The following is a 144,179-nucleotide window of genomic DNA, read 5'->3' on the forward strand; positions in this document are numbered from 1 at the left end:
TCGTTGACTTCCGACTCTGATTGCACCCTCCATAATCAGAATCTGTGTAGGCGACCAAATCCAAGTCTCCTCCTCTTGTGTACCACAACCCCAGCTTAGGTTTGCCTTTGAGATACCTCAATATTCTCTTCGCACCCTTCAAGTGAGATTCCTTTGGGTTTGCCTGAAAGCGAGCACAAAGACAAACAGCAAACATTATATCAGGCCTAGAAGCAGTTAGGTACATTAAAGAACCTATTATAGCCCGATATTGGGTTGGGTCCACGTCTGCATCGTTGTCTGACTCAGCACCCAATTTGTGGTTGACGCAGACTGGAGTATCGTATGGAGTGTTGTCCTCCATCTTGAAACGTTTGAGAACATCATGGACATACTTCGTCTGATGTATGAACATACCATCTTTCTTCTGATCAACCTGCAGTCCTAATAAGAAGGTTAGTTCACCCATAGCACTCATTTCAAATCTCTTCTTCATGACGGCCTCAAACTCCTGACACATGGCGACCTTTGATGCAGCAAAGATAATGTCGTCCACGTAGACTTGCACCAGTAGAAAGTCGCTCCCTTTTCTCTTGAAGAACAATGTGCTATCAATCTTACCTCTTTCAAACTCATTCTCAAGCAAGTAATCGGATAACGTTGAGTACCAGGCACGAGGTGCCTGATGTAGTCCATACAGCGCTTTACTTAGCTTGTACACATGATCGGGAAAGTCAGGGTCAGGAAAACCCGGAGGTTGCTCAACGTACACAACCTCGTCAACTTTACCGTTAAGGAAAGCACTCTTCACATCTAACTGAAAAACCTTCATCTCCTTATGAGCAGCAAATGCCAAAAACAGCCGAATGGCTTCCAATCTTGCCACAGGAGCAAACACCTCATTGTAATCAATCCCCTCTTGCTGATTAAAGCCTTTAACAACCAGCCTCGCCTTGTTCCTGATAACAATCCTTTTCTCATCTCTCTTGCATTTGAAGACCCATTTTGTGCCAATCGCATGCACATTCTTTGGTTTTTCCACCAAATTCCATACTTCCATTTTCTTAAACTGAGCTAACTCTTCTTGCATGGCTTCGACCCACGAGCTGTCCTTAAGAGCCATTTGATAGTTCTTTGGTTCAATCTGGCTGATGAAGCAGGTGTACAAGCATTCGTTGATAATGCCCGTGTCTTTAATGCTTGTGTAAACACAGGTGTGCTCATTCAAGCTTTTTCTTGTTTGTACACCGGCGGACAGATCACCTATCACATTTTCCAGAGGGTGATTTTTGTGAATTCTCGTAGTCGGAACCGAACTGACATTCAGATTATCTTCCAAGTTCGAAGATAGCTCATCAATGGGTGATTGATGTTGAGAGTGAAACGGATTGATGAATTCCTCTTCAGTAGAGGCAGCAGGGGTATTGACAGCATTTGACGAGGAAGGCTGACATTCATCATACTGTGGTCGTTGCACCAAAGTGTCTTCCTCATCGCATATCATCTTAGTAGCAATTCTTTCCTCAACTTCTGCACAATCCAAATAAGGCATGTTAAAAGATTTAAAAAGTCTATCATAGTCGAAAACCGCGGCGGGTCCCGTGCTTGGTTTTGGTGATTTGTAACTTGTGATATCAGTGTTACACACCACCTCAACCTTGCTGGTCGATGTATTAAAGACCCGTCTGTTGGGAGTCCCAACAACGTATCCTACTAAGATTCCTTCGTCGGCTACTTCACCAAATTTAGAATTGGTCTTTAATATCGAACACGGGGACCCGAATGGTTCAAGACCACTCAAGTTGGGCTTTCTCCCATGCATAAGTTCATAACAGGTTTCATTTAATCTTTTAACAGTTAACACTCTATTAAGGATATAACAGGCTGTTGCAACTACTTCAGCCCAGAACACCACGGGAAGTTTCGAGTCAGCCAGCATGGTTCTGGCTCCTTCAATTAAAGTTCTGTTCTTCCTCTCAGCCACTCCATTTTGTTGCGGTGTATACGGAGCGCTGTACTGGTGTTCAATCCCCTTCTGTAAGCAGAAGATCTCCATCTCATAGTTCTTGAACTCAGTCCCATTGTCACTTCTGATGTACTTAACCCTTTTTCCCATGATATTCTCAACCTTGGTAATCAAATTCTTTACCATCTGAACCGTTTCATCCTTTGACTTCAGAAAATATACCCAAGAATATCGAGAGATATCATCAGTGATCACCAAGCAGTAAGATGTTCCTCCTAGACTTTTTACATTCACGGGACCGAAGAGATCCATGTGAAGTAATTCTAGGGTACTGACAATTGAATTGACCTTCTTGGTGTGATGGGATTTCTTGTGTTTCTTTCCCTTTTTGCATGATAAGCATTTGTCTTCAAAGTTGAAATTCTTCAAGGGAACACCCAGCACAAGCCCATTTTTGACAAGGTAGTTCATTTTCCGAAGATGAATATGCCCCATTCTCCTATGCCACAACTCGGACTCCGATTCAGTTGCTTTTGACAGAAGACACGATTCTTCTGTGGCCATCTCAGCCGACCTCATATCCATGATATACGTATTCTTCACTCTTGGAGCCTTCATAACAATCCAATCCTCTGGTATCTTGAAACCAGGATATAGCACGATCGCCTCATTCTTGGTAAAATGTACGGTGTACTCTTTGTCACAGATCTGCGAAACACTCAGCAGATTATGCTTCAGTTCTTCAACAAAATTTACTTTCTCCAAAGTCATCTTTCCATTCGACACAGTCCCTATTCCTGTAATCCTTCCACCGCTCTCTCCTGCGAAACTCACTCTTCCTCCTTGAACAGGTTTTCAGTAGTGTAACAATTTCTTGTTACCTGTCATGTGCCGGGAACAGCCGCTATCCACAACCCATTGATTGTTGGCAGCCCTGTTCAACTGTTCCTGCACGATTAAAGCAGATGATTAAAATCTGGGGACCCAAGACCGATTGGTCTTGGGTCGATACATCCCGTACCTTGGCTGTCCAAAGTTAGTATCATAATAATTTCTGTGAGTCCTAACAGGATACCTTCTTGTGGATTGTCTATGAGGCCATCCAAACCTTTGTGAATTAAAAGAATTATTACTTATGGTTTGGTTGTTAGCAGTGAAAAACTGAGATCGATTTCTATGAAAACCTGGATTAGTCCAATTTCTGAATTTTGATGGGTTTTCATTTTTACCATTTCTGTTAGTTCTTTTCTCAGTTCTTGAAGGCCTCACACCTCTGAATCTCTGCTTCAGAGGGCAATCAGCAATTAGGTGTCCTAATTGATTACATCTAAAACAACTCCTGTGTTCAACTTTCTTATTAAAAGTTATCTTAGATGTTGAGGTTGTATTACTGCCCGTTTGTCTCACATATGGTGGGACATACGGGTTTAGTGGAGACTTCTTTTCAGGTGTTTTATTTTTCTCTCCACTTTTTGGTAACACTTCCTCTTGTTTTGTCTCACTCAACTCAGATGACTTGTCCGAATCTGATGAGACAGGACTCGGAGCAGAAATCTTAACACTAGTAACAGGCTTACTTGTTTCGCCTTTACTAACTTCTGGTACTTTAATCGTTACCTTAACCGGAACTGTCTGACCATAGTCAACATCGACAGATTTTTGATTACTAGGTTCATAAGTGTAATTATGATTGAAAGGTGGTGGAACTTCATGATAACCAATTCCTCCCCTTTTTGGGGAACCTTGATCACTAACGAGGTGATCAAGTATAGCGAAGGAATTTCTGAATTGCTCAAGTTTCCTGTTAAGTTCCACCACTTTCACCTGGTGATCAGCTATCTGTTTATCCCTTTCAGCTATTAGTTTGGTTTTCTCTTCTAGTACTTCATAGCTAAGATCAATCACTTGAATTTTTTCAGCAAGCTTTGCTTTAAGACTTTTAATATCTTTCTCACTAGCTTTAATTTTTACTTTGTAACTATTTTCTCTAGCTTTAGTGAAATGATAATCTTCTTTTAATGTTTTAAATTGCGCATCCAAACAAACAAACTGATCAGTTATAGTTGTCAGTTGTTCAGACAGATGTTCACACTTAGTACAAGGGAGTTCGATACTTACCTCGGAGAGCTGGTCTGCCACATCTGCCATGTAAGCTTCATTTTCGCCAGTTCCCTTCTCATTATCTGCAGTTTCGATGTTTGCCAAATTGGCCTGTTCAAATACTTCTTCAACATGCAGATTCCAGTTGTACTCCCCGTTCTGTCTGGAAATCATGGCTCTATAATCATTACCACTACCACTCTGCTGTGTAGACCTGTTTTGACTGCGTTCTACACGTTCATTTTTGCACTCTTTTGCAAAGTGGCCATTCTGCTGACAGTTGTAACAGCGAACCTTCGACTTATCAAACCCTGGCCTCTCACCGACAAACTTCCTGCCAGTCTTCTTCATGAACCTCTTAACCCTTCTCACAATCATAGCCATCTGCCACTGCAGATCCATCTCCTCCAGATCATCAGCATCGATCTGATCATAGTCTTCATCCAAAATTGCAGGATCAACAATCTTACCCTGAATGTAATTCTCATACGAAGCAATAAAAGATGCATAGAGAGCAAACTGCTGTTCAGCAGATTTAACACTCATGGGCATCTTCGAGTAGTTGTTGTTTGAAACACTTGGGGAAAAACTACTCTTGGTCGCTTGAGGTTGAGAAGCATTTGATCCTCCAGCTACAAAGCACACATCACCGTTCATGTTGAGAGATACATGTCCTTCATGTGTTGAGCTAGCGCCTGACTCTCCCTTAGAGTAATAAGCAGATGATTCAGTTTTTGAACTTGATCCTGAGTTAACCTTTGCACCATACATACCCGGATCTTGAACCTGATCGGTAGGTGTCTCCTTTCGTACCATGTTCAGTTCAAACGTTCTTAGCTTGTTAACTGCTGTCTCCAGGTCATAGTCAGCAAAGTCTTTGTCTTCTCTCATCAACACAGTATACATCTCCCATTTCGGTGGGAGAGCATCAAGAAGCTTTTCAACAATCTCATCTTCTTTGTAAACAATTGAATAGTTGCTGAGTTCAGTCATCAGATGATAATATCTAGTGATGATATCATCAAGTGATTCATTCTTCAGATACTTGAAGACCGAGAATTGGGTTTTTAGAAGTTTAATCTTCGATGCACGAATTCCCACATTGCCCTCAAACCGGTTTTCAAGCGCTTCCCAAAGCTCTCTGGCAGTTTTATACTTTCTGAAAGTGTGCAGAATCTCTTGTGGAAGAGCCATTGTAATTGCTGCATGAGCTTTGCTTTCGGCCTCATACATTTTCTTCTCTTCTTCTTCCATCTCTTTGTATTTCTTGATCTGATCACGACCCTCATACTCAGCAGTAGGTGGAATGTAACCATCTTGTATGCACACCCACATCTTAGCATCTTGGTACTTGACATATTGTTCAAAACGATCTTTCCACGCTACATAATCGGTTTTCTTAAGCATCTTCGGTGCCTTTGTAGCCGAACCCGCTTCCACTTCCATCTTAACTAGTTTCGTAATGTTTATTGAAGACATCTTCCACGAAACCTAAAGAAACTCAAAAAATAAAAATTTTATTTTAAACAGTACTATAGGCGAAGTTGTGGATAACTTCGCTTAAGTCTGAACTTCGCTGATTCTGAATTTCGCTTTTTTCTTAAATTCGCCTGATTCGGCGAAGTTGTGAATAACTTCGCTTAAGATAAGCGAACTTGTGAAGTAGGCGAAGTTGTGGGTAACTTCGCTTGAGATAAGTGAACTTGAGAAGGTAGGCGAAGTTGTGGATAACTTCGCTTAACCTTATATATTCGCTGAAACCCTACGAACAGTGACGGCAACTTCGCCTGATGAACACGATGAATATGCAGGTTTGATTTCTGGATTTTACGAGGTTTGTGTAGGTGTTATGGGTTGTTTATGATTGTAGGAGGTGAGTATAACACAAAAACTCAGAAAACTCGTCCCGCGAATAGTCGAACGGAACGATTTCTACACCCGTGTGATAATCCCGAACCACACAATCGAGCAAAAGCTCTGATACCAATTGTCTCAAGCGATATCTAGACAACTTTTGATACCGATTGTAGGTTCCCAGCCGGATCTACACGAGATATCGCGTTCTAAGTAGGTGCGGAATCCCTACATAAGACGTTACGAGTATAGAAAACGATACGAGCTAACACACGATACGATAATCAAACACACGTTGTATTTCAACCGTAAACACGTGATACGATGATCACTAATACAGGACTCTCTGACTCTCGTAAACTGAATGAATAGCTCTCTCAAAACTTATTTCTCAGCCGTAACCTAGCTGAATATATAGGCGACAACTTCGCCTGGTAAGTTCAGGCGAAGTTGTTCCTAACTTCGCTTGTCTAACAAGTTCGCCCATATCAGCGAACTTGTTAGCAACTTCGCTTACATACAAAACATAAATCTAACTAACACGATTACAGACACTTGACACTGAACTACTGACATCTTGCACCAACAGACTCCCCCTTGGCAGTAGCTTCATCTCTTTAGCTTCAAACACGTGTCTTGTAATCTTCAACAATCTTGCATCTTCATCTTTAAGCATGAACTCCTTCGCGTACACAAACTGATACAACTCTTTGATATTTCTTCGCTTCGTCTTTCCAAGCAGGAATATAAAATATTTTCTTCTCATGCAACACCTGCAAATCAGCTTGTGACAAGTTCACTAGATGCATCGGATCGTACACTCTTAGCACCTCTTGTTCATCTTCGTCTTCCATCACTGCTTCAGCTGTTTCACAATCAACATACCACCACTTTAGATCTTTGAGCACATCCTTGGGCATCTGTTTCATCGGCACTTCTTTATGGCACCGGATCGGCTTATACTTCATAATCATCCAAGGTTTTCCATCTGCTCTCAAACCTCTATCCTTGTCTTCAACAAGTTTTCCCTTTTGTGGTTTCAACAGCTCAAATTTCTTCTCTTTTATACTCTCTTTCCACACAATTTTCCCAATCACTCTAGCCATATTATCATCACTTCGGTTAATCAACCCCAATCTGGCTAAGTCTTTCACTTCACATTCTGGCAGTGTATTCAACGATCTTAACAGTCTTTTGAAATACTGAACACCGTCATATCTCTTAATCACGAAGAGCCTCAACTGCTCATCATATATCCAGCAAATAATCTCTTTTCTCGCTTCAGCATAGCCTCTAATGTTGTAAGTCTTCTTAAACATTGTAGGGACCGCTGGTTTCTTCGTTTTGACGAACCACTGAGCATAGCCTTCTTTCCATCTAGGCTGCTCTTCCCATTCAGTCTCATCACTTACCATCTCTTTACTCATATCTGCTTTCTCAACATCTGGAATGTCATGCTCAATCTCTTCCTCAACTTCGCTGATTCTGAATTTCGCTTCCTTTTTAAATTCGCCTGATTCGGCGAAGTTGTGAATAACTTCGCTTAAGATAAGCGAACTTGTGAAGTAGGCGAAGTTGTGGGTAACTTCGCTTGAGATAAGAGAACTTGAGAAGGTAGGCGAAGTTGTGGATAACTTCGCTTAACCTTATATCTTCGCTGAAACCCTACGAACAGTGACGGCAACTTCGCCTGATGAACACGATGAATATGCAGGTTTGATTTCTGGATTTTACGAGGTTTGTGAAGGTGTTATGGGTTGTTTATGATTGTAGGAGGTGAGTATAACACAAAAACTCAGAAAACTCGTCCCGCGAATAATCGAACGGAACGATTTCTACACCCGCGTGATAATCCCGAACCACACAATCGAGCAAAAGCTCTGATACCAATTGTTAGCAACTTCGCTTACATACAAAACATAAATCTAACTAACACGATTACAGACACTTGACACTGAAATACTGGCATCTTGCACCAACATACTATATTAACACTTTATAAAATCATTATACTTCAAAATTTGATTCAGTAAAATAATTAAACAGATCTTAAGTGACAACTAATTCATTCTACAACTACACAACACACCTATGTTAGTGAACTATTCATCTATATTATATATGAACGAGAACGGGAAAATGAACTCCTTCGTTTCCTTAACGAACGAACATGTTTATTTGCTTAACGGACGAATACAAAAACGTTTATTCTCTTAACATGCATACACTAAGACGCTTAATTTTTTAACAAAGGAACATGAACACATTTATTTTCTTAATAAACAAACACTAACACCTTTATTTTCTGAACGACATGAACAAGAAATTTCATCCGTTAAGTGGTTGTGCTAGTTCGTGTGTTTAGTTAAAGTTAATAAACACGTATTTTTTCTTAACTGGTGAACAAGAACACAAAAATTTGTTCGAATAAGAGTTCATGTACGTTCATTTGTTCGGTAAAAGTTAAACAAACGTCCACAAACAAGTTGTTTGACTTTAAATGTCAAAACTGATCAAATTTAGATGCATTTTGACAGTCTGACTTTTAAAAGTCAAAAATGAAAAAATTTTAACGCATACTAACAGTTTGACTCAAAAAAGGAAAAAAATAAAGAGATTATATTGCATTTTGACACAAAAGTGCAGAGGTATTTTTTGGTTAACTCTGTCATGTATTATTGGTTACAGAAGTGTAGGGACAATTTGGTCGCAAATGTTTTAAGGGTATATTTTGAGCATTTTGCCCTTTTTCTAAACGATGCATTTTCTCTAAACTTGGTCAATCTGGTTCAAATGGTCATTTTTGAAAATTTATCAGCAGGGCAGTAAAGCCTAACAGGTAAAAAAAAACAATTTGAAATTTTTATATATTTTGCAATTCTTACAAAAGGGATTGTTTTAGTACTTTCTGCCACACCAAAGGATTATTTTGTTAATTTACTCTTAATATATCTTATGAAAGTTAAATTACCTGAACAAATGTATTAACAAAGGCTTTACAAGAGCCCATAAGAAGCTTTCCTTCAGGTTCCAAATGACGTATTAACCAAGGCTTAAATACTCAATAAGAGTCCTTTATATTGAAAAATAAGTGGAAAATATGCATGCATAGTGGTCAAACATTGGTCAACATTAGTCAAACACCCCCTAAACTGTCAATAACTTAATGGTGTACACTTACTTTAGCAAATGTTTTCGGGAGAACTAAACTACCGATCCGACCTGCATCGCTGGCACTCAAAACCTTTTCAAAGCGTGGAACATTTGTGGCATTTAAATGCAACAAAAACAATGCAGGTTGAATAAACATTATTCCCCAAAATCCTCGAGCAAGAAACCTAAAAATCAACGACATTCAAAACCTTACTCAAAGAGAAAACTCATGAGTATATTTGAGAGTAAATATAAATAAGAAACGGTCTTATATTCTAGATAAGAAGTACCAAAACAAGTGAACACTACCAACACCATTTCAAAAGGCAAAACTTACAAAATTTTGAAAAAACAACAACCTTTTGGCACTTAGTGCCTGTCTGGTTTGCCTCTTAATTGCATATTTCAAGTTGCACATAATACACACCAAAAACCCTTCCCAAAAATATATCGTCTCATGATGTTTTTGACAATCAGATACAATGCACAATGAATTGGGATTGTAATGATCAGTATCATGAACCAACAACCAAAATTTCAACTAACAATATCCAAGTACAATGAAATTTCAACTCATACCTTTGCCACAAACTTTCTTTCCACAACAAAAAATTAGTGTCACACCCCCATCTTAGGCCTAGGAGTGTGATCGACAGTTGGTACCACATTTGTAAATAAATCAGAGTAGCGGTTAAATGCGGAAGTCTTATAAAAACAAAGGATCGATATTATAAATATTTACAATACAAAAGACGAGACGAAAGTCTCGTTTAGTATTTACTTGTTTATATGTTTTACAAAACCATCATATTTTAATATTTAAACAAATTATCCGAGCCACCGGATTCTTGAGCTCTTCGTCCTTCAAGCTCTATTCTTGGTTACCTGCAAAATGTTATAAAATACGTCAGCAATGTATGCTGGTGAATATGCTGACGCTTAAAATATTTTCTTTACTTAATCACCCCTCGAGACCATGTAAGTATCGGCCCATCTTGGCTTAAGAATAATCAAGTTAAACAATCATCATAAACTCGAGTCTCTACACTAGGTGACCTCAGCAGAACACCGCAGCGTTCCGACATAACTTAGGTACCATAAATATACACATGGTCAGTCTCACTCGGACATAACTTAGGTCCGGGCCATCGTGGCTGGAGGTCGTGACCAAGCGTGGTGCGATGTGCCCACCGCCTTCCACATATGTAAGGATCCAGACTAACGTATACCACAGCCTAAGGGCTAGGCTTATACTCTAATTTACAATGTTTTTAAAGACACTTAGTCTCATGTAAAGTTTAACACATAACACATTTGTTTGTTTGAAAACAAGTTTGTAAAAGTGGGGCTTATTCACCTTTTCAATGGGATCGGCTTCCAACATCGTCCGTGAGTCTCTCTCTCCCAATGTATAGAGAGAGGTTAGAGAGAGTAATGCGTATGAATTGTGGTATGATGGATCTGAACTCGTGGCCTTCTATTTAAAGGCTGATTTTGGAGCCCATCGCGCTACGCGATGGGTTCCTTGGCAAGCACATCGTGTAGCGCGATGTAGGCTAGCCTAGTCAAAGAGTAGACCTGTCACGTGGCTACACGTGGCAAGCGCCGCGCCACGTGGCAACAGGTGGCAGTCGTGTTGCCACGTGGTGACACGTGTCACATGTGTCAGACACTTCCATCGCGTATCGCAATGGGGTTCTCTTCTGATCCATCGCGTAGCGCGATGGGTCAGGAAATCAGAATTTTCATTTTAGTCCCTTGAGTTTGAATATTGACGAATTTGGTCCCTTGACTTTGGAGATTGACATTTTTAGCCCGAAATTTACGTGATGTTACAGTTACTAAACGTACTGCCCTGCAAAATAAAATTAAAAAGATAATATGAATCATTGTCCAACTAAAACCGGACATAACAGCAACAAGCATTGCAAATAGGAAACCCCAAAATTCAAATAGAGTCTTTTTTGCAATTGTAACAGACAACTTATTATTATATGTATACAACCGTTATTAATTTTTTGTATATTTATGCTTATAATTAACAAGCATAAATATTAATCAATTAAAGGTCTCTTTTAAAACCTATACTTAGTGGGTGTTTGGGATTTTGGTGCTTTTATGTGCTTTTGGAGGGGCATTTTGGACATTTTGCCTCTCCAAAAAGCAAAAAGCAAAAAAAATAAGCAACCCCAAACATGCCCTTAATGTTAGATCACCTTCAATTGAGTGTCTTTAATGCTTTTATTACACACTGATTACCAATACAAAATATATGACCTAACATGCATAGCAAATTTCCTAAAAGTCACACTGAATTGTTATGCTACAAACCCTACAGCTAATTGACAAAAGTATGAAAAAACCTCCATATGAAAACGCCTCAATCTCTTTGGAATGTTCCGCCAGTTTATGTACCTCAACTATTATCGATTAAGAAAAATAACATACATGTAGTTTAAAAGTTCTTACCATAACCTCAATGAAACTCCTTAGGTGTTGTCGAAACCCTAGGACTGGTGGGAACTTGAAAAAACAACAGTGCCAACAACAGATTTAGCCAAAATAGGGTCGTACGCCACTGATCTTTACGAAATCGAGGCATGAAAAGATGAATACTTTCCAACAAGTGTAATTGAAATCTTGGCTTATCCGTAGTCGAGTTCGACGAAAATTCGATTAGGAAACTTTATACACCAATAACGCATCCAAGCTCTCTAAATATGCTTCTGAACCTGCACTACCGCATGTTCGTCCGTTCATCTAAGCAGTTAAAAGTCTGCTTGTCTAAACCTGCACTTCGTTCATCTGAACCTGCACCAACCGTCACCGCTGGTGTCTGTATAACCAGAACCCTCCATCACCATCGTTTCAACCACCGGAAGATATGCAATCATACTTTACAAATCGTAGCTTGCCTCTGTAGAGAGAGAATAAGAAATGATGGTTTTGATTACTTTTGAAGTTGAATTTGAAATTTGAAGATTTGAAGTGTACCAAGAAGACAAGGGAATTCAAAAGCATGGGATTTGGTGGCTTTGTGACTTGTACCTAATGCTACAAAACTTGTAAAACTCTTTACTTTAAGAGTTTTTTAAGTGACCTTCTTGTCCCTCTTATATACATTTTAATATTTTTAGAGCATTAATGTCTAATGCTAGGTCTAGTGGGCTATATGTGTCATATGTATTGTATAAGGGGCTAAAATTGTGATTATTAGAAAGCTTGTTTGTGCAACGTATAAGCCTTAGGGTGTATAAGCTTATACGAGCGTATAAGCTTGTACGCTGACCAAAGCTAATACGTGGACACTGTAGTGTATATAACTTTAATGTTTATCATTTTTGCAACAGTTGGCAATAGTTATGATTTGCACTCAAAGTGTTATATCAATATATCAGAGCTTACAAGTGAATGTGTTGTTAATCCTTTACATTATTATTCCTCGATATTGTTTAGTATAACAAATAACTAGTTAATCGATCCGAATTATAACGTTTTCACGTAAATTATGTCATGCATGATCTGGATCATGCGCTTTCAAATGGGATCAAAGCATGAGGCTCAAATTTGCTACTGATTACAACGCAACTTGAGGTTAATTGTTGAAGATTTGAATATTCAAAGTCAATTCCATTACCGATTACATTTTTTTCGATTACTATATGGTTTATGGATCATTTTTCAATTCGTTTGGTCATGATGATTATCGATATTTAATAATCATTTCTGCAAGAGTGATTCTAGTTAATTCAAGCTAAAATTCAAGTTTTTGATTCTAAAAGTTGAACAGTTTGAACGGCGTATAAGTCTACTGGTTCACGTATAAGCTGTTATACGTCCGTATAGGATGATATACGACTTATAAGGTTTAGACGTATAAGAGTGATATACGTTTGTTTATTGGTTATATGTATAAGTTGGGTATACTCTGATAGGTTTAACTTGTAAAGTGTTATACGGATTAAAAGGTTATACGGTGTGTGAAGAGGTTATGTGTTGAAAAGGTTATATGTGTGTTTGCAAAGGAGTTGTTGAGAAAGATTTGACCCAAATGAAGTACATGGAAGATTGGAATCTTCTCAACCTCCTCAGAATTCGCTAAGTACGGATCCGGGCACACGGTAGACCTCCGAGCAAGCTTTTACTTAGCCGGGTATGATATTTTGTCTATCGGGCAAAGGTTATCTTCGAGAAGTCTTCTTTAGTGGATATCCGAGCAGGGTTAGCAAATTAGTGGATTACCTAGTAAGGTTCACTAGTTTATGTAAATCCGGGCAAGGTTCACTTTATCAAGCAAGTCTGTTCTTCATAGCCAAGTAAAGTTCACTTTCGAGTAAGCTTTTGGCTAACCAAGTCCATGAAGCCAAGTGATTGGAAGACTGGGCAAGGTATTCATTAATAATAGTGGTCCGAACAAACTTGATGATTGAAATGAATATCTTAAGTAATATCGGGCAAGGTTCAACTCAAGCAAGGAACAGTACTCCCGAGTACACTTTGCTAATAAGTTATTTTATAGCAAGGAGTTGAAATGGATCATTGAAGAACAAGGTTGCTCGTAAGGTTTTGTCGGGCAAAGTCTGGCAAGGTCAAGAAGACTGAAGTCTATCCGGTGAGTATTTTACTTGGTAAAATACTCTTCAAGTAAAGTCTACCCGGAAACTGATCCAGGCACACCTCTATGTTACCAAGTTGTGAAGGATGGCAGAGTACATAGCCTACTCGGAATATGAAGATTGATGCAAAGCCTACCCGGAAGACTTGTTTTACACTTTGAATATTTCTGATTATGTAATTTGAATATGTATTTACGTTTAGGGTTTCTAGAAGGAATGACAACTGTCCTAGGGTGGCAGGCCTATAAATAGAATGTTTTAGGGCACGCCTCCTAAGACAGAAAGGAGACAGACACATTAATTAAGAGAGAATATTATGTGTGTGACGGCTTTCCTAGTATAGTACGGATAAACCTTCCTTCAAGAAACCTTAAATCGATTATCCAATTTGTATGATTGATATTATATAAATGGAAATCTTTTGAGTGAATCTTGTTCGTGTTGGTTACCTTTGAATACTGATTAAGCAACCGTATGTTTGTTATTGATTCCGCCTTTAACAAACGGTAATCTTTCTAAATATATGTAACATCCTACTTTCGTTTATATTAATAAAATAAAGTTCGTTTATTTTATAGCGGGTCGTTATCGGTTTAGTTGAATAGAATACGAGATGGACTTGTGTTGGGTAAATGGATATGGGTTATGGACTTGGGTTATGGAGGAATGAAGGAAAGACCATAGGCTTAAGCCCATGATCAAAAATATATATACCCTTAATCCTCCATTTAATTCATTTACACATATCTCTTACACCATCCAAAACACACACTTAAGATTCTCTCTCTAGTTCTCTCTCTCTCTCTCTAAACCGATGTCAAGAAGGAAACCGAGAACCGACCCGAGGTAATGATAGTATTTTATTGTTTGAGCTTAAATCCGTTAGATATAATCATGAAACCGAGAACCGACCCGAGGTAATGATACGTTTTTCCGGTGAGTTTTCCGGTTCCGGCGCCGCCGGAAAAACGTGTACGAGGTTGTCAGGGAATGTTCTGACAAATCTGACCTAACCCTAGTTCGCTAAGGAATAACTAGCGAATTAGAGGTAATTCGCCAGCTGATTCGCTAAGGAAAGATTAACGAACTAGTTGTAGTTAGTATCCAATTCGTTAAAGGAAAAGGGTAACGAATTACCCTTGATTCGTTATGACCAGTTCGTTAAAGGAGATAACGAATTAGAAGGTCCAATTCGCTACTTGGACTGGTTCGCTACATGGACTGATTCGTTAAGACAGTTAACCCCAGCTAGGGGCTCTGCCCCTTGGACCCCGCTTGGGGCTGCCGCCCCTAGAACCCTACTGCCAGGGGCGCTGCCCCCGGACCCCTGTTCGTTGAGGGTAATAATTAAACTAGAAAGGCGATACGTTTTCGGGGCTGTGTGCATACTCGATGTGATAGTTAATACACTTACCTTAAGTGGTAAGTGTATGCCTTGTATGATGTATGTATGATGATTGCTTGACGGTGCGTGAACGATCTTCGGATATTGCATGTACCGTCAGGTGGTAGCTAAAGACGTGATTGCTATGTATGATGTAAGATAAGATGCATGTATGAATATTTATGATGTATGCATAATGTACGTATGATAAGTTAATGGTACGTGAACGCTCTTCAGAGATTGCACGTATTGTCAGGAAAAATATTTAAGGACAGGTATAGTGTGAAGCTATGGAAGAAAGGGAACCGGACCCTAATAATATCCGAGGATGAAGGGTACTGGACCCTAATAATTTCCGAGGATGAAGGGTGACCGGACCCTAATAATATCCGAGGCTGAAGGGTGACCGGACCCTAATAATATCCGAGGATGGAGGGTACCGGGCCCTAATAATATCCGAGGATGAAGGGTGACTGGACCCTAATAATATCCGAGGCTGAAGGGTGACCGGGCCCTAATAATATCCGAGGATGGAGGGTACCGGACCCTAACAATATCCGAGGATGATGGGTGACCGGACCCTAATAATATCCGAGGATGAAGGGTGACCGGACCCTAATAATATCCGAGGATGGAGGGTACCGGACCCTAAAAATATCCAAGGTACGTAGGGTGAAACGCCCTTTATAATGTATGGTTATATATGAATGTGTATGGACAAAATGCTGATCTTGATATGTTGTAATGCGTACCTTCGGGTACGTATATGTGTATGAAAAGTAAGTTATGTGATTAACTAGAACTCACTCAGCATAGCTGACTTTTAGTATGCACACAGGCAAATAGGTTGAGGCAGCTCGCGTGACTGAAGACACATGGCATGGAAATCAAAGATACTGGCATCTCGAAGAAATGTTGTGATGTTTTAAAGACTATGTTTTGTTTTAATTGACTACGAATGTTTTATAAGACATGATTTGATGGTTATGTAAAATGTTATGGTTGAAGTTTTATTATTCCGCGAAAGTTTTTGTTAACTCTGATATTTAGAACTGCGTTTATGAGTAAAAACAACGTTAAAGTAGGGCTACCGGTAACGGGGCCTTACAATTTAGCAACCCGTTGTCAACACATCTATTTGTGTGAGTTATGACATGATTAAGTAAGATCCAGCTGAAATCGGGGACCAGACAAGTGGTATAAGAGCTTGTTGCTGCTATTTTGTAAAGATTGTTGCTGATTGAAGATTTGAAGAAGAATGACGTAAGCAGACCATTGTTACATTGAGAAGTGACGTCAACAGCTCTGTTCTTCATTTTTCTTCCAGATCTACAATCATTTGGTGTTTTCTCTTCCTTATTTTGATTAAAGTTTTAATCTTTATATATAAATCTTGTTCTTTTCGCATCAGACACCTCAGATCTGAACAATCGGTTTTCAGATCTGATTATTTTCGAACTCTGTTTTTACAAAGACACTACTTTTGATTTCTCAAAATGTCTAGTTACGAGGAACAGGAAGTCTGTACTAACAAGATTATTAGACTGTATGGACAGGAAAATTTCACTAAATGGAAGGTCTTGTTTGAAGCAGCTGTTTGCTATAATGATGTTGATATGTGGAACCCCATCAAGAATTGTCCACAAGGGGAAGTTGCAAAAGATGCAAATCCGGCAGCAACTGCTTCTGTGAGAGAGAGGATGAGAAAAGTAGATGACAAGGCTTTAGCTATGTTGAAGCTAGGTCTGTCTTGGGAAATACTTACCAAGGTTGCACATCATCCCAATGCCAAGGCAATGTATGATGCAATACTTGAAATGTTTGAGGGAAATTTATAGCTCAAAAACATCAAGAAGCAGAGACTGAAGCAGCAGCTAGAAAGATTTAAGTATAAAAATGGAGAAAGGTTGAAGTATATCCTTGAACGGTTTTTGGGAAAAGTGAATGAACTCAGAACCACTGACTATGTCATGACTGACCTACACTTGAATACCAAGTTGCTCAACTCAATGCCAAAGGAATGTTACACTGCTTGCAAGTTCATCCTTACAAAACACAACTACAATGATTTGAAATTGGATGATGTAGTGTGCTTCCTTCAAGTTGCAGAGATAGAGATGATAGGAAATGAGATGATTAAGGAGGAAAGACCGTGCTTCAATGTTTCAAATGCATTGATTGAACCTATGGGTAATTTGACTACCAAGAATCAACAGCAGATCCCTATCATTGAAGAAACAATTGAGAATAGCACTAACACTCCAAAATCTTTTGTTGGTGGTAGCACAAGTAATCATGGAAACTAGCAAAGATTTAATGTGCAGCTGATAGATGATACTGATTTTGCCTCTATGGCAAGTGGGAATGTTCCTCACACTAGTGGTGGAAATGGTCAAAGCAGTGATACACAGGCATTGCTCTCAATGTTCACTGAGTCATATAATGCATTTGTTTCAAATAATTTAATCCACACAAGTGTAGTACAAGATGATCTTAAGCAGATAGATACTGATGATTTGGAGGACATGGATTTGAAGTGGCAAGCAGCCATGTTGGCTCTTAGAACAAGAGGCTTTACAACAGGACTGGTAGGTCACTCCTATCAGGGCCAAATGAAAGAATTGGTTTTGACAAGTCAAAGGCCATTTGCTATAATTGTCAACAGCCTGGACATTTTGCAAGAGAGTGTAACATGCCAAGAAATTTCCAAGTGAATCAATTTCAGAACCAACTAAGAAATCAGCAGCCTCAGTATCAACAGCAGCCTCAATATCAGCAGAGACCCAACACCAATAACTTCAACAACAACTTTAACAATAATCCCAACAACAACTATAATCCCAACTTCAACAACCTTCAACCTCAAAATGAACAATCATGATAAAGGAGTGCCTCAGAATCAAGGTTTTCAGAGAAACAACAATTAAAACCTTCAAAATGTTCCAAACAACACTGTTCCAGCCAACCAGAACCAGATCAGAAATCAAGGAAATGTTGCTGTAACAACACAGCATAAAGGTAACTTTGATTGGAGCAATCATGAAGAAGACATTGCAAATGATATCAAGAGGGAAAATGTGGCATTCATGGCCATAATTGAGAAAGAAGCTGGATCAACTTCTCAGGTACATTCTCCTTCTACTATTGATTTAACTGAAGTTATCAATGATTTGAAAATGAAAGTAGGCAAGCTGGAAAGTGAGTGTTTTAAGAAACAAAGTATTATCAATGCATATGAGTCAAGTGAACTAGTGAGTGAAGAAAGGATGAAAAGTTTGGAAGAAGATTGTGTAAATAGTTATAGAGCTCAGAAAAGATTCACAACTGAAATAGATGGATTGACGAAAATGATTATAGAAGAGAAGGTGCAGAACACAAAACTGCAAGCTGATAATGAATTCTTGAAGAACTTGGTTTCCACTGGAAACATCTGTGGAGTTCTAAACCAAGTTAAAGAAGAAGACAAGTATAAAGCAGTACCACCACCTTTCAACAACAACTTTATGCCAAAAGTTGATAAAAAGAAAAGAAATGCATATCTACAACAATTCAAAGATGTCTTTTAAGACAAAGAGGAACTTGTGGATTTGTACAAGAATGTTGAGGTGAGTGAAGAAGGAGAGTTTGTTGTGAAGAAAGAACTAAAAGATGAAAAGTCAATAGGAGTTCAAGTCTCTGAAGATGACTTTGGCTCTGATGATTTGAATCAAGATGACTTGAGTGATTTGAGTGATCAAATCACTGATGAGGAAATCAAAGCAGCTGAAAGAGGAACAAAATTCAAGAAGCCAGAATCCATTGACAAACTTCCAAAGTATCCACCTGTCACATCAAGAATGAAGAAACAGAATGAAAGAATAAAGAGAGAACATGTGTCCTTTGACATATGTGAAAGGAAGAAGATAAATTACAAAGCTGTAAGGCCTCCAAGCCAAGAAATATTGGAAAGGATAAAGTAGAACAACAAGAAAAAGGTGAAAGAAGATGTGAATGTTGAAAACTTTATCCCTGTTTATCCTATTTTCTCTAATCATGAAGTCCTTGATATTGGAGAAGTGGAAAATATGGAAGAATATGAAAGGAGACAATCAAGACACAGAAAAAATCAAGATGAAGAACCATTGAATATGCAAAAAATTGTGTTTGTAAAGAGCAAAACTGAAAGACAAGACATCAAGATTGAGGAATTTGTTCCTTTCTCAATCAACTTTGATAGCCTAAAGAATCAGAAGACCATTGGAGTCAAAGAACCCAGACCAAGTGAAAGATTCAAGAAAGAAAAGGAACATGAGAAATACAAAGGAAAGGTTTGGTGCAAAAAATGTGATGAATATGGTCATCACAAAGACTCATGTAATGAAAGATTGAAATTTCAACCATTTCATGTCCCAGATGGAACAAAGTATGGTCAAGACTTTGTACTGTACAAACAAAAGGTGTGTGGAAATGAAACCATGAACAAAGATGAAATGAAATCAGCAAAGGAGACAAGGATTGAGAAGAAAGCTGATGTCAAAACAAAGAAGCAAGTTACTAAATCATCAAGAAGAAATATGACTCCTAAGAAGCATGAAAATGTGACCAAAAAGAACTATCAGCATTTGAGAATCAAACAAGATACTCAATCTGTCAAATCTGACAGTTCTCAAGGATCATCAAGTAGTGAGAAGACAAGAAGAAAAGATGCATATTCTAGAAAGAAACCAACAGAACTCACTGGTGATGAAAAGTTTCTGATGAAACACGGATTTGAACCTGAAGGATTCCTTTGGAAACCTAAGGCTGAAACTAATGTTGAAATAGTACCTGATGTGAGAGACTACTCTGAAAAGAAAGACTATGTAGTGAATGAGTGTCTCACTGCATCAGAAGACTGTCTAAGCTCAACCTCATTTGTTAAAACTTCAAAAGAGTGTGTTTATGAAACATACAATTCAGACAATATAGAAGTCACTCATGAAGATCCTAAACCAACAACACTCACTTCCCAAGCTGCCTCTGAAACTGAATCTGATAAGATGCAAGTTGATCACTCAACTAATCAAACTTTTTCTTATGTGCAGGAACAGACCACTCCTCTGAATGACATATGGTACATGGATAGTGGTTGTTCTAGGCACATGACTTGTAACAAGAGATCCCTTGTCAATTATGAAGAAAAATTTGAAGGTCCTGTAGCTTTTGGTAGTGTTGAAAATGGTGGAAAGATTGTTGGAAAAGGAATCTTAACAAATGGAAAAGTTTCATTTGATAATGTATTTCATGTTGAAGGTCTTCAGTACAATTTACTGAGTATATCACAAATGTGTGATAAGGGTTGCAAAGTCAGTTTTGATGATTCTCATTGTTTCATCCTAAAACCTGAGTTTGTGATTCCACCTAAAATGATTATGATGATGGCACCAAAAAATGGCAACTTATATGAACTGAATATGAAAGAAGCTGTTTCAAGAGGAGGTGCATGTTTTGTTTCCAAAGCCACTGAAAATGAATCAAAATTGTGGCATAGAAAACTGTGTCATGTGAACTTAAAGAACATGAATAGACTTGTCAAATGTGAGCATGTCATAGGCTTACCTACAAGAGAGTTCAAATTGGAAGATCATTGTAGTTCATGCCAAAAGGGAAAGCAACACAAATCTACTCATAAGCCAAAGCTCATCAACTCAATTGATCAAGTACTTGAATTACTTCACATGGATCTCTTTGGTCCTATGAGTGTGCCAAGTATAGGGAAGAAAAGATATTGTCTAGTGATCATTGATGACTATTCAAGATATACTTGGGTTTATTTCCTAAGTACTAAGGCTGAGACTGCAGAGTTGATTAAAGGTTGTGTAGCAATGATTGAGAACAAGTTGAATAAGAAAGTTAAAATGACGAGAAGTGACAATGGTACTGAGTTCAAGAATGGAGTTATGCAAGAATTTTGTGCAGAAAAGGGAATACTACAACAATTCTCAGCTCCTAGAACTCCTGAACAAAATGGTGTTGCAGAAAGAAGAAATAGAACTTTGATTGAAGATGCAAGAACCATGTTAGCTGATGCCAATTTACCTGTCACTTTTTGGGCAAAAACCATAAATACAGCATGCTATGTTTAGAACAGGGTGCTTGTCAACAAAAGGCATAACAAAACTCCATATGAAATATTTCATAACAGAAAGCCTTATATCAAGTTTTTCAAGCCCCTTGGATGCAAATGTTTTCTTCTGAACACAAGGGACTATTTGAACAAGTTTCAAACAAAATCCCTAGATTGTTTCTTTGTTGGATATTCTACACACTCAAAAGCATACAGAGTATATGTGAAAGACCATTTGAGTGTTATTGAATCATTTGACATCATCTTTAATGAGAATCAATTCAATACAGTTGATGGTGCAGCATGGCTGTTTGATCATGAAAAGTTGATAAGATCCTTCAAGATTTATCCTGAAGACTTTGATGACTCATTCTACAAGACCAGTGTAATTGAAAAGAAAAAGAGGAAAACATTGGACTTGGAAGAATTATGAAAGAAGGTTTCTAAAAAAGAAAAGGAATATACTTTTGTGAAGAATTCCTCATGTGACATTGTTGAACAAGCTCAAGAAGATCAAGATAACAATCACAATCCTGAAGCTGATCATACTGAGAACAATCAAGACAATCAAGATGTACAGAATGATCAAGTTCAGAATGAGGGAGACACAAGCAACCAAGCAAGAGAAAAAGTAGTTGCATCTACTGCAAGATTTCAAGATCTATTTCAAAGACTGAATTTAGAAAACAATGGTGCATCTACTTCAGTACAACATAATGATGAAGCACCAGAATTTCATGATGCAGAAACTGATTTGATCATTGAAGAACCGGATCTCAATAAAACAAATCTTGACACAAATTTGTCTACATATATGATTATACAAACTCCTTATGTGGAAAAGAATCATCCTTCTGAAAACATCATAGGAGATTTGCATGAAAGAGTTACAAGAAGTCATTCTGAAATTGCAAACATCTGTCTTTACTCCTGCTTTCTATCCCAAATAGAGCCAAAGAACATTTCTCAATCACTAAAAGACAATAGTTGGGTGGAAGCAATGCAAGAGGAACTGGCATAGTTCAGAGACCTACATGTGTGGGATCTTTTTGATAGACCAATAGATAGATGTGCAATAGGCACCAAATGGGTTTTTAGAAACAAAAGGGATGAAAGGGGTTTGGTGATTAAGAATAAAGCTAGACTTGTAGCACTGGGATGTCTTCAAGAAGAAGGAATAGACTTTGAGGAGGTCTTTGCACCTGTTGCAAGACTTGAAGCTATCAGGATCTTTCTTGCATATGCTGCCTCAAAGAACATAAAAGTGTTCCAGCTTGATATTAAGTCTGCATTTCTAAATGGAAAGATTGATGAAGAGGTGTATGTAGCTCAACCTCCAGGTTTTGAGGATCCAATGTATCCAAACAGGGTGTATAAGCTATACAAAGCCCTTTATGGATTGCATCAGGCTCCTAAAGCATGGTATGATGAGCTGTCAAATCATCTTCTTGAAAATGGTTTTAAAAGAGGAACCATTGACAAGACACTCTTCTACAAAAGAAAGGGATCAGACTTGCTTCTGTTACAAGTATATGTGGATGACATCATCTTTGGATCTACAAATGAACAAATGTGCATGGAGTTTGAAGGGGTAATGAAGTCCAAGTACAGCATGAGTTCTATGGGAGAAATGAACTTCTTTCTTGGATTACAAGTTCAACAGAAAGCTGAAGGAATCTTCATTCACCAAAATAAATATGTGCAGGACATTTTGAACAAGTTCAATTGTCATGAGTACAAGACTGCTTCAACTCCAATGGACACCAAAGAAAAGATGATTGCAGATGAAAAGGGGGAGCCTATGGATGAACATGAATATAGAGCCAAAATTGGATCTCTGATGTATCTGACTGCGACAAGACCAGATATCATGTTTGCTGTATGTGTGTGTGCAACATTCCAATCAAGTCCAAAAGTCTCCCACATGAATGTTGTTAAAAGAATATTCAGATATTTGAAGGGAAGACCAGACTTAGGAATTTGGTACCCAAAGAACCAATCATTTGATCTGATTGCATATACAGACAGTGATTATGATGCCTGTAACATAAGCAGAAAGTCAACCTCAGGAGGATGTCAATTTTTGGGTGAAAGGCTAGTGTCATGGAAATGCAAGAAGCAGACTACTGTCTCAGTCTCTACTACAGAAGCTGAATATGTTGCTGCATCTGCCTGTTGTGCACAAGTTCTATGGATTCAAAATCAGATGCTGGACTATGGTTTGAATTTTCTGAACACCCCTATTCTTATTGACAATACTACTGCATATTTTACTTTTAAGAATCCAGTTCAACATTCTAAGACTAAGCACATTGAAAGCAGACATCACTTCATCAGAGATTGCAGTGAAAAAGGTTTGATTGAAATGCAAAGAGTTGATACAAGTGACAATTTGGCTGACCTATTCACCAAACCACTTGATAGAACCAGGTTCAACTTTCTTCTGAAAGCCCTGGGAATGATCAACTCCGATGAAATCTGATTAAGGATGTGTACCTGGTTGTGTACCTCTATGTGCTAACTGATTATTTATTTAGAGGTTTCACAAATTGAATGTTATGTGAATATGCTTGAGTATGGTACTGATTATGCTACTGAATATGTTACCTGTTATGTGCCTTAACTGATTTAGTGTGCAAAGTTTTGACATGACTGTTTGATTGATATATTTGCATGTTTATCAGTTGATGTGCATTTGTGATGTTAGGATAAGTGTTCTTGTTATGAATTACTTGGAAGTGAAAGCTTATCTGACATCACTGCTTAATTGCTTGAATATGTGATTTATCTGATCTTTTGATGTTATTAAGATAGGATAGAGTTTGAATGTTAGTACTGTCTACTTGTCTTGATGATATCATGTTTGATTAAGATTTGATTATGTGTTACAACTGTTTGTGTCAAAATGAGTCTTATGTCAAAATTAAGTGATAAAATGAAATTTTCCAATGAATTTTACATAAATACTTTATTTTGGTCAAAACATGAGCAAGTTGATTAATGGTGTAGAGATATGATAAGATTATTCAGTTCAAGCTTTAAAGAAGCTTAAAAGAAGGATTTTTAAAGAAAAGACTCAAGTAGTTATTTTTGCTAAAAATTATGTCATTTGCCCAGTTGAAAGGACATGCACTTGTGTATGTTTGGTCCTTAAATCTCTACAGATTCAAAGGATAGCCATTGACCTGAATACTGAATGCATTTGGGGCAATAATAACTTGTTTCCTATTCCTTTACTTAAAACTATGTCAATAACTCTGACTTTGAAAGGACATATATTCACATGTATGTTTGGTCCTGTTGACCACTTCTGGTCAAACAGGATAGCCATTTACCTTCCAATGAAGAGAAATTGGGGTGATTGAATGTTAAACTATATTTATATGGGAAATGATAGTACATTGACTGCTTAGCTAATCATATGGATTTAATAGGCTTAAAGGACCTTAGTATAGTCATTAACATGTATGGTTGCTTTCCCATGATGATGTAAAATCTAAGGTGATATAAACATAATGAATATGCTAATCTTTATGTGGAGATACAAAGTTGCCTTTGCATGTCTTAAGATAAATCTCTCCAAATGATAGGCAAAAAAGTGATTACCCAGTCATACACAAGCATGTTGTTATTTGGTCAACCAAAAATGAAACATCTTTAAATATGACAAAGAACATGCTTAAGAAAATTTGAGAAAATATCAAAAACAAGGGGAAGAATGAATAAATCAACCAAAAGTTAATAAGTGTTTTAAATATTTTATCAAACAAAAGGGTTACAACAAGAACTACAAAGATGTTGACAAAATCTGTCTCATCTTGAATGATAGGCCTGTTATTTAACAGTAAGTCCAAAGTTCAACCTCTATATATGTTTGAATATCAAAAATACAAAAAGATCCAATAAGTTATGTCATACAAAAACAATTTTTGACCAAATACAGAAGGTTGGAGTCAAATTTGGGTGATTTGGGGAAAGCCAAATAAGTTTTGAGAAGATATATGAGGCATCATGGCACAGTGTTGACCATTAATGCATTATGCTACTAAATGAACCTTAATCATATCACCAAAGAGATAAAATTCATGCTAAGTTTATACCTGCTGTTAACCTATCTATGCTGTCATAATAATGTTGAGAATGAAGTATTGAGAAAGCTACTTAGTCAATATGATCCCATTCTTGAGATCTTTTCAGAAAATGGAACAAACTGTTTTGAAGAGAAATACGACTGAAATTTGATCTCTAAATGCACCATTTTCTCTTAAACTATGATCTTTAATGAAAAATATAATTTGACAAGTGGTTTAAGTCAAAAAAAGTGTTGCATTTTGCCTTTAATAGGCTGAATATGTTAGTTCGGGTAAGGTTTGATGTTTTCTAACCTTTCCGGGCACAAAACATTTGAATATGTTTGAATATGTATTTTCGGGTAAGGTTTGATGCTTTATGACCTTTCCGGGCAAGCTTAGTCATCTTTGACTAAGTTTATGACTTTCAGGCATGCTTTGAAGTGTTTACACTTTCCGGGTAGAGTACACTGGTGTACTCATTTCCCGAGCAAGCTTGAAGTCTTGAGATGATTATGTGATATAGCTAGCTTTTAACAAGAAATTCTTGTTCTGGGCAAGCTTTGCATTTTATATGCTGATTGTTAGTTCAAGCAAACTTTGTGAACTTAGGATTAAGTACACCGAGTAAGCTGTGTGATTTGTGTGAATATGTTGTTAGGAAAGGTTTGTTAATCTTTCCGGGAACACTTAGATATTATTATTTAAGTTTGTCATTTTCGGGTATGGTTTAACATGATGAAATCCCTCGGGTAGGGGCATACCTGATGATTGAATATGTGTATCCTAGCAAGCTTAGTGGTAACATAGGATATTCGGGCAAGCTTTTTGTAATTTTAGACTATAGCACACATAAATGTTTATGTGTTTTTAATTTCATTTCTAGCATGCTCTGTGATATTTGTGTTTATGATCTCTTTGAAATTACAAGTGTTTTCGGGCAAACCTTGTTTTCCGGGCACACTTTATATTCCGGGTACACTTCTGTTCCCTCAATATACTTGGTAATTTCAAAACTTAACTTTCCAAGTATACTGTCTGCTAGAAGTCCTTTTCCGGGCACACTTTGTACTCTAGGAAGGTTATTCGGGTATAGTTTGCATAAGAAGGTTGTTCGGGCACGATAAAACACTATGAAGGTTTCTCGGGCACACTATGCTTCCATGTATACTTGAGTGAATATGTTTCTTAGTATGTTTGTTCAATTATGATAGGGTTTATGCTAGATTAAGTCAATTAATTTGAATTCAAGAAATTTATATGGGGATCTTAATTGATTCCTAGTAAAAATAATTATTTGATATATTATACTTGATAATTTGCCTTGTGATTAATTTCTCAAGAAATCTAGTATTCGGGTAAGCTTTCTTCATAGTGTCTTGACTTTAAATTACTTAGCATAGCCAAGTAAGGTTTGTAAGTGAAAGGGATCAGGCAAACTTTGTAATTTTAAATGAAAATTTTACCAAGCAAGGTTTGATGTTTATATTCGGGTAAGCTTTGTGTAAGTGGAAGTATACCGAGTAGACTTTGGATATATTAAACTTTCCGAGTAAGTTTTTATTAACTTAAAAGGTAAATAATGTTTTTAATATATCAAGTGAATAATGTTACTGTTTGACAGCTAATAATTCACAAAATGACAAAAAGCATTTAAAACCCACTTTCAAAAGGTATATAAGAGGGAGTTAGGCAAAATTTTCAACATTACTTTTCCCTCTCTCTCCTTCCACTGCAACTGCTTATTCGCAAAGAAACCAAAACCGACTTATCGCATTCATCTTTAATCCAAACCCTAACTTGAATTAGCCCTCTAATTCCGACTCGGTAAGCAATAATAATGTGTTTTCCGATCACGATTAGACTATAATGGGCTTTGATTATGCATTTGATTACTAATACTCTGTTTATGTGTTTAGGTTATAAACTTGTCGAAGAACGGGTTCTTGATGATTTTCTCTCTCTTTCTTCTTCATTTTTATAACTTGAAATTACCTAAAGTTGTGAACTTTATGACTAATTTCACTTTGAATATGTTTATTTATGTGATTCAGATATGGCAGAAGATCAACCCAAATATGCCTTTGAAGCAAAACATAACATGTGTGCACTGTTACAAGTCACACCTGACAACGAGCCGATGGCAAGGATGATTACATGGATGGCTCGATCTAATGTCAGCTTTGCGTTTACTGAATGTCTGGTCATCTACAGAAATCATTCATTGGATTTCTGGAGATCTGCAAAACTCGTTGAGGACATCAATGGAAAGAGAATCGAAGCAACGGTTGCAAGACAAGAAATACACATAACAGATAGGATGATAAGAAGATGCTTACAGTTAAATGATGATGATCATAATTCAATAAACTTCAGCACACCTCACTTGATGAGGACATTTGAGCAAACGATGGGTTATCAAGGAACTATACATGATGGACAGTTTCAAAAGGGGATGTTCCCTATGTTGTATAGGTTTCTTATCCATCATGTGATACATGGATTCGCCCCAAGGAAAGGATCATGGACCTTGATGAGTCATGATTTGGCAAATGCCATTGTTGGAATTATGTATGATCTACCCTTCAATCTTTCAAAGATGATATTTGAAGGATTAGTAGGAAACTTGAAGAAGGCCGAGAAGAACAAATTCTTACAATATCCAAGGTTCCTACAGATAATCTTCAATAGTGAATTACAAGATTTACCTACTATTGGCATTACACACCTACTGCAAAATCCTGACACATACAGAAGAATCAGAAATCCGGGTGTTTCTAATATGTATAACTCAAATGTCCCATTTGAGATCTTGCCATGGTTGTTGGACCATGACATGAATGTGATGCCAGTGCCTGAGTTAAGCTCAGAGGAGGAAAGAAGAGATGTTGTTGAGAGTGATGATGATGGTTCTGATGATGGAGATGATGATATTGATGGAGATGAAGGAGGAGCTGGAGTAGCTATGGATGTTGATGTACCTGATCAGGGGGAGCAACTTGAGCAACCAGAACAACCTATTCCAACACCACCACAATCACCACCACACATTGACCAACCCATTATACCATCACCACCACAAACTCCACCACATCAAACCACACAATCCCCACCTCAAACCCTAACCATAAGCCAACTTGAAACATCAACATATGTATCCCCAACACCATAAACACCACCAACATCTAGCCCAATTCACTCAGATCCATTCATTCCAATCCCACCTCATACACAATCACCACCATTATACATATTTCAAACCCACACCACAAACCCAGAACAACCTGAATATGAAAAATTTTCTACATCACCACCTACAACACCACTCACTTATACAGACTTATTCCAGAGAAATCTGGATTTAATGTTAGAAAATGCAGAATTGAAGAAAAGGAATGAGGAGGTGACCAATGAAAATGTGATGTTGATAGACAAGTTGGTACGAGCTGAAATGAAAATCAAATCCCTGGAGCAGGAGGTTGAAAAGACCTCAGCTGCCCCAAAACAGAGGGAGAATGAAAGTATGCCAACTGTCTCTGATGTAAATGTTGAAAAGAAACTGTAACAGTTGTAGACACTGCAGACAGTTTGAAATTGATTATGAATGTTTATGATGATGGAGGGGAGAGTCGTGAGGAGAGGAGAGCTGAGAATGATGAGTATGAAGGTGATAGATCAGATGTTGGAGAACAGGACTATGATTATAATGATGAAATAGTAAATATGGAGAGGGATGAAAAGAATGTTGAGACAGAGGATAGGATTGAAAAGACAAATGTTGAGCAGAATGTAGCTGCCACTGATATAGCTACTGATGTCTTAACTGATATTCAAATCGGAGTTGAGACTGAAGTAATAAATGAAGGGAATACTGCTACTGAGGAGCCCATCACTCAAACTGAACAACCAGAAAGCTCCAAGCGGGTAGAGTATGACCCTGAGTTAGAAACACTTGAGAAGGAGATTGATGACTATGTACAGTCTGAAGATGAAGAGGATGTGAGGAGGAGAATTGAGAAAGGTACAACAAAAGTCAGTGAAGAAGAGCCTGTTAAGGCATATTCAGAAAAAGATGTATTGTTCAAAGATGACGCTATTGCTGCAAATGATGCCTTAAGAGAACAAGAGAATATCTTGAGAGAAACAAGGGATAGGGAAATTCGGGCCCAATCTCTGACTCCTGAAGAAATGGCAGAACAGGAAGCCTTGATCAAACAAGCCAAACTTGCAAAAGAAATTATTGATGATGTGGCTGATCTAGAAATAATTGAAGCCCTGATTAAGTTAAAAGCACAAGAGGAAGCTGACAAGTCCTTAGCTATGGTGGTTAGCATGTTTCAGACCCAAAGTCAACCAGAAACAAAGTCAAATGAAACTGCTGAACCAATCAACCTGAATACTGATATGATGGTTGAAGAAGAAATTGGTGAGTCTATTGCTTCAATGGCTGCCAAGAAATGGGCTGAGCAAGTGAAAGAAGATTTGAAGGAGAACCCAACTGACAGCTGGTCTGAAAGGGTGAATATAACTCAACCTCATGAAACACTTCAACAGAAAAGAGAAAGACTTTCAAAACTACATAAAGAATTTGATGAGAAAGTCAATAGGTTTGCCAAGACCTACATGAGAAGAAATAGGGCATCTGAGCAGACTGAGCATGAAAGATCTGCTAAGAGAGGAAAGTGGGATGACAAGAATAAATACTTTGTTGAAACTCCAGAAGATGATGGTAGTCTTATCAGGGTTGTCTCACTACAAACCTTGCAACCAGGTGAAAGGGTTCAAGGTGTTCCTGATGTACCTGTTAGAACTTAACAAAATCCAGATCATCCACCCTCTGATGAACCAAAGATAGATGCAGTTAATGTATCAACCGAAGAGGATGATGAAACTGATGATTCTGATGAAAACAATGATAATCAAGGGAAAGGAGGTGAAGCTGTCAATATTGAATCTCCACAAGTTGAAATGACTGATGAGCAGAGAGCCAATATTGAGTTAAGCATGAGAGAAGAAAAAAGAAGTCATCCATTGGTTGTAAAGTTAAGGAGGTATGGCATAAGTTTTGAAACTTTGGCTGATCTTGATGATGATAAGTTGCAAAAGAGACTTGATAAGGAGAGAGATGACCTCAAGAAAAAGATGGAAGAAAAGAACAGGGATAGTCAAAAGTTCAGAGAATATCTTAGAAGGCATAATTATTCAGAAAAAGATCTGTCTCACTTCAACTTTGACCAACTCCAAGATCTGTATAACAGTGAAAGAGAAAAAGTGATTGAAAAATGTGTAAAAGAAAATGAGAAACTTGAGAAGATGGAAACCTTGAAGAGAAAGTATGGAGGCATGTGTGGATATCTGCTGGAGAAAGGTTTGAAGCCCGAAATTGTTGAGAACTTATCTAGAGAATCAGTGTTGGACCAGTACAATAAGCTGAAAAGAAAAGAAAAACTGATGAGGGTCCAAACTGAGAGATCCACCAAACAATCTGAACCAACTGATGAACCCCAAGCAAAGAAGAGAAGAATTCAAACTATGAGGGAGAAATTAAAAGAACAGGTCAGATTAGTTGAAACTCCTACCCCACAAGAAGTGAAGCCTAAACCTGAAGATGAACCCATTGTTCCTTGGGAGAATGAAGAGATGATCATTATTATGAGGAACATAATGATCAATCAAAGGGGAATGAGTGAAGCAGATTTTAATGTCTTAGAAAAGGAGGATTTAAAAAACCTTTTCTATATTCAAAAGGCAGAGTGGAAGAAAGTTCTAAGGAAAGGAGAAAACCCTAGAAGCTTTGTGGATGGAAAATTTGTACCTACTGGATTGTCAAACAGACCTGGTATGGAAAAAATGTTGCTTGATCTTAAAGAACTAGCAGTACAAGACATTGTTGATCTTGCCAACCTTCCACCAGAAATGGTAGAGGCAATCTACATTGAAGTTTTCAACTTAAGGCCTGGAAAACCAATGAAGTCTATTCCTTTTAGGCCTCCCATTTCAATAAGATATCCACAAGGGGGAAGAGGTGAATCAAGTAGGTCTGTACCACAAAGAACAACAAGACCACAATCAAATGTGGATCTTCCAAGAGAAATCTACTTTGATTCTATTACTGAGTCCTTGAAAGTGATTATGAAAAGTAGGAAATTGAGAGAAATTGTTGTAAGAAGTGACTTTCGTGAATATACAGAAGAACAATTGGAAAGGATGACCACTCTTAACTTGTATGATTACAGAAACGGAAACAGAATGGCAGGAAGGCAGATGAATGATTTATCAAAGTTTTTGAAAGATGAAGCTGACAAAGGATTCAAGTTCTTAAAGGAAAAGAGAAGCTGGAGATTGATTCAACTTCCCAGGTCAAAAAGGACAGAAAAATTGAGAAGAATGGACATTGCTGAAAGAGACTATATGATGAATATCAGAGATGTGAATCCACTGTCAAACATGAATACATGCATAAGTCTTAGAAGAAGAATGATACGCCCCAACAACACAGTACAAAAGAATGGCGTTATAGCTGAGATTGAGTATAAAGAAAATTCTAGTCATTATGTATTGAGAAACTCTTATTGAAAAATACTGGGGATTATTAAGAAAGATAAAGACTTGACATGCCTGCATAATGAATATCTGATGGATATAAGGGATTTGGTTATACCAGAAAGTCATACTCACTACCGAATCCTTAATATCTTCAAAATGAAAGCTGCATCAGAAATAGTCAATCGAAGACAAGCTGCCCATAATGCAAGGAAGAGACAAGATCAATAGAATAGGCTTTGTGATATAATGTCTTCGGACAGCTTTTGATTATGTAATGTGTTTATGTTATTTGAATATGTAATTTGACTTTTAATTTGATGTGTATTTTGACTAAGTGTAAGTAACCTTAGAAATGTTTTGGGTCAGCTGAGGTGTTCCAATCTAGGGGGAGACTGTTGAGTCAAAGATTTGACCAAAATGAAGTACATGGAAGATTGGAATCTTCTTAACCTCCTCAGAATTCGCTAAGTATGGATCCGGGCACACCTTAGACCTCCGAGCAAGCTTTTTCTTAGTCGGGTACGATATTTTGTCTATCGGGCAAGGTTATCTTCAAGAAGTCTTCTTTAGTGGATATCCAAGCAGGTTTTGCAAATTAGTGTATTACAGAGTAAGGTTCACTAGTTTATGTAAATCCGGGCAAGGTTCACTTTATCAAGCAAGTCTGTTCTTCATAGCCAAGTAAAGTTCACTTCCGAGTAAGCTTTTGGCTAACCAAGTCCATGAAGCCAAGTTATTGGAAGACCGGGCAAGGTATTCATTAATAATAGTGGTCCGAACAAGCTTGATGATTGAAATGAATATCTTTAAGTTATCGGGCAAGGTTCAACTCAAGCAAGGAACAGTACTCCCGAGTACACTTTGCTAATAAGTTATTTTATAGCAAGGAGTTGAAATGGATCATTGAAGAACAAGGTTGCTCGTAAGGGTTTGCCGGGCAAAGTCTGGCAAGGTCAAGAAGACTGAAGTCTACCCAGTGAGTATTTTACTTGGTAAAATACTCTTCAAGTAAAGTCTACCCGGAAACTGATCCCGGGCACACTTCTATGTTACCAAGTTGTGAAGGATGGCAGAGTACATAGCCTACTCGGAAAATGAAGATTGATGCAAAGCCTACCCGGAAGACTTGTTTTACACTTAGAATATTCCTGATTATGTAATTTGAATATGTATTTACGTTTAGGGTTTCTAGAAGGAATGACAGTTGTCCTAGGGTGGAAGGCCTATAAATAGAATGTTTTAGGGCACGCCGCCTAAGACAGAGAGGAGACAGACACATTGATTAAGAGAGAATAGTATGTGTGTGACGGCTGTCCTAGTATAGTACGGATAAACCTTCCTTCAAGAAACCCTAAATCGATTATCCAATTTGTATGATTGATATTATATAAATGGAAATCTTTTGAGTGAATCTTGTTCGTGTTGGTTACCTTTGAATACTGATTAAGCGACCGTATGTTTGTTATTGATTCCGCCTTTAACAAACGGTAATCATTCAAAATATAGCAACCCGTCATTAACTCCCTTGTCGACACATCTATTTGTGTGAGTTATGACATGATTAAGTAAGATCCAGCTGAAATCGGGGACCAAACAAAGGAGTATCAAAAAGAGTTTTTGGTATGGATTGAAGACCTAGAAATATCCAATGGGGAGTTTGTTAGAGCATTAATGTCTAATGCTAGGTCTAGTGGGCTATATGTGTCATATGTATTGTATAAGGGGCTGAAATTGTCATTATTAGATTGTTTGTTTGTGCAACGTATAAGCCATAAAGCGTATAAGCTTATACGGGCGTATAAGCTTATACGCTGGCCAAAGCTTATACGTGGACACTGTAGTAGTATATATAACTTTCATGTTTATCATTTTTGCAAAAGTTGGCAATAGTTCTTATTTGTACTCAAAGTGTTATATCAATATATCAGAGCTTACAAGTGAATGTGTTGTTAATCCTTTACAGTATTATTCCGTGATATTGTTTAGTATAGCAAATAACTAGTTAATCCGAATCATAATGTTTTCACGTATATGATGTCATGCATGATCATAACATTTTGACAACTTGATGTTTTTGTTCAAAAAGCTTGAGATGTTATATAATTTCCCAATCCGAATGATTCGAAGCGATAATGGTACCGAGTTCAGAAACAACCATATGCTTTAATATTGTAATGAGCGGGGTATTCTCATGAGTTTAGTGCTCCATATACACCACAGCAAAATGGGGTTGTTTAACAAAATAATCGTACTCTGATTGAAACAGCTAGGGGGATGTTGGCGGATTTCAAATTACCTGTTAGGTTTTTGTCTGAAGTTGTTGCCTTAGCTTTTTACACTCTTAACCATGTTCTGATAGTAAAGAGGTATGGCAAAACCTATTTTGAGCTACTTAATAGACGTAAGCCTAATTTGAAGTGGCTTGAGCCGTTTGGATCTCAATGTACTGTTTTGGATCCTGATGGAAACTTCGTTGCTAAATCTGTGGAAGGTTTCTTTGTGGGTTATTCTAGTCCGCTTAGACGTGTATTTTTACATAGCATCAATCGTATTGTGCAAGTACAACATGTGGACTATCAAAGATATGCTACTCCAATTCAAAGAAAAGGCGATTCATGGATGTTTGATTATGACAGCTTGCGGAGTTGTTTATCATTTCCTAGAGAAAAAATACTGATGAGATGGCCACATTGTTATTTCAATAATATACTGGTGAAGCTCTTCATGAAGACAATATTACACAAGAAGTTCCAATCTTTAATGAAGATCCGATTCTTGATGTTGATGACCATGTTGATGATACTCCGGTTACACCTTCTTTTGACGATGATGGTGAAGATCACAATGATGTGATTGTGTCGTTGATTCAACCAACACATGATCCTGTTATTTCTAATCATGTTGCTACTGATTATGTGCTTTCTGATGAGTTAACTAATGATGAAAATGTCACGAATCTTTCTAATGATGTGATAGTTCCTGATGAAGTTATGCCCCGAACTTTATCATATCACCCAAAAGAGAATATTATTGGAGATCTTAATTCTGGTGTTCGTACTCGAAGTCAACTTGATCAAAGTCTAAGTTGTTATTATTCTCAAGTTGCTCCTCTTCATGACCGGTTCTCATTCAAATGTTTCATTTCACAAATTGAACCGAAGACTTATAAACAAGCATTGACTGAAGAGAGTGGGGTCAATGCAATGTAAGAAGAATTATTGAAATTTGAAAAGGTTGGAGTGTGGAAACTTGTTGACCTACCATATAACAAATGATGCATTAATACCAAGTGGGTTTTCAAGTGCAAAAGGGACGAAAATGGTATAATTGTCAGAAACAAGGCTCGATTAGTGGTTCTTGGTTATAATTAAGGGGAAGGAATTGATTTTAACGAAGTCTATGCTCCCATGGCTAGATTTGAAGCAATTAGAATTTTCTTAGCCTTTGCATCTTGGACGGGATTCAAGGTCTACCAGTTGGATGTTAAGTCTGCCTTCCTGAACAGTAAATTGGGTGAAGAAGTCTTTGTAGGGCAACGACCGGGGGTACCTGTTTGACAAAGCTCTTTATGGTCTACATCAAGCCCGAGAGCTTGGTATGACACGTTGTCTCAACATCTGTTAGACAATAGTTTTGTTCGGGGCACCGTTGATTGTACACTCTTCACAAAGGAAGTGAATGGTCACCTGCTGATAGTATAGGTCTATGTGGATGATATCATTTTTGGTTCAATGAATCATGTGTTGTGCAAAGATTTTGAGGATGTTATGAAGTTGAAATTTGAAATGAGCGCTATGGGAAAGTTGAAGTTTTTCTTGGGATTGCAACTCGAACAAGGGTCTGATGGGAATGATATCCTCAAAAAATTCAATATGGTTGACTCATCGCCGAGTAGCACTCCTATCCCACTATATGATGGAATTGGTCATGATCCCACCGGGGAGAAGGTTGATGAAACACTCTACCGTTTTATGATTAGTTCCCTTATGTATCTTACTGCTTCTAGGCCAGACATCATGTATCCGACGTGTGTTTGTGCTCGATATCAATCCAATCCAAGGGTCTCTCACCTAACGTTGGTGAAGCGGATACTTCGGTAACTTAGTGGAATCCAGGTATCAGTATTTGGTATCCTCGAGATGATGTATTTGGGCTGAGAGCATTTTCTGAATCTGACCATGGTAGCTCCAAACTGAACGCCAAATCTACCACAGCCGGCTGTCTATTCTTTGGTAGCAGGTTGGTAACATGGCAGTGTAAGAAGCAGACGACAGTGTCGCTATCCACATGTGAGGCCGAATATGTAGTTGTTGTTCCCAGGTTTCGTGGATACAACAACAAATGTGCGACTACGATTTGAATTTTCTTAGTACTCCTATTTTTATAGATAATAGTGCTGCTATTTCCATAACTAAAAACCCGGTAAGTCACTCGAAAACAAAACATATTGACTTACGGTATCACTTCATTCGTGATTGTTACGAGAAGAAGTTGATCACTCTAGACAACATTCACACCGACAAACAAAAAGTTGATCTTTTTACTAAAGCTTTTGATAAAAACAGATTTTTGTATTTGTTGGGGCTTAATGGTATAAAGACTAGGGGTGGTGGGAATGTGAGTGATACCGAGGTTATGGATTCCGACCTTTGAGTAACCGTTCATTAGGTCAAATTTTCTTTGTAAATATCTTTTTAAAACCGTTTTTGATTTTAGGGGGGGAAATGGGTTTTGAAAAATTCAAAAACATTTAAAAATTCTTAAAAGCGAAAAACATTGAAAAATGTGAAAAATGCAAAAACAATAGAAAATGGCTCCTTAAAATGAGTTTTGAAGCATAAAAGGAAGATGATAGTACATTGATTGTCTTGTTCCAAATCCGGTAAATTGAAGAATAAAAGTCTATTGCTTAATGTTCGGTGTACGCGTAGGCTTTTGAACAAACAAGTAAGGGAATGCGTGATATAAACATAAATTGCCATGTAGAAAGATGGGTTAGTATTCTAGCAAAAGTCTTGGTAATGAAGGCAGAAATGTAGTAACCTGTCTTACGTTGAGCCTTATGTTTCAATAGATAACCAAAAATAAAGTGTTAATAAAGTGTTTAAGCGTCTAGTACATAGTCTACATTTCAATGGTGTATGGTTTTATGGCCTTAAATCCTGTATTAATGGGATGCATTAGGTTTCTGGAACCATGAGGTCTTTATGCGGTTTTCATCTGGGTATTCAAAATAATACTTTAAATCCTGCTCAAGAGAGGAACCCCTGATAAGTCATTAAACTTGATCGCTATGTACAAAATTACAAAATTCACTACTGACTTGATCAAAATTGTTAGTCATACATTGTTCCTCCCTTGCGCGCGTTTTAATACCATTAAGAAACGAACCCTAGGGGAATACCATGTATGTAAGCCGACGGATGGAATCGTGCATACTCATCCTTGGCAAAGGAAGCTTGGCGTATTGCTTGATAACAGGGGTATGCCTTGTTGTGGAAATCGTTGCTATTATTGCAAAAAGCTAAACTTTTTATAAAAATGTTTTGATCTGCTGGTTCTAAGGTTTAAGTCAAGTTGGGGGTGACATGGTAAAAATCAAAATAAGCCTGAATCAAGATTAGAAACTAATAATGTTCTGATATTATGTGTTTAATTGAACCTTAATTATATCACTGATCTCTCTGAATCTTTTGTTACAAAAGTTTAAGTGGACAACAATATCCATAACCGGCTTAACATCAGACATAATAAAACTGAAAACCATGATGGAAGAACGGATTGATCAATATGATTACTTGCTCAACTCACAAAAATATGTTTTGTTTGTGTCTTAGTTATATATACTTTTGTCTTGTTTACATCTTTTCATTCTTAAACCAAAAAGATTTTTCATTTCTGATTTAGTTTTCGACTTTGGTGAAAGGTGATTTGGGTTTTGATATCCAAGAATCGGAATCGAGTGGATGTTTTTGACAAATATTATTCAAAATTTGGGATTTAAATTTTTAAACTGAATTGATCGAGGTCATTAACTTGGACTTGATTAAGTTCAGAATTATGAGAATTTGGTTGTTTAAAAGCAAAACTGTTTCAAAATCTCAAAACGACTCATCAAGGTCATTAAATTGGACTTGATCGGGATTGTATTTGTGAAATTTGTAAGATTTTAATTGTTTGAAAATTACACACGTATAAGTAACTAACTTATACGGTGTATAAGTTTATTTGGCTTATACAGCGTATAACTCAATTATATTATACGAGCGTATGTGTATGCCGTATAAATAGGATGTCATACGCTGTAGTTCATTATTGTTCAAACTTATTCGCTTATTGCAAACATACACATTGTTCTCTAATTTGTAATCATTTGTCCATATATCGTGTGTGTACTTGATTTCTATGATTTCTTGTGGTTGATCCGCAAACCACTTGAGATTGTGAAGGTATAAATTTGTTTAGTATGATAGATGTGAAAGGGTTTAGTATTAATGAACAATATAGTCTACAATTGGACTTAATTGGACTTGTTCTTGATCTGTATTCATAAGGTTTAGGTTTGTTAATGCATAACGATGATATTCCGTACTTTTTGAACCTAAAATCCTTGTCTATCATTGCTTAATGTCCTGATTGTGTTTGAACACATAAGGTTTTGACCTTATAAGGCGAATAATTCATTATAACTTATACGTCGTATAAGTTTTATAATCTTATACGTTCAATGTTTATAGTGGACATATGCATTCAAAATACTTATCCATTCATATGTTATACGGTTATGTCTTATCCGTTTGTTCTTAGACTTACACGTTGTTGTGGCTTACACGTTTAACAAAGTTCGACCTTATACGTGTCTTTGAACTTATACGTGTGATGGACTTATGCGCTGAACTTAGTTTATCCGTCCATAGAAACTTATACGGCTTTACAGACTTATACATTTTTTCTTAGACTTATAAGTCATAATATATATACGTGCATACATTTAAAATTTTCTTTTAAACTTACTAACATGTTATCTGGTTTGTTGGTTTGTGTGTGTGCAGATGATAAAAGTAAAGGATTTTGATAATAATCATAACATTTGTGCTTTTCTAGACGGATTTGATGATAAAATCGACCATTCTGGGTTATATTGCCATTCTTTCTGAGGTCGAGAATCTTTAAAGCAATCACGGCTAATACTGTGATATACTCAAGGAGCTGGTTGCTGAATTTTGGAGAAACGCAAAGCTTGAAGGAGAGTTTGTCGTTGTTTGATGTGTATGATATCTTTATGCATTACGATTTACTGTATAAACCAAAGAGTGGTCTGGTGAAAGAGATTTGGGAGTTTATGGTAAACGAGGCAAAACGTGGTTTCAAGAAATGGACACCTCAGTTGCCTAAGGTGTTCAAATCTAGAAATCGTAAGAATCCTGAAGGTGAATGATAAGAACTTTGAGGTATACAAGGCCAAATTCGCTTCGTATTATTCCGTTGTAACCAATGGAACATGATTTTCATCCCTACTTCCTTTTTTGGTATTATTTGGCATTGACTGGTGAAGCGAGCATATATTTGGATTGTGGGAATGAAAAGTATGATGTGATTAGAGTGTATGATCCAATGTGGTTGATAAACTGTTCTTTGAAATATATTGAGACACTACATATGAACAAGATACAATGTAATGACGAGAAAGTAAATACGAGCCAACCAGTTTCAAAAGGTTGTGGACTTATGCTTTGATAAGAAAATACATTTTGGTAGAGCATGGGAAACTAATTGGAGGGCTGTTAGTGAAGAGCAAGAAAGGCTTGAAGCTAAATTGGAAGCTAATATTAAAGATCGAGTGTTGGAGGCGTCATGCAATAGATTTTAATATATGGATATGGGTGTGTCTAAGCCTACATCTCAACAAGGATCTTCTAACCCGTCTTTTGAAGAAGCAAAGAAGGAGTATCGAAAAAGAGTTTTTGGTATGGATTGAAGACCTAGCAATATCCAAGGGGGGAGTTTGTTAGAGCATTAATGTCTAATACTAGGTCTAGTAGGCTATATGTGTCATATGTATTGTATAAAGGGCTGAAATTGTCATTATTAGAAAGTTTGTTTGTGCAACGTATAAGCCTTAGGGCGTGTAAGCTTATACGGGCGTATAAGCTTATACGAGCGCATAAGCTTATACGCTGACCAAATCTTATACGTGAACACTGTAGTAGTATATATAACTTTCATGTTTATCATTTTTGTAATATTTAGCAATAGTTCTGATTTGTACTCAAAGTGTTATATCAATATGTAAGACCCTAACTGGTTTAACAAGGTATTTAAGCATAACATACACTTAATAGGACCCAAAAACCAAAGGTAATTAAAACTTTACAATTAACGAACATTACACACTAATACTAAATTCAGATATCAATTATTTTGCGGAAGCTTGCTCGGTTCGGTTGTGTTCAGCTCTTCGGCATGGCTTGATCTTCATCCGGGGTCTAAAGTGCATAATTACCTATCATACACTTTCATTCAAAAGATTAGAAATCAAAGCATTTGAACAAATATATATATATATATATATATATATATATATATATATATATATTGTTATTTTATTTATTTATTTACTTTTCTTTTTCTTCCTGACCCGGCCGTGTCAGAATTCAACCCGCCTGGGTCACCAGGATATGTTTTCTTTCAGAACCTTTACCCGACCGTGTCAGTTTTCATCCCGGCCGGGTCACCTGGGCATGCTTTATCTCAGAACCTTTACACGGCCGTGTCAGTTTTCAACCCGGTCGGATCACCTAGGCATGCTTTCTTTTCACCCAAATTGCATCCAAATCTATCCAAAACTCATCCAAGCTCAATTTAATCACTAGAAAATTGTGTCTAACATATCTAAACCATAATCCATTAACCGGATTCAAATTTCTTAGGTTTTACGCTCCCGTTATCCTGTTGCGTTTGCGTTTATTTAACCCGTTTTGACATTTAAGCATTATAACTTAAATCGTCCGCAATCTTTTTATAGGTTTATTTCTCTACAATTACAACCCATTACTCGGGCTTATTAATCTCGTGTTCCACGCTTCTGTTACCCGGTTTGCGTTTACACTAATTTGACTCGGTTTATGTTCAAGTACTTAAACATGATTCATTCAAAAAAAAATTTCAAGAAACTATTCTTTTTCAACTATAACCCATAATCCAGGTTTATTATTTTATGACCCACGCTCCCGTTACCCGGTTCGCGTTTATATTATTTACAACCCATTATCCGGGTTTATTAATCTCGTGTTCCACGCTTCCGTTACCCGGTTTGCGTTTACACTAATTTGACTCGGTTTATGTTCAAGTACTTAAACTTGATTCATTCATAATTTTTTTTCAATAAACTATTCTTTCTCAACTATAACCCATAATCCGGGTTTATTATTTTATGACCCACGCTCCCGTTACCCGGTTCGCGTTTATATTATTTACAACCCATTATCCGGGTTTATTAATCTCGTGTTCCACGCTTCCGTTACCCGGTTTGCGTTTACACTAATTTGACTCGGTTTATGTTCAAGTACTTAAACTTGATTCATTCATAAATTTTTTTTTTCAAGAAACTATTCTTTTTCAACTATAACCCATAATCCGGGTTTATTATTTTATGGCCCACGCTCCCGTTACCCGGTTCGCGTTTATATTATTTATAACCCATTACCCGGGTTCATCGTCCTTATTAACCACGCTTCCGTTACCCGGTTTGCGTGTACATAACTTTGACCCATTTGGTTTGCTTTTGTGAATACTATCACTTATGAGCAACCATTCTCACTTATAAATATTTTTACGACAAATCCTTTGAATTAACAAGATTAGATAATTGAAATAAATAACGAAGTATATAGCCACGTACCTTAATCGCCGACCTTTGCGTGACTCCTTACCAGTTCTGCTTCCCGACGATTCATGTGATGTGTCTAAACATAATTCACATTATTATTAGCATATGCAAGCATTCAAGGCCCATTTTTTCATACTAATCTATCAATCATTAGTATATCCCTTTTTAGTAGGATTTTCGTTGTTTAACGAACCCGTTTTCGCTTAAACAATCCTTTTAGTTATTAGTGGCCATTTCTTGCATATCTTATCGTTACTTGTTGAACTTGTCGTTACCAACCGTTTTGGTTCGGTCGAGTTTCGTAACACACCATTTAATTAGTCTAGCAATAATCTTAACATTTAAAGCTAAACTAACCACGATTCATATGAGGATTGAACATGAGTTCTTCACTCATGTCTCCACCCACACCCCTCATATGGGTTTTATCTCTAAACTTCAATTTCACTTTAATTTGTTCACTACTCATGTTCAATATAGTAATTATAACACACAACAATGTTCAATTTCATGTTACATTCTTAACCCATCACCAATCATCCAACCCTAACTTTAAACATTAGGATTTGACACTAACCTTGTGTTTAGATGGTGTTAGGAGCTAGGGATCGTCAATCCCGTAGTCGAGACACCTTGATTCTTCATGGATTCGCTCAATTTGAAGGATTTAGGGTTTGGGGAGGGTTTCCCCCTTTCCCTTTTCTCTGCCATCGACATACACACATTGTGTGTGTGTTTTATTTATTTTCTTTTTATTATTTTAACTTTGGGTTTGCCCGGGTTTAGCCCCTATTGTTTCGTTACTTGACACTTGGCTCCAAACTTCTATACACAAGTATGTGTTTGTAGATAATAATGGTTATTAACCAGGTTAAACCTTAGCCTAGATACTTATTTCGGGTTTAATATCCCAAAACTGAATATTACATTTTAATATTTTTGGGGTGTTACACAATATATCAGAGCTTACAAGTGAATGTGTTGTTAATCCTTTACGATATTATTTCGCGATATTGTTGCGTATAGCAAATAACTAGTTAATCGATCTGAATCATAATGTTTTCACGTAGATGATGTCATGCATGATCTGGATCATGCGCTTTCAAATATAGTATGTATGTATGTATGTATGTATGTATGTATGTATAATTGTTGAATATACACTAAAATTATAACGAAACGTGTTGTTTTACGTGTCAATCTTTAAGAACTGTTGTTTTACATGTAACTTTTAATAAGATTTGTTGTTTTACGTATAAAATGAAAATGAAAAATGGTATTTTACACGTATAATATTAAATTGTTACATATAAAATCTTCAATAACTGTTGTTTTACTTGTAAAATTTTAATTAGATTTGTTGTTTTACGTGTAAAATGTTAATGAAAAGTTTTATTATTTATGTAAAATATTAATTTTTACATGTAAAATCTTAAAAAACTGTTGTTTTACATGTAAATGTTAATAAGCTAGATTTGTTGTTTTACGTGTAAGATATTAATGAAAACCGACTCTAGTCGGGCAACTTATAACACCACAGAAAATTGATTTACAATTCGATAAGCATGTGGTATTTGAGAAAACCGACCCAAGTTGCCAACTCGAAATTATAACATTACTAAAATAACTGGATAACAATTAAAATAGGAAAACGTATAATTTATAAATTCAGCTGTCACCGATCAACTTCTTTAACTCGCCAAGATACCCGGTTACAAAACTTGATAACAAATGTATTTACAAATAGACAACCATTTTAACATTCAGTCACCGATCAACTTCATTAACTCGTCTAGATAAACGTTGTGTTCTAGCTGCTTACCAGAATAGCATGGCAAACCTTTAACGTGTTGGTTCGTTAACGGGATAACATCCAAATGCCACTGACATTTAAGTTGGGAGCAAACAGCTGGCTAGCATGAGCTCGAATATATATAAATTGTGGGCTGGAAACAGCTGGCAAGTAAGACAAAAGAATTAGTCTCTTGATATATGATATAAGAACAAGTGCTTGCCTTCACAATTTTCATGCAACAATGGCTTCCACCTCAAATACCCTCTTCTTACTACTACTATTCTCTCTTCTTCAGGTAAATTTTCTTATAATATAATGTTAATAGTTAACCATTTGAGTTGTATCATATTCATATTTGGTGTAAACGTGTTAAATGATTCTCACTATATGAATAAACTGATTACAGCAGAGTAATAGGTAAATGGTTAACAAGCTGCGTCGCAATCTCTTTTTAAATAGTAAAATGGTTAACAAGCTGCGTCGCAACCCCTTTTTAAATAGTAAATCTGATGTTACTAAATACAAAGTTTTGGCTGAAGGAAGCACGATCCATTGAACAATGGATAAAAATTACATTATGCTATGATACCAAATGTATCAAAAGGGAAACAATGAATTTAATATATACGAATGTAATAGAGAGAACAGTATCAAATAGAGCATCATATGTATAACTTCAGTTAAAATTAATATGCATGTCTAAATCAGACAATTATATAAATAAACACTATATATGAGACTATATGTACACCCACGTTAAATTAGTTTTATGCATGTAAATATATTATCTTATAAAATATATGTAATGTATTTATATATTTATTATATGGGCTTTGCAGGTGTCTTTCTCTTTATCATCCGAGACCCAAGACAATCAACTCCAGGTTAATTTCCTACTGTTTTTCATTGTCTATATAAAAAGTATAGAATACATTTTTTAAGAATAGATAAAGGAGGTTTTTTTTTATATATATTTTCTTGTTCATTTATGTTTATTTTCTAGTATGTCTACAAACTCGAAACAAACGTACATAACCAAAATTATGAATGTTTTTAATCAAACGACAAAAGTAGTGCTTTAGAATAAGGAAAACTGATTTCAGAAAGTCCAAACTATCACTTGTTAGCTACTATCACTTGTTGGCTGATAACAATATGCTAATCCTTCATTTTCATTTGTTGCTCAAAGCAACCTTGAGTGTACAATCATTATAGATTTTACAATCAATTTACATGTAATTTATATCTCAGATTTTGCTAAATGTTTCCCCATTTCCTTAATTCATAGTCGTTACTATACAAGTAATCGAGTGATAATTGAGTTCATTTGTATTAGATTATGCTATCCATTTCCTTAATTCATAGTCATTACTATAAAATAAATCAAGTGAAAATCAAGTATAAATCTCGAGTGAAAATCAAGTATAAATCTTTCAAGTATAAGTCTCGATTGAAAATAAAGTAGAAATCTCTCAAGTATAGTAAGTCTCGAGTGAAAAGAACTCTAGTGAAAATTAAATTAAGTATAAATCTATCAAGTATAAATCTCGAGTGAAAATCAAGTGTAAATTTTTGCTACCGAAATTGTTTGTAAGTATCGTTTTGTAGGTGGTGAAAGGACCACAACGAAGGCTAATGGAGTTCGTAGGTATTTTTATGCAAATTTTCAAATTGTTTAGGGGTGAAATATGTAGAGTAAGTTTTATAAAGGTGTATTTTGTAATATGCAGACTGTGGGGGACTATGCGCAATAAGATGCGGGAAGCATTCAAGGCCAAACGTGTGCACAAGAGCATGCGGCACGTGCTGCCAAAGGTGTAAGTGTGTGCCACCTGGCACTCATGGCAACAGAGAAGTATGTGGGAGATGCTACACTGACATGCTGACTCATGGAAATAAACCTAAATGCCCCTAGAAATATGTGCACCTTTTTAGTTAATAGTTATGTTATGTGTCGAAAGTACGTGAGACTTAGAAGTTGCATGTAAAATAAATAATCGTAGAATGGAATATTGACATAACAAAGTGGTTCATAGTAATAAATCATCTTTTTATTTGTTTTTAACCACCAATATTTCAATAAAAAAATTATCGATATAAAGTCTATTATATGATATAAATTGCCAATCTTCAATACAATCATTATACTACTAGATACCATTGAATGAAATGAGTGTACGTCAAATTTGTATATGGTGTTTTTGACATTATGAAATTCAATTAACTGATGCAATGAAAATTATGATTTGAATGTGGCAACTGATTATAGAACAAACGAATTTGACGTTTAGGAAAATTTACTACGTATGGTCAGTTATATTAAGTCTTTACGAAGCGTACATAATTAAATATGCAAGCAATAAGCCAATAACTTATGGCTCAAACCACATACCAACTTTAAGACAGTTAATGATTCTGGTTCAGTCATTAGCCATGAAAAATAAAGAACATATTCTGAAACAAGCCTAAAACCATGAGTAATCATAACTCTTTACCACCAGTCATTATGCGTCATGTGGCGCCCAGTCAGGATTATTGTTTTTTACAAAAACTGAGTGTAGTCATAACTCTCCACCCCAGGCGTTATGCGTCACGTGGCGCCCAGTCACTTTTACACTTTTTGTTTTTTTTTTAATTTTTTAATAAGAATAATCAAATAACAATAATATTTTATTAAATAAATATTACATTAAAATAAAAAAAAACTACTCGTCGTCGTTGTCGTCCTCGTAGTCTTCACCCTCTTCGTCCTCGTCGTCTTCGTCTTTGTCCTCGTCGTCTTCGTCCTCGTCGTCGTCGCCCTCTTCGTCTTCATCGTCTTCGCCATCGTCGTCGTCGTCTTCATCATCGTTTTCATCATCGTCTTCATTGTTGCCCTCGTTTTGATCATCGTTTTCACCAGGCAAAGGCCGATACATCCAAAGATGTTGGACCAAATCCTCCTTTAGTGCGTTATGTATCTCTCTTGATCGCACGGAATCCAAGTTTTTGAGTTTTTGCTCCATACTTGCTGGAGTCCGTGGTGGATCCGGGTCCGGTATGAAATTTGGACATATTGCTCTTCCCTCGTCCTCGATGATCATGTTATGCATTATGATACACGCATACATAGCACATTTCATTATTCTAAAAACCATAGACGACAACGATTTTTAACAAAATGCCATCGTTGTTGAATAACACCAAAACACCTCTCGATATCCTTTCTCGCAGACTTTTGCACTTTCTCAAAATACTGTCTTTTTTCATCCATCGGGTCTCTGAATGTTTTAACGATTATCGCATACTCTGGATATATTCCATCACCAGATAGTACCCATGATGGTAGAGGTTATCGTTAGCCCAAAATGAAGCGACAGGAACGGTCCCAGATATATAACTCTTCATCACAGGAGACTGCTCTAAGACGGTTATGTCATTGTTGGAACCGGGAACACCAAAGAATGTCGACCAAATCCAAAGGTCGTATGAAGCAATCGCTCAACCGGTTGTTGGCTTCGGTAAGATCTCATTCGATATATGCTCTTTTTGAAACGGGGGGTGGTGGAGAGCTAATCGCACTCGTAACGGAACTCATATAAGTTGTCGCGAGCATAACCGCACTCGTAACCGCCTGTTCCTCCGCGTCTTCGTCGGCTTGTTGGTCGGCCCGAAAAACCGTTTATATATAGATGGATGATCCATTTATATAGTGAATTTTGTGTGAGGAAATATAGAGTTGAAAGAGATCTTTTAAAAGTTTGATGAGTTTTGATTGGGAATGAGTTGGTTATATATAGGAAATAATAATAATAATATTTTTTTTTTTAAATTCCAAACCCTCTCCCAACAGTAACTTAACGGCTATTTTCTTGATTTTGGAGCTAATATATGCGTTATATATACAACGCTTAAAAAAATAACAAAACGCCGGGGGGGGGGGGGTGTTTGGTGTGGCCCCGGCGTTATCACTCACAACGCCTCCAAAACTTTGCCACTACGGGTGGTCTAATAGTCTAAGATATGTAGGGAGAAAAGGAGAGATTTTATTAATTTGGTGTGTCATACAATGAGATATAATATATGTATATATAGCAAAGAAAAACTTGGAAAAAAAGTCTAATCTATATTAGGTATTGATAACCACAATAATATTATTCATAATACTCCCTCCTGGTTATCAACTTCATACGCTTGGAGATGTTGTCTCGTTAAAAACCTTGCTAGGAAAACCCAGTGGGATAAAACCATAGCTAAGGAAAAAAGAGTGTAGCGCGTATTGTCCCCCTGATTTATATATCCGTTAAAATGATATATAGCGAACTTATGTGAAAGTTACCCAAAACATTTGTAGACAATCATTTACGTCTTCGTCCTTTGACATTTGAATCCTTAAGTTGAATAATGTTGTATGATCTTCATGTGAAAACTTCTATTGCTTCATCTGGTAAACACTATGATCCTGTTGTGTTTCTCTGCATTAACAAAACTAACCAAACTTGTTTTGATGCGTTAGTAAAATATAAACGTATATCTTTCATACCTGGAATATATGTTTTAACCCATTCTGATGTCTCCTAGCAGGACACATGCCGATAAATGTAAATAAAGAAAATAATAATCATATATATAGCTAACAGTGCGACATAATGCATATATGCATTTAATTATAGTATTTTCGAACCAATAATATTCATATTCAGAAAGACAATAATATAAAGTCATTGTTAGACATCGTTTAACATGCTAAAAGAATTAAATTTGTCCATGGTAAAATGTCTCAACATTTTCTAGATGCACTTATATACATATAATTACACATATACTCGAACTATAAGCCGAACGATAATCACATCATGTCAAGGTCTTTCAAAAATAATTTCTATTTAAAAGCTCATAAGTTTCTCTCGGTGATATGTGCATCGATCATTGTAAACTGTGATTATAATGAACTTTTAAGAGTGAAATTTTGATAAACTATGGCTAATTATATCCAACTTATCCCCCATTTTTATCAAAATATCTCTTGATTTGTGACAAACTCAATCCGTATTAATTTAGTCCACAAGCATAAATCATGCATTTACCAATGGACTTTTTTTCAACTTGATAAATTATGCATACACATTCGCTTTTTCAGGATTTTTTGCTACATAAACTTTCTCATTAACACATCATTTTGTATTACATATCAAAAATTCTGATTCACTGAAGTGAAAACTAATGAGCTATAAACAAATATCACATTAACGGCTCTAAGTATATAATCATAGATATCGACATAAATTTCCAACTTCCTTTGTGGCCTCATCTTTGTATCTTGTGGTGGATTAATTTCAGTATATAACACACATTAGATGAGAAATACTTGGTTACCGACCAAAAACCAATTACAATGGGAGGAAAGTATCATAACTTGTTGGCTTGATGTGTTTAGTGTTTAAGACATGTAAAATCATATGTACTCAAATACAAACATGAACATTTGCTTTCATGATAATTTCTTTTGCAACCAATTATAGACGTTGAGTAATCGTCTTTAACAAAACAATTTATGTAAGAACATAATATGTTATGAAGTTAAACCCTTATTCCAGTGATTTATTAACTTGAGAATCAAATTCATTATTATAGCCGAATGTAAATATACCAATATGGAATTATATGCTTGCTATCCTATTGGCTAAGCTAGAGATCATGCAAACATCAAGTTGCGATCTTGATAACCATTTAGACGATGCATCGATTTTGAAAACATATGTGTATCATTTTCTCAATTCCATAATATTTAGGGATTCACACCCTCCTTCAGTTGATAAATAAATGATTTCCTTGAGACCAAACTTAGCATGTTCAATTATCATGAATAATCATTTGGTTCTTCAATATCTTTCACATCATTGACTCGGTGTGGTCTAACCAGTCACACCATTAGATAATCATGATCCATAAACTTCAGGTTTACGATAATATATGTATTATACTTCTTTAGTACAAGATAGTAAATATGAGTGAATATTGTGTTATCATTTCAAACGATCATGTGATTTCACTTTTGTATTTCCACATTTTGTTCTCATATATGATCAATCTCTTTGCTATATGTGGTGGTCGATCTCGTTATTAACATGACCATCATTACATGGTTGATCTCATTATTATAACCATCGTTTCATATTCTTTTGATAATATTGATATATCTGGAACAAAAATGAGGCGTGACAAATAAAAAGTTGTGTTATCCAGTTTTTTCTCATAAATATTCTTCTCTTCATATAATAAGTATTGAGAAGTTATTACATGAATGGGTCATGTATGATTTATCACACTAATATTTTTATAACCTTCACTAATGAGATTTAAGTAAAACGACGCTTCAAGAGTCATATTATTGTAAATAAGTAAGTATCTTTTATTATAATCCAAATATGATTATAATACATAATGATAGTGGTAAATAAAGCACACCATTAGATTTTCTATTGTTTGTTTAATAAACTATAACATCTTAAAAACAACGTATATCAAAACACAAATTATGTTATATAAGAAATTAGAATTATAGTATGCATTATAGTTTCATCAAATAAAACAAACAATAATAACGTTTTATGTTATAGCATGTATGGTTCATCAATTACACAATCAAAGGTATGCACGTTTTGTATTTATAGTAAAAAGGTCAGATCACTTTGAGAACCACATAACTTCTACCAAAATATCTTAACTTATCTAATTTGCGGTATTTTATTTCATACTCATACAAAACATAAAAGAGTCATGATGTATGAAATAAGTTTTGTACAAACCTGTTTTTCGATTCACAAAAACCAAAAAGGAAAGTATCAAGGAAATGTGTTCCAATCCAAAACTCAAATTAATGATTATATACCTTTCTTATAACAACCTAATTAACTAAGCAAAATATACTTTTATTTATTTATGATTTAGCGTATAAAGATTGTTGCTTGTATTACTGAAACAAAATGACATTTATGGTAATCGAATTAAAATGCATCTAACCTTTCATGTGAAATTAGCATGCAATACCATCATAAAAGTCATATGTATCATAATGTTTTTTAAACAAAATTGCATTAGAGATAAAATATTTTTAATAACCATTAAACTTCATTCTCTACTTTATCAACACTAAGTATATGACTTAATTTAAAATATTTTGTTCCGTAATGAACAAAAGTGATATATGATGAAAGGCACATTTAAATTATACACCTTGAATAATAACTTATGGTATTTATGCATATATATGAAATTCATACTTGAAAAGTAATTAACTATATATAAAAGTCAAATCCAAGTTCAGAGTTCTAAATTCTAAACAAAAGAATACACAATTTTTAATTACTTAAACCAATTGCTTCAAACTTTTATAATGCTTGAAGATGTGATTCTTAGAGTGAAAGGAGCACTCATGGGTATTACCCATGCACGGTCAATCACGAACTGTCATCTCATTTTTACTCTCTTGTACCCATAAATCACAATATCAATGACGACACCTACCCACAAATACCCTAGAACATTCATATGTAATAATAATAATTAACACATATTTATGTTTTCCAACATTCATATATTCTTTATGGCAAAGGTTTGCCATGAATTGCAATTTGATAATCTACCCACATGGGTCGGGGTGGGCTTGCTTTGTGGGTTGGAACCCATGAAGCTTACCCTTGCATGTGCCCCTTCCCCTAATCAACAAAGAAAGTATAACTAAAGAAATAGTAATCATCACTTCACATAATGCTCTATATTTAATTTAATAAATTATAAGATCAAATTTAAATGACGTGGGAGAATAACTATTAATCAAGATTTATTTATTTTTCTAAAAAAATTCGTTTATTCAGAGGTTAATTAAAGGAAGGATTTTCAAATGATTATAAAACTATATTTATGTGCATTGCTTGTTTTAAAATACATAGTACATGTCTCCGAAGGTTTTCTTGGATTTGGGTGGTTCTGCCCACCAACTACAAGAAACACAAAACCAAGAATAGTAGAATACCATTTGTGTTCGTTTTCTTTGGTTAATACGGTGACTAGAAAACTATTTCCTTTTTCATAGTAAAAAATTTTAGTAAACATGGAAGTAAAAAAAACATATTTTAAAATCTTTTTAGGTGCGAGTCTATCTTTTTATTGGGCTGAAAAAGAAATACTATTTTTCAAATATAATGATGATGTTCACAGTTTCATAATTCTATTCAAACGATAAATATAAATCACCTTTTTACCCAAAATCGTATGCATCTTAATATGGATTATTTTTTGGGGAATTAAGACCAATGATAAATAAATTAGACAATACCAACGTACCTTATGATAATGCAATCAAGTTCCAAAAGCAACTTGTGCTGATAACGTGTTGTGAAACAAGTCTAATAGCCAAAGATGATGAGAAAGACATGTAGGGAGAAAATGAGAAATTTATTAATATGGCGTGTCTTATAATGAAATGATGTATATATAGCAAAAGATCACTTGAAGAAAAAGTCTAATCTATATTACGTATTCATAATAGAATACATTAAATTATAACTTTATATAACTAAAAAATTAAACAAATTCAGAAGGCAGAAGAGTTAAAACTCTTTCACCAATCTACCACTTCCACTGATTATGGGTGTGCGATGGATCGTTTACGTACTTCACATCCAGATTTTGATCTTAGCGGGTTCTCTAATAAGGACACCGCCCCCCCCTAAAGCCAACATGTTGTGGTGAGTGCCTTATCTAGTGGAATCGTCAAGAGTTTAGAAGTGAAGTTTGATCTATCCCCTCGCCAAAAGGCGGTGTTTGAATGTCTTCGGGCTCAGGATTTTCTAACGGCCATCCCCATTGAAGGATTAGGCTAACGTATGTCGGGTTTGGAGTATCGGGCTATCCTTAAGTACCGGTTAATGATCCCTATGTTCCCGACTGATGAACCTTGCCCAATTTGTCGCAAGGTCTGTTTGGATTCTTTTGGTGACCATGCGGTGCATTGCAAAGAATTGCATGGCTTTAAATACAGACATGATTTGGTTAGGGATGTTCTGTGTGATGTTCTTAAACGGGCAGGGATTTCTGCTAAAAAGGAGGCCCCTGTTAACTTTCTCACGGATCCTCTTGAAGGGAGGTCCACTTTACGACCAGCTTATATTCTTGTGTTCGGGTGGACAGGGGGGAAACACGCCTGTTTGGATCTTACAGGAGTGTCTTCTCGTGTTGGGCTCAGGGACCGTGGGTTTGTTGTGGGTCAGGCTGCGTTGAAGGCTGAATCGGGAAAAGTTGTTAAACACGAGAAAGCTTGTTTAGATAATCAACATGTCTTTCTACCATTTGCCTTTGACACATTTGGTTTCCTGGCCCTAGAGGCTGTGAAATTTTTGAGTAGGGTTCAGCGCGTCGTACACGGAACCTCTTCAGCTTCTATGTCCCAAAACTTCGTTTTTAGCAGGATTGGCTTTGCTATTCAAAAGGGGTTGCGGCGCAGCTTGTTGCCCGTTTCCCTGCCACTCTATTGTAATCGTTTTGTAGTAAATTATAATGAAATTTACTTTTTTATCTACCACTTAGATACCGGAATACATCATATTACAAATGAACACATCTACAGTACCTTACATTTGTACTTGTAAACATCTACTTCAAAACTAACTATCTGGGTGTACTTGTAAACATCTACGATACCTTACATTTGTAAACTAAACTTTGAGAATTACAAATTAAAAAAACAATAACGCAAACTCTAGCTTTCAACTAATAAAAACCGGTAAAATTTTAAGCTAACCTGATTCAATTTCAGTAGCTAGCTGATTTGGGCCTCTGCAAGAATATGAAGCAATATTCGCTACTTTCATGGCAAAGGTTGAATAATTTTCTACAATCTGGATGCACTCCTCTTTTCTCGGTCATCTTTTGGTTACTTAACATTGATGCGTGCATGTTTTGACTTGCTACCCTAGTCATCATACATGTTTAAGAAAACATTATACAAAATATGTTTGATGGTTGGAATTAGGGATGAGCTTTTTAATCCTAAATACCCGTACCCATACATGTTCGGTACCCATACCGGACCCTGTACGTGTCTATTGGGTACGGGTATCGGTACACAAATTTACTGATTATAGGTACGAATACTTTCGGGTACATGTACCCATTTAGATTATGTAGGACTTTTATTAGGTTTCCAACACTTATGACTTAACTTTCAAGCGATAGTTTCAAAACATAATATATATTAGTTGAATAAGTTCATTCACAATTTATATATTGATATTCATATATTATGTATCAGTATATTTTTATTTCATGTATGTGTAATTGTGTATATAATTAAATAAAATATATTAACTTTATCTCTTGTACCCAAATTTTACAACACAGAGTTTAGCAACATACCTAATTGAGTTAATTAAGGGAAGAGACAAACGAAACTTAGGAAAAAATTAATTATTGAACAACGGAGCGGAGTAGGCATGTAATAGAAAGAGTATTCTGTTAGGCATGCAGAAGTGAATGGCAAAAGATGCCACGTGTAATCCTACGTGGCTAAAAAAAGTCATTGTATATCTTTGTAACATGAGCTTCAATTATGTTAGCGGTAGAGCAGTATAAATATAATGCTATGTGATATATTGTAATCCCAACATAGGAAAAATGACATGACGCTTTAAAGATAGATTAAAGCATTACCCACTCGTGTTAAATTTGTTAAAAAAGTGTCTTGGATTATATTTTTAACGGGTTGAAAGACAAAGAATAATGTATTAAATGAACAATTAATAGGAATGAGATGACGTTAAAAATATTAAACCATTTCCTTTGGATGAGATTGAGTGAAAGAGAGAAAAATAAGTGATGTTGTGCTTATGTGGAGTTAAGATAGGTTAGAGTATACCCAATGACCTAAAAGACAACCCTAACTTCTAAATTAATATGTATATAATTATGTTTAAAAATAGCATAATTTATGGTTTCATATATTAAATTTCATATTTCATATGCCTTGAAATATCATACGAGTCGTTCCAATTTCCATTTTATCTTATCTTTCTCAAATCGAGGGTGGAGGGGGTTGTTCCCACTTTTTCCCGAATCAAGAACCCACGTATTCTACTCGAATTCCACATTTTCTTGCAAACCGTGACAAACCGGCTTCTACTTTCCGGTTTCCATGAACCCCCCTCCCACCCCTGCCCAAAAAAAAAACCCGCAAAAGGAAGAGGGGGTGTTTGCAAACGAGACCGGTCAGTGCTGGGAATCTCCCAGCTTATCCACAAAGCCAACTCCGCATACTCTTATAGATTAATGATGATACCTGCGAGTGGGTATTAAGATTAGCTTAAACGGATTTTTGAATTACATGATTCCTAGTTTCATATTATAAGTTTCTGTTTCATATAATATTATTCTCTAAGTTCTGGCTTTTCGAATTAGCATAAAAAGAGTATAAATTATAAAGTGGTTTCAGCTAGGAAATAGTAAAACTTTTAGAATTAACTTAAAAAACAAATTATAAAAGGGTTTGTAATTTAAAAATGGATGGCGGCGTAGCTTGTTTCCTGCTTACCCACATCTCTATTGCAATTGGATCCTTTTATTTAATATATGAAGATTATTTTATATAAAAAAATACATAAAAAATTATAAGAGTAGTTCGACCGAAAAGGATTAGGAGTCGGTCGACCTTAATATTTGTAGCCAACATTGTTTAATTTGTTGATTAAGTTTAGAGAAAAGTTAACCCTAAGACCATGGGGTATACTATAACCCATCTTAATTCCACATAAGTTTCACATCATCATTTTTTTCTCTTTCACTCCATGTCATTCAAAGAAAATGGTTTAACCCATTTAACACATAATTAATATAACAAATTAGTTAGTAATTAATACATAATTAATACATATTATTCCTTTTAACCCGTTAAAAGCATAACCCATGGACATTTTTAACACACTTAACACAAGAGGGGAGTGGTTTAATCCATCTTTAAAGTGCCATGTCACTTTAACCTATGTAGAAGTTAGAGTATACCACATGGCCTAATTGTCTTATTATAAAGGAAAAATACTATAAAAAACCAACATACTTTCTTTTTTTCTTACAAAAGTCCTTAACAATTTTTTGCACTTTAAAGTCCCTCCACATATTAATTTTGAACATAAATGTGATATAACTTATTATAGTTTTTTTTGCTTATGTGGCATACACGTGAAATTAAATAGGTTGACATGGACCGCCTATGTGTCAAAAATTGACATGTAAGTAAAATTATGTTAATTTTTTTATGTTGTTCTTTTTACTTTTTTTGTACTGTGGTTATTGTTGTTTTTATATTTTATTTTCTTATCCTATCTAAATAATATTATATGTTTATATTACAAGATAATCATACAACTCTTAGTTGCAAGCAATAATCTTAGTTTTAAGCAAATTATAACGCACAAGAATTTTGTTGCAAGCAAAAAAAAATATTGGTTTTGCTATTTAAAATAGTGATACAATTCTTAACCAATAAAAAGGGAAAGTAAAACAAACATAAACCAATTTTAATCTCCGTAAAAAAACTGATTTTGTAAGAAAAAAGATATCAAATGGGTTTATCGTCGATCAATTTAACACAACGTTAGAGCATTTAAGGTATCAAATCGATTTAGATATTGTTTACAATTGCATACTTGATTCGTTTGCTTTGTTATCGATTCAGAATCGATTTCCGAATTAGTTAACGATCCCTTTGCTCTTGCGCTTCTGTCGTTTAGTATTCTACCACTAGGTTATTTGGGTGAATGGATTCAATTAAGATATTTAATTCCATCTAATGTCCACGTAATTTATTTTTTCTTTTGAATAAAAATGTAGGGATATTGTTTTTTAATACTCCCAATTTTCCTTCATTGGTAGACAACACTCCCAACTTTCGATTTGTCACCCACCACTCCCAACTTTCATCCTATTTTCCTGTACCACTCTCCGTCTAAATAAACACTAACCTCGTTAATGTTTTGGACTAAAATTTCATTCAAATTAGATGAGGGGGTAAAATAGATATTTTATTTTTAACACAAAACCTCCATTTCCGGTGACCTCGTTTTACCGGCGACCTTTTTTTTCGAGGAATTTGAGTTTTCCGACTATCTCATCTTTCAGAACACCATATACATCATTTCACCGAGCTTCACATATGATATGATGAAGATGGTGCTCGCCGGAAAACCTGCAACTCGATTTTCCGGCACGCAGGCGATCCCGGATGGTGGCTGGGTGAGACTGGTGGTGGCGGGGGGCGAGGTGTCACACCCGCCAAAACGGAAGCGCGGGCGAGTGACGTCATGTACATCGTAAGCGTATGATTATCGCCAACATTCATGTATTAGGATACCGGTAGTATTAAAAATCATTTACAAATCATAACTTATTTTCAAACAAAGTTTGTTGAAAACAACTAGGAGATTTCTCGTATATGACCCTACAAAAAATCGATAGGGTTATACAAGCACAATCTTCCGAAATGGTATCCTAATTATGCATTGAGGTCCCGTCTTCATGATTCGTATGCGTTGTTAATTCCCTGAAAAACATACGTTTAAAAAGTCAACACAATGGTTGGTGAGTTCCACAAGTTTTGAGTCTCTATATGAAATCATGTAATTCATAAATCAGTGAATCAGTTCGCAAACTAGTATACGATTACATATTGAAACAAACACGATGATCCTCCGTAGACTAGCTAAATCTACGAATTAATATGACGAACCCTGAGCCTATAACCAAACCACGACTTATATCCTTTTTCCCCGTTCAAATCTCACAGATTGAATATACGCACCCTGTTTCGAGGCAATATCGGAGGTTAGCGCGACTAACCTAACAGTAGGGGGAAATGTCAACGTCAATAGTACTATTCGTATATTCCTATGGCTAACTCCGTTAGCTAATGGTTATAGTATGCAAGCAAGGGACTTATAGCACTACATAGTTCAACTCATGTTTGCATAAGGATTGTGTGTTCTGTTTCTAATTATCGTTTATAAAAGTAGTTGTGTATGTTTTCCACCCCCAAATAAATAAAACAATAAAATCATAAAAAGGGGGTAGTGAAACTCACCTCTTTAGTTTAGTGGTTGTTTGCTAGCTTCAGTTGTAATTTAGGCCCAGTTTCGCTGCCTTCGCACGTCCTAAACGCGTAAGGTCAGTTAGTTCGTTATCGACTCGCAAGTCGGTTTATGCTAGTCGCTTTCACCCAACTAGTAGTTTAGTTAATACGTTTGTGTCGGTTGCTTTCACCAACCGAACATTTAACTTGTTGTGTCGGTTGCTTTCACCAACCGAACGTTTCGCTTGTTTCGTAAGTAACTTTTCATACGATAGTCTTTGGACGATCCGTTGTGATTAGTTTTTATATTCCTTTTTGAAAATGAATATTTATATAACTATATAAATATGAAGTATATACTTCATATTACTGCTAGTTTTTTTTTTATTTGCCATTTAGCTAAATACAAACAATTCGCATAATCAAGTTATAAATAAATATACATTAAAAGTATATATTTATTTTTAAATAATGTTCATAAAGTTACTATTAATTCTTATAGTAAAACATTATATATTTATATTTTCGTTCGTTGTTTTCAACTCAACTTCATTTACCGTTTTTGTCGTAAACCGTAAATTATTATTCATCTTTTTATGTCTATCATACACACTTGTGTGTGTGTAAAAATCTCCATTTTCGACATAAAGTGTCTATATAACAAATAATACGTATTATTTGTCATATTTTTTTAAACATAAATAATGTAGGTCATTTCAAAACCATATTTAAGTTTTACAAAATGAATGTATTTATAAAATTTATAAGATCTTCCAACAATATTATTTGCACTTATAAATCACTAATTTGACATAGTTTTTCCAAATAACCAACAAGTCGTGCTTTATTTGTTTATATATTTATTTTCCGCCTTTCAAATAAACTATAACTTGCATATATATATTTTACATAAAAATCCATCTTTTTTTTACAACATGGAGCCATATGCTATTTTTAGGACTTTGTAAGCACAATCTAAGTTTATCTTTCATAATCCCCATTTATATCAAATGACCCTTTTAACTAGTATGTAAACACCATGATTATTTTTAACACTAGTTTTATAAACCTTTCAAATCCTTAACCAAACTCATATTTATCAAGTTTAAGCCTAAGCTTAGCAACATTAAACATATTAGTTAGTGTTTTGATCGTTGGGTGCTAGAGCTAACATAAACGCTATTTATAACCCTGTAAAGATCATTTTAAAAACAATTAGCTCACAATGCTATAAGATTCGGTTCATTTAGGATGATGAAACAAGAAGACTTGAGCTAGTTCCTACTTCCAAATGCTCAGCCTGCCAACTTCACGTTCCTAGTAGTTTCTTTAGATTAAAAACCGCTAACGGTCCTGGGACGCTCGGTTTACGGTAAGAGACCGAAGAACATTTCGGGCCGGGTTTTTGGGTCTAATAGTGGACCGTACGTAGCGGTGTCTCGGGTCGGGTTTGATGCCACAATCGGGTGTTAGACCGGTACCAGTGGGGATGGTTTACGGTGGTGATGAGATGTCGAGCGAAAACGGAGAACATTGGTGTATGTGTACGTGTGTGTTGTAGAGCCGAAGAGAGAGTTAGCGTACAGAGAGAAGGAGGGGGTGGGGCGTTGATGTTGGTGGTTCCAAGGTGGTGGTGCTGCTACGATGGTGTATTTTGGTAGTTAAGGTGGCGGAGCGGTGGTACTTCTACTGCCGTGCTGGAAAGGGACGGTGGCTGTTGGAGGTGGGTTTTCTGGTGGATATGGTGTGGTAGTTGATGCCGTGAAGGTGGGGGTTTGGGCGCTGGTAGTAACCAGAGAAAGAGATTTGAGACTTTAGTTGTGTTCATGCCCAAATTGGGAGGAACTTGGAAGTCTACATGGATGACTTGGTCATCAAAAGCCTTGACCCAGAAACAATGTTGAAAGACATCCAAGAAACTTTCAACACACTCAGAAGGATAAACATGAAACTCAACCCGAGCAAGTGTTCCTTTGGGATGGAAAAAGGGAAGTTCTTAGGAGTCATTGTTACTAAAGATGGCTTCAGAGCGAACCCTGAAAAGGTCGAAGCCATTATCAAAATGGAATCACCTACTACCATCAAGCAAGCTCAGACACTGAATGGACGCCTAGTCGCACTCAACCGCTTTCTGGCAAACCATGCGGATAGGTCGTTCCCATTCGTGTCAGCACTGAGAAACTGTTTAAAGAAAACGCACTTCCGCTGGACACCGGAAGCGGAAGCAGCTTTTCAGGAAATTCGGTGACGCTCGATCGAACTCCCAACGCTCACAGCACCAGAAGCGGGGGAGGAATTAATCCTATGCCTCTCCGCCACAGATAGAGCAACCGGGGCCGTCCTGCTAGTCGAGCGAAAAGGCATCCAGATGCCAATTTACTACGTTAGCCGTCTCCTAACAGACGTCGAAACCCGGTACTCTACCTTGGAAAAATTAGTCTTAGCACTTGTACAGGCTTCACGCAGGCTAAGACGATATTTCCAAGGTCACCCAATCACCATTCTCACCAACTTCAAACTTGCAAACGTTTTAGGCAAACCCGAACTATCGGGACGCCTAGCCAAATGGGTAATAGAATTGGGAGAATACGCGATAGAGTACAAGCCGAGACCAGCCATAAAAGGCCAGGTCTTGGCCGACTTTATTGCAGAAGTCCCCGCCTCGCGGGAGAAAGAGTGCCAGGAAGAGGCTCAACCCTCCCCAGCACAGGACATCGATGAAGTCTGGCGACTCTACACTGATGGAGCAGCCAGCAACGAGGGCTCAGGTGCAGGGTTGAAACTAACCAACCCAGCAGGCCAAGAATACACTTACGCTATTCGACTGGATTTTCCAAGCACAAATAACGAAGCTGAGTATGAAGCATTCTTGGCCGGGTTGAGAATTGCGCGGAAGATGGGAGTGAAGAACTTGGAAGCCCACGTGGATTCCATGTTAGTAGCCAACCAAATAAACGGGACGTACACGGCCGTGAATGACACAATGGCCCTGTACCTCGCACAAGCAAAAACCCTTATACGCGATTTTAACGATTGTAAAGTCATACACGTCAAGCGTAGCGAAACAAATCTGCGGATGCGTTAAGCAAGCTTGCGTCATTGGCTTTCACCCACTTGGGAAAGGACATCCGCATTGAACTCCTTGGAGCACCCTCAGTCCCGCACAAGGAAATCTGTGTCATCCAAACCGGCACAGAAACGTGGATGACACCAATAATAAATTACCTTGCGGCGGGTATACTACCAGAGTCAAAAACACAGGCAAGAAAACTACGCTGTAAAGCACTGAACTATCAACTCATCGATGACATCCTTTACAGACGTAACTTTCTTGGCTCACTCTTACGATGCGTAGACGACCAAGATGCTGGCTACCTCTTAAGGGAAGTACACGAGGGCATCTGTGGGATACACGCAGGTCCACGCGCTGTTGTAGCTAAGCTAAACAACGCGGGATACTTTTGGCCGGGGATGCATACGGATGCGCTGGCATACATCAGAAAGTGCAGGTCTTGCCAACTTTACGCGCCCAACACACATCGCCCAAAGAATGAACTTGTTCCAGTCATCTCTTCATAGCCATTTCAGAAGTGGGCCATCGATGTGACAGGCCCATTTCCCACAGCGGCAGGGAACGTTCGGTATCTAGTGGTAGCCATCGACTACTTCACCAAGTGGATAGAAGCGAAACCCTTAGCCCAAACAACCGCAAAACATATCAAAAAATTTATTTGGGAATTCATTATTTGTCGTTTCGGGCTTCCACAGAATTTGGTGAGCGATAACGGCACCAACTTTGCTGACAAGAAGCTACAACAGTGGCTGAAATAACTTCAAATCACCCACACCTTTACCTCAGTGGCGCACCCACAGGGTAATGGTGAGGTGGAAAGAGCAAATAAGAGCATCGTCGACGGCATAAAGAAAAGACTCTTGGAACACAGATCTGGCTGGGTAGACGAACTTCCACACGTCCTTTGGGCAAACAGAACAATGAAAAAGGCAAGCACGGGAGAAACTCCGTTCAGCCTCACTTATGGCACTGAAGCCATGGTCCCGGTCGAAATTGGTCTACCATCACCAAGGGTCATGATTCAACCAGAAGACAATAATGCGGAAAGACGGTTAGACCTCATGCTAACCGAAGAACGCAGAGACTTACCCGCAGCGCGTGAAGAGAACTACAAGCGACAAATGCAAAAGTACTACAACACGCGGGTAAAACTCTGCAACTTCAATGTAGGAGACTACATATTGCGTAACAACGAGGCTTCGAACCAAGAGCGCCCAGGAAAGCTGGCCCCGGTCTGGGAAGGTCCGTATGTTATCAAAGAAGTTCTGGGAAAGGGCGCATACCGGCTCGAAAGGCTCGATGGCACTCCCGTCCCACGAACATGGAACGGAGCTCAATTACGCAAATGTTACATGTAGATCAATTCCAAATTTATAAAGAAACGGCCTGGAGCCACTTCTAATGGAAATGATTCTCCTTTATCACATTGTGTTGATCGCTTTACATTTATACTTATGAACTTTCCGGACGGATATGCTGGTATTCACCGCATAAATATGGAAAGAAGTCGGTACGTGTGGACAACGGCAAAACCCGCATAAACACAAAAAACGGCAAACCTTCACGCAGGTCAGTTATAGGTGGACATTGGTCATCCCACTAAATGAAAGTGACGGTCCTATCCTCACAATCATGATAGAGGAAACTGAACACAAACCTATTGACAACCGAGCGTCGAACGGTTAACTTATTCAAAGCACTTGGAAAATTGCTAAGTTAAACTAAAATATGCATGAGCAAATCATATAACGTTTATAATGCAAGTCAAAAAGATTCAAAAGTAAGCGGGACTATACCCCTTACCTTGGCAACTAAATAACTATAAGACAGGTACGGGTACAGTGTAAAGGCAAAACCCTTCACATACTTAGCACCTGCAGGGAATTGAAGCCAAGAATACCTCGGCAACCAAGTAACTATAAGACAGGTGCGGGTACAGTGTTAAGGCAAAACCCTTCACATACTTAGCACCTGTAGGGAATTGATGCCAGGAATACCTTGGAAGTAAAGTAACTATAAGACGAGTGCGAGTACAGTGTCAAGGCGAAACCCTTCACATACTTAGCACTCCGCAGGGAATTGAAACCAAGAAGGATCTTCTGGGCCATGCTTGCGGAAACGCAAATAACATCCCCGCATAGCGGGAACGTTGAGAGCTAGATTGTTTGAAGCTCCAAGATGGAATTGGTTGTTTAACATAATTGATCACTATGTTCAAAACTACCAAAACCTCATGGAGAATCTACACAAGCGGTACTCAACGCTCCTGACTTGCGAGGAGGTTACAGACCTACCCGCATCATACCCAAAGATCAAGCAGAACAGTGGGAAATTCTGCACGTGACATTAGGACTTCTGCGGGAAGAATCCCCATGGAAAACCTTAAAACTAAACCCTTTTCAAAACCCCTTGCTTAAAGTCCAAAAGTTCACCTCACTTATTAACAATTCATGAGAAGAACATTGGACTGGGGGGACTTGAAGAGGTAGGTCCCAGCAGAGCCCAGTTGGACCCGCAAGACTCACCTTGAAAAGGGACGTCTGCGCAGTTGGACCCGCAAGACTCCTTAACGGACGTCTGCGCGGGTGGACCCGCAAGACTTAACTTAAAGGGACGTCTGCGCAAAGACCAACTGCATCCGCAGGACCCACCATGCTCAGAGACGTGACGTCCTTATGCGCAGTACGCAAGCTGTTCCCGTAGGAAACGCCTCCCAATGGTCGACGTACTCCGCCTGTTCCCGCAGTAACGGACACTAGCCATCAGGGAAGGCTACCCGCGCAGCAAGGCTACACGCACAAGGCACTAACTCTCATAATAATTCAGTAATGTCACCTGAAGAAGGAATGAGCAAGCCAGGAATACTCCCGCACAAAGCCGGGAAAACTCCCGCCCAAATGAGCCAGTCCGTACGATACTGGAGGATCATTTGTACTGTACCTGACGAGGTATGGACAAAAGATCTGACCAAAACTATGACAGCTCACTGACAAACAGTATGACGAGCAGCATGCTCTAGTACTTAATGTCACTATCAGCCACTGCCTACTCACCAACTCCTGTCGGGGCACGTCCATAGCCTGCAGTTGGTGGAAAAGGAATAGTACATAGCCGGCCTGGTCACTATCAGCCGCTGCCTACCCACCAACCACCAGCATGGCACGTGCATAGCCCACAGTTGGTAGAACATGAATACTATTCAGCCGGCTGTACCTTCTTGGACACCTACCTTCGGCTATAAATACTCCAACACATTGGAACGGTATTATCATCTTCTCTCTAGCTAATTCTCTTAATATACACTTATATTCAAGAGCAATCTAGTCTGATTCTCACGCCGGAGGGTGGTCACAAGGAGGTACCCCCCCCCTTCTCAGTGACGAGCTCACGGTGTCTGTTTTGCAGGTCATCAGAAGAACCATCTTTGCCGGACATAACCCTCGTGGGAAACATCTACTAACCCCCAGATTATCCGTAGTCTGCCAGGGGTCGATTAGTGTTTCTTCAGGTGGTGATGAGATGTCGAGCGAAAACGGAGAACATTGGTGTATATGTACGTGTGTGTTGTAGAGCCGAAGAGAGAGTTAGCGTACAGAGAGAAGGAGGGGGTGGGGCGTTGATGTTGGTGGTTCCAAGGTGGTGGTGCTGCTATGATGGTGTATTTTGGTAGTTAAGGTGGCGGAGCGGTGGTACTTCTACTGCCGTGCTGGAAAGGGACGGTGGCTGTTGGAGGTGGGTTTTCTGGTGGATATGGTGTGGTAGTTGATGCCGTGAAGGTGGGGGTTTGGGCGCTGGTAGTAACCAGAGAAAGAGATTTGAGACTTTAGTTGTGTTGAGTGTTGTAAACTTGTCCTCACCCAATAGTCTTAATGTATGCATGCTTTCAATAATTGAAAATTCAAATGAAAACTTGAGTGTAATATTGGTTGATTGAAAAAGATAAAATGGAGATGAGATAGGAACACTGGTTGTCGGCCAAGACTTCATGCATTTGGTAAGATCTCTTTTGACTTTTATGATTTTGTTATTAGATATTTATGTAGTTAGTGTTAACTATATTAGTTTATGGTTAATTAGGATGATTAGATTTAGTTCTAGGGGATTGGATGGTAATCCATTAAAATAGTCCTCTGTTATTCGATAAACGTGTTCATTCATTTATATCTCGATAACGTTTTGAAAGATTAGTACCGCAACAACAACAACAAAAACAACAACAACAACAACAAAAACAACAACACTAATAAACACCGAAAGCCGTTTCATATTCAATGTTGAAGTTTTATAAATCAGTTGTAAAATAAACCACAAAAAATGCATTTTAAATCATTTGATCCAGTTAACTAACTACATATAAATTATATACAATTTGTTGTTTATATGTGGGCTTATGCTAGACACAATCTGATTACACTTCACGAAATTAAAATTAAGAGGGAATTAACGTTAAGAAATAATGTTTAATGATTGTACGGAAAACGACTTAATTTATGGGGTGTCACACGGGGGTTGCAGTTTTGGGGCGGTGGGCGGTGAAATGATGGATATGGTGTTCGCCGGAAACTTGCAAATCTCCGGAAAACTCAAATTCATATGTGAAGCTCGGTGATATGATGGATATGGTGTTCTGAAAGACGAGATTGCCGGAAAACTTAAATTCTCAGGAAAAAATGAGGTCGCCGGAAAAACGAGGTCACCGGAAATGGAGGTTTTGTGTTAAAAATAAAATTTCTGTTTTACCCCACAACTAATTTGAATGACATTTTTAGTCCAAAACATTAACGAGGTTAGTGTTCATGTAGACGGGGAGTGGTACAGGAAAATAGGGTGAATGTTGGGAGTGGTGGGTGACAAATCGAAAGTTGGGAGTGTTATCTACCAATGAGGGAAAGTTGGGAGTATTAAAAACCAATATCCCAAAAATGTATATGCTACATAAGGATGTAAGGCCCCGGTACCGGTGCCCTACTTTGGTGTTGGATATACTCATAAACACAGTTTCTAAATATCAAAGTGAATTAAAATTTTTCGCTGAATATAATAAAATAACCATATAATATATAACATTCTAAATCTTGTCTTAACATCATTCAAATTTGTCCTTTAAAATAAAACATAAATCATGTATGACAACATAACATTCTTCTCAAGATGCCAGAATCTTCAGTCCAATGCCATGTGTCCTTATTCTAGCGAGCTGCCTCAACCTATTCACCTGCGTGCATACTAAAAGTCAGCTACGCTGAGTGAGTTCTAGTTAATCAGGCAACATATAATACATTCACATACATACATACATACATACATACATACATACATACATACATACATACATACATACATACATACATACATACATACATACATACATACATACATACATACCTATCCGAAGATACATATTACAAACTTTCTTTCTTTCATACTATCATACATTCATTCATACATTCTTCCATACATACATAAACATCTTTACCATCTCAGATATTAGTAGGGTATGACCCCTTTCTTCTCTATCTCATATATTATTAGGGTCTGGTCCCTTTCTTTTCTATCTCAGATTTTATTAGGGTCTGGTCCCTTCTATCTCAGATATTTTTACTGTCTGGTCCCTTCTTTCCATGCAACCATACGTACGATTCTTTTCACGTACATTCTATTATATACTTTTACACATACTCTTAATAATTCATATATCATTAATGCATCTTATGTAAAACTCACATTTCATGGCGATACATGCAATATCCGAAGATCGTTCACGTACCTACAAGCATTCATTCATAACCTCAATCATTATCACATAAATCATATAAGACATACACTTACCACTTAGGGTAAGTGTATTAACTAATCACATCAAGTATGCACACATCCCCGAAAACATAACAAGGAAATGGGGATAGAAACTCACCTGAACTCGGTTCCTCTAAGAGTTAACGGTAACCCCTTTCTTTAACTGGGCACGACTAATTGTATAACAATTACACGTATCAGTTGACTATCACTACTCATCTCGTATTTCTAGTTTAATTATAACCCTCAACGAATGGAAGTCCGGGGGAAGCGCCTCTGGCAGCAGAGTTTTAGGGGCGGCAGCCCCTAGCGGGGTCCAAGGGGCAGAGCCCCTGGCTGGGGTTAAGCTGCCAGGTCAGCTTGGAAAAGTTTTATTTTTATTAAGGGTTTTTAGCAAAATTTTGTTAACATTTCTCAAATGATTATCTTATTCGTTACTCATTAACCTTTAAAGGTGCCCTTGTTTAATTTATAAAGTTCGAGGGCTTCTTTGTAATTGATCCATTTTATTCTAAGTTCGGGGATATTTCTGTCATTTTATCAAACTCTAATTCGTCCTTTGACCCTTAACGAATGGGGGCTCATTCGTTGACTGGACTAACGGATGGGCATCTAACGAATATGAGCTCAGTCGTTAGTCTGGTCTAACGAATGACTTCCAACGAATGAGGGTTCTATAACGAATGGACCTTCATGGCGAATGTGCTCATTCGACTGATCAGACTAACGAATGGACCTTCCAACGAATGCGAGTTCATTCATTAGTTCTCCACAACGAATGATATAATGAACGGCATAACGAATGGCAGTTCATTCGTTGTTCTTCCTTAACGAATGGCATAGCGAATGGCTTGATGAATGTAGTTCGTTTGTTATTCTTCCTTAACGAATGGACATAGCTCATTCGTTACACGCACCTAGGGTTAGGTGAGAGAATGTCTGAACATTCCTTGACATTCCCCTATCGCCAGCGCCGTCATCATCCGAAAACCGGGATCTCGCCGGAAAAGCGAGATCTCACTTGTTTTTCCGCCTTTCTCCATCATTTTCGTCCCGTTTGATCCGGATCCGAGCTATGGTGACCCCTAAGCTCGTCTTTCCATATGTTTATACCCGATTCCATCGGGACCAAATGACTTTAACGGTTGTGGGTGTCGGTTCATCGTTTCGCGACTAGATGTAGTGGGTTTGGATCCATATAAGATCATACTATCATTACCTTGGATCGGGATCGGTTCTTCTTCTTGGGTTTCGTTTAGAGAAAGGGAGAAAGAGAGAGAGAGAGAGAGAGAGAGAGAGAGAGAGAGAGAGAGAGAGAGCTTAAGTGTATGTTTTGGATGGTGTATGGAATGAGTGGAAATGAATGGATTAATCGATAATTATGGTTTATATATTATGGGTCATGGGCTTAAGCCCGTGGTCTTTCTTCCTTTCTTATTAATCCAAGTCCATTGCCCACATTTATTTAACCCAACACAATCCCAACTCATAATAACTAATGTTATTAATTTATAAACCGAAACAGGAAATAGGATGTTACAATGGAAAAGGAAAAACACGTAAACAAGGAAAATCAATTTTATATAAGTAATATCACATTTATGTTAAAAATTAGCATGTGGAGGGACTTTAAAGTGCAAAACATTGTTAAGGGACTTTTGTAAGCAAAAAGAGAAAGTATGTTGGTTTTTTTTTGGTATTTTCCCTATTATAAATATGCATTTATGTACTTGAAATATTTGTCACTCAATAAATCATACGATACTTTGGTTTAGCTTGTGGACGTAGGTCAAACTCCTTAACTTTACCATGTTAAATCTCGTGTCCCTTACCTCTTTCGATATAATAATATTATTATTGTTTGTCAGATATTTGGTGAATTAAATTTGTTAGGGTTCATAGAATTACTCAATCAGGTTTTAGGATTTGCATTCACCAGTATATATGAAGTTATAAAGTACATGAATTAGGTTACATAATTGCATAAACCACCCTATACTAATAAAAATTATAAAATAACATGGCCTTTTTATTTATGTATCACCCCCCCACCCCACAATATGACCGGAGGGATCGCGAATGTTAAGACATCCTCAAAAATCCATAAACAGTTGTGATGGCTAGTCTTTGGTGAAGATACCTGCAAATTGGTGAGCTAAATTGGTGAGCTGAAGGAACATGTAAGACACTCAACCAATGATAACATGTTCCCTTACAAAGTGTATATCTAATTCAACATGTTTTATGCATCGATGCTTTACATGATTAGATGCTAAATACATGTTACTGACCTTATCACATAACACAAGGGTGGCCCGAAACTTAGGACAGCGTAACTCAAGAAGAAGATTATGAATCCAAGCTGCATAGGCAATGATGTTGGCAACCTCGTAATATTCAGCTTTGTCACTTGATCTCGACACGATGTGATGACTCTTAGACAACCATGAGACAAGATTGCCACCCATAAAGACATTGAAACCAAACAATCAACATAAGAGGGACATAAATCAAGTCTCGAAGAGAGTTCCATGAAGATAACGCAATATGCATTTGATGGAATAAAGATGAGGTTCAAAGTTTCATTGCAGCACCACAAATCGTTGGTTTGAAGCTTGAAAACCTTGTAGCACCATAAATCATTGGTTTACAAAGTTTCATGGCATATTCAGAGAATGCAAAGCAAAATTGATTATCTTTACGTTGTTGCTCAATGCTCATGAAATCGAATAAAAAACTCACATGCCTGCAATTTAGTGCATAATATAAACAACTATTAGTGTTAAATACATTGAATTTTTCAAGTTCTGTTTTGAGAGTGAGATACCCACTGAACCAACCTAACTGATTTCAACTTGGCACATTTAAAATAATAAGGCTATTAATAAAGAATAATGCATTTTTTATGTGTTGTTAATTAAGAATAATGCATCCTTTTTTTGTTACATGTGGCAAATGGGAATCTGGGTTTTAAAAACCCTTTATGCATAGAATAACTGGTTTATGGTTTCTTTCTTGTAATCTAAGGAGTTTTGGAAGCTTCTATTTCCTCTTGTTAATGTTTTTATTATGGGAAAATTTGAAAATAGTCATCTGGATGAGAAAGAAGATCAAAATAGTCCAAAAGTTATGTAAATAAAAATTTTAATCTAACCAAATCCATCTCCGTCGTGACATTTGGATTCCCGCCGATGGTTTTGTCTAACAATGAAACTGTGCCACATGTAAAGGTTCTGACGCATACCGATGGTTTTCCAGTAAAATCCATCTAGACCGATAATTTTGGATGGAAAATCATCTCTATGAAAACCATCTCCAAAAGTCATCGAAATCCGTGTTTTTTTGAAATTAATATGAACAGATGAATTTCAAGTGAATTTCGTCATCGAATACAATTTTCAAAAAAAACATGCACCACCACCATGATCTCCATTTTTCGGCCATCGACACCATCACCACCATCATCATATCCACTGGCACCACCACAAAATATGTTTGATGACTTGTTTAATCCTAAAACCAAAGTCACCAAACAACCCAATTTGTTGTAAACAGAAAGAAGAGATCTTTAATGGGTGAATCTTGAATCTTGAAACTTAATAAGTTGGAAGATTAGTTACCTTTGAAGAAGAGTCTATCTTGGTAGAAAGTAGTGGAATTGATGAGAGAAAGTTGAAATATGAGCTGGGTTATTGAAGAAGAAAGATGGGTGTTGTGTGTCTACAACAATAATGGTGGCGATCGTGGTGGCCGAAAAATGAAGATCATGAAGATGGTGGTGGTGGTGGTGCATGTTTTTTTTTAAATTGTCTCCAAAGACGAAATTCACTTGAAATTCATCTGCACAGACGAATTCAAAAAATTAGTGGCACAGTTTCATTGGTAGACGAAAACCATTGGCGGGAATCTAAATGTTACGAAGGGGATGAATTTGGTTGAACTAATTTTTTATTTGTACAACTTTTGGACTGTTTTGATCTTCTCTCTCATCTAGAAGACTATTTTGAAAAAGTTTCCCTTTTATTATTTATTGTTTTTGTTTAATTATGTGAAAGTAATGTGTGAAAAGTGGTGTGGTGTCCCTAGAATAATGGATGAGTTAGGGGTGGTTAGCATCCCATAACCTCCCGTGTATTAGGTTAGTGGGTGGTGGAGTTAGTTTTTTTTTAAGTTTTTTTGTTTGTAATATGTATTATAAGGGGACTAATTCCTTTTTTACGCGTGATGAAGAAAATTGTTTTGAATACTCCTTTCTTGTTGCTAACCTAGTTTCCAACCTCTTTCTTGGCTATTAAATTTGATCGAACTATATTAAGTGGTATCAGAGCATCCCTGATCCATGGCCTCTCGCAAAAAAACTAATGTTGAATTCCAAGAAGAACCTACGAGTGCTTCACTAGACATGACGCAATGCTTGAACGGATTGTTTGAGATGCAACACCTCACCGCATACAGGAACGCTCTGTGTGACCAGATGATTTTGGTTCGTGACACATCGATGGAAGATGGCAAACTCGTTTCCGGTACCCTAAAGCCTTTCTTGAAACTCTGCTTTCCCCGGTTAAGTGGAGGTATTCTGACCGGCTCGTTATATCAACCGGAACTGTACTTTGAGTTCCAAAACGTCATCAACGATGATAAGGTTCACCTAGCCTCTTTCCACATTGATGTCATTGCTCTCTAATGGCACCGTCGGCTTACCAAGTACAGGGGACCACTTGCTGGATTTTATGGACCGGTTCAGTTAAGTCAACGCGACCGACCGAGTTATGAACAGTGAGAGTTACACCTTGGGTAACGAGCATGCAACTGCTTAAACTAGTTAACCATTAATTACAATTATTAACGAGTTTATAATGTTCTTTTATTTGATAAATGAACATGGATTGGGCTAAAAGGATGAGACGGACTTTAAGGACTTGGGGCCAGTTAAACTAACTAGTATATTAGTAACTAGTTAGTTAGGGTTTTGATATTAAGCGATTAAGCGAAACCCTAGCCACCAACTCTCTCCTTGTCTCACTCCCACCGTCGGCCAGCCACTCCACCGGAGAGCTGCTGCTACTGCTGCTACAGTCCACCGCCGTTTCCGCCGCTGCTGCACTACACCACACCACACCACACCATCTCCACCACCGGGTCTCGTTTGGTCACCTAGAGAAGTTTGTTGTCCCTCGATGTCACAACTGGTTATTTATTAACCGAGGTGAAATTAAATATTGTAATTTAGATTTATATTTAACTTGATTGGTTTCATTTCGTACTCGTATTGTTTGAAACCGAATTCTTTATGGTTCCATAAAGTGATGATTACTCGTTTATTTAATTAATTCGTTGCGTTCATAATAACTTTAATGAGATTAATAATTATCAAACTATTATTAAAACCTGGTTTAATTGTTAAACCTTCAACTGATCACCACTATATAGTTGAATATTGTAACGAGGAAGACCCGAAATAAAACCGAGGATGAAGACATGGAGTTCTTGAAGTCAGTGGGAGAAACTAAAGATGACGGGATGCACCAAGAGTCCATCCTTGTGGTTATATGTGTTGTGACCCCTTGACTCAATTGATGTTGCTAATATGCTCTAACAAAATACATCATTAATCTTGGTCATTTAAGATTTACATATTCTTATTTGCTATTGTGGTTGCTTGCTTTTTATAAGTAGTTATATCACCACCAACCTAATACAAAGTATTTTAAAATTAACTTATTAAACAATTATGTTTTCGCAAAATTAAACTAAATTTGATTTTCCAAAACGTATAACTAAATAGTTTAACTATTAACTTAAAATTGGTTATTTATATAGTGACAAACTTAGTTTTAATAGGTTATCTAAAACTAAGTGTCCTGAGAGATGAAAGGGTTCATCAAGTTGTCCCGATTAATACAGTAAAGTTGGACTTTTACTATATTCGGTAAATTCTAAATTAACCCCAGTTTTAAAATCAATAGTCTATGTCATCCTACTATAAGCCACACTTGAGGCATACTGTGAAATTTCATGTGTTTGAAAGCAACAACACCACACTTGATTTCTAGCATATCTCTTCAAGGTGTAAGGGTTTTGTTGACACATCCAGCCCTTTCACAAGTGACTGCACTAGGGCGACTATTACCTTACTCTTCTGTTACGTGCTGCAGTTGTCTCAAGACGAAGGTGGGCGTAGATGTGGTTAAACGTATCTACTTAGGCAAATGTTATCTTAATAGGCCTCATAATCGAGAGTCGTGCTTTATTCACAATTGGCAATCGTTGTCAGTCTGCCTAATCACTTTTTAATGTTGTGTGCTACAGCTGCTATTAGTAACTGGAAGCCAGATTCTAAAGTCTCTATTTTATTACTGTTATTTGGTCATTGATAATAGGATAATAACATTGAAAATACTAATTAAACTACTTTTTCTTATTTAACATATGTCAAATGATATTAACTTCACATTCAGCCCCAAGACTATTCTTTAGAAAGAAAAACTGAATGGCACAAACTTTCTTGAAAGGCACCACAATTTGAGACATGTTCTCATCAAACAAATGTGGGCTCATTCGTTGTTGGATCATGCGAATGTGGTTTTCTTAACGTATGATGTCATTCGTATAATTGTTCCAACGAATGTGAATGGTTATAACGAATGAGGATGTTATTTATAACGAATGGGGTCTATTCGTTCAAGGGTAACGAACGAGGACATAGATAACGTATTTGAACATTGTTCTAACGAATGAGTGATTGTTTTGACGAATGGTGATCAGGATAACGTGTGGGGATAACAAATGAAGACTCATTCGTTATTGAGTATTTTAGAAAAATTTCTTAAACGGAAATTTTCTGGGATATTTCTAACATGTCGGGTACTCTTCTTGCAAATTTTGGTGATATATTTTCCAGCCGACTTTTTGCGCGTTTCTACTGGCTGAGGGGGAGACCACGTGTAACTTAAAGAGGAGTTTGTTTTTGAGTTTTGAAGATTGTTCAAGACCTTGTTGAATTTGTCAAGAAAAATGGGAGATAAACTTTCATATGAGTTTATTTGGCTTGTATCTTCCTATGTTAGCAAGGGTTTCTTGAAAAATACTGCAATTCGGGTGGTAATTCATTATTGCCAACCGTTCAATCTATGCCATGTGCCGTCCTCATGCTAACTCATTAAACATATTTACCTGCGTGCATTCTAAAAGTCAGCTACGCTAAGTGAGTTCTAGTTAATCAGGCAACATACAATAAATTCACATATCATACATATATATATTCGTATCCGAAGACATATATATACGTATCCGAAGATACATAATCATACTTAACATTTTACCTTTCATACATACATACATACATACATACATACATACATACATACATACATACATACATACATAAATACATACATACATACATACATACATACATACATACATACATACATACATACATACATACATACATACATACGTTCACTTACCTTAGTCAACCAAGAGTATGTTCATAGTCTGCCGTCTATACCTATACTCAAGGTCGAAATAGGTCCGCAATCCTTACCTATGTTTGCCATTCATGGTACGTACAAGGTCTGCAGTCCTTCCCTATACCATCATACAATAATAGCACGTACAAGGTCCGCAATCCTTCACTATGTTGCCACTTATTTAATAGCACGTACGAGGTCCGAAGTCCTCCCCTATGCTATTACATTTACAGCACGTATAAGGTCCACAGTCCTTTCCTATGCTGAAAACTATCTACACTACGTAACGAACACATGTAAAGAAAATTACAATATAACATAAGGACACACTGGGCATCCCTCACATTAATCTTCTAACCATCACCTTCCCTGGCGATACGTGCAATATTTGAAGATCATTCACGCACTGACAAGCACTCATTCATATCCTCATTATAGTAACTATCACATAAATCATATATGACATACAATTACCACTTAAGGTAAGTGTATTAACTAATCACATCGAGCATGCACACAACCCCGAAAACATATAAGAGAAATGGGGCTAGAAACTCACCTGTGAACGATTCCTTTCTGAATTTATGATTATACCCTTCCTGAGCTGTGCACGGCTAACAATGTATCAATCATAGTATCAATTAACTACTTCTAGCTATACCATACTTCTAAGTTATTGCAACCCTCAACGAACAAGGGTTCGGGGGCAGCGCCCCTGGCAACGGGGTTCTAGTACGGCAGCCCCTAACGGGTTCCAAGGGGCAGAGCCCCTAGATGGGGTTAAGCTGAAGTTAAATTAATAAGTCTTTACTAAAAAACTTCATCAGAAAACTGAAGTTTAATTATTTAATCAAATCAAATCTTCCTTTTAAATGTTACCTTCTATATTTATGTGGTCCCATGTCCTTAACATATTTATCATACAAGTCCATATTCCTTGTTCACATATGTATACGTCATACATGTATGATATATGATATATATATATATATAGGGTATACACACTTATACGGGTATTCATACACACATGTACATATACGCAGGCAAACATATACGCATATACACTTATGGACAAATATACATACGTATACACTTATACGGACAAACATATACGCGTATACACTTATACGGACAAACATACACATGTATACACTTATACGGACAGACATATACGTGTATACACTTATACGGACAAACATATACGTGTATACACTAATACAGACAAACATACACACATATAAACTTATACGAACAAACCTATACACATATACACTTATACGGACAAACATACACATGCATACACCTATACGGACATGAACTTATGCGCTGGCATATACTTATATGGCCATACTTACACGGTCGTATACTTATACGCCCATACGCATATGCCAGCTTTCTCTTTACGCGTTTTTGGGGGTTTTCTTCGATTCCAGCGTCGTCAGCCACCGTTAACCACCATGGTTGAGGTTTGATCGTTTATGGCCAGGGTGTCCAGATCTGAGCTAAGGGGGTCCTTAAGCTCATTTTTTGGTTGATTAAACACCCGAATAAAGCTATATCTAAATCCAAACGGCTCATACAGCATCACGGGCTGAGGTGTCGGTTTCTAATATGTTGGTACAACTAAGATAAACCATTTCTTACCTTCGGTTGGCCTTGGATCGTTGAATGAAAGAGTGTAGAGAGTGTTTGGCTTAAGTGTGTGTTTTTGAAGGTGTAGGCTATGGTGTAGAGATGGACGGAAAATGGAAAGGATTAGGGTTTAAGGGGTATTTATAATCCCTTAAGCCCATCTTTCCTTTTTAATCCATAATTAATTTTATCTTTAAATCCTACCATCTTTTATCTTTATTATTATTATTATTATTATATTATTATTATTATTATTCTACTAACTCAGTTAATTCTTCCGACTTAAATAATATATTAAATATTATTTATAGAAATTTCCAGATGTTACATTTATTAATAGAGGTTGGAACTCTGAATCAGATGCCCAAAACATTAGTGCATCTAAGAGAATGGGATGTAGAAGAGCTTCAAAGAGTTAATTTGGGATACACGTTATCAAGAGAGGGAAAACCAAAGTGAAAGATGTTGAATGATTGGGTTGTTCATGAATATGTGTTACGAGGTTAAATGTAAAGATATGTTTTCTTTACTGATGCTAACAGATAGATGATGACTTGTAGCTGATTTTTGAAAGATTGAACCATATCATATGCCAGTAGATGATCAGGATGATCACATGGATTTGCTTACTTTGAGGGGGAGATATGATATGAGAGGCTACAAGTTATTGGTTTGCAGAAAAAATTTTGAGATTTGTCTATCTGGACAGGCCCGAGAACCATCGTTCAAGGGGGAGATTTCACTAATAATTTGCAGTTAAAGAGTTCAAGGTTGAAGCATTTGATAGCTACGAAAAAGGGGGGAGTCTGTTATTGCATGATTTGGTGTCTGTAGCCGATCAAATAAATATTAGATAGTCTAGTATTTATGTTTAATGTAATATGCCAATTCGATATGAATTGTATAGCGAATGGGTTCATTCATTATAGACTAGGCTATTCGTTAAGTTATGAGCCCATTAGTTATAGAGATATAACGAATGGATTCTCAGTCGTTAAGTTAATACCCCATTCGCTATGGACTGTATAGCGAATGGAGGCCCATTCGTTATATAAAATAACGAATGAAGGCTTATCCATTAAGGTATTACCTATTCATTATGGAGACATAACGAACGAGTTTAACTTAACGAATGGGAGTTGATGGCCGGCAGCTCCTGTCCATTGTACACTAGAGATCCATGCCTAAATTATCCAAGTACCGTTACCATGCCAGATTCTCTCTATACATAATGTATTCATCTATAATGTTTTCATCCTTAAGTTATCTATAAAGTATTTGTTAAAGTATTCTTCTCGTGTGTACGCATTATGTTATGCAATCGGATCCTGTTCGTATAATGTTAAATTAACATTGTTAGACTTATAACATTCCATTTATATATGAAACTCTTTCATCATCAAATCCTAATTAGATTATTAACTTCCTCATTACATAAACTTAAAATCGAAAGAAATATATATTAGAAATGAATAATGTAAAACACCCCCGTAATATGAGGATAAAAGCTAGTTAATATATATAAACTAAACCTTTAAAAACTCTTTGGTTGCTACTTACTTTTTCTCAAGCTACCAGATTACTTTATTTGTAAATGAAGGCTTATCATGCATTTGACCCGAATTCACGGGTATGGGTCTCACCAAACCCAGATAGCCCTTAAACGGGTTATAACTTCTCATTAAATTAAAAATTAATCTCACAAAATATTTGATATGAAAATTGCTATAAAATAGGGATATACTAAAAACTAATATCTTATTTAAAAAGTGAATATTTATAATTAGAAATAAATTTATGTTAAAAATAAAATAAACTGGTCATGGGTCTCACCAAATGAGATAACTTTTGAAACAGGTTATAACATCTCATTTATTTGCGAAACTCTTTCATTATCAACTCTTAATTACACTATTAACTTCCTTACAATAAATAAAATTAAAATTAAAAAAATATTTAATTATTAGAAACGAATAATGTAAAACAACCCCGTAACAAAAGCTAGTATATTCATAAAGAATACAAACCGCATCTAATGTTTTCAACCTAGAAGCTTCTAAGCTAATTCCCCTAATCCATAACATTCACATATATTTCAACTTATTCTACTCATGCTCTCATCAATGTTTGGTTTTTATTCACTTTAATTGTTATTTAATTACTCATTAACTAATCCTTTAACATATTATTTAGTTATCATACCCAAAAATAGTGTTTCTAGAAACACTATACACCCTCTATATTTCTTTAATGTCTCTTGAAAGTGGTTGTGAGTATATGAGAGAAAATGTATGATAAAGATCAATCAATTATACCCAATGAAATCCAACCAATATCAAAACTATAAGTAGGGTCTGGGGAGGGTGTGATGTAGGCACATCGTATCTCTATATAATGGAATAGAGGGGTGGTTTGCAGAGAGACCCTCAGCTCTAAAAATTACATATGAGGGAATATAAGAGGTAATCAAAGTTTAACAATAATATAATTAATAATAACATATAGCAGCAGCAGTAGTAGTAGTAGCAGCAGTAGTAGCAGTAGTAGTAGTAAAATAATAAGAATAAAATACAAAAAACTAAAATAAATAATATACGAAAAGAAAATAGCATAAAGGCGAGTGACAAAAAATAAGGTAAAGAGAAGCCCTTAAGGTATTACTTTCTGCCTAAAAGTTCTTAACTTTAATTCTACGTCTCCAAGAATTCATATCCTCAACCATGTCCTTGGAGAGGTTTAGGTCGAGCAAATCCTGCATAATCCTCTCATCCCAAGTCAGTTTACTTCGGCCTCTAACCCTCCTCCCCTCTATAGTAATGTTTTCTACGGATGTAATAGGATTCGTCATTTGTCTTCTCTTCACATGTCAAAACCATATCAATCTCCACTCTCTTATCTTGTCGAATATGTTAACTACCCATAATCGCTCCCGAAACACACTATTTCTTATTCGGTCTAACATTGTGTGCCCACACATCTAGAGTAGCATTCTCATCTCTACTACCTCCATCTTCCGCACATGTGCCTTCTTGACGGCCCAACAATCTGTTCCATCAAATTGCATGTTTAACCGAGACCCATACAGTTTTCCCTTGCGTTTAGTTGGGAATATCTTGTCGCACAATATACATGCGGCTGCTCCCCATCTACGCCATCCTACCTGAACTCTATGGGCCAGATCATGTCTAATTCCCCAACGCTCTAGAAAAATGATCCTATATACTTGAACTTCATTACCTGCGGAACCACTTGGCCTTCGGTGGTGACGTGGACGTCCTCATTGTAATTTACTCCACCAAAATCATATTGGAGGTACTTTATCGTTGAGTGACTAATTCTTAAACCTTTTGTCTCTAAGATTGTTCACCACTCCTCAAGCCTCATGTTTAAATCTTGTTTTCTCTCAGCAACTAACGCAATATCATCTGCGAACATCATGTACCGCGGGAGTGTCTCCTGCATTGACTTTGACAACTCGTCCAAGACTACTGCAAAAAGAAATAGACTCAACGTTGACCCTGGTGAAGGCCTACCACCACGGGGAAGAAATCAATATCCCCCACGGGGGAACGGACACTTGTAGCACTCCTGGAATACATATCCATAAATATAAAAATATTATTTAATTAATTGAAAAGGAGATAGTAAATATAGTGTTTTTTAGTACAGTTATAGAGATGAAGATAAAGATGCCGCTGGGAATGCTCTAAAATCCATAACTTACATAAACTCAAACCAAAGCCCAAAATCAACATAGACATTCTTAGAAAAAAAAAGTCCTCCAAAACCCTAGTTATATGAAATTAATGGAAACATAAAGACAAAGTCAAAATAAAATGCAGCAATAAAAAGAATTAGTCAACTGATCCATAACTCCTGCCACTTTACAAACCTAATAACCAAAGAATCATGAACAATGACAAAATCAACTACATGCAATTGCAAAATAGGTTAGAGGACGCCTATTATACATGCGGAAGACGAACCGAAGGACGACCTGGCCCACACAGGATGACAGGATACATAAAAAAATTCCAATCATTATGTAGGAATCGAACATGGGTAAACAATGTAACCTAACCATGCACAGAAGTCAAACCGCCATTGGCCAGAGGTAAAATCCTGTCTTTGTTGCAGAAATATCTAACATATTCAATCTTATTGTCCGTCTAACTCTACGGCCCAAACTTTGCTTTTATACTATATAGATAATTACTCTTTTGTCCTTCTCATATGTATTGTAAGATAGTATGCTAGTTTAAGTACTATTTCTTTTTATCCTTTAAATATGCTAATTTGTTGTATATGGGCGGACAAATTTATTTTTTGGTTTAATTCGGTGCCGTAAACCAATACTAACCAAATTCGCGTCGAGTTAGAACTGTACTACACAAGTTTTACCAACCAATTGCATGTTCTTAAAATTACGTTTATTTATCATAAGTTATACAGGTGATAATACTATTATGGACATTTAATGTTTTGGTTTTATTATCGTTAACGTTACGCTGCTAACTAATACTGACCAAATTCGTGTTGCTGCACCACTACAACGCGACGAGTTTTAATACCCAATTACTGTTATTTAAACTATCGGCTGGATGTGCACTTTGACATATTCCGGCATACTACGATTTCTGTTAAGAATGAAGCACATTGGAATATCTTTACTGGCATGATGGATGGGCATTTAACTCTTTGAGCGGTTGGCATTTTTGTCTTGGGATTGATTAGTGGGAAATATGCATGTGTGGATCTAATTGGGGTTTCCCCTTTGGTGGGTTTAGGAACACTACGTGAATATCGAATTTTAGCCACACATGTGGTCTGGGCGATTTGCCACACTTCGGCTTAAATGTGTGGCTAAAAGGTCTTTGACCACTCTTGAAAACCTTCCAGAATGTTTTGGCTACACATGTTTTTCTTCATGTGACCATTCTATACTTACTCAGGTACTTTTTGTCACACTTTGAAACAAAACTGTGACATAAGCTAGCCACATTATAAAAATGTGTGGCTAAATGTGACCTACCGTCATAGTTTGTTTGATCTTTGATACAGTTGACCAAAAACAAATGCATTAGCCACAAACTGTGACATTTAACTAGCCACATGTTTTAATAGTGTGGCCAAATGTGACAAACGACTACTGTATTGATAAGAGATGTGTCTAAAAGTTAAAAGATATAACCACTTATATTACGTTGTGTGACCTAATGTCACATTTGTTAGCCACATTTTTAATAATGTGGCGAAATATGACGAACAACCATTGTGTTTACTAGCAATGTGGCTAAAACGATTAAATTATATGGCCACTTATACGGGGTTGTGTGACATAAGAGTAGTTTAGTTTTAATTTTCCAAAGTTTTTTATTGCCACGGATACACTTATTATGTGTGGCTATAGGTGATAAATGGCCACACTTAAATATTTTTAAGTGTGTCCAAACGTAATTAATGGCCACACTTTGATTTGACGAGTCGCTACGTCATCATTGTCTTTCCAGTTTCTTGTGCCGCCAATTTCAAATTGTCAGGGAGATGTACCGCCGGGGTCAGATGGTGTTTAAATATCAGTCACAATCCACAATCACAATCACAATCCAGCAAAGCACAATCACAATCCACAATCTTCTTCCGATTTATGAAATTAGTGGCTTCAACATGGATTGTATGTGAACCGGGTACCCATGCCCCCATCTACTACGACCCCACCTTCTTCACCATTGTTTTCCACTTTTCTTCCTGCGCCGTCCGAAAGAATCAAAGGGTGATGTTTGTGGACTATGTCCACCCTCAAACCTTTAGGTACCAACAACTTAACCGAATGGTAATGTTTCTTGGGTAAACGACTGCTGATTATTCCAGCTTTGTGATGGAAGTCCCGGGCATCGAGGTTGCATGGATTGGGTTGGATGGAATAGAGGACTTCATGGATGTGTCCCTTCATGGGGCATTCCATAATGAGGTGAACCTTCACCCCCGAAGGCTTAAGGACTCCACCTACACCTCGGACGGCATGTGGGAGAGGATCATGCCCTCTCGAACTCTAGAAGCTGAGAATCTGATGGATGTAGATTCAGATATGGAATCTGATGCTAGGATTTAGTTTTTTGTAATTAGTTTTTCTATATTAATGTAATGTAATTATTGTATTTTGGTATTAACTGTAAATGTTATTATTATATTTTGGTTTAAGCTTATTTAAAGCGTATCAGATGTAGTTTTTTTTTAATTAACTTTAACATAGATGTTAGTGTGAGTGAATAACAAAATAGACCTAAAATTTAATTTTTCATAGTTGAGACAGTAATTTAATGTAGTTAAGTTGATTTATCGCCTATCTAGTAAGATATAGTTTATTTAAAGCGTACTACAAGCGTGATATATACTAGTTTTTTTTATTTTAATTAACTTGAATGTAGGCTTTCATTACATAAATATATTTCCAAGATTTTTGGTAGGTAGTAGGTATAAATGTAATTAATTTCAAAAATTAATTAGCTTGTGAGCGTTTCCAAAGCGTGTGGAAACCATTTTGACAGGTAGTAATTAGTATGCAGTTATACACTCAACAACCAACTATAAAACAACAGAGACTTTAATGACTGCAATATAACTGTTGACTGAAATTTATTACGCTTTTATATATGTTATGTGAATTCCAAACCTGGCCAAGTAGAAAAAATCTAAGGTTTCCACAGATCTCAAACCTCCCAAAGATCTTAAATTTTGATAAAATCCCTTCCAAAACTCAATGCCATCACCAAATCTTAAATTAGGTTACTGGTGATGGCATTGAGTTTGGAAGGGGTTTTTCAAAACTAAATTTTATTTGTTCAAAGGCTTCTTCAAAGTCTGGAGGGTACAATTTTGGTATGCAGGTTAGTGAAAGAAGGGCATAATGGTCTTTTTTTTTATAAAGTGAGTTGATAATGTTTTGCAGGAAACCAGCTGTTGAAAAGTATGTTGAAACATAACCAAATAGAGGTTGTGCAAGAAATAAAACCATAAGACGAGAAATGATGACTGTCACCGATGGCCGGTTTGGGCGGTTTCGCGGTTTCCAACCGAACCATGAACACCCTAGACAACATGATGCATTTTTGGGCTTTCTTTGTATTATGGTAAAAAACTGTGATTGACTTTTATTTATGTAACTTTGATATAGCACTAGTCAGTTATGAGTGTAATGACTTTATTGATCTTACTATGATACACTACAAGTCAATTGTGACTTTTATCGATGTAACATGATGTATGTTTGAACTTGACACCAATTGACCAAAATAGCCAGAAGATAAAATGAATTCCACAAACCGGCCTGTATAAGTAGTAATAGTAATAAAAACAACCAATATTTCTTTAGTTTAAATTAATAAGTACAAAGTAAAGAATGGTGATACCATGTATCACAACTAAAATTTAGACATTATTTACATCTAACTAGCCGAACCAACACAACTGCTGGGTCGACAACCCCGACATCGGTGTCAATCTCCATTAAGAATAGTTACTTTTTCCCGGGCCTCTAGTAAATCTCCATTAAGAATATTTGATTTGGTTGTACAAGTGGCAATGTATTACCCTCATGAGGGAAAGTTACTGTACTAAATTCCTCATTGACCTCGTCATACGAATGCCTATAATTCTTGGGTGAAGTCATGAGAACAACATGCTTTTTTCTATCCAGCTAATCTTGAACATTAAACACCTGGCGTGCTTGCGAGGCCAATATGAATGGGTCATACTTGTGGCCAAATTTGTTTAGGTCGACCGACGTGTAACCAAGAATATCATATTTGACATGTTTACGGTCAACCCATTGGCACATGAAGACCGGAATTCTTTTAGTATGATAATATAGGACCCATATCTCTTGCAAAACCTCAAAATAAAAGTTTTGTCCATAGGTCACCACGTCTTTTTTGATGTGCATGTCATCCGCCTCTACACCAACCCCACTGCTCTAGTAAACTCTACCATCATGAGATTTTGTACGAAATTCAAAACCGTTGATGTCGTATGATTCGTATTTGTATACGTTGCGGTGTGCTCCATGTGCAATCCACTTTACGGTTTCCGATATAGAGCCTGGGGAGCCCGATAGCTCTCTTTCTACTTGAATTTCATTACAAGGATTAGATTCTTCACCTACATTGCAGAAATGATAAAATGATTTTTAAAAATTATAGAAGACTTAATAAATTGATCTACCTTGTCGCGTAATCAGTTACCAAACTTTAAAGTATGCTACTTCTCCAGCAATGCTTGTCGTTTACCAGGCATTTGGTTTTTCAAAGAGGTCTTGTGTTGTCTGCAAGTAGGAGTATATATAATATATTGTGAATTAATATATATATATATAATTTAGAGTATATATTTTAGTAATACTTACTCGATATATGGCGCTATTTCAGGCGTATTCTGCAGCACATAGAAATGTGCTCTCTTGAAGAGATCAGGAGAAACTTCAATTGATTTAGGGCATGTGACAGGAATTGTCTCCCCATTATCATCATGCTTATCATGTGGAATATCAACAGTACTCTTGAAGTATTTTTGGTATTCGCTCAAAAACTCGATTGTTTCTTCCGCAATGTTCTCTTCAGCAATGCACCCTTCTGGATAAGTTTTGTTTCGCACATGCCCTTTGATAACCTTCATACAACTTTCAAAGGGATACATCCAACGAAAGCATGGTGGCCCACATAATTTTATCTCTCTGACAAGGTGCACGGTTAAGTGAACCATGACATCAAAAAATGATGGGGGAAAGTACTTCTCCAGCAGGCACAGTGTAACTATTTGCTCTTCCTGCATCTTATCAAGCTCTTCTACAATGATTTCTTTGCTACAAATTGACTTGAAAAAAAAAACAAAGCCTGATTATAGCATTTCTCATTGGTTCTGTCATGATGGACTGTATTGCAAGGAGCAGAAACTGTTGCATAAGCATGTGATAATCATTTGATTTAAGGCCTTTTAGCTTCCTTTCTTTTAGATTCACCAAACTAGAGAAGTTATAACAATACCCTAGTGGAGCCTTCAGTTTATACAATGTTTCAAGAAACATGTTTTTTCTTGTGCTGATAATGTGAAGCATGCTGCAGGCAGTTATGTATTGTTTCCTTTTGCTTTCGGTTGCAACTCCTTTTTAATCTCTAAAACTCCAAATCCTTTCTAGCTTCCAATCCGTCTTTTGTCCTACCGAGAATGTTCAGCAACGTCCCGACAATACTTTCTGCCACATTCTTTTCAACATGCATCAAATCAATACAATGTTGGACAGGTAAATACTTCCAAAAGATGAGCCGTTGGTACCATATGTTGAACTTCTTCCAATATGACTGCGGCGTTGTGTTATCCCTTTTTCTCTTACTCCCACTTAGGGATTCAGATCCCTTTCCCCATTCATTGTTAATGTTTTTGACCTCGTCGCATATCTCTTCCCCTGTCATAGGCTCTTTAGCGGTTCTCATCTCCTCTTTTCCGTTGAACGTCTTTGTTTCTTTTCTGAAAGGGTGGTCATGTGATAAATACCTTCTATGGGTAGCATAACTCTGCTTCTTTGTGTGATAAAGTCGAACACACTAAGTGTGGCCCCGACACCCTACACAACCTTTGAATCCACTGTAAGGGCAACCACATAGTGTACCAAGAGCAGGGAAATCATTAATCGTCCGTAACAGAACTGCACATAGTGTAAACATTTCTTGTTTATATGCATCATATGTTGGCTCCCCGAGCTCAAATAAAAATGCTAGATCGTCAATTAAAGGCTGTAAAAACACATCAATATTGTTTCCTGGCACTCCGGATATTAATAAGGAAAGCATGATGAATTTTCTTTTCATACACATCCAAGGTGGAAGGTTGTAAATGACTGCTAAAACAGGCCAGACACTGTGGTTTCTGTTGCCTCTATGTACGTCGTCCCTATCAGTGCAAATCCCTAGACGAAGATTTCTTGGATCGCTTCCGATGGTATCGAAGTACCTGTCATCTATGGCTTTCCATGCTGGTGAATCTGATGGGTGGCGTAAAACACCGGGTTTATTGGTACTCGTGGCGTGCCATGTTAAATTCTCTGTTGTGGTCTTTGATTGAAAGAGGCGCTTGAATCGCGGAATAATGGGAAAGTAGCACAATACCTTAGCAGGCTTGTTTATGTAAGTTTTGTTAGTATTCTCATCCACCTTCCATCTTGACTTGTTACAAACTGGACATGCTTCCAAATCCTTGTAATCCTATAGTAAATAATGCGATCGTGTATACACACATGTACCTTTTCGTATCCCGAGCCCATTCCCTTCATTATCCTTTTGCCCTCATACATATTATTTACCATTTCGTTATCTGCAGGTAGCATTTTTTTCAACAATTTCAGAAGTTCATCAACGAACTTATGAGATACCCCGTGCTTGCTCTTCAAGTTGAGTAGTTGTACTAATGCAGACAATTTGGTGAAGTCAGGACATCCTTTATACAGGGGCTTCTCAGCGTCAGTAAGTAGTTGTAGAAACTGTTGATACTTCTTGTCGCCTTTGAAATTGTCTTTTGTAGCATTTACCATTTATATAGTTTCACAGGCATCTGTCGGAATGTTGGTGTCAGCAAGCCCAGTATTATTATCATAATTAGTTGGAACGCAGGTGCAGGCAAACCCAGTATTATTAACATAATTAGTTGGAATGTTGGTGTCGGGTTCTCCATGTTTTATCCAAGTAATATAATTCTTATCAATTCCAAACCTGTACAGGTGATGTTCTACATCGTCTACACTAAGAGATACTTAGTTCACACACCGAACACATGGACATGAAATAGAAATTGGTGGTGATGTCTCATTGTAATTACGAACTGTAAAATCTAGAAATGCCTTAGCACCATCTTTATACGATTTACTGCACCTGTCGCCTACTAACATCCAAGACTTATCCATCTTCCAAGAATTTTTTTATTAACTGTGCCATCAACGATAAATGTAACTGGCATTTTATTATGTATGACACTAAAAACAAAAATATTTGGTACTCACTTGAGATTAATAAAGCTGTTTGGTAGGATTGAGATTGATGAGAGTTCAATAAATACATTAGCAGATCATTTATTAGGGTTTGGTGAGATTGTGAGATTTTATTTGGTCAATAATTGATTGGGAGTCTTCCAGAAGATAACTCGATTGATTGGCGGGTAAAAATGAAAATTTTAAACATTGAAATTTCGTTATATTAATATTAGAAGAGGTTCTATTATGTTCTCACGGTGTAGCTCAAACGGTTGAGGCGCTTGTGATTAAACATAGATTGCAAATATCGCGGGTTCGAAAATCAGGAGGGAACACATTTTTATTAAATTTTTATAATAACCTCTTTTTAATGAAATAAATACACTGTGATTTTAAAAACACTCAAACTAAACTACTCATTAAAAGGCCTTTAAATCCATTCAGAAACATAAAAATACATCATAATAGTTGGTCTAAAATCATAACAAAGTTTCTTAGCTTTTTACTCAAATTACAAAACTAATTAAAAGCCCTAAAAATAACAAGAAGCAAATAAAATACAATATCTTCACTTTTTTTTCTGATTCAATAAGTGAAGCTACACTCCTTGCAAGTTGATCCTCTAAAGACTTATTTGCCCTTATCAAGATAGGAATTATGTCTGTATATCTTGTGCACACATCAGAGCTTGTTGATGAAACAGAATAAGACCATATAAAGAAATAACATTTTTTGCCCTAATTTAAAAAATATAGAGTTTAGGGTCAACAATCAACATAAACACGGGATGAATTCCAACTTTATTTTCAATTTCACTAACCTGAGATGCACAATTGTAGAACCTCCGACCTGGATTTTTTGTGGTCCTTGATGTTCTTAGAATGGCTTCTTGACCACAAAAACAATAAACCTGAGATCGATTGCTTCTGTTACTGGATGTTGTGGTCCGCGATGAGATTTCTTCCATGGATGTTGTGTTTTATTTTAGTGTTTATGGGGGTGAAAAAGGAGTTTTTATTGAAAACAAAACTAGATATATATATATATGTATATATGGGATGGTTTAGAAAGGAGTTGTTGTATACAAGTGTGTTACTAGCGTATTAGGATATTTATATATGTCTTTGTACATTAGCGTGTTACAAGCGTAATAGACTCGTTTGAACAAATATATAATATTTTAACCTAATCGTTTACAAAGTGTTTTTTGTTTTATTTTTAGATTTAACAAAGAGTTATTTATGATTTAATAAGCGTATCACAAGCGTTTTTAATAAAGAAAGAGATATCCATTAGAAGATCCATAAAACATGTTAAGAAAGCATTTTAAGATAATCCATATTTACCATTCATCAAAAGATGCCATACAAAAAGTACCATTAATTACAATACATCACAAAAACCCAAGACAAGCAAAGCTAACATCACCATCACTCCGCCCTGTCCACAATCTCCTTCCCCAGCTCCTTTAAACTCATGTTGGTTCAGAGCCCCTGAGTCGTAGCATGCAGACTGTTGTTTCGATTGTCTTCAACAAAGTGTCGTCTTTCTCTTTCTCAAGATTCATCCTTGCTTTCACCATGTTCTTCACGGTTTTGTCAGAAGAATACATTTTTATTATCTTTTTTAAACTGTTTGTGTAATTGAATAACAAATATATAGACCTAAAACTAAATTTTCAGTAGTTGAGCCAGTAATTTAATGTAGTTAAGTTTGATTTGTAGTAAGATATAGTAAGATCTAGTAAGATATAGCTTAGCTTTAATGTAGGCTATCATTACCAAAATATTTTTCCAAGATTTTTGACAGGTGAGTATAATTGTGATCAATTTCCCAAATTAATTCTGACAGGTGATATAAATGCAAGTAATCTCTAGTTTAAACAAAAACACATGAGAAAAGTTTGTGCGTTTCCCAAGCGTGGGACACCCTTTTGTTTTGTCTGTGAGCCTTTTTTTTATATATACCTACACAACATTTGTGAAACTCATATACCTACATAATTTTAAATTATTTTTTTAGTTAATAATGGATTGCTCGTCGTCATCCACAGCCTACAAGGATGTACTCAGGAGGCAAATAGAGGATCAAATCGAGGCAGATAAAGCTTGTCGGGAAACTCTTACTGAAGAATTTGTAAAGGCTAGCAACAACTTGGATGCCAGGGATGTCATTGCAAAAGTTCTTACTCGAATGTCCGCTAGTACTATCCGAGATCTTGCTGTTTTGTTTATTGTTGATGTAGGACATAGAGAGCTTGACCAGTTAAAACTTTTGGGCAAGGCAATTCTTGAACTGAATTGCTCAATGGAATTGAAGTTGAAGTTTCTTATGTCACTCAGAGATTAGTATGTGATGGTGTTTCATGAGTGTTTATGATGTAGTGATGATGTGTTTATATGTGTGTCACTCAGAGATTAGTAATAATAAAACTTGTATGTTTTTGATGGTGTGTTTATATGTGTGTTTTGGTAATAATAAAATTTTTATGTTTGTGTTAAAACATTGATTCAACATGTAACTATTATCTTAAAGTACATTACAAACTGGTAACATAATACTAGAGATCTCCATAAGTCCATATCATAACAAGTATCTTAAACTACATAACAGTCAGTTTTGAAATAATTCAAATTTGTTGTTGCCTTTTCTTAATTTTAGCAATCAACTCTTCTCCGGTTAAACGAGTGTCGTCATTTTCATGGAATAGCAGTGCTTTCTTGATAAGAGTGTTTATGTGTTGGTTTACATCAGAGAGGAGGACTTTGCACAAATAATTTGACCTCAACCATTTTTGTTGTTTTTCTTGTTTACGGCCTTCCTTTTTGAGATTACACCCCCATGGTCTCTTCCCATCATATTTCTCCATGTGTCTCATAGCAAAAATACCACAATCTATTCCATTACTTATTGTTCTCCATGTCATCTTCAGTCTATTGATTGTTGCTACTTGGATTTGTTGAGTAATGGGGGTGTTTGATTATTTTAAGATACATGCAAAAGACGTTTCTCTAAACAAAATAGAAAGCAAGTTAAGTATTTTGACAATTTTTATAACAGGTATGTATGTTTTTTGTGTTAAAGGTATATATGTTTACCAGTATATCAGAAGTTTTTCTGTATCTTTCTTTAAAATTCTCTCTAATTGCTTTTGATTTGTCTTCTAAGCTTTTAAACTTTGCATCAGCTGGTATTTCTTGATTTGCACTATTGTCAATTAATTCTATCACTCCTGTTTGAAGATTGAAGGTAACCACAAAGAAATGCTCGTGTTGTAGAATTGGCACGAGCACTATAGCAACCTCCTTGAGTGATAAAATTTCAAAAATTGCTATTTGTTTTTCGATGTTGTCTGAAAACACATCCAGTCTTTCTTTGTCTATGTAACCCCTTGACTCAACATAATGGTCACTTGTCTGTATAATAATTAAAATGCAGATGATTAAAGCGTTTATTGAGCGTTTTCTAATAGTACAAACAAAATAGATTAATTTGTACTAGCACAGTGCTTGAAGCAAAAAAATCTGAACGGTGATGCTGCAGATTTTTTCTTTTCTTCATAGTTCATTAGTTCAATGAATGCATTCATTGCATTGGTGGTTATATAAATGCCATGACAGTAGCTTTCAAAGATCACCTTGAACGGTGGACTTGTAGACCTCCTTCCAAATGTCTTCAAGACAAAAAAATATATACTCTGAAATTATTTCTTCATCTTCTGTGACACTAGCGGATACGTCAACCTCTCTCAGAAGATATGGAGATTTCAGTGTAATGAGGTTATCACTTGTTGACAATCCGGTGTCAACTGTTAAACATAAAACAACTCATTTTAAATTTGACTGAAAATAATTGTAACTATAATTAAATACCTTTAACACCTTTTGGTTTTTATTTATAATTAAATACCCTCTTTAGCCCACTCAACCACTGTATTAACAACTATATCAATATTTGCGCATGAGACATTGTTTTCTTGATCTGCATCACCTGCATCATTTTTTACGACAGCCAAAGATGTAATATGTTCAACTGTGATTATAATTAAGCTGGTACATAATTAAGCTGGTACATATAGCTTTTTTAGCAGCCACTGGACCACCAACACCAACATCTGAATCAACTGCATCACACAGATGTAATAAGTTTAAAATAACAGCATAAGCGTTTTATGAGCATTTTAATTATACTTATAATTAATTTAGCCAAAATACCTTCTAGAGCAGCCACTGGACCACCAACACCAACATCTGAATCTTGTGTTTTAGGGACCACATTATTAATGAATTTGTTTTCCCATTCACAACATCTAGCAAAGATATTGTGATTTGATGGATGCCTATCCTTTCCTTGATGGACCAACTCGTTGATTACTGAGCAAATTTTATCAAATTTCTTCAACTTTTTATCCATTTCCTTATTCCAAGACTGTAAAAAGAAAATACAGTTCTTGTTAATTCAAAAACATTTTCAATTTATCCCAGCCAGTTGTAATGGAGTTAAATAATAGTCAACAAGCACGATAGGCATTTGCAAACTTAAAGATGAATAATCTCTTACATAATCATCCACATCTTGTTCAGTTGTTTGATCGGCATTATCTGTTTCAGATGCACTTTGGCAAACTTAAAGACAGCTCGACCCAGCAGTCTCATCAAGTCATGTAAGGCCCCGTTACCGGTAGCCCTACTTTGGTGTTGGATTTACTCATAAACACAGTTTAAAATATCAGAGTTAATTAAAAACTTTACGCGGAATATAAAACTTCAACCATAAAATTTTACATAACCTTCAAATCTTATCTTAAAAAAACAATCATAGTCATTTAAAACAAAAATAGTCTTTAAAACATCACAACATTTCCTTGAGATGCCAGTAACTTCGATTCCATGCCATGTGTCTTCAATCACGCGAGCTGCCTCAACCTATTTGCCTGCGTGCATACTAAAAGTCAGCTACGCTGAGTGAGTTCTAGTTAATCACATAACATACTTTACATACACATATACGTGCCCGAAGGTACGCATTACATACTTAACCTGTCCATCAATCTTTCATACACATTCATAACTAACTTTACGTTAAAAAGAGCATTCTCCCTATATACCTCATATATTATTAGGTTCCAGTACCCTCTAACCTCGGATATTATTAGGGTCCGGTCTCCCTTAATCCCCTGATATTATTAGGGTCCGGTACCCTCCATCCTCGGATGTTATTAGGGTCCGGTCACCCTTCATCCTCGGATATTATTAGGGTCTGGTACCCTTTCTTCCATACCTTCATAGCATACTTTTCTATATACATAATTGTAAGTTTCACACGTACATACATCATTCATTCTTCATCTTACAACATACATATATATCATCAAACCATTACCTGGTAGTACATGCAATATCCGAAGATCGTTCATGTACCGACAAGAACTCATTCATACATTACACATAATACATATATGGCATACACTTATCACTTAGTATAAGTGTATTAACTAATCACATCGAGTATGCACACAGCCCCGAAAACATAACAAGAAATGGGGCTAGAAACTCACCTGAACTCGGTTACGTTCACCATTAATTGTAATTCCTTTCCTTAGCTGTGCACGACTAACTGTATAACAATTACACGTATCAATTATCTATCGCTACCCATAACGTTTCTCTAGTTTATTTATAACCCTCAACGAACGGGGGTCCGGGGGCAGCGCCCCTGGCAGCGGGGTCTAGGGGCGGCAGCCCCTAGCAGGATCCAAGGGGCAGAGCCCCTGGCTCGGGTCGAGCTGTCTTAACACATTTTCCATTAGGATTTTGAATCATTATCAAATTGGCTAACTTAAAAAGTTCAAGGGATTCTTTGTAATTAAATCATTCTTTTATAAGTCCAGGGACTGTTCTGTCATTTCATTAAAGTTCTAGTTCGTTACTTGGCTTTTTTTTAACGAATTGGCCTAACATAACGAACTGGTTCTTGTAACGAATTGAACCCTCTAACGAACTGGACCCTTCATGAATCAGTCCATAGCGAACTGGTTCATGTAACGAATCAGTCCATGTAACGAATTGGACCTTCTAATTCGTTATCTCTGTTTAACGACTGGTCATAACAAATTGGTGTTAATTCGTTATCTTTTCCTTAACGAATCAGGATACGAACTAAGGCTAGTTCGTTATTCTTTCCTTAGCGAATCAGCTGACGAATTGCCTCTAGTTCGTTAATCCTCCGCTAACGAATTAGGGTTAGGTAAGAGAATGTCAGAAAATTCTATGACATCCCCTAACCTCGTACCATTTTTCCGGCGCCGCCACCGCCGGAATATCAGGATTTCGCCGGAAAAAGAGTTTTGACTCGTTTTTCATCGTTTTTCGCCCCGTTCGATCCAGATCTGAGCTAGGGTGATCCCTAAGCTCATCTTAGGTTCGGTTTATACCCGATTCCATCCGGATCTCGTGACTTAAATGGTTTAACGCTGTCGACTCGTCATTTCGTGACCATATCTAACGGGTTTAAGTTCATACAACATCATACTATCATTAGCTTGGGTCGGTGCTCGGTTTCCTTCTTGGTTTCGGTTTAGAGAAAGGAAGAATCTAGAGAGAAAGCTTAAGTGTGTGTTTTGGTGGTGTATGGAATATGTGTGAATGAAGGATTAAATGGTGATTATGGTTTATATATTTATGGATTATGGGCTTAAGCCCGTGATCTTTCCTTCTTTCTTTCATAACCCAAGTCCATAACCCATATCCATTTACCCAACACAAGCCCAACTCATATTCTATTTACCTAAACCAATAACGACCCACTATAAAATAGACGAAATTTATTTTATTATTATAACCATAAGTAGGATGTTACAAGTCCTTTCCCAGCAGCACTAACAGTCACAGCAGCAGGAGCAACAGCAGCCACATCAATTCCCTTCCCGTCAACACTAAATGTCACAGCAGTAGCAGCAACCTCAGTAGCATCTTCTTCTAAGGGAGGACCATTATTCTCCAAGTATTTTTCCATCTTATTAAGAGTAGTTGTTGTTATGTAGTTGACTGCAGGGTTGTGACGGGAGTCCCAAATGGACCATATTTTTCTGGTATTCATGCGTGTAAAGTATCACAAGGAAGGTGATCAGACCGTTGTATTGACTGTTGATATCTCTCCATTCTTCCTTTGTCATTTTCAAGTTTTCAATAACATAGCTGCACCAGTCCATATTTGGAATATCCAAGGTTTTATCAATTGCGGCGACGAATGGTTGATTGACTGTTGATTTTGTCACAAATCCTATACAGGTGTTGAACAACACAAGGAAATTAATCTTAAACAGTTCACCAACTCCTTGATCCGCGGCCAGTTTGTCTTTCACATGCTTTATACTTATTCTTGAACTTGTCGTGAATTGATTTTTGAACAAATCTGTAGTAACATCTTCCCCCAATCTTGGTCTACTCTTGTCTAAAACAGGAATCTTACCCATTGGTATACCCAACACTTCATGTACTTTTTATGGTGTTATCTTAATAACACCGCTCCCAATGTTCAATTCATTTAAATGGTTATTATAGTTCATTAGAAACCAATATCCCAAAGTTGTTGGAGTTTGGGTTACTTGAAGTCTTAACATTGACCCGAAACCTATTTCTTCTACACAAGTTTTTCGGGCAGTGGTCATTGCCTTCACTTCATCAACAATATTAATAGGTGCACACCTATTCTTCAATTTTTTGTCTACAAATTCAACAAAAGGTTTTCCCCTCTCGCCTGGCTTCTTTTCTTTAATGGCTTTCTTTTTCAGACGCTGAAAGTTCGGGTCAGAGGTGCTGTGTTCCACCTCTTTCCGCTTTGACAACAACCTGTCGATTTTTGTGTCAAGGTCTGAATCAGAGTCTACTTCCACAACATATTTTGTTTCCACCTTTTTCACCACTGGAGCAACTTTTTTAGTCTTCCATTTATCTCTCTTCTCATTTAGATGCTTAGCTTATCAGTCTTGTTTTTTTCGACAACTGAATCCCATACATAAAATAAAACATGGGGGCAGGGGATAACAACACGAATCACAAGGAAACAGAAAACTATTATTAAACATCACATTGATAATTCCCATACCAAAGCCATAACACGCTTAGCATACGCTTATAACATGCTTTAATATTATACATAGATTTTAAAAAAACAAAGATATGTATTACAACAACAACACGCTTATAAAACGCTTTAATACATAAGAAAATTTAAACAAATGCTTACATTTTAAGATTAATTAAACCTAAAACGCTAAAAAAATCATAAATTAACATCTGTTCCACCTTTATTCTGAGACCTATCGTGCTTGTGCTTCGTCCTTGGTTCCGTTCCAGAAGTAGATGAGTTAGGGTTCTTCATTTTGGCTTTGTTCCAGGATAATTAAACCACTCGGGCTTGTGGTTGTGCTTGTCTTCTGCTTCACAGTAGAAATGAATTGTCGACGGTTTTAAGGAATATTGACTTACGAGGTTGAATTTTGGGAAGTAGATGACTTAGGGTAATTATTTGACCCTTTTAAAAGAAGGTGCGTGCTTTTAAATTTTAATCGTACGGTTTTGTATAGTATAATATATATATATATATAATATTAGTGGGTGGTGGTGGGTTCAAGTGGTTGTGATGGTGGTGGACCGTGGCGGATGTGTGGTGGTGGTGGTGGGTAGTGGGTGGTGGTGGCGGAGGACGGTGGTGGTGGCGAAGGTCGGTGGTGGTGTTGGTGGGTGGGTGGTGGTGGTGGTGGGTGGGTATAATATATATATATATATATATATATATATATATATATATATATATATATATATGTAATACTAGTGGGTGGTGGTGGTGGGTAGTGGGTGGTGATGGTGGGTGGTTGTGGTTGGTGCTGGAGGTCGTTGTGGCGAATGTGGGCGGTGGATGGTGGCATTAGGTGGTGTGTAGTATGATTGCGGATATGTGATCCATGAGACGATGACAGTGCTATCCCGTATGATGATCATGATGATTGGCCCAATTATGACGACGACGATGCTAATATAATCATACCCACATAAATACATGGATATAACATCCTGGGTTGGTGTAGTTATCATAATGCTGCTGCTAACCTATATGGTACGGTTTGCTTACGCCAACCCATACGAGCTCGTACGATGAGCATGATGTCTATGATGATGATCACACATATATATGATGATGATCAATTATAGGTACCTATATGACAATACACCACACAGATGCGCGCACGCACACACACACACATACACTCACACACACACACATATATATATTGATGATGATGGTGACACCGAAGTTTAATGACATGTAACCCGTATGACCGATGACGACCATGATAACGTATACGATGGTCATACTGATGGTAGCCTGTACGACTGATGATGTCTTTTGATGACGATAACAATTCATAAGATGGTGCCGACAGTGATCGCTAATATTGGGCGTTTTGTTTACGATAACCCATACGATGCTGACTACATCCCGTACGTGGCAATAGGTCATATATATGTTGGTGTTGATGACGCTGTTAACGATGATGATGACACTGATAACGAGATATATGTTACCCGTATGATCAACGCCGACTACGATAGCCTACTCAATAACCACGTTGATTACCCGCACGTCTGATGATGATGCCGTTTCGTGGTGACGGAGATCGATGATTATGATGATGATAACCACCATAATACATGATAATGATGATAACTTTATGATGTTGATCATCATCATAACACATATGGTGATGATGATAACCTAGAAGATGATAATGATACAAAACTACATACTTATTCATTATGATAATTATAACACTAGAATGTTATGAGCTTCACTATTACGAAGTTGTATATCTTATCCAGAAAAACTTACTAATGGTTAAGATAAGATAGTTCAATAATGGATAAAATTTTAATTTTATTTAAAAAAATACGATTTATTAAACGGACTCAACTTTTAACGAAATTTATACCGGAATGTTAGTAAAAAAACAAAAAGTAAGACTATGTTTTTATACTATTTTTTTAAAGTTAAATATAATAAGTTATAAAACAAAAACCAATATATATATAATTAAATGTGTAGAAAAAAATAAAAAAATATATAAAAATTCAAACCAATCTCAATGATAAAACCCCTTTCCTAACTTCAAAACCCTAAATAGACTTCTAACTTTGCTTTCTAGTAAGAATATTTGTAATTCGTATTTACTGTAATTCTGGTAAGAACATACAAACTCGTCTGACATAAAAATGCCACGTCTCAATAATGGAGTTAAGTTCCTGGTAGATATCGACAGCGATTCCATTTTACAGTTTTGCAACATATACATTCTAAGAACATTTTTTGTGTTACTTATAGCTCATTCCTAAAGCTGTTAAACCAATGTTTGCTGACATGAAATCGAATACCGGCTGTTGTTTGATTTATGATCAAAGTGGTAGAACGTTTTCTGTAGTTATAATCAAAGTACTTGATGACATTTATTTTGGAACCGGTTGGACTAAATTAATCAGAGAATGTTGTATGGAAGCTGGAACATATGTTGTTTTTGAGCTTAAGTCAACATCTATGTTGAATATGTTTACTTTCAAAAGAAACGTAAATGATCAATCCGGTACTATGATATGTATTGCAGTTAGAAACCGACACGTCCATTACTTGGTAAGTTTTAATTTTTGTTTTTAATGATTGTTCCAAATTCAAATGTCTTTTAATTAACATGTTTAACAGGATTTACCTGAGTGATACGTGATTCAATAATTTGGTGAAAATTGCATGAATTTGCTTTTCGAGCTTATTGCTCCAAATAGATTTATGTTTAAAGTTTCATGTCTTTGGGATGGAATGGGTTGTAGGCTAGAGGATGGATGGATTGAGGTTTTTAAACAAACCAACTTGAAAGGTGGTTCATTTGTTGTGTTTGAAATCATATCAGATATTACATTTCACCATTAATGTCTTTCATGAAGATGGCATAGAATTTATCCTTCCTGGTCCAAATCAGCTGTTTCTCAACTATCAATTAAGCAATCAAGGTAGTTCCTCCCAAAACCCAATTCATCTTGATGAGCAAAATGATGACTCTAAAATCGTGTTCCACATGAACGTCACCAAGAAATTGGTAAATTGAATTCCTAAATTTATTTTTTATTTACAAGTATATTTGAAATTTGCTTTTCACATCGTCTTCCGGGTCACATTGCTACCAAGATTGATGCCTATGATGGAATGCTAATCACTTTGGTCAATCCCGAAGGTAGTAAAAAAAATGAAACTCCTTGGTGAAGTGTCAAAGCTGAAATTCAGATATTCTTTACCAAAATGGAAAATTTTCAACGAGGAAAATGAATTACAGATTGCTGATAAGTGCAGATTTGAATATGATATCAATGAAGGTACTTTGTCAGTTTCAAAAGTTGATTAGTGCAAGAATGCGTGTTATGTTTGGTGATTTTTGGAACATTTGTGATTTGGTGACTTTGGGAAACATTTGTGATTTGGTGACATTTATGATTTTTGGAACATTTGTTATTTTCATGTTTAGATGGTTGTATTGATACATATTTTAGTTTATTGTTTTGAATGTTGGTTGGTTTAACTTTTAAATGCTTTACTTTTATAGTTTCTTGTAACATCTATTTTGTTATTCACTTTTCTTTTGTTTCTCTCTTATTTTGTTTCGTGGGATGTATTATAATGGTGCCTTTTGTATGAAAACTTTTAATGAATGGTAGTTATGGAGTATCTTAAAACAAATCGTAAAAACAAAAAACACTTTGTTAAAAACGCTTGTGATACGATTATTAAATCGTAAACAACACTTTGTTAAATCTAAAAATAAAACAAAAAAACACTTTGTTAAAAAACACTATTACGCTTATAACACGCAAATGTACATAAACATATATAAATATCCTAATACGCTAGTAACACGTTTATCCCCTTTAATTTAAATTAAAAACTATGCCAATAATCTATTAGTTCTAAATTAAAAGGGAGACAGAACTTAAAACCTCCAAAATATTGGCTCCAAATATTCAAAAACTTCAAATATCCAAAAATCAAATTACACTCCAAATTATTAAAAAACTCTTCCACTCCACAAATTAATCAGATGACACAATCGAAGAACAACCGAAGATGAAGCTTATAGATGCCAATAATCTATTGGTTCTTAATTAAAAGGGAGGCAAAACTCAAAAAGCTCCAAATTATTTAACACTCCAAAAATCAAATTACACTCCAAATTTTTAAAAAACTTTTCCACTGAAGATGAAGCTTATAGATGAAAGAATCGAAGAAGAACATGTTTTATACTCCGATGAGGAAGCCAACGACGACGATGACGCTCAATCAGACGACAATAATGGCTACTCCAGCGATGAAGCCAATGACGACGACGGTCAAGGAGACGATGATATAGCGACGATGGCTATCGTACCCATCAACAGTTTTGCTACTACGAAAGAACCTACAAGAGGGTTGACGAGGTTACCTAAGCTACGTACCGATTATGAAAACTCTGGAGGTGTTAGACTGGTAGTGGCGTTTGATAATCTGGGTAGGTTCACTGGCCAAACCAGATCAAAGTTTGCAAGTTTTTTATGGGATGTTGTAAGGGAAATAGTTGGCTTGAGACATTTAAGTTGGAGGGAGGTCACAAAGGAGCTTAGAGATAAACTGTGGGAACAAATAACGGTTATTCTTTATTTTTATTTGTGCGTTTTATATTTTGAGAAGTAATTTAACTTTACTGTATTATATTATGCAGAAATATTTTGAGATTGAGGCATGTCACAGGCCTTCTGTGATGAATCGGCTCGGACACCTTCTTTGGTATTTCCGAAGAAAAATGTATGCCAAATACATTATGCCGAACATCGGTAATCCTCTGAAGCTGAAAGCGATACCCAAGGGACACGGGACGATGATCAGGCAAGAAGACTGGGATCGCTTTGTTGAGTACACACAATCAGAGCAGTTTCAGGTATAAATCATCTACTCTGCAAACGTAGATTGATCGAGTATATATGGTTTATGTTTTTTTTAATATAATGAAATGATTATAATGTGTGGTTGAAGAAAAAATTGGCTTCATCAAAGGGAGCTCGAGCAAAGAATATTTTTGATCATCACATGGGACGAGGGGGTTATACCTACCTTTGAGAGAAACTGGTAATCATCGTCAGCTTCTTTCTCTCTAGTTAAATGATTTGTTGGTTATGTGTCTAATGCATGAACGTCAGCTGCTTTCTCTTGAATATTTTACAAGGTCAAAAAGAAGGAAATTGAGTCGGATGAGATCCCGGGCCGTGCATTAATGTGGATGAAAGCAAGTGAGGACAAAGATGGTGCATACAAGAATGTTTTTGTCGAAGGCGTGGCAACCAAATTAGTATGTTTTAGTATTAAACTTTTTAAATCATGTTATAGTCAATTCATTACCTTATATTGGTGTCAAACAAACTTGAGTCTGTCTAACTTGTCTCAACACTTGATGTGGATACATAAGCGTGTTAGTAGCATATTAGAATATTTATATATGTTTTTGTACATAAGCGTGTTACAAGCGTAATAGACACGTTTGAAAAAGTATATAACATATTTTAACCTAATCGTTTACAAAGTGTTTATTTACTTACAGTAGTTCATGAAATCAGACGTTTTATGCTTGTGAGGAATCGGCAGTTTGAAATTTGTTTTCTTGCAGGTTGAGCATGAGGAGCAGATCGCTTCCGAAGCCCTGACACTTGAACCGTGCACAGATGCCGTCACCTTAGTGCTTGGCAAAGAGAAAGGTGGGTTTTTAAAAGGGATTGGGTAAGGATTGACAACAGATAAATATTGGGGTGAGTGTCGGGTAAAAGGCTCATTGAAGCAACGAATTGCCTAAGTTGAATATGAGGCGGTGCAGAGAGATGAAGTGGTGAACAAGTTGACGTCTCTACTTGAATCCACGAATGCTATGCTAGCAAGCCGTGAGAAGGAACAGTTAGCATTTGAGCCCAGGTTCAGACATCTCGAAAGATTGCTGCCGTAAATGTCGGCAAGTCAAGTAAGTGACGTATGCTACATATTAATTAATGCATTCGACATACATAATTGGCACTGTCTTTGTCACAATTTGAAGGTAAATCCTGTTCCCAATCAGGTTGGTTCTAACCAAAGTACTAGTGCTGTGGGGCAAAATAAAATGCCAGAACTAGTAAGTATCTGACAGTTTCTTTGTTTATTACAACTTTCCATGTGATTTTTCATTTTCCATAACCTAATAAATTGATTTGTAGGCCAGTTCTGTGGGAAACGTCTTAACCTCAGGTTAGGCTGTGCAATAAGAATCCGCTACTCAGGTAAGCATTTTACTGTTTGATTGAGTTTTTTTAATAATTAACTTTCCATGTGAGTGTGCTGATTTTGCATAAGTTAATTGTAGGCCAAGTCTGTGGATAAAATAGTTGTCGAAACGGTACTCGCTCTCCATATCGCGATATCAGTAAGTATTTGACAATTTCAGTACGTTTTATAATTCGTTTCCAATGTGAGTGTGCTCATTTTCTATTACCGAATTGCAGGCCAAGTCCATGGAAAAAAATGTTGACCAAACGGTAGTCGATCCCCATAGCATGACATCAGTAAGTATTTGGCAATTTCAGTTTTTATATTTTATAACCTAATAAGTCTAACAATTCCAAGTTCTTTTATATTACCAATGAAGCCTGTAGAGAACAATGTTGACTAAACATCAACACAACTACACCACACTCTGGATAGTAACAGCTCGAAAAAACCATCCATAAGTATTTGGCAATTTCAGTTTTCCCTTTAATTTTTGATTTATTTCCATCCATAAGCTGATTCATTGAATGGTTTTTAGGTAAAACGGAGAAGCCGTAAAAGAAAAGTTGATGTATCTACGGATGAAGCTTCCCCACCTGCTGAAATAAAGGTATGTACAGCGCGAAACATTGTTAATTTCCCACCAACATGGCATATCCATGGGTATGTACTTATATATTGACTTCAACTAAGCCATCTTAATTTCTCATGCTTGTTTATAGGAGTATGGGTGTCGTTTGTGTCTGAATGACAAGCGTAACAAGGTGGCACATGGTAGAGTTCATTGGTCACCGATTCCACAACAGTTGCATGGAAAAGCAATCCTAAAGGGTTGCTATAAAGTTAGTATTGATGAAGCCATAAAGGAACGATCAATTATTCCTTGTGCGGAAGGTGAAATTATGACTGTTGGCGACGCAACTGGTACTTTTGTTGCTTGGCCAAAACACCTAATCTTATGTGACCAGGAGTTTTGTTCCCTTTTAACTTAACCGAACAAATATCTATGTTCATTTTCATTTATTTTAAAAAATGAACACTTGTGTTCGTTTATGTTCCTTTGTTTATAATCTAAACTAACGTAATTGAACAAAGATAAACGAACATAAACGAACTTCCCGCCGAAAGGTTCACGAACAGTTAAACGAACGTTCGGTTCGTTTGCAGGCCTACTATTTTGTTCTATTCAATTACAAAATATGACATTAATTATACATATTTGTTTTTCATATTCTGTTGCTCCAGCTACCACCACTCCCATCCTCAAAAGAACCAGACAGAGCTGGCAAGAAGGCAAAGGCAAAGTACACAACGATAGACATGGTGACCAAACAGAAGACAAGGAGCAGTGCCAAGAAAACCGACTCCTTAGCTAGTATATAGGTAGTCGTTATTTTTGTATTTTGTAAGATATTTTGCATATATATTTGCTTAAGTGAATATTATTGCTAATATAATTTGTTTCTAATTTTGTTTTGTCATGCTTGCTTATAGCTGTTTTATATTACTGCAAAAAAAAAATTATATATTGCCTAATTACACACAATTTGGCCACATAGAACACATTAAATAAATGTGGCCAAAAGTAAGACAATATCCACACCTCAAATTACAAAATTTAGAGTGTATAAATGACCATTAGCCACAACAAAAAAATTGTTGTGTGACAAAAGGGTACCATAAACATTGGCCACACTTTCATCAGTTGGTTTTTGTTTGTGTGGCGGAACGGGATCAAACGTCATTGGAAAAATCACTCTGTGTGACGAAAAGTATGATAATAGCCACACTTTATCTTACAAAAGCATTATGTGAGAAAAACGGTAAGACAATGGCCACACCACAAACTACAAAAGAGTGTTTGAGTGGCGACTTCACATTTTTAGCCACATTGACAATAACCTCCAGTGTCTATATGATATGTTTGGCTACACAATACATCTCTATGTGTGACGAAAAGTTTGACAACAGCCACACTTTAAATTAGGAAAAGCATTATGTGTGACAAACGGTAATACAATAGCCACACCACAAACTACAAAAGAGTTTTTGACTAGCAAGTTCACATTTTTAGCCACATTGAAAATAACCTCCGGTGTCTATATGATATGATTAGCCACACGGTACCTCACTATGTGTGACGAAAAGTTTGACAATAGCCACACTTTAAATTATGAATAGCATTATGTGTGACAAACGGTAAGACAATGGCCACAGCACAAACAACAAAAGAGTTTTTTGACTATCAAGTTCACATTTTTAGCCACATTGACAATAACCTCCAGTGTCTATATGATATGATTAGCCACACAGTACCTCACTATGTGTGACGAAAAGTTTGACAATAGCCACACTTTAAATTACGAAAAGCATTATGTGTGACAAAGGTAAGACAATTGCCACACTATAAACTACAAAGGAGTGTTTGAGTGGCAAGTAAATATTTTTAGCCACTTTTAATGTAATATCCAGTGTCTATATGATATAATTAGCCACTCTATTATTGAATTTAAGTGGCCATTTCTTCGCTATATCCACACGGTATAGGTCACAATGCAAGCTTAACACAACCCTATTGGCCACATTATTATAAAATTCATGTGGTTGAAACATGAATTCATGTGGCTCTATACGTGTAATGGTCACTCATAGTAAATAGTCCTGTGACCATTTTCTACCGTTTAGCCACACTTATTGGAGAGGCTTCTTGATGGCAAGCAACTAATGCCTGTACTCTTTAGCCACCTTTATAACCACATATGGCCACTAAAAACTGTGTGTGGCCATATCATACCCACGATGTCGCGACCTTTGGTCACACATGACCTGAACCAGATGTGTGTGGCTAAAGGCCTACGGCCACACTTTTTTCGTGTGACCGATGGTCAATTTTCACGTAGTGGAAGTAGTGGTTTCACAGTTGGCAAGCTAATCTCAAAAGTTGTTTCATGCAAGGTGATTAAACATGAGAAGACGTGTGTTGACAACCAACATGTATTTACCTTTCCCATTTGACACTTTTGGTTTTCTCGTGCCTGAAGCGATGAAGTTATTTATTCGAATCCAACGGGTTATGCGTAGTAATGTTTCGACCTTAAGATCCATGAATGTAGTTTTTAAAATTGAGGTTTGCAATTTAAAATAATCTAGCTTGTTATCCGGTTGTCTTCTGTCTTGACGTAAACACTATTTTTTTCAAAAACAAAAATAAAAAGACTGTGTATTAACTATCTACTTATTTCTATGATATTCTGAAAACTAAAAACACCATATTCGATAATAAAGAAATCAAAGAACATAACAATATTTCATTTGATGATTGCAGTCCGCCTTTGGGTCCATTGGACCAGTTATTTTACACAAGGGTGGATCTACGTATACGATGCGGGTTTATGAAACTCATTGAGTTTCGGATTTTATATAAAATATGACAGTGAACCCTTTGAGTGAACCCATAAACAATGTGATATTATGGTGCAGTGGTAACATGTTTATGAAACTCATTGAGTTTCGCATTTTATAAAATATGACAGTTAACCCTATGAGTGAACCCATAACCCTGAGTTCGATTCCCTTCTACAACAGGTTTTGTTACTTCTGTTCTTTTTTCTATAAATTGGTTAATTGATTAGATGCAGCCCTTTATATATCTGCTTCGAAGTACTTAGTCTATGCATATGATTTTTCTAAATGCAACTTAAATAATTGAATTCCATATTACAGTTGAAGTAAATATATTTTCATCATAGGCAGTATATGACCTACTAATGTAAATTATGACCCTTTCCATTTTTAAATTAATAATCGGTACCGGCTTAACAACAAAAATCAACATTTTAACCTGTAAAATTCTCCGACCAAACTCGCAAAACCAAGTCGTTATGAATACTAAAAGATATTATGTGTTTTTTTATATCTAATAAGGATGTTTGTTTTTTGTTATTGTGTATTTTTGTTATGTGGTAACCCTTAATTGACCCAACCCGAATTGTTGAACCGTTCCGAACCGTCGAGTCAACCCGAACAGTGAACCCATTGGAAAAAATCCCTAGATCCGCCATTGACAATGAGACCCGATTCCATTTCGAACACAGGGAGAATTGGGGTCTCACCAGCATCTATTTGACTTAATTATTGTGAGCACTAAACACGTGATGTTAAACTTATTGTCGAAGAGAAAAAACCTTTTCGTATTGTTTTAAAAAGATATTAATGAAGGGGGTCGGTATAATGTGGGCTTCTATGATAGAGACTATTTCCGTTAAATGCCTCGAAAAGCTGTGTTAAAAAACAAATACGATTGTCACACCCATCACTAATTGAAAACAGGTGGATGATACTTCCCCCAATATTGTTTTTGGTGATCATGCATGTACCTAATAAGAACACTCACATGATGGAGGAAATGATGTCTCTAAAGCATGTTGTATGATGATTGTACTTTCCTTGTTATCAGGGATAGTTATCAACAAACAACCCTCTACATGTACTATTAAACTTTCTTTAAATCTAGTCCCAACATTAAAGAATCTATCGTTCAGACTAGAGGGGATGTTAGATTTACGAAAATTCTAGAGACATCTTGGGGTTTTCTAAAAAAACTTATCAACACGTCGCGTGTATAGCTATACGCGGCGTATTGATAGATTTTTTTTAGAAAAACCAACCATTTTATGTCTTATTATATTTTTAATTTATTTTCTTTTCTTTTTCTTTTTTTTCCTTTTTTATTGTTTTTATATAGTATTTCTTTTTTTAAAAAAAAAAGATGTGTTTTTATATAATAATTTTTTTGTTATTAGCAATTAGAAGTTCGTTCAAAACAATAAACACTTGTATAGAAATCAGTAAACAAGTATATACACTAAACAAGTACATACAGATCCATCCTTAAATACTGGCTTATGATTCATCTTTTCCCTTCTGATGAATCATGCCCCATGTGTAAAAAAGCCTGTGTGGATGGATTTGGTGAGCATGCCCTCCACCGTAAGGAATTTCCGGGAATCAAGTATCGTCATGGCTGGGTTAGAGATGTCTTATGGGATGTGCTTAGGCGTGCCGGGATCTCAGCCAAGAAAGAGACACCTGTTAACTTTCTGACTGATCCACGAGAGGGGAGATCTACCATACGTCTTGCGGACGTTCTTGTGTTTGGATGGGCAGGGGGTAAGCATGCGTGTGTCAACCTCACTGGGGTGTCCCCGTTGGTGGGGCTGAGATACAGTGGCTTTGTTCAGGGACAGGCGGTTTTGAGGGAGGATTCTAGGAAAGTTGCTAAGCATGAGGCAGCGTGCTTGGAAAATCAGCACGTGTTCATTCCTTTTGCCTTCGACACATTTGGATCCCTAGCTCCAGAGGCGGTTCGCTTTTTGGAGCGGGTGCAGAAGGTGGTCCACAGTGACTCGCAGAGCCCGAGGAACTAAGGATTGATCTTTAGTAGAATAGGCTTTGCGATTCAAAAGGGGATAGCGGCGCAGCATGTTGCTCGCTTACCCATTATCCAGATGTAGTTCGGTTTTTGTTTATATGTGTAACACACGATCTTTTTAATAAATTAGTATAAGCTTGTTTTTTCTTATAAAAACAATAAACACTTATATACACCAAACCAAAACATGTATTATATACAAAACATCAAGTTTGTACACAATGAAACAAATTATACAAATATATAAAAGCGGAGCGTTGCCGTTATCGTCGCCGGTGGCCGTAAACATTGCATCGTGAACATCGATGTGGTCGTTGCCTTTGCGTCTGACGCCTGATCCTTGACCGGCGTTGTCCATGTTGTCTCCTCGTCCGCGTCTAACACCCAACGTGCTCGCGTCGTGGTAAAAAATAGGTTGGGGTGGTACCCTGTACCTAACACCACGTTGAACGGCGCCAAGGTAGCTAACGACCCAACTCATCTTACATTGCATCTATAGCATCCCTCGCTGCATCTCCAGCATCCCCCGATGTATCTTTAGCATCCCCTCGCTCCATGAGTTGTAACCTAACGTAAGTGTCGTCATCCAAACTCACTCTGCGATAACAATGGGGAACGTGTTGCGGCGGTGGCTAATATCAAAACAATAACAATTTATAAATAGAAGAATTAAAAGTAACTGTAAAATGATAATATACTAAAAGTACCTCATGTGCGTCAATATCATCATCCGCGTTCCCACCTGCATCTTCCTCCCCACGACCCCCGCCTCCGCACCCTCATCGACTGGCTGGTCGACAATCTGGACCTCTGCTACTGCGAGGGGGCATGTAGGACTAAAGGCACATAGACGTAATGTGCGCATGCCCCAACCCCGCTCACTAGACGGTCGTACGGGCCATCGGCCCCTGAAACGTTTGCACGATATGCATGCTCGAGCATACGTAAAGTATCTACTTGCTCTTCGTACCCCCAACGAAACCGCAAGCTGGGTGACGTACAGTCCTCCCATCAATGACTCACGCAACTGTCGTTGATAGTACCCGACAAAATAGTCTAAAAAACCTCGCGCGAGGTTGTAGTGCGTGTGGGTCAACATGCACAAAAAAAAACATATCACGGAGGTTGCAGTGCTTTGCGCCCTAACTATGACTCATAGCAGACGTGGAAATAAGCCGATGGAGGTACCTGTATAATATAATATAATATAATATAATATAATATAATATAATATAATATAATATAATATAATATAATATAATATAATATAATATAATATAATATAATATAATATAATATAATATAATATAATATAATATAATATAATATCGAGATTACGATCAACTTCTCACTAATCTATTGTTAGTTGTAATTTACTTTAAAAACATCGAGATAACGATTGATTAAAAAACACATGTATTCTCACACACACTAAAGCAGAACTCATAATCTCTCTACACACTTGCATTCATTGTAACATTAATCGTAATCTCCAAACACTTGTAACCTTTTTTATGATTAATAAATTGCTGATCGACGAGTTGTCATCACCCGGGGTTTTTTTCCTTTGATCTAGACAAGATCAAGGGTTTTTCCTCGCAACAAATCACGTTGTTCATTCCATTTTCATTTACATAATCACTATTATCGATTTAGCACTAGACCTCACATTACAGATTTGGATACATTATCTTTACCAGATTTTTATCCAAAACAATTTGGCGCCCACCGTGGGGAAATTGGTGCTATAATCTATATCATTACCAACAATTTTCGATTTTTTCATACCCATATCACTATCAATGGCTTCTCAATCAACTTCTGCTTCATCAACTATACCGTCCTCGGTTCCTCTCTCATCAAGGACTTTGCCGCCGATGCCTCTGCCAATCACGGGAGCACCACGGCCTATTGCTGCTGGAAACAAGACGTACCTACCAGTCTTCCAGAGCTCAAAAATCATTGTTGCTGAGCCGGTGGCTAATACTAACAGTGATGTTTCATCTATGTTTTCGCAGGTTAAAGCATACATGAAGCAGCAGAACAAGACCAACGAGAGGATCCTTCGTGGGATAGAAGATCTCAAGAAGACTTAGAGGCCAGCGGAGGATCACACTCCCTTGATTCCTAGGATGCTGGATTTCACCATTCCAGGATCCTTGGCTTAGTTCACACAAGGATCATCTATCCTTCCACAGGAGTCCATGAGTCAATAGACTCAAGGATACTCGTTGTTTCAGCCAGGATATTGTATCCTTCAACAGGATCCATAGGTTAGCAAACTCAAGGGTCCTCATACTTCCAACAAGCATCGTCCATCCTCCAAACAGGATCCTCTGGGGTGTATCACCAAGGATCCTATAATTCCCAACCTCTAGGATCCTTCTTTCAGAATCAAGGATCCTTAGGAGTTCAACATCAATGATCCTCCGAATTCCTTGAAGGAGATATAATCCCCATGCAGACCATAGACTTTGGAGGACCAACTCCTGTAGCAGATGCTTCTTACCTCAGCTACTCATCCGGAATGCCAACCTTTACCTAGCAAAGAGGTAATCTGTATGATCCTATATCCTTAGATGCTAACCGTGGTTCCATGCAGGATGCATGTATCAACCAAGCTATGGCTAAGGAACTACAAATGCTTAAGGATATGATATCCAGCGTACCCGGGGTAATACGCCCGATCCCCGAGATACCAGAGGGAAGCCACAAGTTATCCATGTTTGCTCCACCTATCTGTGATGCTGAAATCCCGAAGCGGTTCCAGACCCCCAACTTGAATACTTATGATGGAATCGTAGATCATGAGGAGCACGTTGCTCAATATAGAGAGAGGATGGAGATCAATCCAATTCCTGAGAGACTCAAGGAAGCTTGTTTATGCAAGGGTTTCGGATCCACACTGACAGGATCTGCATTAAAATGGCTACTAAGTCTTCCTCCCTTTTCAGTTACTTCTTTCTCACATTTAGTTAACTTGTTCAACAGTCAATTTCCTTGTAGTAGGAAATTTGAAAAGTTAACTAGTGATTTATACCGAGTTATCCAACCTAGTGATGAATCTTTTAGTTTTGTTACGAGGTTCTACAGGGAAGCTCTGGAAATTCCTAATCTTGACATGGCTACTGTTGTTGAAGCAAGAATCCCCTGACAAAACTAAAGGATCCTCATACAAAAACAACAACTCGAAGCCGTATTCCAAGTTCAACAACCAAAACGTTCGAGCAGTCGAAGAAGCAGACGATGACGAAGATTATCCCAGCATCTCAAAATATTGCTTCTCCGAAGATACCCATGGCTTGATTTGTGCCATGAAGGATCTAGGGGAAAAAGCAAGGTGGCCCCGAAAAAACGAGAAATCAACCACCTTCAGAGATAAATCCAAATGGTGTGCCTTCCATGAGGATTTTGGCCACATGACGGATGATTGCTTCGGTTTAAGGAGGGAAATTGGATACCTCTTGAGCAAGGGTCACTTTAAAGAACTCTTAGGAAGGAAAAATTCTAAGATCCAGGATCCTGAAGATCTTCCACCAAAAGAAACTCCATCACCACCAGATGTGCACATGATCAACTTCATCTCTAAAGACTCTGACATATTTCGAACTTCCTGTTCTCCAACAAGGAAGCTCACCGAAGAGACTAACTTGGATGGCGGGGAAAGACCGCTTATTCCCACTACTTTAATCACCCACAGAAGGATTTTCTTTGATGAAGAAAATAATACGAGCATTCAGGATCCTCACCATGACGGACCTGATACCCGTACGATCAACTTCATCTCCGGAGGGTCAGACATAAGCGGCACTTTGTTCTATGCAGCTAAGAGGCTCGCCAAGGAGATCAAACTGGATAACGGGGATTGACCGGTTATATTCACCACTTTGACCACTGACAAAAGGATCTTCTTCGATGAAGAAGATAAATCAAACATTCAGGATCCTCACCATGACGGTTTGATTGTTACTTTATTTATAGCTAACCATTATGTACGCAAGATCCTAGTAGACGGAGGAAGCTCGGTCAACATCATTCAACATGATGTTCTTCAGATAATGAACATACCGGACTCGGACATTAACCTCCCAATATGCATCGAAGGGTTAAATTCTTATCAAAGATTTTGTGCTATTGATAACCTTTCTTGTTGCAATATTATTTTAGGCAGGCCTTGGTTACATGGGATGAAAGCGGTGGCTTCTACTTACCCCCAATGCATTAAACTCCCTATCCCTTGGGGAGTAGTAAGGATAGACGGTGATCAGGTGGAGGCAAAGAACTACTATTCTTCATCAATGAAGCTGATGACCGTCCTTTGAGTCAATCAAAAACCTAGTTAAACTATATAGATAGGATAAGTAAGGTATCGTATCCACCAGGAGTATGTGGTCAATCTAATCGTGTAAATAATTTCAATATTATGAAGTAACAGATTTAGTGCTGATCACAAAGCAATTAAGTTGAATTTAGAGAATTAAGCAAACAAACAAGCAAACGAGTTTCAATCAATTAACAAAGAAAATCACACCCAGGAATTCAAGTAGGTAACTTACAGTAATCTCATGCAACCTAACAGATTAATCATTAACGGTTAACTACAGATTGTTCAACTAGACAAAACCTTAGGCAACAATAAATGCTTTACACACGGCACTGGTTATCAAACGGTCCCTGCCAGTGTGACTCAGTTAAGGGAAATTATATGCTTTGTCGTATTCAACCTAATCAAACAACCCAATGATCAATTATTATAGAAACTGGTAACTAATCGTTCAGATCAACGTAAACCTAAACCGATTGAACACACAGAAATACTAAACATCAATAATCATAGATTAACCAAAAAACAATTATACATAAATGTTCTTAGTCACATGAGGAAACTGAAATTGTTACAAACTTTACATCCCATGTATGATTCGGAGAAGACAAGCCGAGCATCGTAATCGATAGATCTTCAATTATGATGAGGAAGGCCATTAGAATTGATCAAGAGATTATTGGTAGCCCTGGAATTCACCCAAAATCTCCAAATAGCTGCTGCCGATTGTCAAATCTGATTAGGGTTCGTCAAATAGAAGATATAGGTCAAAACCTGACTTTTCCCGTTTTTTATGTCTATAGCGATACGTGATGGCCATAACCTCATGCCATCGCGTATGGCGACCTATAAAAACCACATATTTGGATTCCTCTAGTCGAGAAACCCAAAATTCATATATTATGGCTCACGTAACTCATTTTCTATCACAAGATATGCTCATTTTACTTCATGGTCGCATTTTGATAACCCATCTTGTTCAGTTTTAGCATCGGCTTATGATTTCTCATCCATACTCTTCTCGAATCCTTGTAACACTTCCCAAGACATCAAATAATGCGTCGGTCTTCCCGAGATATCATTCCATGCTCGTACAGGTCTCTCATTTAGCATCTTTAACGATAAATGACCTGAAATACAAAATCACGTATGAAGTACCAAAGTTCTAATAGTATACTCAATAAAACTACATAATTAATACACTAATATATATACAAAATACCCGACCATCACATCTCCACACTTATCTTTTGCTTGCCCTCAAGCAACTCTAAAGTAAACATTAACCTCCATCATAGGTATGTGAATTATCAACATTAATACTAGTAAGTTTTAAGGTCATACCCAGTTTCCAGACTGACACTTTCTAGATTGACATTACACAAATAAGGTTAAGTGCTATAATAAAAACAATAGAGCCGCCCAGACAAGTGTACTTTGTTTCCGGTTAAGGCATACATGTTCATACCCCTCACACTATCAACACTCCTTTCGGTTTAATATCTGGACTTGCAAAAGATGTGCCAGTATATGTCTCTGCCCTCAAATACCAAATATGAGTCACAACTAATAAGCTTGCATGTCAATCTTATCTCCACCCATTGCCCACCGGTTGCATAAAGACTCGGACTAGGGTTTGGCTGAGGCTTAGGTTGGGTGCGGAATAGGCATATTTAGTGACTAAGGTGAATGAAACCCAGTTTACAAATAGCTGTATAAGAACTGACTTTATTTTTGGCTTTTTGCTGAATTTTCAATTTTTTTTTTTTGCTTTTTTTTTTAACTGATAGACAATACACTGAATCAAATAATTATACAACTCTGACAAACACAAATTTACAACTCAACCGATACATACGTACATTGTGTACTATGCTCAACAACTGACTATATACAACTTGATAACGAACTGGATTTCATCACACAGGGTTAAAATATAATGAAGGCCAAGGCTGAAATGGTGTGTAATGTCTGGTTTAGCAAATAAATAGGAATGAGGTCCAAACGGGCTCCTATGGGGGATAATGTTGGGTAAGGAAATTTATTTAGTGGAGGAAAAGTGTATGTAAAGGTTTTTTAAAGTTCTAATCTCCATACAAGTGGTGGTATTAAGATCTCGATAAGCATGTGACAAGCAAGTTCTAACTCTGTAAAACATACTGGTTTCCCTCAATCAATGGTGTAAGACGTGTTTTACATCTATTATATAATATGTGTATTAAGTATAGGGGGCCATCTCACAATATGTCTGGAATAATGGGCTGCCGATATGAAACATGTATACCCGTCCCCTTGACTCGTTATCCCCGCCTAAACGACCCCATTTTCAACCTCTCCTTTTGAAAACATTTGTGAATAAGACTATCGAGAAGCTGAAAAACCAACCATGACCAGAAACCTATAACTTGGCATTAATGACAATAATTAACAGATAACAACTTTAGTTTCCGAACACTCTTCGAGGTACTATCGGGCTAAAATTTTCAAATTTCCCCCATCCCCACACTTGAGGTTTACATTGTCCTCAATGTTAAAATATTTAAACAATTAATGAACATTTGAGGGACGGGGTTGAAATTGATTGTTTAACAATTTAAAAACTCAGGGCACAAATGTGATGGTTAAACTAAACAATTATACAATTACACATTTAACATTGAAACTAATTAAAACAAAATAGATTATGAAACTGAAATCACCTGATATCATTGACAAAAGAATGGAACAATCGGCTCGCGAACTCTTGTAAACACTCGTACAAACTCGTCTCAACCAATTACCAAACTGACAACCGAACCTGCAAAATCTCGAGATGTGTAGAAGAAAGCTTCTCACAAGTGCAAGACATAGGTCTTTTAAGAATTATGAACATGAATTTCTGTTAATTTTATTAAAACAATTACCGAGCCGAATTAAGTCGTTTCATAATAAATGTTGTTAAAAAAGTTAAAAATGTTAAAAGACCTAACTCACTTTCGTAGGAATCACGATTGCATTTAGCGTATGCAACAAGCCCTTTAAACCCTCCGCTAGCCCGGGTGGACGAGTGAGGTCTCGTGAGGGTTTATAGTGAACTACACCCACAAAGTTTCAAATACAACAAAATATACACGTACCTGGATTAACCACAACAAAATGAACATGAAAGCACTCAGGGTAGTTTAACTGTAACCTCGTTGTCGGAAAAAAAACTTTACCGAACGCATCAAAATCCCAACTTTTCTCGTGCGGTATCCTCACACTTAGCTTTTGCTATAATGGTACGCTTAAAATACAATTAGTAATATAAAACCTAAAACAAAATAGAAACTAAAAATATACAAAATGTACAATTACCTTCAAGGTGGGCGTCTGGCCTGCCCCCCTGCAGCCTTCTCGTTACATGCACGCTCCTCAAGAGATTCCTCCCAACCTTTTGGCACGCCATGATCCTGCCATTTTTCATTTACGTTTGGCGGTTTCTTTACCTCTTCCTTTTTCGTCTTCTTTCCCTTTCTTGTAGTTGCTTCCTCACCAACTCTAACTCCATGCAACATCTCATTCCATCCTTTCACATTCATGCTACTCCTTAGCTCATTCCTGTTAGTCACAAAACATTTTTCTTTTGTGTGATCCTTTCTCAAGGATTCACACTTGTCAACAACATGGTTAGTAGCATTTTCAAACAATGGTAGCCGTTTATCACGATCTCCACACTTAATTTCCAATATCCCATTAGCACAATTAATCACCGCATGTGCTGTGGCAAGGAATGGCCTACCCAATATGACTCGTGGTTGTGTATTATTCACACGTTTAGCATAGTCAAGTACAAGAAAGTCAACTGGGTACAAAAATTCCTCCACCTGAACCATTACATTAGACACCATGCCCCCGGGAAGTGTATGAGTTTGGTCCGCCAACACCACGGTGGTGTTTACCCTTTCTAATAGGCCAAATTCAAATTGATCATATAAACTACCAGACATGATACTAACACATGCTCCAAGATCTAGAAGTGCCCAATCAGTTTTAAATTTCCCAATTTGAATTGATAAAAGCGGCACTCCTGGGTCTTGGAGTTTACTTGAGGTGGTATTATTCTCCACCTCCTCATCTCTCATGTTGGTCAATTTACCATTTAAACATTTTTCACATGTGCAATTTTCACAAAAAGACATTTCATATGTTTTTGCATCTGATTCATTTTGGAAATTTGATTCATTTTGACCGACACAATCACTCTCACCACTAACATCTTCCACCACCCCCTCAACAAAATGTGGTGGTGAATCAACTTTAACAACAGAAATTTCAATATGAGGTAAAAGACTTACAGCGTTGATGTGCACATTGTTTCCCTTCTTGGAGCTTGAGCAGTAATGGTTCGGATTGACTGTAGTATCGCTCGGGAGTTGACCGGCGCTCTTTTGCAACTTTGCCATATCAGCTGCGAGCTGACCAATCTGCTTTGACATTGCCTCTTCTGACTTATCATGTAACTCAAACTGTTTCTTCGTTTCAGCCTTATGATCTGCCATAATCTTCATCAATGCATCCAACTTTGAGTGCACAGACTCATCTGCATTTCCCGAGGACCCCCTCTGCTGGTCCTGATTACCCGATGAATTTCCACCCCGGTTACCGTCTCTGTTATACCCCCGATTCTGATCATACGAACCTTGCTGCTGCTGATAACCGCCCTGGCGGTAATTACCCTGCGACCTGTTCTGGCTCGATCCCTGAAAGTTCGGGTTCAACTGTTTAGACGTGTTCCCGTAACGAAAGTTTGGGTGATTCCTCAGGCCCGGGTGATAGGTGTTTGAGTTCAACCCTTGACCATTGGAATCTCCGTAAGCATAATTATCTTCCTCGGGTTCATCCTCCTCGTCATCATAAAACTCTGGGCAATTTTCTGCCCGAGCTTACCACAATCTTCACAAACCGGAAATTTAACACCAACTTTCCCAAATTCTTTCTTCTTACCCTTTCTGTAACCAGCCAGTTCACGTTCTAACTCAGCAATTCTTTCAGACTCACTCGTGACTGACTTAACTGGCCTGGAGGAAGTACCACGTCTTCGTCTTTCAGCTGCTGCTTCTGCCTTGGAATCTTCACACATAAACTCCAAAAAATCCCAATCATCTTCCTCAGGTTGATTCAACAGCTCACCATTACACGAGGCCTTCATATGTTTTCGGTCCTCGAAGGTGTGGGCATTTTCTGATCATATCCTTATACTGGTGGTGTGGGCATTTTTTGATCATATCCTTATACTGGTAAAAGCTTCATGGAATAATTCGCCCGATAACTGTGAAAAAATGCGAATTTCCATGTGGGCCTCGCTCGTCTTCGAATACGAATAATACTCGTTCAGAAACACCTGCTGCATCTCGGCCAAATTTCTGATATTATTCGTCGGTAGCGAGTTAAACCAGAGTTTTGATTTGTCTTTTAGGGAAAACTGGAATAACCGCAACCGAACCTCATCCTGATCAAACGTACCATCTCCAATCGACCCGCAAATAGCCGAAAAATCGATCAAGTGAGAATACGGGTCCTCCGAAGCCATCCCGTGAAAATGTGGAACAATGTTAATGTATGATGGCCGGGGCTTAAAAGTTTGTTGTCCTGGTACTCGTTCCTGTGGGATCAATGGGGATGCTCCATCTGAGATAGCCAGGCATGAACCGACTGTTAACACCCTGAACCGGGGCCACAAAGTTCCTTCTTAGCCCCCCGGGGTTCACCAAACCGCCCCGGTTAACCTGAATACAGAGAACTCTTTCGGGCCTTTCCACCCGATTCACTTTGTTTTGACCCAAACCATTTCTGTTAACCGCTTCAACCCGTCTTCGATTCACTGGCTCTTCCACCTCTTAATTCCATTTCTGATTTCCCTTATTTTCCATCTCAAAACCCTCATTCTCGGGCTCAACTGGCCGATTCCTTCTAACCCACTGGTTTACCTCGTTTTCAACCTCAAAACCCTCGTTCCCATTATTATCTTCCCCATCTTCTTCATTATCTGTCTGAATACTAGGAATAGCATCATCCAGGATAAGCCGAACTTTGCGGTTAGGGGTGTTGTGCAGAACTACTGGTTCAGTCCGATCAAGGTTTCGATTTTTGGTTTCAGTTTCGGTTTTGGTTTCGGGTTCTGGAAGCTTGAGCTGAGTTGTTTTGGTTGTTCTGGTTATTGAAGTTCGGTGGTGGAGGTATGTTATCTGGGTGAAACTCGTTATTTTGTGTAAGTGGGTCTTGGTTTTGATTCTCATTTTCATTCGGGTTCAGGTTTCGGTTCTGGTTCTGATCTTCCATCTCTGAATTTATGTTCTGAACTCGGTTCTGCCGAGCTACTCTCTCGATTTCGGGGTCAAAAATTAACGGTGACTGTCTGCCCGAGTAGCGGGTGGGAAAAAACCTGTTATTTGCACAAAAAACACACCCCGCGTAAAATAGAAAAAAATAAAATTTAAACTAAAAACTAAGACTAAAATTAAAATTAAACACAAAAATCAAATAACACGAAAAACGCTAAGCGCACTAACTCCCCGGCAACAACGCCATTTTGATGACCGTCGTTTGAGTCAATCAAAAACCTAGTTAAGCTATGTAGATAGGATAAGTAAGGTATCGTATCCACCAGGAATATGTGGTCAACGTAATCGTGTAAACAATTTCAATATTATGAAGTAACAGATTTAGTGCTGATCACACAAGTAATTAAGCTGAATTTAGAGAATTTAGCAAACAAACAAGTAAACGAGTTTCAATCAATTAACAAAGAAAATCACACCCGGGACTTCAAGTAGGTAACTTACAGTAATCTCATGCAACCTAACAGATTAATCATTAACGGTTAACTACAGACTGATCAACTAGACAAAACCTTAGGCAACAACAATTGCTTTACACACGACACTGGTTATCAAACGGTCCTTGCCAGTGTAACTCAGTTAAGGGCAATTATATGCTTTGTCGTATTCAACCTAATCAAAAAACCCTATGATCAATTATTATAGCAACTGGTAACTAATTGTTCAGATCAACGTAAACCGAAACCGATTGAACACACAGAAATACTAAACATTAATAATCATAGATTAACCATAAACAATTATACATAAATATTCTTAGTCATATGAGGAAACTGAATTTGTTACAAACTTTACATCCTAGGTAAAATTCAGAGAAGACTAGCCAAGCATCGCCATCGATAGATCTTCAATTATGATGAGGAAGGCCATTAGGATTGATCAAGAGATGATTGGTAGCCCTGGAATTCACCCAAAATCTCCTAATAGCTGATGCTAGTCATCAAATCTGATTAGGGTTCGTCAATTAGAAGATATAGGTCAAAACATGGTTTTTCCCGTTTTTTATGTCCATAGCGATACGCGATAGACATAACCTCATGCCAACACGAATAGCGACCTAGGAAAACAACATATTTGGATTCCTATCGTCAAGAAACCCAAAATTCGTATATTATGGCTCCCGTAACTCTTTTTCTAGCCCAGGATATGCTCGTTTTACTTCATGGTCGCATTTTGACAACCCATCTTGTTCAGTTTTAGCATCGGCGTATGATTTCTCACCCATACTCTTCCCGAATCCTTGTAACACTTCCCAAGACATCTAATAATGCTTCGGTCTTCCCGATATATCATTCCAAGCTCGTACAAGTCTCTCGTTTAGCATCTTTAACGATCAATGACTTGAAATACAAAAGCACGTATGAAGTACCAAAGTTCTAACAGTATACTCAATAAAACTACATAATTAATACACTAATATATATACAAAATACCCGACCATCACATCCCCACACTTATCTTTTGCTTGCCCTCAAGCAACTCTAAAGTAAACATTAACCTCCATCATAGGTATGTGAGTTATCGACATAAATACTAGTAAGGTTTAAGGTCACACCCAGTTTCCCAGACTGACACTTTCTAGATTGACATCCCATAAATAAGGTTAAGTGCTATAATAAAAACAATAGATCCACCCAGAAAAGTGTACTTTGTTTCCGGTTAAGGCATATATGTTCATACCCCTCACACTATCAACACTCCTCTCGGTTTAATATCTGTACTAGCAAAAGATGTGCCAGTATATGTCTGTGTCCTCAAATACCAAATATGAGTCACAACTTAATAAGCTTGCAGGTCAGTCTTATCTCCACCCATTACCCACCGGTTGCATAAAGACTCGGACTAGGGTTTTGCTGAGGCTTAGGTTGGGTTCGGAATAGGCATATTTTGTGACTAAGGTGAATGAAACCCAGTTTACAAATACACAAACAACTAATCAAAAATAAACAGACTGTTAATTACATAACTGAATAAGAACTGACTTTCTTTTTGGCTTTTTACTGAATTTTCAATTTTTTTATGTGCTTTTTTTTTGGCTTTTTTTTTTGAAGACTTGGATACTGTTGAAGAACTCATAGACCTAGCCTAGATCAGAATGGCAGCATATCAACAAAGGGTAGCTGGGGCGTATAACAAGAATATCAGAATCAGAAGATTTTAAGAAGGAGAATTAGTTTTGAGGAAAGCCTTCCAAAACATGACTAATCCGGCTGATGGGAAGTTAGCACCCAAGTGGGAAGGTTCTTATCTGATCGAGTCGGAGGCAGGAAAGGGGACATATCATTTGTTCACTATGAAAGACAACATGTTATGAAGAGCATGGAATGCTATCCACCTCAAGAAGTAATTTTTCTGATCAGGATCAAGTATCCTTTGAGGATCTATTATCCTTAGAGGATCTATTATCCTTAGAGGATCAAGGATCCCAAAATTAGTAATATCTATATGATTACTTATTATTTTCAATTTCTTATTATTAATTCAAGGATTATATATTCTTAATGATTTCTTTCTTCCAGGTTTTAAATAATAATGCAGGGTTCTAATAATATGTTTGATGATCAAGAGGTTGGCCACCTCTCCTTTACATTTAAGGTACTTTACTATTTCCCTTGGCCTAGCCCACGATTGGGTATGACCCCGATGGTCATATCCTCTAAGGTTTAAAGGTTTTCACCTTTCTTATAAATTAGAGTTTCTACACTCTCGCCTGGAGCGCACGCTATCCAACGTATAGTCCAGGGCAGCGGGACAAGTACACGTTTAGTGGATGATAATTTCGTTGTCTTCGGCTATATAGAGGATCCTACGATTTATGGTAGACGTATCATACCAACGGTTTACAACATTTTCATGTTGTCTCACGTTTGGGCTAAATCCCGGTTTCGGCGAGTCCCCAGTTGACATCCGTATCCTTGGGCCTGTTCCCAGTTTGGGCTTGTCCCCAGTATTTTGGCTTATCCCCAGTTTGGGCTTGTCCCCAGTATTTGGGCTTGTCCCCAGTTTAACATCAGTTTTGGGCTTGTCCCCTGTTCACGGGCTTGTCCCCAGTTTATTTATGGGCTTGTCCCCAGCTTAATGGGTTTAATCGCAGTTAACATTATAAGTTGTTTGCAACAGATTTTCTAAGTTCAGTATGAAGATAAAAACATATGGATTCAAAATCCTTAAATTGCTTCTACAAGGATCCCGGAAGGCTTATCACTCAGGGTAATCTAGATCTAATTAGATCTTATGGTATGATTTCTACTTGTCAATTTACATTTATTTGGTTAATATATTTGTAAATTCTATTGTTTAAGGACATTAAATTCCTAGCCTATATTTTTACAAGGATATTTTATCATAAAAATCCTATTCAAATATGTTTTAAATTCTTCAACAAGACTAAATTTATGTCAAATAAACTTTCACAATAACAAGCAAATAGTCAAAAGTTTTATATTATTAAACATAAGTCACCTGGACTTACCCAAAATCCTTAACCCGGATTTCATCATATGAAAAATGGACCATCCACCCGGGTTAAGAAGCTGTTACTAATTGTTCTTAGAGTGCAGGAAAATAAAAGTCAGAGGCACCAAAGGCTTCATCCCCACAAACAAAGGATCCATCCACCTTCGGTACCCCTAAAAATTGTCTTGAGGATCAGTGATTCTTAAATCCTAATTACTATTGTTTGTTACAACCAAATCATCCATAAAAACATCAACATAAAAAATGGGCTCTGGCCTTTTCTTCAATATCCTTCATCGCCCATTCACGCTGCTTCCTCGCCTTCCGCAGCACCCGCTTCTTCACCAGCTTCCACCGCATCCTTGACCCCACTAGTTCCAACCTCGTTCTCCTCAGCCATGTCTGCATCCTCTTCGCCACCAAGAGACGCAAGAATATTCTTCCACTTTTTCACATCCCAGGCCGCTTTGTCAAAAGCAGGATCACCAGCCTCCATCGCCATCTTGATCCTTGCCTGCAGCACAGACTTGGCAGCCTACATCTTAGCCTCTTCTGTAGCCTGCTTCACCTCTTCTTGGCGTTGGGCATCCGCTGTGGATACTTGATCCTCTAGCTACTTCTTAAGCTGGATCAAGGCTTTATCCTTGTTGACCATGGCATTCCCCAACCCGGACAGCTTCTCACTCATTTGGTTCACAATCTTTTCATAGTGGTCTTTGAAAGTATTCACAGCCTGTAACCAACAATTAAGTAAGGTATAGAAGGATATTGGATCCTTAAGTTTAAAATAGCAGGATACAAGATACCTACAGTGAGGTTCACGTCAAAGTGGGTTTCAGGTTCAGAGGACCTTTTTCTCTTGGAAGCAGCTGACTTGGCTCTGGTAGTTGCAGTCTTTGGCTCAGAACTGGTTGCTGCCTTCAAAGCTTCTTTCTTGACATCTTGAGGAGTGATCATACTATCGATGTCTTCTAAGGAGAACTTGGTAGCAGACTTTTGAGACATTTGGCACCTACAAGATTAAATCAACAGATAAGTATTCTATCTAGTTTTATTTATTTCAAATTATTATACTAAACTTACTTGAAATATTGGAGTCTGAGGAGATTTCACAAAAAGCTTCGACAAATCGGGCTTGAAAAGTTCTAACCTCAGGATCCAGTGCAAGGAACCGTTTTGTTTTCTCCTCTGTTCCAGGTAGTTCAGCCAAAGAAGTGAAGTTTTCAACTGCAAATAAATAAGATTCAAGGTTATATTAGTCATCACAGATCATATCTTTGTTCAGGATCGATGATCCTACCCTTTCTGGCAAATCAGTCCCACCGGGTATGGAGTCACGCTTGACCAAGAAAAACTGATTCCTCCAAAAGGAATAATTCAAGGTGACTTTCAAAATCGGATGGGGTTGTCGAGGTTTGGATTTCAAAATGAATCGGGCAGGACCATGGGTAGTGAGGGTGTAAAGGTGAGACAACTCTTGAAGGCCGAAGTCAACTTTTTCTTCTTCAATGATTCTTTCAATAGTGTCGAGGACTCTCCAAAGCATCGACATATCCTGGCTGTAGGATATGCTAGTGGATTCAAATAAGATTTGTGTAAAGGGAGGGAACGGATATCAATAACCAATGAGAAAAGGGCAAGCCGGAAAACACACCCAAGTTTGAGAATAAATGTCACATCGGACACCGGAGTTGTATGGTCGAAACACGGTCTCGGGTGGAAATGGTGAACGGAACCTCATCGATTTCGGGATCTGTGAACTTACAGATTTCGATGGATGGATTGGCTATAAGGTTTTGAGGCTACATCTCCGTCAACCCGGAGTCGTCGGAGGATTGGTCGGACGGCATAGAGGGAGGTGAAGAAGACGAAGCGACTGACATTATTATCAAAACAACGAAAATAAAGAGAAAAGAGAGGATACATGATGATCTGCCTGGATATGTGGTTATAAAAGAAATATAGGGATTGCATATATAGGCGGTTTTGATTAATATCAAGGGTTGGATGGTAAATATCTCTGGCAAACCGTCTAATCATCTACTTTTCACAGAAGATTCAAATTTCAAAATGCCAGCTGTAAAGCATAAACACCCGCCATTTTGGGGGCAATTGTTAGGGCTGATAATTTCGATATTGAGGATATGTTATCCGTGAAGATGTGTCTGGATCAATTATCCTCCTGAAGAATTCCAGAGCCATGTCAAGATCAAGGATCCTCAGAAGTTGATATTATTAACAATTTTTTCACGTGTGTAAGCTATTATTCAACAGAAGCAACGAATCTATGACTAAGTCTACCTCAAAGTTCGCTACTGGAAACTCCCAGCACGTGGTCAATGAAAGTTAGAGGGGTTATGGAAGAGTGGCGGATAGTTAGGAATTATTGTAAGTTGTAATTTACTTTAAAAACATCGAGATAACGATCGATTAAAAAACACTTGTATTCTCACACACACTAGAGCAGAACTCATAATTCTCTCTGCATACTAGCATTCATTGTAACATTGATCGTAATCTCTAAAAACTTGTAAACTTTTTTTTGATTAATAAATTGGTTATCGACGAGTTGTCATCACCCTGGGTTTCTTTCCTATGATCTAGACAAGATCAAGGGGTTTTTCCTCGCAAAAAATCACGTTGTTCATTCCATTTTCATTTACGTAATCACTGTTATCGTTTTAGCACTTGACCTCACATTACAAATTTGGATATATTATCCTTAGCAGATTTTTTTCCAAAACAATTATATTATATTATATTATATTATATTATATTATATTATATTATATTATATTATAATCCAATACAATAGTATTCAATACATATGTTTTAACATAGCTGTGTAACAGGTCCTTGATAGCGGAGACCTTTGCTCTCGTAGCCCTAGGCCTGACCTCGAAAGCCTCATCACAAAGGCTGCTTTACCAGATTCGCAACTCGTCATCCGTTGACTGGTGGAAGCTCTTCGTGTAAAGCGGAAGTCGTACCTCCGCCTCCGTGTATAGACCAAGCACCATGGCGAACTCCTCCATAAAGAGGTGAATCTCTTCCTCGAACTTATGGAATAAAACATCCGTCTGACGAGTATATGCACATGGCCGCCTCATCGGGATCTCAGCCGAACCCGCTGCCCTAATATAATATAATATAATATAATATAATATAATATAATATAATATAATATAATATAATATAATATAATATAATATAATATAATAATATAAAAAATGCATACCAAACACGTAATGTAGAGTAGACCTCTAGTGTGAGCTCACAACACCCCAGCTAAAGCGGAATACGCCCGAGTGTGACGTACATATTGCTCAAAACACATGTGACACTATTAAGTGACAATATTACCATTAATTGATTCAAACAACAAGTACACAAGTTTAGAAGTAAAAGAAATGCAAAGAAATACATATTTAGGCCATTTGTCCATTTATGTTGAATATTCTAAGTACTAATGTTTTCGTCACGGCAACATCCTCTATATAAGGTACCTGTAGCATATATATAAAATAAAGCCAATTAAATAAATAGTTGGTGAGTTCACACAAGTTTTTGAAAGTACATAAAAATCATATAATTCCATGAACAAGTGTAAATGAGCAAGTAAGGTCCTTTCCAGCTGGGATTGTGCACCAGCGTACTCAGATAAGCGCAAGTAAGATCCTTTCCAGTTGGGATTGTTCACCCACGTACTCGAATAATAAGACCCTTTTCCACTCATAACAACAAATACCTTGAGCGCAAAGGGGGGCGTATGATTATACTATATTGAAGTAATCCATGTGCAAGTAATTTTGAGCAAGTAACAAGTAAACACACAAGTCCATGTAGAGAATTATAGTTTGTAAATAATAAATAAACCAAATTGTAATTTGGATAGGATATATATGCTACCCCCAAAAGCAGTAAAAGAGTAAACAGGGGGCGTGAGAGACTCACCTTTGAGATTGAAGATAACTTGAAATAATAACCGAAAGCTCGTTTAAGGAAATTGAAACGATTGAACATCATGAACTATAAATAGAAAAGAAATACAAAATTCAAAGACTAACTATTGGGATTATAAAAGTTAAATAATATTAGTTTTAGAAATTAGGCATTATTTTAATATATATTTCATTAACTTATGAAAAATGGAGACTTGAGGATTTTTAATGAGTTTAACAAAAATGAATAAAATTTATATAAATCATTTGATGTTTATTAGTTGAAGAATGATTTGTAGATAAATAATTATAACTTCTTAATATAAGATTAAATAAGAATATTAATAACAATTTATGATAAAACGCTTTCTTTCCAGATAACATACCTAATTAATTTATTAATTAATTAACTTAAATGTTTTGCATGAATACTTTTAAAGAAATTATAGATATTAGTTTATGTTAAAATAAAATAAACAGTAATTAGTTATTTAGAGAAATCAAGTATACTAGTTCTATTGTAAGAAATCTTTAATTAACACCATTTTGTATATATCATCTTATTTAAAATAAAAATGTTTATAAGTTTATGATGATCAACGGATGATAACATCTACATAATATTTATATTTGTTCTTGCAAAATAACTAGTTTTGACATAATATTTAGAAAATCAAAGTGTTTATCTTGGATATCCAATAGTCATAGTGATTTCTTATTACCAAAATATTATATTTTTATTAAAAAAGTATCATGACCATGAAGAATAAATTATGAACATTCAACATTAAATAAAAAAAACTATAAAATGCATGGAATTATAAAACTTACTTGTTAGTGCTTTTAATCTTAAGAAAATAGTGGATTGATGTGTGAAAATAATGGAGGATTTGTCCTTCTTTTATAGTGAAAATATGGAGTTGTTATGTCTTATGGAATTTATGAAAATTAATCATCTTTAATATAATTAAAAACAAAAATTAAAATTGTTTAAAAGGTTTTCAAGTGTTTAACTCTTTTAATAAATTTTATTTAATTAAAACATTCGTTGCTTTATTTTATTAGTTAATTAAAAAACAACATATGAAAAAGATGGTAATAATAATAATTCAAGATTTATTCTAGTGATTTGCATGGGAAAAGTTCATGAATAAGTTATCTTGATTATGAATGTTTTAAATGTGTATGCAATACTACAAGGGTGCTAAAAAGTATATTTGCATAGAAATGATTACATAAAATACATAATTGAGATTAATTAATAATATTATAAAGATATAAAAATTTAAATAGAACAAAACCGTAAATTTAAAATGGGGTTGGGTTTTCAGGTTTGAAAATTAATGAATGTTACAGGATTCACAACTTTAAAAATTTCGTCCCGAAATTAAAATCAAAATAAATTTTAAAAGAAAAAAACAGACACATATAGTTGTTAAAAGTTTAAACATTTTTATATATACATATTTAAATAAAAAAATAACGACGATCTTTGAATGAACCGAATGACGCCACAAATGGGAAATATGACAATGACACTTATATATAAGATGTACCAACGGCGTATCGCCATGCCCTTATCATATTGCATTTGTCCTGTTTTTCCAAAATCATTCCAAGTTTCGAGTTATTGCACACAATTGTCCTTACTATGATTTCCATGCGAGGACTTTGATAATTACGTGTGCATCCGTAATTACTTAGTTCGTCACATGGTCGACATGGTTTTCCATATTGTGTGATTTTGCAAGACATCAATAAAAGAGGACTCTTAATGTACAAAAACTTGATAATTCAAAACCACATATTTGATAAATGAGCTATTGGGGTTTGAAATAACAAAAATAAATAAATGAAACTTCGAACTCAGTAATAACGCTATAACTATAAAAATTGAGGTTCAAGAATAATAAAATCGATGAGTAAGACTTTTGATGCTTGAAATAATACCACGGAAATCAGGAAAACTTAGGTTATCAATTACAACACGGATGAAACATCAAAATCATGACCATCACAGTAATTAGTTGCAAATAACAGGGTCGAACATAGCATGGCAATTAAATGTAGCTTTGAGCTAACAAAATATCAACACGTAAATCGAAAACGCATTGGCATAAAATAGATAAATGAAACTTTAATATCGAAATATTGCAATAGTTTGAGTTCTTGGAGTCAAACAACGTAAAACATCAATTTGAAACTTCCTTTAACGAATGAAAATTTCCCATAAAACATTAGCTATTGAATAACTGCAAGATTAACCAAGTATATACTTGAAACATCGAAATCAAAGTAAAACATTGGTCTCATATTGATGAGACATCAAGAAAATAATTTGGTGAAACATTGGACGAAAAGAGAACTAAACAAATAACGAAAACAATTCGTGTAAAGTAATATAAATTCAACATGTACCTAAACATATTTGAAATCCCAACTTTCACTAAACGGTTATGTTTATGGGAAATCGGTCATAAAACGCGAGAATGAGATAATAGTAAACAGGTTCAGCAATGCAACTATGAATGACAACGAAAATGGCTCAGCAATCACAAATTGCCAAACTCAGTTATAAATTTAATAAATAATCCTCGAAAGGATTTAATATGTAAAATTTTCTTTCGTTATATTCAAATAGAATAATTTATATAAATATATATACAAAAAAGAAAAGAAAATAATACTAATAAATAAACTAAAACAAGACGAAACTTGCAATACTTGTTTTCTCGACGGTAGATTTGAGGTATAAAGGTTATGGTGAGTGTGGTGCCATGATATCTCAACTGAATTTGTTGGCGTTGACGAAGGGGAAGAGGAAAATACTCTCTTTAAAATTCTCTTAAATTTATGAAAATCGAAAAAGAAAATGTGATGTTTTTATAATAATAACTTTTGAAAAAAAAAGCTTACTAATAATAATAAATAAAAAAATTCTTAGATAGTGCTAAAGTTTGCAACACTTTGTAAACTTTTTTAACGTACAAATAAATGTTTCCCTTATGGCGGCGTCATATGAAAAATTCAAAGAGAATCTCCAACTAAAAATGACTCATTTTGATAGAAATATTATGATGATAATTGTAAGGCCCCGTTACCGGTGCCCTACATTTGGTGTTGGATTTACTCATAAACGTAGTTCGTAATATCAGAGTTAATTAAAACATTCGCGGAACATTAAAACATTCAATAAACTTTACATATAAATCCATAACTTTGTCATAATAAAACATATTGTCTTTCCATTCAAATATAAATACTAAAACGTCTTTAAGTCTTCAGATGCCAGACCCTTATTCTTTTGCCATGTGTTCTCATCAAGCGAGCTGCTTCATTCTACTCACCTGCGTGCATACTAAAAGTCAGCTACGCTGAGTGAGTTCTAGTTAATCAGGTAACATACAATATGTTCATTACTTCATACTTTCGTACATACTTCATATGCTCTTACTTCGTATATCGTATACATATCATTAGCTTCATACTTTATTCTAAATTCTACTTTACATTATTCTATTCTGCCTAGAATACTATTAGGGTCCGGTCCCTTTTTCTGCCTTGAGTATTATTAGGGCTCAGTCCCTTTTCTGCCTTGAGATTATAAAGGGCGCGGTCCCTTTTCTGCCTTGAGATTATAAAGGGCGCGGTCCCTTTTCCGCCTTGAGTATTATCAGGGCTCAGTCCCTTTTTCTGCCTTGAGTATTATTAGGGCTCAGTCCCTTTTTCTGCCTTGAGTATTATTAGGGCTCAGTCCCTTTCTTCTTACATTCATTCATAACATGCGTATATATCATTCATACATTATACATAACATTATACCATAATCATAACTTGACAATACGTGCAATATCCGAAGATCGTTCACGTACCGACAAGCAGTAAATCGTACCTTTCACATAATTCACATAAGACATACACTTATCACTTAGGATAAGGGTGTTAACAAATCACATCGAGTATGCAAACAGCCCCGAAAACATAACAAGGAAATGGAGCTAGAAACTCACCTGAATGCAGTTACGTTCACCGTTCACGGTTATTCCCTTCTTTAGCTGTGCACGACTAACTGTATAACAATTAAGCATATTAATTACTATCACTATCCATATCGTATTTCTAGTCCAATTATAACCCTCAATGAACGGGGGTCCGGGGGCAGCGCCCCTGGCAGTAGGGTCTAGGGGCGGCAGCCAATAGCAGGGTCTAAGGGGCAGAGCCCCTGGCTGGGGTCGAGCTGCAAGATCAGCTTGGAAAAAATTTATTTCTATTAACTGTCTTATCACATTTTCCATTAGCATTTTGAATCATTAATTAATTTGCTACTTAAAAGTTCAAAGGCTTCTTTGTAATTAAATCATTCTTTTTCTCAGTCCAGGGACTGTTCTTGTCATTATGTTAAACTTCTAATTCGTTACATTATTCTTAACGAATTGGGTTGTTACATGAACTGGTTCTTGTAATGAATTGAACCCTCTAATGAACTGGACTCTTAACAAATCAGTCCATAGTGAACCAGTCCATGTAACGAATCGGTCCATCTAATTCGTTATCTTCTTCTAACGAACTGGCTATACGAATCAAGGGTAATTCGTTACCCATTTCCCTTAACGAATCGGATACGAACTAGAGCTAGTTCGTTATGCTTCCTTAGACGAATCAGTTAGCGAATCACCTTTAATTCGCTAAATTCCGTTAGCGAACTAGGGTTAGGTTTTGTCAGAGAATGTCAGAAACATTCCCTGACATCCTTAAATACCTCAGTCGCCTTTTCGGCGCCGTCTTTCTGGCGCCGCCGTTCCGGAAAACCGGGCAGTGGCCTGAAAAACGCGGTTTAACCCATTCACCGTTTTTCGTCCCGTTCGATCCAGATCTGAGTTAGGGCGACCCCTAAGTTCATCTTTTGATCGGTTTATACCCGATTCTATCCAGATCTCGCAACTTTAACGGTTTAAGGTGTCGGGTCGTCGTTTCGTAACTAGATCTAGCGGGTTTGGGCTTATACAATAACATACTATCATTACCTTGGGTCGGAATCGGTTCCTTGGCGATCTCGGCTAGAGAAAAAAAGCAATATGAGAGAGAGCTAAGTGTGTGTTTCTATGGTGTATGGAGTATGGATGAAAATGAGGAATTAGTGGGTATTTAAGGTATTTATATTATGGATCATAGGCTTAAGCCCATGGTCTTCCCTTATTCTTTCAACCCAAGTCCATAACCCATATCTATTTAACCCAACACTAGCCCGACTCACAATAATAACTCATATCCTATTTTATTAATCGAAACGATAAAACGGGATGTTACGATAATATAATACCATCAATGGCTTAGGACATTAATTTAACGTTTTCATTTAACCTTGAAAGATATTATATATAATAAGAATTATAGTGGTAAAAATAATAATAGTGACCATAATAGTAATGATGAAATAATATTGTTAATAGTGATACTAATAATATTAATAATAATAAAAATAATAGTGATAATAATAACCATATGTTTGACTTAAAGTCTTTTTGAAGATCATCAACTTGATTAAGCACTTGTTAATTAACTATTTTAAAATAATTTGATGATTTGAAATTATAAGTGTAAGGTGTTTGTAAAAAAAATAAAATAAAATATGTATTGAATGCTGAGAAACATTCATGATTTTAAAATAATAATAATAGAAATAAGTATGTTTGACGAGTATGAAGGGGTTACGTAACGGTGTAAGGCTACGAATGAGCTCCAAGTGGTCAGAGAATGCGGTCTAAGGTAATGCATGGCAGAATCAAGTTAGGCCTTCCAAAGCATTGTAGGCGTGTTTGGGTCACTATAATGGTAGCAGGCTTGAAGTGCGAGCATATGATAAGGCATATGGTTGGGATACATGGTTGGGTAACAGGTCGTGGGAATCAATGAGTGGTGTTGTATAGGTTCTTGGCAAGAGTTAGTGGTTGAAACTATAAGAATTTGGAGAATTTTGATATGTTATTGTAATATAGTGGTGGGATATACATATGTTACACCATGGGTGTGTTCCCATGCAAGACTTTTTGTTGAGGTAAGTTTGAGTGTCCATGAGTTGTGTTGGGTTTGGAATGGTTCAAGCATAGTTTTGAATTTACTGTTAAAGGATTTTGGGTTATCATAATCGGGATCACGACGGTCAACAACGTGGTAATCTGAGTTGTCATTTTGCAGGTTGAGTTTCGAGGATGTCGTCGAGGAAAACAAGAATACATGCGGCGAAACATGAATTATTCGCATGACATGGGGCACAAATATGAAATTTCGTATTAACAACCAAAAGGAACATCGGAATCAATCTATATAAATCATAGAAATAAGTAAAGAAATAAAATTAAATGAAACTATATTTGAAATCAAAATTGAAATGTCGATGAACCATCACGAATTTTCGTATAAAAACCTCATAAATTTTGAATAACCATATGAAAAAAATATATATCAAACTTTATAAGTAGTGAAATCAATTTTTTTTAAATATCGATTGTTCATGTACAACCATGACTCTTCGTATTCCAAATTCAAACCGTAAAAATAAACGAATATATACAAAGAAAACAAATTGAAAATCGACTATTCATGCATCACCATGACTTTTCGAATTTTCAATTTTAAACCATAATAGTAAACTAATATAATTATAACATATTCAAATTGAAACTCGATTTTTCATGTATCACCACGACTTTTCGAATTTTCAATTATAAACCATAATAGTAAATGAATATTTAAATAAAGAAAACGAGTTAAAACTCGATTGTTCTCGTATTTCAACACAAAAAATAAAATGCGTAATCAAATCGAACCGAAAGTTGGGTGTTCGTGTATCACCACGACTTGCCAGACATTCAGTTAAAACACATTGTAAAGCATAGAGGGTCGGACGTCACACGTCGCATGAACCACCATGACTTGTATGACATCCTAAGAGTGTAACCATATTCTTTTCACAAAGAGAACCTGATCACGATTGAAAACATAAAGTTGTGATTCATATGGCTTTGAAAGTGGTATGCTTTGGCTTAATAGAGTTCATGCCCTTTCCTAACTCTCCAAGTAAGCAACCGGGTCCCACGTCTGATTGGGATTTATGCGCATTGCTTATCCTTAGGTTTCAATAACCTTGGTGTCAAGAGTTTCAGAAAAAGAGCACGTCCCCCTTATAGTTTACTACATACCCGTCGTAAAGAACCATCTTTAAGAATAAGAAATATCGGAACACCACAATAAAAGTCGATTATTGAAAATGATTAAAATATCTTTGCTTTTAGGCATAAGCCTTGGACTTGTGTGTGCTTTGTGTACATGAGGCGTAAATGAATTAACAATAAAATATTAAGCAAGTGCATTGAACAATCACATAAGGCCCACATAATTTTCTAATCACCCAACCTAAACATTTAAGCAAGTAAATTATAACTAACTAGAACATTACGTCTAATGTCCCATCTTATAGTCACGGCTCTGATACCAATCTATAACACCCGGCTAAAGCGGAATACGCCCGAGTGTGATGTACAAATTGCTCAAAACACATGTGACATTATTAAGTGACAATATTACCATTAATTGTTTCAAACAACAAGTACACAAGTTTAGAAGTAAAAGAAATACAAAGAAATACACATTTAGGTCATTTGTCCATTTATGTTGAATATTCTAAGTACTAATGTTTTTGACACGGCAACATCTTCTAAATAAGGTACCTGTAGAATATATATATAAAACAAAGTCCGGCAACATCTTCTAAATAAGGTACCTGTAGCATATATATAAAATAAAGTCAACTAAATGAATAGTTGGTGAATTCACATAAGTTTTTGATATAAGTACATAAAAATAATACAATTCCATGAAAAAGCGTAAATGAGCAAGTAAGGTCCTTTCCAGCTGGGATTGTGCACCAACGTACTCAGATAAGCGCAAGTAAGGTCCTTTCCAGTTGGAATTGTGCACCAACGTACTCGATTAATGAGGCTCTTTTCCACTCATAACAACAAATGTCTTGAGCGCAAAAGGGGGCGTATGATCATACTATATTGAAGTAATCCATGTGCAAGTAATTTTGAGCAAGTAACAAGTAAACACACAAATCCATGTAGCGAATTGCAGTTTGTAAATAATGAATAAACGAAATTGTAATTTGGATATGATATATATGCTACCCTCAAAAGTAGTAAAAGGGTAAAAAGGGGGCGTGAGAGACTCACCTCTGAGATTGAAGATAACTTGAAATAATAGCCGAAAGCTCGTTTAAGGAAATTGAAATGATCGAACATCACAAACTATAAATAAAAAGGAAATACAAAATTTAAAGGCTAACTATTGGGATTATAAAAGTTAAATAATATTAGTTTTAGAAATAAGGCATTATTTTAATATATATTTCATTAACTTATGACGAATGGGGACTTGGGAATTTTTATTGAGTTTAACAAAAATGAATAAAGTTTATATAAATCATTTGATGTTTATTAGTTGAAGAATGATTTGTAGATAAATAATTACTTATTAATATAACATTAAATAAGAATATTAATAACAATTTATGATTAAACGTTTTTTTTCAAATAACATTATTAATTAATTTACTAATTAATTAACTTAAATGTTTTGCATGGATTCTTTTAAAGAAATTATAGATATTAGTTTATGTTGAAATAATATAAACAATAATTAGTTATTTAGAGAAATCAAGTATACTAGTTCTATTATAAGAAATCATTAATTAAAACCATTTTGTATATATTACCTTATTTAAAATAAAAATGTTTATAAGTTTATGATGATCATTGGATAATAACATATACATAATATTTATATTTGTTCTTGCAAAATAACTAGTTTTGACATAATATTTAGAAAATTAAAGTGTTTATCTTGGATATCCATAATCGTAGTGATTTCTTATTACCAAAATATAATATTTTTATTATAAAAGTATCATGACCATGAAGAATAAATTATGAACAATCAACATTAAATCAAAGCAAAAACTATAAAATGCATGGAATTATAAAACTTACTTATTAGTGCTTTCAATCTCAAGAAAATAGTGGATCGAGGTGTGAAAATAATCATAGATTTGTCCTCCTTTTATAGTAAAAATATAGAGTTGTTATGTCTTATGAAATTTATGAAAATTAATCATATTTAATATAATTAAAAACCAAAATTAAAATAGTTTAAAAGGTTTTTAAAGTGCTTAACTCTTTTAATAAATTTTATTTAATTAAAACATTCATTGCTTTATTTTTATTAGTTAATTAAAAACACAACATATGAAAGGATGATAATAATAATAATAATTCAAGATTTATTCTAGTGATTTGCATGGGAAAAATTCATGAATAAGTTATCTTAATTATGAATGTTTTAAATGAGTATGCAATACTACAAGTGTGGTATAAAGTATATTTGCATAGAAATGATCACATAAAATACATGAAACGAAAATTGAGATTGATTAATAATATTATAAAAATATAAAATTTGAATAGAATAGAATCGAAAATTTAGAATGGGGTCGGGTTTTCGCGTTTGAAAATTAACGAATATTACAGGGTTCACAACTTTTAAAACTTTCGTCCCGAAATTAAAATCAAAATAAATTATAAAAGAAAACAACTAATACATGTAGTTGTTAAAAGTTTAAACATTTTATATATACATATTTAAATAGAAAATAACGCCGATCTTTGAATGAACCGAATGACGTCACAAATGGGAAATATGACATGGACACTTATATATAGGGTGTACCAGCGGCGTATCCACCATGCCCTTATAATATTGCATTTGTCCCATTTTTCCAAAATCATTCCAAGTTTTGAGTTATTGCACACAATTGTCCTTCCCGTCCAACCTCAAAAATTCAAGTCCTAAAACCTATAACCCCTAAACTCTAACATTATTCAATCAATCAATCATGAACCATCAAAACCCAAACCCCTAAAACCTTGTATACGCGGTGTATAGCACTATATGTGGCGTATATAGCACCCTTTACACCCCCCTCCCCCGGTTTTGTTAAAAGGGGTTGTTAATAGTATTGTTGAATTATTTATTATTAATATTATTATTTAATTATATTTATATTATTTATTATTTAATAATGATAATTATTTAATTATTTTTATTATTATTAATTATAATATCTATTATTTAGTTATTATTATTATTTAATTTTTTAATTATTATTATTACTATTTAATTATTACATTTGTACAAACGACATTGCAACTTTTAATACATAAATTTGTCAATCTATAAAAACACGTCTAGCGGGGACGTGCTAAGTTTGGCTTATGGTCTTATACTCGTTTAGGCGGTCTTCGTAATATTTTCCCACTATAGTGCCTATGGTTGCACGTATCTAGCCCAATTACTTACTAGCCATGACATTGGGAAATCCCCTTCTAATTTTACATGGATCTGATGATTACCTCCAAACTTAACGACGACTATAACAGGAATATCAGACAATTGGTTAGGACTATGTCTTGCCGGGAAGCAGGAATGACTGTCAGTGCCATGTAGATTGACTAGAACAAAACCCTATGCATAAGCAACCAAGTGTCCATGAGGGGTACGTGGAACCAAGGACTCTATGGTGCCGGTCTAACCTAAGCGTTGGTCTCAGACATTGAGGTGGTAAATCGAAAAGAATTCAGTGGGTTTTGATTACGTTCGTTACAGTACGGAGCTAAAAAAGGAAAAAAGTATGAAAATTTATTACGTTCATAGCGCGTTGGTAAAACCCGAATGATGTCGGCCATGGGCGTTGAGGCGGCGAGTTTGCGCGAATTCGGCCGGTTGCCGTCAGGTTTGTTATGGTACCGTAACTAAAAAAACTAAGTTCCGTTGGTTTTCATTACTTTCGTTATAGTAACTGAACTAAAAAAAACAAAAAACAAATAAAAAACAAAACTCACGAATCAATACGGTACCGCCAAATCCCAATAGGACACTTGCGACACCAAAGGAAGCCAATTTCCAATTTAGCTTTATATATAGTAGTAATAATCTAGCTAATCTATTAAAACAACGCAATTTTGTCCACATGACATTTAACTAGGCACACCACATAGGAAGCCAAGTAGATGCCATGTCACTATTCCTATTATATTATGATTCATGACCCGTATTTGTATTATAACCAATGATTTATAAGGTTTAATAAAATTTTGAAAAAAAAAATTATCGTGATACAACTTTCGAACCTAAGACCTTATGTTTTAAACCAAATGTGCTTACCAACTCCACTAAAGTGGTAATTGTGTTTGATTTGTTGACTCATCATATATAATTGTGATTTCTCTTCAAATATAAAACCAAAATTATATTTAACTTTTAACATTTTCATAATTCACAATATCACATTATCTTCTCATATCTCTTTATTACAATCATTTAAAATTGTTCGTCGTTTCTCTTTATTTATTTTTTTTTCAACAAAACCATTGTATTTGTAAATTTAGTTTTTAAATCCGTGACAACATTTTATTATAAGTATCATTTTAATATACACAATATTCAATATGTAACATCCTGCTTTTGATAAGAATTAATAAAATAAATTTCGTTCATTTTATAAAGTGTCGTGTGTCGGTTTAAATAAATAAACTAATAGAAGGTGGGCTTGGACTTTAGAAGATGGAAAATAAGGAATGGAATAGGCCTTAGGTCCATGGGCTTAAGGGAGTATAAATACCCCTTAAACCCTAAACCTTTCCATTTTTATCCATTCTCTACACCATAGCTTACACCTTGGAAAACACACACACCATCCTATAACCCGAACCAAGATCCGAAGTCGAAACCCAAGATTGTTGGTGCTAGATCGTTGTGACGAACCAAAACAACATCAAAGACCAGCCCGTGTTCGAATACCGACTCGTCTAAGGTACGTTTATATTTAGAAATCGTTCATATAGGTTCGGTTTGATTAAGGAAATCATAGATCTGTGTTAGTTTGTTATAAACGAATCCAAAACAACAAATCTTATGGAAATTGGTTAACATTTGATGGGTTAATTGTAAACCTAAGTAAACCCGTAACCTATATGCCTAAATCGTACCCCTTAAACATCGATATTAGGCTGATTTGATGGTTGGGGTTTGAAGGCGCTGGTCAGACGAATCCGTTGATACCAAAATCGTGATATTTGGTTAAGAAATGAAGGTTTAATTGCAGATCTAAGATCTGTTGACTATTTGCTGTTCTTGATGATTTTGACTTTGACCCTTGAGTCAGTGTCTGGATAAGAACTATTGGTGATTCGTTATGGGTGATTCTTTATCTAGTTCGTTATGGGAGCTTAGCGAATCAGAGGGTGATTCGTTAGCTAGTTCGTTATTCGTTAGCTAGTTCGTTATGGGAGCTTAGCGAATCAAAGGGTGATTCGTTAGCTAGTTCGTTATGGGAGCTTAGCGAATCAGAGGGTGATTCGTTACCCAATTCGTTAAGGGCAAAGTAACGAACTAGGTGTTTAATTTAAAGACAGAATGGTCCCTGGAATTAGAAAAGAATTATATAATTACATAACAGCCCTTGGAGTTTGGCAATTTATGAAAGATACCTTTAAAGGTAAATGAGTAACGATTAACTAACCAGGTATTGATTTAATGAAGTAAAACAGCTTAGACGTGTAAGACTAACTAAGTAGCAATGAGATGACTAGAGCGGTACTTAATACTGTAATTATTATACAGTTAGTCGTGCACAGCTCAAGAAGGGAATAACCGTAAACGGTGAACGCAACCGCATTGAGGTGAGTTTCTAGCCCCACTTCCTTGTTATGTTTTCGGGGCTGTGTGCATACTCGATACCTTAAGTGGTAAGTGTATGCCTCGTATGATTTATGTATGATGATTGCTTGACGGTGCGTGAACGATCTTCGGATATTGCATGTACCGTTAGGTGGTAGTTAAAGATATGATTGATACGTATGATGCAAGATATGATGTATGTATGAATATATGACGTATGCATAATGTATGTATGCTATGTTGATGGTGCGTGAACGCTCTTCGGAGATTGCACGTATTGTCAAGGAAATTATGTAAGAGCAGGTATGGTACAGTAGCATGAAACAAAGGGACCAGACCCTAATAATATCTGTGATGGTAGGGACCAGACCCTAATAATATCTGTGATGGTAGGGACCAGACCCTTATAATATATGTGATGTTAGGGACCAGACCCTTATAATATCTGTGATGTTAGGGACCATACCCTTATAATATCTGAGAGGTTATAGAGCGGAAAGCTCTTTAAATACGATGGATAGCTACGTATGAAAAGTAAGTATAAATAATGTACACTCCTTCGGGCACGTGTACAAGTATGAGAACAGATTGCATGTTGTATGATTAACTAGAACTCACTCAGCGTAGCTGACTTTTAGTATGCACGCAGGTGAGTAGATTGAGGCAACTTGCATAAGAGGAAGCACATGGCATGAACTTGAAGACAGCTGGCATCTCAAGAAATGCTATGTTATTCTAAAGACAATGTTTTATGTTTTAAATAATTTGAATGCCCGTTAAGACAACAAAGTACGGTTTTGTAGTATGATGGTTTGAATGTTTTAATATTCCGTGAATGTTTTTTATTAACTCTGATATTTTGAACTGTGTTTATGAGTAAATCCAACACGAAAGTAGGGGCTACCGGTAACGGGGCTTTACACAATATAATAATATCGGTATCAATGTTCTATTTTAAATAAATCAAGCACCAAGTTTTAGTTTTTCAGTTAAAATTATAGTGCATAATATATCTAAAACTTAATAAACAAATCATATATAAAAAATATAATATCAAATAATTGAATTTAAATTATTCAATCTGTTTTATTAAACATGGAATCAATTAATTATTTGTTGATTATTCAAGTTTATAATTGATTAATCAATTTAAAAGATATACTTAGAGCATTCTCAACCCATTCTCTAAAGTTGTTAAACCCATATAATTTAGAGTAAATTTTATGAAAACCATCAAAATCACCTCTTTAATCCATTCCCTATTATATGGATGAGTTATATGACAACTAAAGTAAATCCCTAAATATAAAGACTCATTTTTGATCCATACCATATAATATGTCACATATCTCTCAATCACCATTTACTATATAATATGACAAAAGAGAAAAAAATAATAAAGAATTAATTTATAGATATGAACAGGGAATAGAATGTGAAAGAATTTTGAAAAATGATAGATAAATTTATGAAATGATTTATTTTAGCTAAATTATTGAGAAAATATATGAAATGGAATGTGAATCCTCTTACATATCAATTTCTTTCTTATTAACTAGCAGGATTCAAAATTTGAACTATTTCCAATTTAATATTTTGAGTTTCCTTACTTTATAATTTTTGTTTAACTAGTTTATATAACGCGCGGGTTGTTATTAAGTTTGTAAAAAGCATAGACGTTTAGCATTGTAATGTTTAGTAAAACGCGTGGGTTGTTATTAAGTTTGTAAAGACCTTACCTTAGTAATGCGCGAGTTGTTATTTTGTAAAGACCATAGTTTAGTAATGCACTGGTTCGTTAAGTTTTTAAAGACAACAGATATATATTATTATAATATTTAGTTCATTGTTCATACGTAATAAGTTACTAAGTTTGTAAAGACCATAGTTTAGTAATGCACGGGTTCGTTAAGTTTTTAAAGACAACAGATATATACTATTGTAATATTTAGTTCATTGCTCTTACGTAATAATATAAGTTAACAATAAGTATCTGTTATGCATCACAATGCAAATTTACCATACACAATTTGTTTGAAACTTTGAATTACACTAATATTTTTAGTACAAAAAGTAATAAACCTCTTGTTGTAAGACAGATAATAAACAAATATTAACACTCATCAAATTAAAATCATACTCATGACGGTCTCATAGATCAGATTTTACATAAATTTGATGGACCAAACTCCTCGCCGGCTCTTTAGTCCACCGACGTGACCGCCATCAATGACCACCGACTTACGAAACCAGCTCCACGCCTTCCAATTCTCCGACTCCACAACCTCTCAAAACTCCTATATTTCAGCCTCCACGACGAACCCGCAATGCCACCATCTATGCTGCCGTTCGAAGCGTCGTAGATTGTCACACAACGCCACCATATGTGTTGCCGTTTGAAGCGGCGTAGGTTATCCTTGCCTGAAAAAGATCATACAACGACACATAAGTAAAATCACTGCATAATCCAAATGAAAGATCAAATAAATAAAGGAAGAACCAGTGTAGAATTATTAGATGAAATTAAAGCCAAGAAAAATATAAGATGGAAGTGGGAAATTAAGGGGGAGTTAACACGTGTGATGTATGGTGATGTGTGGCAAGATTTATACGTAGCTGTACATACACGTGTGTTATGGATGATGATGCGTGGATAGTTTTAGATATATAGCTGCACCTACATGAAGTACAACATATAAAGCAGAACATACAAACCATTTAAGCGTGTGGCTGGGAACCGAGAACAAAACAAAGGTACAACCACATCAGCGGTGTGTACAGCTCAACATGCATAAGAAACTTGAAAATTAATATATAGTATAATTATTTGGGGGTATCAAATTATCATAATCACTTTATATAATCAATAGACACCTTGATATCACAATCAATGCTCGTCGGTTTATATTTTTGTTTTATAAACTATCGTTTTGACCCATTGAATTAAATTTTCTACATACAATTCTAGTGTTTTGACCAATTAATTTCATCATTTAATATGATTATTGCATGGTTTTAGTTTTTAAATATAATAGCTAAATTATTAACTTTACTATAAATTGTTACAATTAAATCGTGATACACATTCTTTTTTAAATTCTTTCTGAAATATGTATAGTGATTCTTCTTATAAATAACCACGTAATTGTGTACACACTCATTGTTCTCCTCTTAACATATGTTCAAAAGGTTCCATATCAAGGTAATTGTTTTTTTCTATGCATATATCATTTCATTTTAATGACGTTTGCTTTCATCAATTCAAAAGCGAAGGTGTTTGCTTTATTATCTTCTAATGCTTTATATTTTAATTTTTTAGTCTTTTGTAATTTTTTTCAAATAACCAGAGATGGGCTAAGGGGTTGAAAATAATGAGTTTTGAGGTTAGGGGCATTTTGGTTATTTTGAATTATATAGAATCAGGAGATCATTCGGCTAATTTTGACTTTTTTTTCCAAATTGTTTTTTATGTGTGACAACTTTGACTTTTGTATAAGTTTGAGATTTTTGTCAATTTTCAATTTTTTCACATTTTGGCTTTTTTAGTGTCATGGTTGGTTGATCTTTGTTGAAAGTAATTGGAATTTAAAGTTGCCAAGCATGTCTAAGAGATTGACAATATAAACTAGATCATTTGATTCAAACCAATATTTTTGGTTAAAAGAGGCGAGGTTGGGTGGGTTATCAGTTTAGTTGTAATTGATACCAAATTGTCATTTGTATTATTAGTTGTATATGTGTTAGTATATTATTAGTCTAAATATTGTGCTAAAATATTATAGATTTGGAATTATAGGTCGGGTTTGAAAAAGTTATTTTTATGACTCATAGTATTAGGTGTTGTTTTGAGGATTAACATCTCTTAAGGACTTATCCTATGGTCTTAATTTCTCTTTTTTCTCTCCCTTGTAATTGTTTTTAATGTTATAAAATTTGCGGGAGGTATCGTTTACCTTTACCACAAATATGGTGGATATGATCTAAAAGCTTCAAGATATGTATAAAAGAATGCAGATTGTTCTAATATATAAGTATCCTTTTTTAATATATTTTTAGATCGTGTATTACAATAGTCTCATCTATATGATAACATGGACTTAACCAATAACAATTATAACTGCAGTTTTTTTAATGTAAAATCCCTGCTAATTATCTCTGTTATGAACAACTTTATCCCACATATATAAGTTAATTACAAGTGTAGTTTGTTTGATTATTTGTATGACTAAAGTGGACTTTTTTAGGTTTTAAAATGAATAATAAGCAAAATGAGTTTTAGTTATTTTAAAAGTATCTATTTTTGGGTTATAATCATTGCCAATTAACCCCAATCAACAATTACATCAATCAAGCAAGTTTAATGTATTCGTTGATTAAAACATAACCCCAGTTAATGAATCATCAAATTAACCTCTCAAATGTTTATGAAATTCGATGAAAATCATTACGTGTGAATCGTCTACACCTTAGGAATCTTAAGAGATCAACGAAAATCAGTTTATTGATGCTTGAAAATTTTGGGTAAATTTTTGCAAGAGGTTCTCTCTATATTTTCTTTATACGAGGTGAACAAATGGGCTGAGTCGTTCACCCACTGTTCAATATATAATTCTAGATATGCATGCAAATCTATGCAAACGAATAGACTCACTCGTTAATTCAAAATTAACGAATGACTCGTATTCGTTGTATCAGTCATTAACCCCGTTAACGAATCAAACATAAGTTAATATTCATAATGAATCAACAAGGATTCTTCTTCATTCGTTATCATTATTAATGACTAATGAGGTCATATGTTATCAGTGTAGCGAAGGCGAATGAGGTCAACGAATGAGTACATTCGTTAGTCTTGTAAAATCCGAATGACCTTCATTCATTACCAATAATGATAGCGAATGGGTTCCATTTGTTATTATCACAATAACGAATAAATCAATTATTAAAAATGAAAATTTTCATTTTCAATATACAAGAATTAAATAATGCATCGAAATCCGTGTGTCCCGATCAACTTTATCTTAAAAAGTTTACCATTCGGGGTAAAACGCAATACCTTAACGTGTTTCACGTGCAAAACACATAACTTAAAAGAATTAACTTAAAATATTTAAATAAAGAAATTAAATAAAAACGTGGGAAAATCTTTTTGGCATTTTATTTTTCAAATTTGTACCCTTTAGCTTGGGAAACGAAAATAAAGCAGAAATAAAAATAAACACAATATATTTGGACTTTGTATATTTTCGAATGAAAAACGAGTAAAACAAAGAAAAATATGAAATCTATTATATGATATTAATTCATATTTTTGTGAGTTGAGCAGAGAATCAGATTGACCAAATCGCCTTTCCATCGCAGTTTTATATTTCAGTGTTATTATGACTGAAGTTAAGTCAGTCATTGATATTGTTGTCCACTTAAATCTTATAACAAACTTTCAAGTATTTTTGTGATAAGATTTAATTTCAATTAAGACACAGAATATTAGAAACTATCAGTCTGTAATCTCGGTTCGGGCTTAGTTTGACTTTTACCATGTTACCCCAACTTGACTTAAATCATTATGTTTGAAGATCAAAATATATTATTTATAATTGATTAAGCAAAGTAAGCTCATGATCCCCACTATAAGTTATACCCCCGTTATCAAGCAATACACCAAGCTTTCTAGACTGTGAGTGAGTATGCACGAGTTCATCTGTAGGCTTACAGACATTGTATCCACTGAGGTCCGTTTCTTATTGGTATTAAGATGCACGCAAGGGAGGAATAATGTATGATTCACAGCGGATTTTTATCAAGTCAGTAATGAATTTGTACGAAGTACAACAATGATCAAGTTTATTGACTTAGGGTTTGCTCTAAAAGCTTTTGAAATATTCAAATTATGAATACCCAGAATATAAGCCGCATAAAGACTCATAGTGTCAAGAAACCGAATGCATCCCATCAATACAGGATTTGAGGCCATAAGACCATACACCATTGAAATGTTAACCATAAACTAGATGCATTTTATTTAAAATTTTGTTTTTTGGTGATCAAACAGACATAAGGTTTGAGTATGACAGGCTATTACATTAGTGCCTTGATTACTGAGACTTTTAGAATAGACTAACACCTCTTCCAGTTTGGCAATTCCTTATGTTTATATCACATACTTTACATTAGCGGTTTGTTTAAGACTTACCAATGCACCAATGCAGTTAAGGACTCAGTCTTTAAAGCTTATTATTTCTGGATATGGGACTAGATTATCAATGTACTATCATTTTCTATTTTTGCTTCAAAACTCATTTTGAGTAGTAATTTTTTAACGTTTTTGTATTTTTGAAATATTGAATGTTTTTTTTATCTATACAAACAAAAATTTCAATATTTTTGTATTTTTCCTTTTTTCTCCCCCAACAACCAAAATATTAAAATAACCAAAATAAAATAAAAACTATACAAAATAAAATTGATTATCCGAGCTTAAGGATATCAGGAAGAGTTTTCAATCCATTTAAACCAAGAAAAAAATTAAAACGTGTTTTATCAAAAGCTTTGGTAAACATATCAGTTTTCTGAAAATCTGTGTGCAACTTCTCTAAATCGATTAATTTCTTTTCAAAGCAATCACGGATAAAATGATATCGAATATCGATATGCTTCGTCTTAGAGTGGTGCACGGGGTTCTTCGTAATACTTATTGCAGCTGAGTTATCAATAAATATGGGAGTTCTAAGAAACTTCAAACAGTAATCCTTCAAGTGTTGCTTGATCCAAAGAACCTGTGAAAAACAACTCGAGGTTGCCACGTATTCGCCTTATGCGGTTGAAGTGGAGACCGTTGTTTGCTTCTTACACTACCAAGAAACAAGCCGGTTTCCTAAAAATTGACAACCCACCGTAGTTGACTTGAAGTTGATCTTGCAACCTCCATAATCCGAATCGGAATACGCAGTGAGATCAAAGCTATCATCCTGGGATACCATAACCCGGTGTCAGGATTAC

General features: G+C 36.2%; 1 protein-coding gene across 1 annotated transcript; it reads left to right on the top strand.

Moving 5' to 3' along the window:
* The first annotated feature begins 43,642 nt into the window (after window positions 1-43,642).
* LOC143582098 (snakin-2-like) lies at window positions 43,643-45,503 on the top strand. The gene is made up of 4 exons (XM_077064737.1): window positions 43,643-43,732; window positions 44,277-44,321; window positions 45,046-45,085; window positions 45,168-45,503. The coding sequence occupies exons 1-4, from the start codon at window positions 43,679-43,681 to the stop codon at window positions 45,350-45,352; spliced, it is 324 nt and encodes a 107-aa protein (XP_076920852.1). The 5' UTR covers window positions 43,643-43,678; the 3' UTR covers window positions 45,353-45,503.
* The last annotated feature ends 98,676 nt before the right edge of the window (window positions 45,504-144,179 follow it).

Source organism: Bidens hawaiensis, unplaced genomic scaffold, assembly GCF_021521415.1.
Source record: "Bidens hawaiensis isolate Kalapana, Puna unplaced genomic scaffold, B.hawaiensis_p1.1 tig00031448_1, whole genome shotgun sequence".
Classification (NCBI taxonomy): Eukaryota; Viridiplantae; Streptophyta; class Magnoliopsida; order Asterales; family Asteraceae; genus Bidens; species Bidens hawaiensis.

Excerpts from the sequence above, each read along its gene's own strand:
- LOC143582098 (XM_077064737.1), top strand. The coding sequence starts at position 43,679 with ATGGCTTCCACCTCAAATACCCTCTTCTTACTACTACTATTCTCTCTT. Across the intron at positions 43,733-44,276 it reads TACTATTCTCTCTTCTTCAG|GTGTCTTTCTCTTTATCATC; the intron begins GTAAATTTTCTT and ends TGGGCTTTGCAG. Across the intron at positions 45,086-45,167 it reads AAGGCTAATGGAGTTCGTAG|ACTGTGGGGGACTATGCGCA; the intron begins GTATTTTTATGC and ends TGTAATATGCAG.